This window comes from Artemia sp. Qi Xiang Cuo, chromosome 2, assembly GCF_049724085.1.
Source record: "Artemia sp. Qi Xiang Cuo chromosome 2, ASM4972408v1, whole genome shotgun sequence".
NCBI classification, from domain to species: Eukaryota; Metazoa; Arthropoda; class Branchiopoda; order Anostraca; family Artemiidae; genus Artemia; species Artemia sp. Qi Xiang Cuo.
The window spans coordinates 1-144179 of record NC_142795.1 but is presented as its reverse complement, the minus strand read 5'-3'; the positions used below and the strand labels follow the sequence as shown (position 1 = coordinate 144179).

Here is a 144179-nt window from a genome sequence, read left to right as displayed (position 1 = left end):
CTATACCAACACTAATGATCAATAATAGCCCTATTCATTAAAAGAGGCTGTTGTACAAAAATTCATTTATAGGACGATATTTCAAATATAACAAATTACAGTGAATATATTCAAAAGACAGATAACTGCTGACCGCTTTCAATTGGTTTATTATAAAACCTTGCAAACGTTTTGGCATTTGTCCAGCCTACATATTTTATGATTTGATCTACATCAATTCCTCTTGCTTTAAGGTGGGACGTTGAGGCAGACCCTGTGCTATGAGCACCATACACACTGATATCTATACCTGCAAGAAATATAACTTCTTTTATACATCTAGAGATAGATGACTAGGACACAGCAGTATAAGGCTTACGATATGTAAGAAAAAGTGCGTCGTTTCTATTTTGATATAATGTCATTCTAATATAACTAGAGAGGTGCGTCACTGGACCCAGTGACGACTCTTTAAAAGGTAGAAATTTAAATACTGATTTGTGGTTGCCCGGTTTCGATGTTTTTAACAATACATTGATTTGAAAATCAAAACTTCCATCGTCATTATGTACCATATTACTAAGTGATAAACTGGCCAAAAACTGAACTCTTTCACAAGCTGATAAAATCAATAAAACTGCTAATTTCTGTGTTAGTGTCTTTAATTGAAGATTTTCGATATCCCAAGCTGGCAGTTTAAAGAGATCGAATACACATTTTACATCCCAAATACTTGAAATCTTGGGTAGACTAGGCCTTCTATTAAAGACACCTCTCATAAACTTCTTGGTGATGTGATTACTGCCTAACTGAAGGCTTGGTAGAATTGCCGATAAAGCACTCCTCGCAGTATTAATAGCACTGTATCCAAAACCTGAGTGAAAAAGTTCCGTAAGAAATGTCAAAATCTCCGGTAGAGTTGCCTCCAAGGCCTGGATTGTGTTTCTTCCACAAAAGTCGATCCATTTTTCAATGTAAACTTTGTACTGGCGCTTAGTTGAATCCTGCCACCCATCCATGATAATATCGACTGTGGAGGGAGAATATCCTTGGTGGTGAAGCCCTTGCCGGAGACGACGCAAGCCGCTAGGTGTAACGTCTTGGACAATGGATGGTGCAAGGTCGGTTTCTGTGGGAGAGACAAAGTAAAATTATCATTTGGTAGAAATATTGGACTTCCTATTAAAAGCTTTAATAGTAAGGGATACCATACTTGTGTGGTCCAATTTGGAAATATCAAAATACCAGTGGCCTGATCTGTTTCCACGTTCTGAAGGGTCCTCAGAAGCAAACTAAATGGGGGGAATGCATAAAAAAAATGAGGTTTACAATTCATTTCAAACGTATCTACGAAAAAACATCCTGAATCTGGTTTCCAATAACTAAATGTTTAAATCTGAAAATTTAATCTATTCGCAAACAAATAAATATCTTCTTACTTACATACCAAAAAGTTCAAAATAATAAATATTTCAGAATCCAATTTCCATTCCTTTTCATTATCAAATTTTTGTGATGCCTTATCCTCAATGTTAGCAACCCCAGGCACATGTTCTGCAGATATCCATCCTTTGCCCTGCAGTACTACCTGCCAGACCTTATTTGTGAAATAATTACAAAATTTAGATTTTGATCCTCCCATTTTATTTATATAAGCTACTGTGGTTATATTGTCAGAACGCAGCCGAACATGCATGCCTTTAATATCATGGGCAAAACATTTTAATCCCAGATAAACGGCCTTCGTTTCTAAGACATTGATATCAAATCTCTTCTCTTCTGAGGACCATTCACCTGTGGCCGTTTTCATGGAATATTCATCCACGAGTGCCCAACCTAGTTTCGACGCATCACTACACAGATATTTGTCAATTGATCTAGACTCGATTGCTTTAGAAGCATGATTGGCAATATCCAACCACCATTGTAGTTCCGAATGTACATCGGATGTTAAAGTTACCCGTTCCGCAAAATCACCCTTCGCGGACCCTAATGCTCGAGTTTTCAACGATTCTGTTTTCTGGTACTATAAGGGCCCTAATTCTACTGCTGGAAATGCTGAAACCAGAACGCCAGGAGCTTCAGCAAATTCTTGAATCGTAGTAAATTTTTGACTAAGAATTTTTGAAACCAAATGTATAACTTTTTTAATTTTTCTTTCCGGCAGGAAAATACGCATTGATCGCGAATCTAACAAAAAGCCCAGAAATTCTATTTGTTGGCTTGGAATGAGAACTGACTTTCCCGGGGGGATCAAAAACCCCAGTTCTGACAGTAATTTCACTGTTTCATAGACATTATTTTGACACTCTAAATATGACCTTCCCAGAAGGAGAGAATCGTCTAAATACGTAACTGACAAATACCCTTTTCTTCGAAGGAGAGAGATAACAGGTTTCATAAGTTTCGTAAGAACCCTTGGGATCTGGGCTCAATTCGAATTTCATCGCATGACGTCTTTTTAAACTTAGATCGTAATTGGTGAGGCCAAGCATGTGCACTGCATCTGTAAGGTTTTTGACAACCTTTTCTTTAATATGCTCATTTTCTAGCTCAAGTATCGCATTTGCTGCCTCTAAAACACAAAATGTTGAGTGAGCAATTGTCCGCTGCACTTGAAGTGCCTTAGCATCCCTCTGTTTAGCCTGTGATGAGAGAATAGCCCAAATTTCACTATTCACCTTTGGAGGAACAATTTTTTGGGTATTCGCAGGCCTAGGGTGGTGCTCAAATAACTCTTTTAGCTTCACTATTTCCAAAGGCTGAGAAAAAGCTCTATTTGCAACTTTGGCAAGTTTCTTATGGATCTTGGGACCCTTTTTGGTACCAGAACGTTCTTCAGAAATCTTTTTGAATAGAGCGTCATTTGACGTGTTTTCTTTTAATCTTTTACCTTTGTGCTTTTCCGTAGAAGCTTTCCACTTTGTGTCAAGGATATTTTTGGGGCTCCGAGAGCAAGATTTTTTGTTCCAAGAACTAATTTCACGGCTCCAAGAGCCATACCGAGCACGAGTTTGAAACTCTGGGCTCCGAGAGCCATTTGTTTGATCGCTATCACTCTCACTTGAGAGTATTCTGCGACGCGAATGAGCTTTATATTGCCTGCCACGCCTCTCATGATCATAATCTTCATCGACTAAATTGTCCAACAATCCAATCACTAACTCACTATCACTCATTATTTAATTTGGTCTGAATCAAAGCGAATGCTAACGTCAACTGGTTTTGTTTTGGTCAATCGAGGCGATTGCAAAGGTCTATCTCAGTTGAACTCGAAGGCGGAGCTAAGGCGCTCCTTTTGGAGTACAATTGTTATTTTTACGGAAAGCAAATAGCTCATATGAAATTATAGGCATTTTCTAATTTATTTGCTATTATTACCCTGTCGACTGCTAAGGCTTAATCAGTATGGTAGCTGGCATATGGTCAACCCAAGGGTGATTTTCTAGTTTAACATGTCACGTAAAAACAGAAGAAAATGAGCAGCAATTTTTACCAAAAATTTTTGTTTCGATTACGTTAATGATCTTCGATTGCGTTTAAATAATGCTGGGAAATCCGGCGCCCCCTTCATAGAAATGTTCAAACTGATCTTCAGTTTGCTTTTAAGGATTAAAAGTTTACGTGCTTAATGTTTGGATTCTTTTATGTACTTCAAGTAATAAGTGCTCTGTAAATATTTTCTTGACCAACCAGTCATAAATTATAAGTTTAAATCAGTTTTTATAATCTTACAGACAGGTACTTCAAAATTTTAATCAAGCAGTCCTTGAAGCAATCTTTCAAGTAGGGTACATGACTAGCTATGTGTATCGCTAGGCTACGTGACATTAGCCAAAACAACATCTAACAGGTTAACTTAGTAAGCACCGTAGCAAAAAAAATAAATAAATATAAAATGGGGGACAAGTCGCTGAGAATCTCGACGGATAAAACTGAAAATTATTAATCGGTTTTCAAGCATAAAAAAAGAACTGATGTTAGGTTAGAACTGAGGATAAATAGGAAGATAAACTGAAAATCATCAATCGGTTCTCAAGCATAAAAAAGGAACCGAGGCGTGCCGATGAAATGAGAAGCCGTGCAATCTAAAAATTACGCTTTACTATAAATCAGTGCTAAACTTGTGTCTCTTCTCTACATTGTATTTTAACACGAGTGATTTATTTTAGACACATAATAAGATGTTTTGAGTAAACGGTTATCGGCACCTCCTGTCCAAGAGATATGTTTTTACATCTTTCTGATTATTATAGTCTAGGTAAGACTGGTGCTTTTAAATCGTGAGCAAGAACAGTTTGGAAGAAAGAGTAAGCAATTACTTGAGGAAAGTCGACAATAAGACAATGGACAATTTTGTCCATTGTCTTAAATATTTCTTATGATACCTTTCCGACATTTGATAGTGTGTTACACATGATAGTTGGCACATTGATGGTGTGTCGACACTTGATGGTGGGACAGTTTCACACTATTTTAGATAGTTTAGGTTAGTTAGTGAAAAAAAAGTTAGTTGCTAATAAAAATGAATTAATCAAACATGCAGATTTTTCTTACGTATCGTATTTTCATGTAATAAATTATATTTTCATGTAATAAATTACATTTTTGTGTAATGAATTATATTAGTAATGTGGAAGATAGAATATCCCCTTACAAAAAGCTTGTTGTACATCAGGATTTCGTTATGAATAATGTCGTTTTTAGAATATATTTGTTTTAAGGAGGGATTGTCATCTGACGAGGATGAAATAGATGATGAAGGACAAGATTATTTAGAACAGTTAGAACGCAAAGTCAAAAATAATCCTGACGCTCCATTTAAAATGGGTACAAAAATTGAAGATGTACTAGACATAGACTCTGATGACGACTCGGATTTAGACGAAGGGGCATTTGACATTTATTCCACCATTATTGATGATGAAGAAAAAGGAGTTGACGAATATTCCTATTTTAAAGAGGTAACTGGAAACTCCCTCTTCCCCCCTCCCCACTCTCTCTCTCTCTCTCTCTCTCTCTCTCTCTCTCTCTCTCTCTCTCTCTCTCTCTCTCTCTCTCTCTCTCTCTCTCTCTCTCTCTCTCTCTCTCTCTCTCTCTTTCAATTTCATTGTCTCTCTTTTATGCTGCTTTAGGTTTAGTACCACTGGATTAAAGTTTTTCTAATGAACATGTAACTGGCTAAATAGGCTAGTCGTGCTTATAGTCAAAGCTTTGGGGAGTAGGAAAAAGGCTGATACTCCCAAGAAGGGAGAAAGAAATTTGGTCTTACAGTATCTGGATTTTAATGTATTGTTCCCCAATCTCACACAGGAGTTCCTTGGGTGGTTCTTGTGGGGAATTCGCACCATCTTTGTATAGATATGGCTACATATTTGAATTATTTAAAATTTCTTGAAATTTGTTTTTCTTTCAAAGTTTGTTTATGTTAGGAAGCCATGTCTCTCAGCTGGAATCAGGAGATATAGAAAACAATGATCTGTGGGGTTAAATTTGGAAGTTGGTAATGGATTCTTAGCTGTAAAATTTTCCAATTTTTGTCAAGCTCATTCTCATTCTTGTTAAAATATGTTAACTATCCTAAGCTCAAGAGCAGTCTTGTATGGTGGTAATGTCTTTGTCGTGTAATTCACGTGATTCTGCAGGAAAATGTATATACTTGGCAATGTTGATTCTTCTTTTTCTTTTTGTACTTTTCTCTTTCTTTAGACCTTTTCAAAAAGGGGTCTCATGGCCCTAACAAAGGGTGTGTTATCAGAGAAATTATCTAGTTCCCCTTCTTCGTCAAAATTTTTGTTCTTATAAAAAGGTTACATTTGAACTCAAAAACAGTATTTCAGAGCTTTCGTAGCCGCAGTCCAGAGCGATTAATATTTTGCAACTAATAAAAAAAATAAACAAGTTTTTTCAACTGAAAGTAAGGACAACATTATAAGTTAAAACTAACAGAAATATATTCGGTATGTAAGGGGGGTGTGCCCCCTCCTCAACCTCCCTTGTTTCAAAATCAACGACCCTTGTTTTTTCAGCAGTCGTTCTAATTGGATGGGACAAAAAAGTCAAACTTTAGCGTAAAGAGCGAGGGGTTGAGAAGGGACGGTCCCCTCATACACGGAATAATTTCTCTTGGTTTTAAGTTTTAATGTTGCTCCTCACTTTCAGTTGAAAAATTGTTGTTTTTTCAATCTAATTTCTGATTGTTTTCTAAATCATGCCCAGGCCTAACCAAGATATGATGTGGCTACCGGCCACAGAAACACCCGATTTCTTGCTGATGAATTGTACATATTAATAATTTTAAATTGGTTGGTAGAGTCCTGATTTTTCAGTTTTTCTGCTAAAAAAATTTAAATTTTGGATTTTAATCAAAATTTTGGACTCAGTTTGAATATTCAGTTGACATTTTCGATGAACAGTAGTTTTGTTGAATAATTCCTGGTTGCACTTGACCCAAGAAATTTCCTGGAGAGGCTCATGATGCCCTGCCTCGCCTTTTCCACCTCTGTACCAGTAGGCAGGTAAATCTGATAATTTATGCTACATAGATAAAGTTTGTCACAAATGAACGGGGCACTATTACCCCCCCCCTCCCACCCAGCCCTCCTAGCACCAACAATAAAGGCGTAGACTAAAAATATTCCCAGGAAACAATAGGGACTAGACATCAATTTCTACAACCTCTCCTTCCCCTAAACACATTCTATTTTTATCTGAATCTTTTCCCCCTCTCCATGCCTACAGAATGACCCACCGTATCTCCTTCACAATAGTCGTTGTGGACTTACACATCACTGTGTATATCATTGTAATATGGAGCAAATCAGTTTAGCTAAATGAAGCATTAAAATAAATGTTAGAAACTTTTTTCTGCAATGAGAATTGAGGTATCACCAAGCAGCACCCTTATTCAGACTTAGTCTAAATTAAAAGGTTAACTCCTACCAGCCGCCCATACCTTTTTCTATAGTATCTGAAGGACGAGTTACATAGTTTAGGCATTGAAATATGGTCTTCTAGGTATATTCTCCCCCTCCCTCGTCCCACCCACACAATGACACCACCCTTCCTTCATAATAGGTGATATGTAACTATACATCACTAAACGTAACTGTATGAAAAGTCGTGTCCATATCAACCATTTATCTTCTACAGACTACATGACTTGTCAGGAATGAATGCGCCACCGTGCAGCAATGTGCGCCACCCTGCAACTGGAAAGGTCAATATACAGTTTGCTTTTTAGACTTCTATCGACTGGCTATCTCAAAATTTTTAATAGGTAATATTTTGGTCCTCTTTGATCTAAAATCGTAGTTTGGTGCCACAAAATGGCAGAAAACGCCACTTCCCTATGGCACAAGCTTTTTAGTCACTTAAAATAGCACTAGAATGTTCTATTTCTGTTCGATTGAGCCCTCACCTGATCTTCTAGAACCACCTATATACGATCATCTATAGGGAAAAAACAAAAACAAGTATCTGTCATCTCTCTTCGGGAAAAAAGGAACATCTTATGTTTTGTAGATGGGAGTTTGAAACGTAGGGTTCCCTTGTATGGTGAATCTAATGCTGTGATTTTCATCACGATTGTTTGACTTTTTTTTTTGGGGGGGGGGGGGCTTTTTTAGAAAACCATAAAAATTTTTAGGCTCATAGCTCGTAACATTAAAAATTAAACTGAATTAATATTATATATTTGGAATCAGCATATAAAGCCAGTCTTTTTAAAGCATTGTTATCAAAATTCCTTTTTTTAGAGTTTCGGATACTGTTGGCCTGGGTCTCTCCTTACTTACATTTCGTTACCACGAGCTGTTAGATAAATCCCTTCGTTGAGCCACGATTTTCCTTTTTTTTCAGGTTGAACTTTTTTTTTGTCGCAAAAAGCCTTTCGAGAGAAAATTTTCAACTTTACACAGTCAGTTAGCTCTGTCATGATTTTTTAGCTTTTTGTCAATTCGCTCTTACCAGAATTGGAATTTTCCTGTCTCGGAATGAAAATCAAGATTTTTTTTTTAAGACTCGGTTTTCCTAAAGATGTGCTCCTTCTTTTTTTAAGGTAATGATACATCTCCAATCATCGGAGCCAGGTTTTTACTCTCTGTTGACGGCTCATTTGAAGCCGGAGCAGCAGAAGGAATTAAACGATATTGTTACCCTAGCTGACCAAAGAAGAGCAGCAAGGGAAAGTAAAAAACTGGAAAAACAAGGAGGTACGTTGATATATATGGTCACCCAGTTCTGTTTTACACGGTACATATGTTGAGAAGAATTAAGGAAAAAACAGCATTTGGGGAATCTTTGATTTGGGTGCAAATTTAATCCGTGTATAGAAGGATCAGCTTTCAAACAGATTTAGTTTTTTTTCACCCTAGCCGAAAATCAATGCGTTCAACACATTAGGAAAAAAGTAAGTATTCGAGCCAAGTCCGTTTGAACAAATTGAAAAGGACATGTTGATCTTGGAAACAAGTTGACTTCTTCCACTCGGCTCTTTTATTATGTTCCCTAGTACTTTTTGAATAGCAATTTATTATAGTTAGATGAAAAAGTACAAAAACTATTAAGGAAACATATTCACTATAAAATGCATAGGAAATACGAGGGGCGGGCAGAAAATACGGAGAACTTCTTAGAATAAATTAATGACAACCGTTTTCTGAGACTGTAGAAGTTGTACTTTTTGACTTTCCGAAAGATTGAAAAAAGCACCGCCATGAAAAATGTACCGACCTTGACGGAGCTTATGTTGGAATCGATCAATTTTAATTGCAAGATTAGCAAAGAATTAACAAATATCGGCTGATTTTTAATAACCCCCGTAGATATTTTCCTCGTCAGAGAGTAGAGTATGATGGGCAGGGTAAAAGCCAAAACTAAATATTGGCAGGATTACTCTCGGTCCTCAAATACCATAATATATATATATATATATATATATATATATATATATATATATATATATATATATATATATATATATATATAAGCATATATAAGTATATATATATATAATATATATAATATATATAATTATATATATAATTATATATAATATATATATATATATATAATATATATAATATATATAATTATATATAATATATATATATATATATATATATATATATATATATATATAATTATATATATAATTATATATATAATTATATAATATATATATAATTATATATATATATATATATATATATATATATATATATATATATATATATATATATATAAGTATCTATATATAAGTATATATATATATAAATACATATATATATATATATATATATATATATATATATATATATATATATATATATATATATATATATATATATATATATATAAATTTCTTTAAAAATCAAACTTCGAAACATGCTCAAGAGCTGGTTCCAGGTTAATTTTTGCTTTTTTTTGGTGATACTATAATCTAGTAGCCGAAATTTTATAATTTTTTTCTATCCAAAAAATCATTACGGTGTCTGTTTTTTTTACTGTTCTCCATATTAATCTCAAAATAATCGGTTACCTATCCTAAATCTTACTGTTGAACTTTTGAGAAGATCCAGTTCAGAATTTAATTCGCAGGAAACGTACCTATGAACGTATTCACCAACACAGATAATTTTACAAGCACAAAAAAGCTCACAATTTTTTTTCTCTTTTTAAGGTTGTTCGTACACTGGCTTTTGTTTTCTGGTTTTATTCGCGGTTCTTCCTTTTTTTTTATTCTTAATAGTTTCTTGTACTTGAGACAGCAGAGCGAAGTTGCTTTTTTTTTTTTTTTTTTTTGAATATATGCTCTCTTGCTAAAAACCCTTGATTTCTTGTTTTTTTTTTCTAAGTAAAAAAAAAAGCTGGAGATACTACAAAACAGTGGTGTCAAATGGGGAAGGGGGACTTGCCTAATAGATTTTGAAAAAAATACCTTTATGAGGTGGCAATTTTCATTTAAATAGCCTTTTTTTATATTTTCCTTCTAAAAATTAACAAATTTGCCCTCTCCCCTAGATTTTCGTGAATTGACACCATTGCTACTTAAGTAAGAATGAATAATTTTTGACCAAACAAAGTTGTGTCATTGCCCTAGTCAAATAGAACTTTTTTTCATAACAAGAAACAATCCTGTTTAATTTTAATGGGTCATTCATTGTTCATTTTTGTATTTACTGTTCACTTCTTGTGGAGGTGGAAAGAATAAAGGATAAAATACATTATTCCAAAATTCAATTCACTGCACTTTTAATCAAACATTTCAATACAAGAGCAAAGAAGTTATTCTGAAAGTTGGCCGGACTTATATCTTGTTCCCAGTAGGGAGGATCTGTAACCTCCCGGTGTTTTGAAAAATAAATCTCATAAAAATTTTGGGTGTATTTCTTTTGGTATATTTATAGTTTCGGTGGTGGAAGCAGAATACGTCAAAATTCATTTCATCAGTAGCTACACAACATAAGTTAAAAGCGGTTAATTTTCACTCATAATAGATAATATATAGTCTTTCTTTTTAAAAGCGATCGGTGGTACCCAGCGGTAATTATGGAAGAAATTTCTGTTTTAGTGACTAAATAACTGAAAATTGCGTATAGTTTGAGCCTTCCCATCAGAACTTTGCTTGGATATAATCTTCATTCGTGTATCTTTTCATGCTCCATTGTGTTTTAATTTATACTTTTATCCTCTAACGTGTATTATTTTTTAGGATATCAATTTGGACAGCAGACTGTTCCAACAGCATTCAACTTTGGTGGCTTCAGCAGTTAGTTTAAATAGATTTCAAAAAGATATGATTTTAGGTTCGCTTATTTTAAATTGCTGACCTATATATGCTATTCATAAACTTCATACAACTAGTCTGTTTTTCAATATCTGCTATATCGTGCCTTGGTAATCAAGAAATTGACGATCCATGAAAGAGTAATTGTCAGTCGAATTACTTCTACAGTTTTAGGCAAAATTTTTTGTTATTTTGGAACCATAATTATGGAATAAAATTTCCATGGTTTAAAAAGGTGAACCAGTATTATGATATTGCTTTATAATTTGTAGCTTATTGCGTGATAGGTACGCGATAGGAATTGTTTATGTAAAACAAGTTTTGCTAAAATGGCACTGCTCATAAACAATCAATATTGACACTTAAAATTGTAGATGTTATGACAGCTATGCAACGAAATAACGGCGTGACCACCTAATGCATCGGCAGCTAAAGTAAACATTCCATCTTTGGCATGTCAGGTTGCCTTATAATTCCTTAACTTACTATCGTTAGGAACTGAAGAAACCGACATTTTAATTGACCCAAGATGAGTTCAGCAAATCTAGCAGATTAGTTCCTTATTTTGTCTCCAATATCAACAGTTGTAATATAATTATATATATGTATACATATATAAATAGTACCGGAAGTCTGGCGGCATGGCCGCTGGGCCCTGGCACGGCTACGCGGGAGGCTTTTACATATATGGATTGCCATTGTCATTTGTCTTCTAACCGCAGACGGTGCGAGCCTCTTCTTCACGTGATAGCGTCACCACTCTGGGAAAAATACGAGTTATTCCTTAAAATTTTGACTTACTTAGATCGTTTTTGTGGCCTGAAATGTCAATATGCCAGTTAAAAAAAAAAAAAAAAAAAAAATGTAGCCGACTTCAAGGCAAGGCCCCGGCACTCAACAGGCTTATTGATTCTCGTTGTCGCTTGTCTCCCAATTGCCGATAATGTGACCTTCTTCTTGGTGTCACGGCTTCAGGTTAGGTTTGGTGGAACCACCCTGAGAAAAATACTAAACAGCCGTATAAATCTAACAAAATTATGTTTAAAATGAATACACAACTGTTTGTTTAAAGTGAGTATATATATTCATTATCCGTTTGTCTTAAGTCATGAGGTGTCAAGTCAGCAATAACAGTTAAGTTAGGAAAGTCTGACGTGAATCAATTCCTCATTTCTGTTAACGCATGAAAGAATCATCCATTTTTTAAGATTTATTTTCTTCTGGAACTCATAAATATGACGTCACTCGTATGAATTTTGTTTCCCAAAATTAAGTCTAAGGAAATTTGGCATAATCATTGCGTTATTCTTTAGTTTTATGTCATGAGATGTCAAATCAAGAATTTCAATATAATTAAAAAATTTTGGTGTCTATTCAATTCGTTTTTCCTCTTAATCCTTCAGAGAGTCATTATTTTTATATGATTTGTATTCTGCTGGGATTGTTTGTGATTTTCACTATTGCTTCTCTTCTAAGCGGAGACTTCGTTTACGACTCGATGTGATCATCGCTGTCACTTGTCTTCCAACCGTAGATTTCGTTGTTCATTTTCATTCATCATTATCTCAGATATATTTCCCATGCCTTTTGCTTTGGCCATTTAGATTCATGCATCATCTTATATAATTTCTTCAGATGTTATGGATACCAAAAAAGGTCTTTTTCAGTTTATAATCACAGATCGCTGTTCAAAACTTTTCGTTTACAATTCAGTGTGATTGTCGCTGTCGTTTGTTTCATGCCTTTTGCTTTAGCTGATGCAATTCTTACTTTCGCTTGTTTTTATAATCTTACTACATTTGATGATCCGAGCTGTTGGGCGAAATTTCTTCTTGTTGTTCACATACCTTCGGCAACCATTGAAAGTTAATTTATGTCATGTTGTTTGTACTCGGTTTAAGAAAATGGACCTTAAATTAGAAGTAGTACCTTTGTAAAATTATAATTTTGTAATTCGGTTACCGTTGGCCGAAACTCTACGTCTTTTGGTGTTGGGTGTGATCTTACCACTATCTGCTTCCGACTTCTTCTAATCGCAGCACCGCTGGGCCCCGGCACGGCTACGCGGCTAATTGACTCGTTGTAATCGTCTCTGACGCAAGTATTCTAAATGTATCTTGCTGCCGCTTATCTTCTAACCGTATGCTTCTTTGTTCTTCACTTTCAATTTTGCCTTGTTGCAATTGACGTCATCGCAAGTAATCTAGTCGTATATTTCTTTGTTCTTCATTGTCTGGGTTATTCATTTACACTTGGTATTTTATACTGAGCTATGTTTCTTATGTAATTATGCCTGTATCATAGAGACACTAAAACGATACAGCCCCTTCTGAGGCAAATTATGATGTATGCATGCTTTGAAATGTATTCATAAATATGACGTCACTCATGGGATTTTTTTTGCAAAATTAAAGCTCTTAACAAATTTTCTCAAACTCGTGGTGTGTATAGATCATATGTGCCAGTTTTCTCCCAAAAATATGGAGCCGTTTTCGAGAGATATATATATATATATATATATATATATATATATATATATATATATATATATATATATATATATATATATATATATATATATATATATATATATATATATATATATATATATATATATATACCCAACCAAATAATGAAAAGACAAAGTTTTCTTTTAAGAATTATCTCCATGTCTAACACGCAAAATTGCCATAATCATAAAAGTTGTAAAGCCAGTATCAATGGTGGGAAAAAGAGGGTCTAATTGAATAGCAGTTACTCCGCATGGGATCGTTGAAAAGGAATGTGGTCAATATTGGGTCTCTTCGAAAAAGTGTTTACAGTGTTCGTAACAATAAGATTTATGTAGCAAAATCAATTTATGAAAAGATCAGATTGCCCTGATTTCCATCTTCAAATCTCAAGCAAACTGAAAGGAAAATTGAAAAAAAAACACATACAGGAACATTAAGTAAGAAAAACAAATATACAACGAAAAGTTACAGACACTATCCTCCCCCCTCCCCCCAAAAAACAGCAAAATAAAACACAGAGTTAACAAGAAAACAATTAAATGTGGTAGCCTGAAGTATGATAAAACTGAAGTGTGGCATAACAAATAAAAAAAAAAGGTAATATTAGAAACGACCAAAACGAAAGTAAAAAAGAAAAACTTGTTTAGGTCCTCCGTGATAAAGGGGATGAAACTCCCCAGTAGCTGTATGGATCTACGAGTTCGTAGGCTAAAAGAGGGATATAAAAGGAACCTGTGAAACTGGGAAATGTCTTCGGTGCATGCTATCCCTTCTTTCTTTATGGTGGTGAAGAATGATACTTTGAGCAAGAAAAAGTAAATGATTTTACCCTCTTCTTAGATGATCCTGACCACGTGCTTGCGAATTGATTCAATCTTGGCATATTTCGACAACAATCTGAGAAAGGGTAAGCATGCCGAGAGTGAATGTATCGTTGGGCACTTCAGTTTATTCAATAGAAAGGAAATCGATGCATTTCCTTGTTTAAGGATCTTTAAAACATGTTTATACCACTTACTTGGATTGTTGGAAACTGATTCACCAAGGGGTTTAAATGTTTCACGAGCACTTTGGGTGGGGTAGGACCTAACAAAAACTGGGGTAGATTTTAAGAAGACAGGATACACCAGGATGTTGGAATCAAGAGTTTTCATTTTCACTTCTAGATTTTTAGCTTTTGCTGAAGCATGGACTTGGATTTCAAGTCCTGATATTGAAATGGCATACTTGAGGATCGAAAAATCGTCCATATATGTCCTCCTTTGAGAGAACTCGTTATCAATTCCATTACCCATTTCTAGAAATAAAAGGGGCCCCAATAAATTTCCTTGAGGAATTCCACAGTAAATTGGGAGGAAGCTAGAGAATACTTCTTTCTTATTTTAGCAATAATGATCTTTTCGAGAGGAACGACATCACTATATGCTCTAAGAGAGGGTCAGGTGTTCAGTAATAAGTAAAACAGGATGTTGTTCTCCGTTTCAAGTTTAGTTTGAAGTTTTCAGTAGGTCAACTTTTGTTGACCGGCATCTACTATATGCGTGAGGTAATGGGTGGTATACGTCTACCGGAAGTCTACTATGGTTTTGAAAAAAAAAACTTGAGTAGGTATAATGGTGAAAATCAGATTAGTAGATTTCTGGGACAGGTATTATACAAAACCATATATCCACAACAGCTTGCGAATTTAGTTGATGTATATTTATTGAAAATGTTTGCCAAAGGTTTAAGAGGAATCTCCTCCATTTTGATCTAATGTTATTTGCCTATCTTAACTATTGCTCAATATCTTTCTCAGGAATTGGTATTTGTTTGTGATAATTTCCATGTTTATACTTCTAAGCATGGCCAAAAATATGTATGAATTATTTGTTCCAAAAATACTATTGATAATTAAATAAAAAATAACTGTCACATCCACTCTATTTTCTAAAAAGCCCTATTTAAAGATCATAGAAATAAATGAAAATATGAATGGCATATAGTTTGTAACAGCTTAGTTATCAAACTTAAACGTTCGGATCAGATTTTATTTATGTCATCTGATTTCTTCAAAAACTTAGTTTTTAGTATTTTTCGAAAACGACCTTTGTTGGCACGACGAACTTTATTTTTTGCCAGATTACAGCCCATAAAGCCAATAATGATCAGGAAGGGTTAAATCATTGTAATATGTATTTGTAAAAAAGATGTTGCCTTTTTTATTACATAAGAAACTGTTCTGTGGTGCCCCTGTTTTTCTTTTGAGTACGTCCATATCTTGATTAAGTACTCTTATCTTGGGACCCACAATTAATTCATGTCAATTAGACATGTGGATTCTGCATAACGGTGGCCGGTGTTTATCCATCCCCCCCCCCCCGCGGAAGATAATCACCAGAAAATGCCCCCCCCCTCTGGAAAACTAACCCCCCCCCCGCGGAGTATGTAGGAAAATAGAAAATGATAGAATCTAATAGAAAAAAAAAACAAAACAAAAAGATGTAACTTTTTTTCCATGAAAAAGTTTATTATAGGCAGCGCAATAGCGCAGCCTATGATATAAGAACGCTGTTGGCACAATGTATTATTTATTTATTATTATTTTTTTAGACCAGGGCACTCCCCCCCCCCAAACACACTGCATTTTTTTCGAAATGCATGTAATAGACATTTTGAGATAGCCATTTTGTTCGTCCAAATATCATATAACAAGGCTTCTGGGGTTGGAACAAACCCCCAGAGCTTGAGGGCAAAAGTTGTAAGTTATGCCCCGGGGGCATTTAAGGTTTTTTGGAAGGGATGGATATTTAACCTTAGAGGAGGCTCATTTGGTTGAAAATTAGAAGTTCTAGTTCCCAAGGAATAAATGGGTTCCCTAGTTGTTTTGTACTTAGGGTGAGACAGAGATGCATCAAAGGGTTCATTTTTATGCCAAATACGAGGTTAGGGTGTCTTTCCCCGTCGGAAAGACGAAAGGAGGGTGGAGGTAGAAATTGATGTATAATCCTCAGGAACGTAACCAGGACATTTGTTTGTTGTTTGTTTTCGGGGGGGGGGGAGGTATTTATGTTGGGAAGGAGTACAATAAAATCTCAAGAACACATCAAAACGTGAAATTGATATTTAATCCCTCTTGATTTATGAAAATATTTCTGGTATAGGTTGTTATTACGAAAGTAAAGAGTAATTTAAACCCCAAAATGAGTAGAATTTATTCCATATAAGAGGGGGCTGTCCCTTCCTCATCCACACTTTTCCCTCATAGTCCCAGAAATTTTGGAGAGGGCTAATTGCATCAGAAATGGTACTTCAGACGAAAAAAACTATGTAAGACTAGTGGACGCGTTTTTGGTCGAAATGGTTGAACTATTATAATGTTCATTAGATATTGATGCCAGACACTGATTCAAGCTTAGGGGTCCCCTCACCCTGAAATGGGGAATCATGAGATCTTCTAGAGATGAGCCCAATAATTTTGCCAACGGGGTTTGATGGTTGCTTGAAAACTTTCTTTACTTGAAATATTTCTTGCTTATTAGCCAGGTTTGGGGGGGGGGGTGCACATTCCTTGGGAGATGAACATTCTAGTCGTAAATGGTTATGAAACCATAGAAAACGTAGTTTTGTGAGAAAAATGAGATTTTTTACTTGCCGATTCCCTTTTTACACGAGCCTGACAGGACAAGATAAGAATTACTTAGGTAATTTTTGGTTGTCCAGTTATTGGGGGCTTATCACTCAGCTAAGTCTGACCATGGTGCAGAGCAGCAGAGGTGAGTCAAATGAAATCAAAGAATATTGATTTTTTTTTTTCAATACTTGTCAAAAACACCTGATGCACCAATGTTCGAAATGTATGATGAGTTCAAGACTGAACAATTTTTTATCAAAACAACTAAAAAGAAAACAATAAACCCTATATTTCTTTTATGTTCACTTGCATGGGTGAAAAATTCGATTGATTAAAACCATGATATCCAGTCAGTGGTGCAGCTAAAGGTGGAGGGGGTTGTCGAAAGGTGCGGAAGGGGGAAGTTCCAATGTGTCGCAGCCGCGTGCTGACACCTTGGAAAATTTTCTTTTTGCGTTGCCAACACCATGGGAAATTTACCTACTTACCTTAGAAATTTAGCTTATGTGTCCGCATTTGTCGCTACACTGTATTTTGTTGACACATTCTTTAAATCCCTCCTCCAAACTTAAAACCCTAGCTGCATCCCCTTTATCCTGTGGGCCCAGCATGGATTTGTTAGTAAGACACGATATCATATGAATGATCAGTAATTCTGGATCAGAAGACCTCAAATTGAAGCAGTGGTGGGTTTTGATTTTAGACGTTTATTCATGAAGGATTAAATTCATTAAGGAGCAACATCAAAGCTTAAAACGAGCAGAAACCATTACTCATATTAGGGGGGGCTGCCCTCTCCGCAGTACCTCACTCCTTAGGCTATAGTTTTTTTTAGAACATCTAAAAAATCTTATTACTCTTGTTGTGTGTTTCAGGAGTCGTTTTTAAACAATTGGTACAAAAGTCAAATTTAGCGTAAAGAGTGAGGTATTAAGGAGAGGGCAGCCCCCCTCATATTAGTAATAATTTGTGTTAATTTTGAGCTTTGATATTGTTCCTTACTTTCAATTGAAAAATTGCCTTTTTTATTTAAGTTCTGATTGTTTTTAAATAATGCCGGGAAATCTAGCTCCCCCTCCGTGGAAAATTTCTCCTCCCCATGGACAATCCCTTGATGGAAAGTTATTCCCACGTAAAATAACCGCCCAATCCCGCCAGGAAAATTCATGTCAGACAACTCCATTCTAGCTGAAAATTTCCCCTGAAAAATATCTTACGGACGGTTCCAGGTGAAATTTTTTTCTTAGCATTTCATTTGAAGGCTGCTTTTAAAATCATACCCGAAATCCCCTCCTCCACGAAAGTTTCATATCTTATCACGTTTGATAGTTCAGGTGTTGGTTCCAAAGAATCATCATTTATACTATCTGCAACTGCAAATTTTCGTTTTTTGGATCTTTCAACAGAAATTATATTGTTTAAATAATTGTTGCGTTGAAAACTCAACAATCTTATATATGCTATACATAACATCATATAAGCAAATGCTTATATGATACCACATATGATGTCATAAGAAATGCTTATATGATATAATAACAAACTGGAATGTTATTTGCAAAAACCAAAGTTAAGGCTCTTAACGTTTTTTTCTGAGACTTCTGACCTATCTAGATCGCTTTTTTATATGCGAGAATATCCCAAGATAATATCCCGAAAATGAAAATAGAGCCATTTTCGAGAAACAGAATAAATACATACATAAATACATACACAATTATTACTCACATACAAAGATCATATATATATATATATATATATATATATATATATATATATATATATATATATATATATATATATATATATATATATATAGTTAATTTCTTAAATCACATTGGCCTGACATAACATAAAGAAAGAAAAACAAGCAAAAATGGGGTTTTTAAAGGCCAGATGAAATTACTGACAAAGCACAACAAAGCGAATATTTTGAGGGGACAAACGCCTCTCTTCTTCAGCGCGAAACGAACAGATATAATCATTGAGAGTGCCGAAGAAAAAACCAACAAATAAAAACTTGGAAAGTTAATGTTAATGTGAAAAAAACAATGAAAAAAAAACAAAAAATTAAAAGATGGATAAAATTCAATAAAAGCCACAAATTGTAAGAATTAAAACTAAATACCTAACAGCCATAAAAGTGAGTCATTCACGAATATCCGTGATTTGCAAAGAAATTCAAAGTTGAACTGCCATCGACGGATACTAGATATCCGTCGATGGCGGTCAATAAGAAAGTATGGTCAATCGTAGACTCAGAAAAGAAGAAAAGGTATTCAAAAGGTCTATTGAATTTCGGAACCTGCAACATTCGTGCAGTGCATAATGCATTCCTGAGAGGGTTAAAAAAACTCGGAAAAGAATGCTCTGATATGATCATCGCTGTTTACCACTTTTTCAGCTGATGGCCAGCTCGTTCTGACGATTTCAGCCAGTGTCAACGGAAAGTTAAAGTTCATCAGCATAAGTTTGTGAAGCATGTCCGTACGAGATGTCTCACCATAGGGGAAGCAGCAAGCCGCTTGATTGAACAGTGGCCTGCATTGATAGAATTTTTCCTAGAATTTGTGCCAAAGAAAAATAGTCTGAAGTACCTGATGTCAAATGCAAAATATTTGAAAATTGTAAGTTGGCTAAAAAAGCAAACAATTAAAGCCGAAATTGAGTTCATTCTAAGCTCTGCAACAACTTTCACCACTTTTACTGGTGGATCAAACAGTTCGTGGTAACGAACTGTAAGTAAGGAGCGACCCGGCTCAATGGTAACCGAAACTCTAAAAAAGGAATTTCGATACCAATAGATACATCAAAAGAATCAGAGTTTTATTCTGATTTCAAATATACAAGTTTCATAAAGTTTAATCCTACCCATCGAAAGTTACGTGCCTGAGAAAATTTGGCTGATTTTCGAAAAAAGGGGGTAAGGCCCCCTAAAAACTATAGAACCTTAATGAAAATCACACCATCATATTCAGCGCATTAGAGAACTCTGCTGTAGAGGTTTCAAGCTCTTATCTACAAATTATTTGAAGAAAACTACGTTTTCTAAAGAGTTAAAGAGGCTGAGTTTCAAGGTCGAACCTTATAACGTACAGGGATTAGGAGGCACAGATGGGGGGCTGCCGCCCCCCAAACTCCCCGCTTTCGCAGCCTTGAAATAAAAAAAAAAAGTTCTTTAAACTGAAATTAAGGAGCGACATTAAATCTTAAAACGAACAGAAATTATTCCGTATATGAAAGGGGCTGTGCCCTCCTCAACGCCTCGCTCTTTACGCTAAAGTTTGACTTTCTCACAACTCTTTTTTTTAAACAATAAAAACTGTAAATGGAATCTATTTTCGCAAAGCAAATTCCCACAAAATTTGATATTTGGTTTTTGGAAAACAGGGAAGGAGTGATCGGATTGAGCTGAAATTTCGAGGATAAGCTCCCAGGCCCCAGGAAAGCTTATCCTCAAAATTTCAGCCCGATCAGACAACGTTAAAGGGGGGTTGTGGTGGGAAAAATTAACATGGGCTATTATAGGAAAACGAGGTTTTTCGTTAATGTAAATTCGAGGGATCATTTTTTCGGTCTGAAAATATCAAAAGGCCCTAACAGGTCAAATTCTGCTTCGAATGAGTCCTTATTCACCTGGATCAGTTGCCAACTGTGGCCTGTAGGCGTGGATAAGAAAAAAAAAGAACTGATGATGATGAATTTTAAGTGGCTGTATTTGGTTTTTTGAATACAGGAAAGGAGTGATCGGATTGAGCTGAAATTTCGAGGATAAGCTCCGGGCCCTAGGAAAGCTTAACCTCTAAATTTCAGCCCAATCGGACAACGTCAAAGGGGGGCTGTGGTGGGAGGGTCGAAACTTCTGGCCCAGTTTACCCCATGAAGATAACGTCGGAAGAGTATGAAAGTTTGCAAATTTCTTAGTTTGAGCTTGGGCTACAAAATGCGATCGATGCCGTCTCTCTGCGACCTCTAGGACCTGAAATCGCTTAACCTTGTGATGGGTTGCCTCTCTATAGAGGCACAAGTGTGCCTCCTTGAAATGTGGAATTTTCCATTTTTTGCCAGAAGAAAGATCACGGATGCGTGTTTATTTGTTTTTTTTTTTTTTTTCCAGGGGTAATCGTATTGACCCAGTGGTCCTAGAATATCGTAGGAGGACTCATTGGAACGGAAATTAAAAGTTCTAGTGCCCTTTTTAAGTGACTCAAAAAAAATGGAGGGCAACTAAGCCCCCTCCCACGCTCATTTTTTTCTCAAAGTCACCCAATTAAAATTTTGAGATAGCCATTTTGTTCATCATAGTCGAAAATCTAATAAATATGTCTTTTAGGATGACTTAATCCCCCACAGGTCCCAGGGGAAGGGCTGCAAGTTATGAACTTTGCCCATTGCTTACATATTGTATTGGTTATTGAGAAGTATACAGACATTTTCAGGAAGGATTTTTCTCTGGTGGGGGGGGGGGGGCTGGAGGAGGGGGTTACATGGGAGAATCTTTTTGTGGAGGATGTTTCTTTGGGGTAAGGGACATTTCTATGAAGGGGGCGCCGGATTTCCAAGGATTATTTAAAAAACGATCAGAAATTAAATTTAAAAAAACAAGTTTTTTCAACTGAAAGTAAGAAGCAACATTAGAACTTAAAACGAACAGAAATTATTACGTATATGAGGGGGTTCTCCCCCAAGTCAATGCCTCACTCTTTACGCTACAGTTTTTTTAGTACTTTAAAAAGAGCTATCTATTTTAATTAAACGGCCTTTGTGATTCAGGGGTTTGGGAATTAAATTTTTTTTTAACTTTTAACGTAAAGAGCGTGGTATTGACTAAGGGGAGAACACCCTCATATACGTAATAACATATACGTAATAAAAAAAAACAGGCGATACGGCTCAATAGTAATCGAAACTTTTAAAAACGGAATTTTGATTTCAATAAATGTATCAAAAGAATGTGCTTATAATGCTGATTCTAAATATATAAATTTTATTAAGTTTAGTATTACTCGTCAAAGGCTACGAGCCTGAGAAAATTTACCTGATTTTTTAAAGAGGGGGGAAACATCCCCTACAAGTGAAAGAATTTTAATGAAAATCGCACCGTCAGATTCAGCGTTTCAGAAAACCCTATTACATAGGTTTCAAGCTCATACCTGCAAAAATCTGAAACTTTGTATTTTTTGCCAGAAGAAAAATATACGAATATAGAAGTTCGTTACGTAAGTTAATTTGTAAATTACGTCAGAACCAAATTTAGAGACAGCCATTTAGCAAAAAAAAGTAAAATTTTAATGGAAATTTTGTTTACTTATTCAATGACGGTGAGCCAAAATAAAAGCTGCATTAACTAAAAAACGATCATAAATTAAATAAAAAAAAAAAAACAAGTTTTTTAAACTGAAAGTAAGGAACGACACTAAAACTTAAAACGAACAGAAATTATTCCGTATATGAAGGGGCTGTCCCCTCCTCAACGCCTCGCTCGTTACGCTAAAGTTTGACTTTCTCACAACTTTATTTTTTAAAACAATAAAAAACTCTAGCGTAAAGAGTAAGGCGTTGAGGAGGGGGCATCCCCTTTCATTTACGGAATAATTTCTGTTCGTTTTAAGTTTTGATGTCGTTCCTTACTTTCAGTTTAAAAACTTGTTTTTTTTATTTAATTTCAACGACAGGAGCCGTTAATTCATGTGGTACACTTTGAGCTGAGACAGTTATGCACAGTTCTTTTGGGGCAGATTGTGCCGGCTGATGATGTCAATCTCTGGATCCTAGGTGTTTTTTAAGGCTTAGATAGTACTGCAGATGTTACTTACAGCAACCTTTGTCTAATGAAAGGGTCCTGGCTGCCCTGGATTCTTCGAAAGTCATTCTGAAAGACAGGAAATTTTTTTCCTGAGAATCAGGAAGCATATCAAAGCTGCTGTACAGTACCTGTTGATTATAAGAGATTCCTCTTAACATCGTCCGATCAACATTTAGAAGTATAAAATTACTTCCATTTTGGTCCAATGCCTTCAACCATTAAGTCCGTTCTTTTGCTTATAATTGTGCTAAGATCATACATCTTTTGACAATGAACGCTTAAAAGCAAAATCTTAGGACTAAGATCTTACTTCCTTTGCTATTCTTTTGCAAACGCTTTTCATCATTCTGCTCTGTTCAGCGGTCTAAGAACAAAATTATTGGTATATTATCACAGTTCTCTCATCATTGTCCTATGTGGCAGAAAAATGACGATCTTCGCACTTTTTGCAAACATCAGTGAACCGTGAGATCTTAGAACAATGATGAACTAAAGAACGGTAATCTGTGCACTAAGATCTTAGTGCTAAAGAAGCGGCTTAATATCAGACGACCTTCTTGCTTAGAAAGAAGTGATTAGTAAGCAGGAGGAGGAGATGTGGAACAATCTTGGACAATCGAAGGTAAATAATAAGTTGAAAGTGCAATACCCCTCACTTTGAGCAATTACTTATCTTCTTTTCTATTTAATTATACATGGTGGTGATAACAATTCATTTTTTTGGTTCAAGTCTACTTTAAGCCGACAAATAATAGCCTCTTATCTTATTTACACACTTATAGAGGAGGTTGTAGCTCTTATGTGAAGACTGGGGCATCGTGAGCATAGTTACCATTTGGATTCTTGCTGCTGTTACAGGACATCAGATTAGTTAGTAATTTCCGCGTAGACCTGGACTGGAACAGAAACAGTGAGCCTATTTTGGGGTAACTTCATGCAGAATTGGGCACAAAATTTTTCGACGTCAGAAATATTACAGTCTCATATACTTCAAAACAGCTTTTTTAGTCTTTGGGAATCCTATTGAAGACACAAGTAAAAAAACCGGCAAGAATGATTTGTTAAATCAGTTAGTTCTGGAAGATAATAGCACTAATTTGTTATTCCTAGTGTTAACTACTGAGTAAATTTTTTCGGAAACGTTACAACATTGTCATCTGGTAGCGTTTTTAGCAATTAAATCGTTATTGTGAGCGATGCTACGAGCATAGATGGCGCCACTAATCAACCATGATTGGCATTACTACTGCACCCGTCAAATGCACTGCCCTAGCAACATACTGGGAACACCAGCACTAAATAGCTAAATTTGGAAATAGGCACCATTCAGCGCTCAACCGTCATCTCCGCAAAAAAATGATAAAAGCTCCTCATACTCAAAGTTACTGTGTAAGATTTTTTTTTGTTTTTTTTTCTAGTTCTATCCCTTATTTATACTGAAGACCTTTTGGAATTTTAGGGTTCGATGATTAACTGTTTTGTCAAAAGTTGGCAATAGGAAATATATTTTGATAAGCCTTAAAGTGGACTCTGTGACAGGTATGAGGGTTTCATGAAATGCCTAATAGCCTCGAGAGTAAACTTTGGCTCCTAGTAATTTCTCACGTTTCATGGACCTAAAGTACATGTAAATTAAACTGAAATTTTTGATATACCTATCATATCTTGGTCTATTTCCCACTAACATACTAAGACACCCCCCCCTCCCTTTTTATACGCGATTTTACCTACGGACAACCGCATAAATTTGCTTACATCCTTGATACCACCTTTTCCTATCAACTTCTATATTTCATAAGTGTCATATAAAAGATTTTTATTTTGCATCCGAAAAAATAAAATAATAATAGTCAGCGGTATATCAGTAATCCACCAGTGAAGACTTATTTACATGACGTCGATATTTTTCGTAAGTACCGTAGTATTTCGTCTTGAATATTTACTTGAGACAACGCTCGAAATAATGATTTCCTACAGTTCCGCCACGCATGGATCGCTGAACATTCTGCTCAAATAGGCGTCTATTTGTTTGTAGTACATCTGCTGCTTCTTTATTCAACGGATCTTCAGGATTAGGTTCCTACAAAAGTCAAATTTCATTTTTTCAATAAAGCAAAAAAAAAACGAAGGATAGAATTATATAAGATGGAAATGCCAAAATAATAGAGAGAAACTGGGTTCACTTGGAATAAGCAAGATCGAGTTTTAATATAAAAAATGGCACATTTACAGACATTATAATAATAGTAGTAATTTATTTATAACCCACTGCACAAAGAATGTGAAAAATAATCGAGTAAAGAGAAAAAGGAAAGAAAAAATAAACACACACATCACTTAAAGTAGGATAAATAAATAAAAAGAAAATTCAGTGAAACAAACAAATGAGACCATGGCGAGGAGACAAATTTATATGTAAATGAGTACTTTTAAACTCACTTTATTATGTGCATTGAAATTACATTTCTAAAAAGGAGTATGTGAAATAAAATATGTATCTAAATATAAAATGTAATTTCTGATACATAGCAACTAACACTTAAAACATTTCACTGAATAATGTTTCATGGTGTAATGTAATGTATAGTATGCGCCAGAGGGGATACAACAAAGTAACCCCAGAACAAAATTAAAAAAGGTTAGGAATAATTTGAAATATTAATAACTGTATAATACAGTTAATTATATTTCAAAATCATAATGCAAAAAGTGTACGTAAAAAGGCTTATGAGATACCTCTGTGCATTTTACAGTTCTTCAATGCTTCAGTGAAGGGACGAAAAAATTTCCTATCCTTTATTCTTCTTCTATAAATATTTTACCATGCTTTCGCCATTTTTGACTGATTTAGGAAGGCTAACTATTATTTTCATTTGGGTACTTGTACGATATAACCCCAACCTAAATTTGGATCGATGCTTAAAGCGAACCAGAATTTGTCAATTGTCACATTGCCCCTCAGGAAGATTTAAAGAAAAAGAAGACAAGTCTTGAAATCTCTTTTGTAAGCAAGTTCGATGCCAGAAGTACGACAACGCTTTTGAAGTGATTAAGAATGGAACGGGCCCTTACAAAAAAAAAAAAAAAAAAAAAAAAAAAAAAAAAAAAAAAAAAAAATACAATCTTGTTTTCAGAACAGGACTTGAAATAATTAAAGCCCTAAAACAGCTTATCAACCTGCCTGACATAAAGAGAATTCTTACTACACTCCTACTTCTAACAGCCCATTGCAGCACTAAGCCACCTGATGCCAACAGAGCTGCGTATGCTTCTCAACCCAAGTCTATTCAAAGCGTCCACATTTAACCCTCCCCACGAAGTTCGAATTTCCTTTAAATCCTTTATTATGGCCTAGTTCAACCCATTCGGAAACGACCCATTTTTCGTCTGACCCTAAACGAATGGCCAAAAACCTCAATCCTTGATAATCTGTCATCCCTTATCTTTAAAACAGACCCAGTAATCTTACCCTTTCTTTCCTTACACCCCTAGAACGTATGATCGAACCACAATTTTTGCACAGCTTATTGTTTGATAGACGGTAAGACAAACGAGTACCTAAGACTATGCTTATACAATTTATCTGGAAAAAAATTAACAAACCTTCCTCAGTCTTTCGAACTACCCACGTTTTGGAACCACACTTTACTATATTATTGTTGTCGCTTCAATATTATACTCTTCAGTTTCAATTATCTATATTTAAAAACAAAATACATAACTTATATAACATTCCTGCCAGGAAAGCACAAAAAAAATATGTTTGGCTAGGGCAGGACATTAACTAATATTAATTAAAGGCTTATTCTAATTCGCAGGCTTATTTTGCTATCCTTCCAAACTGAAAAAACATATCAGGTTTGGGATATTCTACTTTTTATATCTTGGGTGCATCCATCATCTCCACTAATAAATCTCCTCTGGTACGTGAAGCTGTAACTAAGTCAATTTCCTCGTTTTCTGTCTTCGCCTCTTCACTCTAATTTCTTCTTAGTCTGATTAACACCAGTGAAACTAAAACCCCTCCCTTCCAACCTTTAATGCAGAAAGCATTTTTTATCGTATATAGCACTAACCCATTTCATGTATTTATCTGGCGTACCATACGAAGATAGGGCCTTCATTATAGATTTTCTAGAACCTTATTTCTGTGTTTTAATGGTAGACAATTCGCCCGAACTTGAAACCAGGTCCCCAATATATTGAACGGTAAACCTAATTTACAATAATGCTGGAAACCAAAAATGTCTTTAACCTGTGCATATAATTTATACGTCTTGGACCTTCTTACTGACTGGTTCCAACTTTGAATTTTCTGGTCTTCCATTCTACTCCTAAGCCGAGACACAAGCGATTCATCCTTATCTGATGATCCCGCTACATCCAATACAGCTTTTGTCTGGCTACAATCACTGGCCACAGTTTCTATCACATCATAATGAAGAGGCAACCCATGATAAATGACCTAACAAGACATACATAAACAAATAACATAAACAGAAGAATAATTCATCCATTAAAATCCGGCACAGTGCTGTGTCGTTTCCTCGAGTAGTATCATTTCTCAAGTTCGCACTGAAGCATTTTTTGCAGTCATGCTCCTGGTTAGGTTTACTCGTGAAAAGTCCAGCCCAACGCCACTATGAGGCTAAGAAAACAGGGTTTTCCTTCAAAGGATAGGGACGGAGGAAGGAGCACGGAAACTCCAAGCTATTCCACATCACCAGAACAGCTCCAATCTGGTATACCCAGTCAATGGGAATACAACTCGCAGATTTATTGATTTAAGAAATAAAAATGGACTGGTTCAGTGTTTTAAAACTTTATAATTTATATTTCAAATATTTCCTATTCCTAATTCTCGTACCAAGTGCTATTTCCTACACCCCCCCCCCCCAAAAAAAAAATGTTCAAACATTTTGGCCGGCGGAAACCAGTGAATTAATTTTCAGAAAGAAGAAATAAAGTAAATGAAAGCCCCTAGTGTTAGTAGGTACATACACAAACGAGCTGTGGAGAACGTGATGAAAAATAGAGTTTTTTCTGGTAAATACTTAGGTAAAGAATATAAAAAACAATGTGTTACTTAATGTAAAAAAAATGCCACACAATAATATTTTCACTTAACCACAATCTTCTCGGATGACCTACCCCCCCTTTACCTTCCACGACCCCAGAACGTCCCTGGACCGATTTTAGACCATCGAATGAACCTTATTGACCAAGGTGAAATACGCCTCGTAACCGTGAACTCACTCATACTCAACTTCTCTGGAGTTAAATCAATAATTTCCTATGATCTAAAACGCTTCAGTATAGTTGTGGTTGGTCTTACGGAAACTCACCTTGTCGAAAGTAAGTCTGCGGATATTGCTAAAGGATATCACCTGATTTGGTCTGGTGACCCAAAAAGCAAGACAAATGGTGTAGACCTCGCGCTGAACGCTAGAGCCAAGAGATGCCGTCTCTCCTATAAACAAATTTCAGATAGAATACTGATGGCTCAGCTCCAGCAAAAGCATGGAAAGTGGACAATTATTGTATGCTATGCTCCCACCAATCCTAGTTTTGCGGAAGTGAAGGATCAGTTCTATGCGGAGCTCCCAGCAACCCTGTCAAGAGTACCACCCCACGACATCGTCACTCTTCTGGGAGACCTTAACGCGACGGTAAATGACAAGGAGGGCATGTGGAGAAGTGTTCTTGGCCCTGTGGCTTCTGATTCACTGAATGACAACGGAAAAAGACTCATCCAGCTCTGCAATATGCATATTCTGGTTATTTCAAACACGTTCTTTCAGAGACGAGATATACACAAATACACTTGGTATAGTAACGACGGCCAGACAAAGAAGATGATCGATTATGTTATGATCTCGGGTCGCTGGTGCTCGTTGATAACAAATTGCCGGACTTATAGGTCGGCCGAGCTTGGAAACACAGACCATAGGATGGTAGTCGCCACACTCAGGCTACGCCTGAGAGCACAAGGACAAGAAAGACGGCCTCCCAAGCTTGATCTGAGTAGTCTGGCTACATCTCAGATGCAACAGAAGTATGCTCTCGATATCTCTAACCGGTTTAGCTGCCTCCAAGTTCTAGACGACCCTGAAGTAGCCTGGAAGTCTTTCAAAGATAACATAATCGATTCTGCTGGCAGTACCATTGGCTACAGCAGACACAAGAATAAACCCCGGATATCCCAGGAGACTCTGTCTGTAATCAAGCTACACTGGATGGCCCGTTTAGCAAAGAACATGCCAGAGCACAGACGACTCAATGGTCTGTGAAATAGCCTACTGCACAGTGATAGGAAGACCTTCGTCGACAAGAAACCCAGTAATCTTGAAGATGCCTCTAGAAAAGGAGACATCTGCTCCCTGTACAAACATCTCCGCGAGCTGACGAAATGGAAGACTTCCAGCGTGAGCCGTGTTTTTTCTGCTGACGGAAGCAGGTTGGATAACGATGCAGGCCAACACTCCGCATGGAGCAGTCACTTTTCAACGCTTCTGAATGCCAAGGTAGTTGCTCATCCCGATCCTGATCTGTTCAAGCAGCAAATGACCACACCCAAGGCTACTTCCAACCTCGTACCACAACCATTTACCACCTATGAGATCCAAAATGCTGTAAAACGGTTACATAATAATCGAGCCCCCGGCGTCTGTGGTATTTCTGCAGAACTCCTCAAGTACGGGGGTGTAGCGATGATTCCGTGGCTCCAGATAATCTTCTCAGCTGTATGGACGACGGAAAGCGTACCGAATGACTGGCGTTCTGGCATCATATTGCCGCTCTGGAAACGTAAGGGCAGCCGTCAAATCTGCTCCAACTATCGTGGGATCACGCTTCTCTCCGTTCCTGGTAAACTCTTCGCCATGTCACTCCTGGACAGGTGTTCCACCTTTTTGCGTATAAAGAGAAGAGTCCAGCAAGCCGGATTCATGCCCGGCAGGTCGCCGACGGAGCAAATGTTTACTATGCGCCAGTTGATCGAGAAGACGCGGGAGTTCCACCAAAAAGCGTACATCGCGTTCGTGGACTTTAAGGCTGCCTTCGACCCTGTTGATCACCGTTCACTTTGGCTGATACTAAGAACTACGGGTCTACTCAATAAATATTGCTCACTCTTTGAAAATCTGTATGAGGATATGGAAAGCTGCGTGCAAGTAAATGGAAGACGTAGTCCCACATTCCCGGTGAAGACTGGCGTCCGTCAAGGTTGCACCGCCGCTCCCGAGCTTTTCAACTGCGTCATAGACCATATTATGGCCAGCACGATGAATCGCCTTCAATTCGGTCTTCAGTTCGGAGACCGGGTACTCTCTGATGCTGAATTCGCCGACGACATAGCGCTAGTTGCGAGCACCGTCGATAAGATGACCAAAGCTCTCCAGGTGCTTTCAGAAGAAGCCTCGAAAGTTGGACTGAAGATCAACTGGCAGAAAACCAAAGCTATGCTACTTGAACCCCCCACATCCCGTTCTACTGTTAATGAAGTCAACAGCAGAAGCAGCCGAGTAGATGTCCTTGAAGAATTCACTTACCTGAGATCTATTCTGTCAAATGATGGCTTGATCACCAAAGAGCTTACATCTCAAATTGCCAAAGCTTCAGCACTTGTTGGGAGGCTTAGCAGCATCTGGCGAAAGCCAAACATAAGCCGCTTTACCAAAATGCGCATCTACAATGCGTCAGTCAGCACTGTCCTGCTGTATGGAGCGGAGACATGGCCAGCTGCCAAATCTATCCTCAGCGCCGTCGATGTCGCTCAGACAAAACATCTCCGAAGAATCGAAAGACTTCACTGGACTGACTTTGTTAGCAACCAGACTCTCCTATCACGTACGGCTCAAACTCCTTTCTTGACGCAGCTCGCCCAGCGCACTGTTTGGTGGTACGGCCACCTCCTTCGAATGCCATGCGACGCCCCAGAACGGGTCGCATTTGACTTCGACCCCACCTTACACGGATGGAAACAACCCAGAGGGCGCCCACCCACTAGGTGGAAAGACAAAGCCAATGAATTCCTCACCCAAGCCCACATCCCGGTGGAAGAAGCTGCGATCCTGGCAAGCGATAGGTCAATCTGGAGGCGCCTAGTCTCGTCGTTCTTTACGCCGAACCCTCGGCAGGAGCCTTAAGTCAAGTAAGTAAAGTCACAATCTGCTCTAGCAAATCGTAGAATTAGAGTCATGAAATCGGCAATTAGTTTAGCCCTCCCATATAGTTGCTTATTCTTTGCTTTGTAAATCTGAAATGAAAATTAATTTTCTTATGAGATCAATAAAAAAAAACTTACTAAAAAGAGGTATTGGAGGCCATAAACAACAGAGTTGATAGTCAATACTGGTTTCCAATCTTCTCTAAGGATATTTAAACAGACATTGCCTTCTAGATCAATATTGGGGTGGTATACTGCCGTCTCGCACTTCACTTTCGGTGCATCATGGGGGTATCCTTGACCAATTTTAAAGTTGAAAATAAATTTTCCACCTTTATAAAAGCCCTAAAAACATTACAAAGTAACATTACAAAAATACAGCAATAATTGGTACCTCGTACAGCTTCTGTCATATTGGAAACAAAAGAAGTAAAAGAGAGGTACATGATGTCTCAACAGGCTCCCTATCAGATGCCAATAAACACTCACACAAATAGGCTTAAGACCATAATCATAAAACTATGTAACATTGAAATCACCATTGTCAAAAAACCTGAAGAGGATACCAACCAACTCCTTTTTCATACTCCCCCTTCCTATATTCTTCATACCTTCTCTACGGACCACCCATCCCCAGTCTAGCAATATTTTACGATGCGCTCAGAAACAAAAACCTGATAGTAATTCAGACAGGGGAAAGCAGGATCAGATGAAAGAAACCTTCCCTCCATTCTGTGGCATTGAAGCACAGACAGTATCGATGCAGAACTGCTATAAGTCAAGTGTAACTCACTTACAAGACGTTTTTCCACTGTATCGCGAAAAAAGATACTTACTGAGTTCAGAGCAAAAAGCAACAGTTGTTCAAGTAAACAAAAAAGGGTAAAAGGCAATTCGCGCAACTATCGCTGTCCTATCAGCATAACATGCAAGAGATGCCGATATCCTCACCCATATTATACTGCAATAGATTCTAGCTGTGTCGTCCTCAATCATCCAAGAATGCCAGGATGGGTTCCGGCCCTGGGGACCGACCGTTGACCATATTTTCACAGTGCGTGGGACTCTAGAAAAACTTGACCTGTACCAGCTATACATTGACTTTAAACAAGCATTTGACCTTATCTCGAGAAATGGCCTATGGCCTCTTGGCACAAACATTGGGATAAAGGGGTCTGACAGACAACCTTGCATAGGTCGGCTACGTAAGGGAAATTGCTGATACGCCTGATGATCCACAAACCTTAGCGAATAACGTCTTCATAATGAATAACTCTTTGGAATGATCATATATACATCCGAAACAAAGGTTGTATGCTGGTCGCAAAAGCCATGGGATGCAACTAAGCAAGATCTTCAACTTAGCGGAGAGAGTATTCCGTGGGTAGACGAGTTTCCCCATCAAGTCAGTTCAATCATCAGTAGCAACAACCACTCAGAGATATAAAAAGGCGCCTCGTCCTAGAGAGTTCCAGTTTCATTATCCATATGCCGCAGCAAGCGCCTGCCCCAAAGAAACGACAATCCAATACCTTGATAATCCCATTGCAGTCTGCTCATGTAAAACTTAACCACTGAAGGTGGATGCTAGGTGTCTACTCGAAGCATTTGAATGCCTCCATCGAATCACCGGAATTATCTACTTTGATAGAGTCCCGAAAGTCAAACACTGAACGCTTTAAAATCCCCAAAACAATCCATACCAAAATCCAGCTCCAGCAATTTCGGTGGTTCGGTCACGCCCAACAGATCCCATCTTCCGAAGATCAACTTCGAAGGCCATATTCACAGTTCTCACCCTCGTGATCGTCCCCCAAAGATGTGCAAGGATAATATCGTGCCTCATCAGCTGTCGGACCTCCTTCCTTTAGAAAAAACCGCAAGGCATACAGAAGCCACATCCACACTAATATGCAGAAAGAGGCCTCGAGATGACCACCATGGACCGACAAGACTTAAATAAAAGTTAATCCCCTTAGCAAGTGACAAGAAAATGCGTTTTGAAGAAGAACTTGTCTGTGATTTTGTTTATTATTATTTTCTTTTTTTAATTTGATTCAGGAATAACAACTGTTTTGTAAATTTATCTTAACAGTAGAAGTTAATAACGAAAAATTTTTTCGAGAATTTTAAAAATGAGCTTAAAATTTCTTAAAAATGGCAGCGACTCGTAATGCCAAATGCACCATTACAATCGCCATGCGTGAAAATCCTTGACTAGAGGTTTACAATCCCCCATCTTAAAAACTTCCACCCATTCCCATATTCAAAATACTACATTCTTGTGCACCTTTGTTTCATTCAACCAGTAGCTACAGCCTGGTAAAGAGCAAACCACAGTTCTTCATAATCGAATTTTAAGACTAATTTTCAAAAAAATAGAAAAATAAAAAATAAATACTATATTGTTTTTTCATGTTTCTAGACTAGAGACTGTATTGTAGAAAATGTCAGCTCTTTTAGAAATAAGGCAATTTCGTCTCCAAAGGAGGCCTTAACAATTTTCGAATAGCATTTTCTTCCACCTTAGGGGGTTTAAAATAGCCTCCAGTAAGGAGGTGTTAACCCCACTCCTCAAAAAAAGTTTCAGAGATATAAGACTGAAATTAGCAATAGATCAGCAACTTCCGACTATATGTGCTAGAGTTTGGCTCAATCACCCCCCCCCCCTTAAATTTTTAAGGTATTTGTAGATTACAGGCTATTTCGTGTTGAAATCAAACAGTTCGTGGTAACGAACTGTAAGTAAGGAGCGACCCGGCTCAATGGTAACCGAAACTCTAGAAAACGGGTTTTTGATACCAATAGATACATCAAAAGAATCAGATTTAAATGCTAATTTCAAATACATAACTTTCATTAAGTTTAAAGCTACCAATCAAAAGTTACACGCCTTAGAAAATTTGGCCGATTTTCAAAAAAAGAAGGAAAGACCATCTATAAGCTAAAGAACCTTGATTATAATCACACCATCATATTCCGAGTATCAGAAGACCCTATTGCAGAGGTTTCAAGTTTCTATCTACAAAAATGTGGATTTTTCTATTTTTTGCCAGAAGAAAGATCACGGATGCGTGTTTATTTGTTTGTTTGTTTTTTTTTTTTTTTTTCCCAGGGGTGATCGTATCGAACCAGTAGTCCAATAATATCGTTGGAGGGCTCATTTGAAAGGTAAATAAAAGTTAAATTTCCAATTTTAATTGACCAAAAAAAATGGAGGGCAACTAGGCCCCTCCCACGCTCATTTTTTTCCCAAAGTCACCCGATCAAAATTTTGAGATAGCCATTTTGTTCAGCATGGTCGAAAATATGATAAAAATGTCTTTTAGGATGACTTGATCCCCCAAAGTCCCCAGGGGGAGGGCTGAAAGTTATGAACTTTACTCAATGTTAACATATTGTTTTGGTTATTGGGAATTATACAGACTTTTTCAGAGGAGATTTTTTCTAGTCGGTGGGGGCCGGAGCGGGTCGGGGGCTATATGGAAGGATCTGTCCAGGAAGGAAGTGGTCAGGGGGGCAGGGACCTGGCGAAGAAGGGGGCGCCGGATTTCCCAGCATTATTAAAGAAAAAGATCAGGAATTAAATAAAAAAAAACAAGTTTTTCAACTGATCAACTGATTGTGATTAAGAGGTCATTTTTAAAGAACTGGAAAAAAAATTCGAACTATAGTTTAAAGAGCAGGGTATTGACTAGGGGCGAACCCCCTAATATACGTGTTAAAAATTTATGAATATAGAAGTTCGTTACGTAAGTTAATTCTAAGTTACGTATATTTATTACTAATAAAAACGTTCGTAAATAAAATTAAACAAGTTTCGAGAAAGCCATTTAACCAAATATAATATGCAAATTTTGTTTTAATTATTCATGTACGGTGAGCCAAAATCAAAACCTGCATTAATTCAAAAACGTTCAAAAATTAAATAAAAAAACAAGTTTTTTTAACTGAAAGTAAGGAACGACGTTAAAACTTAAAACGAACAGAAATTATTCCGTATATGAAGGGGCTGTCCCCTCATCAACGCCTCGCTCTTTACGCTAAAGTTTGACTTTCTCACAACTCTATTTTTTTAAACAATAAAAAAACTTTAGCGTAAAGAGCGAGGCGTTGAGGAGGGGACAGCCCCCTTCATATACGGAATAATTTCTGTTCTTTTTAAGTTTTAACGTCGTTCCTTACTTTCAGTTAAAAAAACTTGTTTTTTTTATTTAATCTCGATCACATAACCATTCCTGTCCATCTATAATATCACTTCCCCTTTTTTTGTCCTCTATACTTTTATAGGTCACATTGCATGAAATTGACCTATGTAAAATAGGTCAATCAGTCTGAGTTTAGTCTCTGAACGATGAAGAACAAGTTTTTCGGATTATCTATTGTACTGTGTTATATTGCGCAATTAACTTTTCGTGAAAAAATCCAGCTGATTTAATTACGAGGGATTGCTCACTTCATACCATCACTTGTGTATACACGCTCCGTCCTGAGCATTGATTTTTCTAAATCAGGACCCACTTGATAACTCTAAGGTAGGCCTTTGCAATTTTAGTAGGCAAGTTGAATTAGAATTATGAACGATCAATTAGCGGCAACTCAATTAATATTGGCGAAATTGGAAAGTGTGGAAGAAAAGTTAAAATCTCTTAGTCCAATGGCTCTCAAAGTTGATAATTTATTGAAAGATTTCCAAAGCCTGGCTACAAGTCTTTCTGGTCAAATTAGTAAAGTACGTTCTGTAGTAGAAATTAATTCAAAACGAATCGAGAACACTAGCAGAGAACTAGAGTCTAGCATAGCAAGAATGGAAAGAATAGAAAAAGAGCAGAAAAGGTGCAATGTAATCCTTTATAATTTTTCTCCGATTGTAAGAGGAAGATATCTAAAAGTGGATCTTATTACATGTTTTGCCCGTGTGGTGCCCCATTTAAGTATAACTGACCACGATATTATTGATGCATTTCGTTTACCATCACAAAAAAACGTCCGACCTATTGTGATCAAATTCTCATCTATAGATCTTAAACTCGCGATCCTGAAATCATTTCAGAATTTTCTAAGATATGACCTTACTGTAGCTCCCGATTATTCAGCTAGCGAACGGCTCGCCCGAGGGAAGCTTATACCGGTTATGATACAAGCTAAAGAAGAAGGTCAGTCAAATGTTAAGTTGAGGGGTGTAAAACTTTTTCTTGGAAATCGTTTATTTGTGTGCTATAGTCCGTGAGTCAGTGAATTCGGAGGAGAGTAGAAGTGCTGTTAGCACAGCGGACAGAGAAATTTACACGGGGTGTATAATCTGCACTTTTCATCATACTCATCAATCATTGTACGATTCCCACTTGATAATCAGGATCCACTTGATAACTCTTGATAACTCTAATGATTGATGATACTCATCAATCATTGTGCGATTCTCACATGATGACCAGCTGCCCAGTGTATACATGCATAGTGGACATGTATAGAACATTTTTCATGTGTTGACGCTCTCACCGGCAAAACGAAACTGAGCTACGATCAACAAATTCAGATGGAGAAAGAGAGAGAAGTAAATCCTGTTTGAACAATATCTTTCTCGTGAAAAAAAACATAGTTTTAAATTTCTAGGGTAGTGTGTTCAAAAGCAAATCAATACTATCATTCTGTTTTGTTTCGATTAATATGTCAATAAATTGTGTAAAAGCGTTTGGACTACGGCGTAAAGATTTCATACAACAGTCTAATTATGGAGAATCGGTTTTTATTATATCGACAAGCATTCTATGTGAAAATATCTTCCTTTGAAGAGATAACTCCAGAAAATCATCATCTAGAATCAAACGTTTTTCCATAAACACAAGATTCCGTATAATTGTCTCTTTCTCAAATCTATCCGTTTCGTACAGTCCTAATACTGTCACAACCAACTTCAGACAAACCAGGATTCTTTTTCTACTTTAAGAATATAAGCTAACCTACTATAAGAAATATCTTTCATTTAGAAACATTTCAATTAAATATAATTATAACAGTAATAATAATCACTGATACAATTTATTTTCCTCAATATATTTTACTAGTGTATTTTAAGCAGCTGGAAGTCTATTAATATGCACTATAACTAGTGTCGCAGCAAAGCAAAACTGCTCCTCCAATTTAAATTTGCTCAATGATATCACATATCTTGCATACATATTGTCCCATTCAAGGGTTAGTTGAGATCCTCGGGTAATTTCCACTGCTATGTTTGGTGCTCTCGTCTTTTTATCGTTGCTGGTACCTGCTCCAAAATCAAGCTCCAATAGTGTAAACGTGGCACTCATTTTCTATGCTAATACTTTGTCAAAAAATAGAGTATAAAAAAACTTTTCTCTTTCTCTGAATTCAATTCTCTTACTAATAGGAGTTACATTAAAAATCACTCCTTATATTGGATTGGTTGCTATGGTATCATAGCTACGATTTCAAATCACAATATGTGGAGTATCCCTCTATATCTATTGTTTCTGATTGGTCCAGAAATGGGTGTAGCTGCAGAAACCTGTCTGGTTGCTTTATACGATCTCGTCCCTCAATATCTAGTTCCAAAATATAACGTGTCTGGTCGTATTATACGATCTAGTTCTGAACTGTGTATATCGACACTACTCAAGTCGCACTTGAGAAGTAGCACTCTGTAAAAAGTTAAACTTTGCCTTACAGAGGAGCCAGTGACAAGCCGTATTGCTTTGTAGAAACCGCCTGAGTTTATGGTCATGAGCTAGCTCATTTTCAAACCTTAGGACTTTTCAGCCAACTTACATTCATAGACCAATTGATTTCTCAGCTTGGAAGCTTTGCCCATCTTTCCCTTTTTATGGAGCCCGTTAATGTTAAGAAGAATAAGTCGCCGAGACTGGGAATAAGTGGAGATAAGGAGGTGATGTTGGGTAACGAGAAGATCGATCATTTGGACAGCTTCATTTACCCAGGAAGTGCCATATGCAGCGCAATAGCGCTGCTTAAGTAAAGAGCGACGTGGGCACAATGTATTATTTATTTATTTTTTTATTGTTTAGACCAGGACATTGTTTAGAAACTTCGAAAAGGGCTCATTCGATAGGAAATTGAATGGGCTAGTGCCCTGTTTAATAGTCTAAAGTGATTTGGGGGCAACTAACCACCCTTCCACAACCACGATATCCCCAAACACATTCAATCAAAATTTGGAGATAGCCATTTTGTTCAACGTAGTTGAAAGGTCCGGAAATTATGTCTTTGAGGATGACACCCCCCCCCCCATCCCTCAGGGCAAGGGTTGTAAGTTATGCCCTGGGGGCATATAAGGTTTGTATAGAAAGGGTGATCGTATAAACTTCGGAGGGGGCTCATTGGATTGTTAATCAGAAGTTTTAGTGCCCTTTTTGAGATTCCGAGTGATCAGAGGGTGGATACATCCCACCTCCAAACACCTCGTACTTTCCCGAAATGCACCTGATGGAAATTTTAAAATTTCTGTCGTAGAACTGATAGAAATTTGTTGTCTTAGAAACTTCGAAAGAGCTCATTCGATTGGAAATTGAAAGGGCCAGTGCCCTTTTTTATAGTCAAAAATGATTGGAGGGCAACTAACACCCCTCCCACGCCCACAATTTCCCCAAATCCTTCCAATAAAAATTTTTAGATAGCCATTTGGTTCAACGTAATGAAAGGTCTGGAAATAATGCCTTTGAGAATGACAATCCCCCATAACCCACAGGGCAAGAGTTGTAAGTTATGCCCTGGAGGCATATAAGGTATATGTAGAAAGGGTGATCGTATAACCTTTGGAGGGGGCACATTGGATTGGTATTCAAAAGTTCTACTGCTCTCTTTATTCTCTTTTTAAGCCTCTTTTTATCTTTTTCTTTTTTTAATCTCTTTTTAAGTCAATTTATTATCTCTCTCTCTCTTAAATTTATCTGTCTTGTAAATCCAGAAGAACTTTTTTTTTTAATTTTAGTCTTAAATGCAATCATACCAAAGTTTTTTTTTTAATGCTTCCACAGCCTGAAGAAAGTCATTTCAATTCAAGAAACAAAATTGTAAAGATTTGAACTAGGAAAAAAAAAGAGTTCAAACCAGGAAGAAAATATTTGCGAAATATCTCACTGAACAAAGGAGACCCTTATGTAATCATAGGCAGCGCAATAGCGCTGCCTTGGTAAAAGGACCGTGTTGGCACAATGAATAATTTTTTTTCTTGGCTGGTTTTAGACCAGGGCCCGTCGTATCGAAGGAGTTGTCGTAGAAACTTCGGAAAGGGCTCATTCTATTGGAAATTGGAATCGAAAGTGGCTTGTGCTCTTTTTAATAGCCGAAAGTGATTGGAAGGCAACTAACACCCCTTCCAAGCCCACCATTTCTCTTAACATATCCAATCAAAATTTTGAGATAGCCATTTTGTTCAGCGTAGTTGATTTACAGATAGATCAAATGTTTTTGAGGAGGACACTCCCCCACAACCCTCAAAGCAAGGGTTTTAAGTTATGCCTGGGGGGCATATAAGAACGATGTTGGCACAATGTATTATTTATTATTATTTTCCTTTAGACCAGAGCACTGCGTATCGAAGAAGTTGTCGTATAAACTTCGAAAAAGGGCTCATTCAATTGGAAATTGAAGTGGCTTGTGCCCTTTCTAATAGTCAAAATTGATTGGAAGGCAACTAACACCCCTTCCACGCCCAGCATTTCAAGAAACACATCCAATCAAAATTTTGAGATAGCCATTTTGTTCAGCGTAACTGATTCCAAGACAGAAATTATGTTTTTGATGAGGACACTCCCCCACAGCCCTCAGGGGAAGGGTTGTAAGTTATGCCCTGGGGGCATATAAGGTTTTTATAGAAAGCGTTGTCGTAGAAACTTCTAAAAAGGCTCATTCGATTGAAATTGAAATGGTTAGTGCTCTTTTTAATAGTCGAAAGTGATTGGAAGGCAACTAACAGCCCTTCCATGCCCACCATTTCCCCACACACATTTTGTTCCACGCAGTTTAAAGTTCAGGAAATCATACCCTTGAGCAGGACACTCCCCCCACAGTCTTCAGGGCAAGAGGTTATAAGTTATGCACTGGGGGCATATAGGGTTTTTATTGATATCTTTGTGATAGAAACTTGAAAAAGGGCTCATTGGATTGGAAATTCAAAGGGATGGTACCCATTTTAATCGTCAAAAGTAAATGGAAAGTAACTAACCACCCTCTCACGCCCACCATTTCCTCAAAAACTTCCAATAAAAATTTTGAGATAACCACTTTGTTCAACTCAGTTGGAAAGCTCTAGAAATTAGGTCTATTTGGATGACAACCCCCTCACAGCCCTCAGTGCAAGGGTTGTAAGTTATGCCGTGGGGGCATATAAGGTTTATATAGAAAGTTGTAGAAATTTCAATAAGGGCTCATTTGATTGGAAATTGAAATTACCCTTTTTAATAGTCGAAAGTGAGTATAGAGTAATTAACCCCCCTCTCACCCCCACCATTTCCCCAAGAACATTCAATAAAAGTTTATAGATAGCCATTTTGTTCAACGCAGTTGAAAGTTTTGTAAATTATGTATTTAAGGATGACAAACCCCCGAGAGCCCCAGGGCAAAGGTTGTAAGTTATGCCCTGGGGGCATATAAGGTTTTTATAGATAGATTTGTCGTAAAAACTTTAAAAGAGGCTCATTCAATTGGGTAATGAAAGGGTTAGTGCCCTTTTTAGTAGTCAAAAGAGACTGCAGGGTAACTAACCCCCCTCTCACGCCCACCAGTCCCCCAAACACATTGAATCAAAATTTTCAGATAGCCATTTTGTTCAACGTAATAGGAAATTCTGGAAAACAGGTCTTTGAGGATGACCCCCCCAGCCTTCAGGGCAAGGGTTGTAAGTTATGACCTGGGGACATATAGGGTTTTTATTGAAAGTGTTGTCGTAGAAACTTCAAAAGGGCTCATTTGATTGGAAATTGAAAGGGCCGGTGCCTTTTTTAATAGTTAAAAGTGATTGGAGAGCGACTAACGCCCCTCTCACGCCCACCATGTCCCCAAACACATCCAATCAAATTTTTTAGATAGCCATTTTTTACGTAGTTTAAACTGCTGGAAATTAGGGCTTTGAGGATGACAACCCCCTCAGAACTCTAAGGGCAAGGGTTGTAAGTTATGCCCTGGGGGCATATAAGGTTTTTATAGAAACTGTTGTCGTAGAAATTTGTTCTGGCCTTGGGAAGGCATAGGGGTTTTGACCCCAACTTAGGTTAATTTATGCTCGTTTTGAGTTTGACACGGTTATTTATTGTAATTTCTGTTCGTTTTGGGTTTCATTTATTTATCGATACTGATTTGTGGTAGTTTCACGCATGGTAGATTATTTGATTTTGTTTTTGCTCGTTTTTTGTTTAATGGAGTTCTTTACTTTTCTTTGAAAAACTTACTTTGTGGAAAAAGTTTTTTTTAATTATTTTATAGAAATAAGGATTATAAATACCACTTCAAGTCAATACGTGCAAGCTCAACAAGGACCCCATTTGAGGATTGAGTTTTAAATAAAAGATTATGGAAGTCCTCACCTCATCCGGGCATATCACAAGCTTAAAACTTAACAAGTCATCTGGGTCAGGAAATTCTATTGCGCAGGTCTTGGGAAGATTTAACTCGTCTAAATCTGAAATTGAGAAATTATGAAGCAATCAGCAAACGAAAATCGCTTAGAAGAGATGGCAAGTAAATGAAAGTATATACAATACTTTCCATACACAAGGAATCTCAGAGCTAATATTCCAAGATCGCTTTATTCTCCCCTCCCCAGAAGTTCAAATACTGTGATTTAAAAATAAGCCCCTTCCTGCAGTCTTCTACATATGGAAGCAGATGATGTTCAAAAATACAATTAAAACTAAAATAGAATAATACCCAGGTTTTAAACAAGATCCTAGAAAAAAATATTATCAAAATTTCCCTGATTAACATTAAACTCGCTTACTTGGGCTGATAGTTACTAATAAAAGAAAATAGAGAATAATACTAACAGCTACGTATAGTGAATGGATACATCAAAATGCAATAATCAGACTAAGAGAGTTTAACACTAAGTTCATAACAAGAAACAGATTAAGGTTTAATGGATAAGCAAATTTGAGGGGAAAGAATAAGGAGTAAAATTCAACTGCAATAAAAACAAAACAAAAAACCAAGACAACTGTCCAAACAACTAACATACTGAACCATGTTTGGAAAGTTGATTCTCTACCGTAGTGAAAATAACTTCTCATTGTTAAGTTGTTGTTCATCCTTGCATGTAAGAGTTCCAGTATTATACAGATTTAAAAAAAATAATACAATCACTACAAATAGACTTGCTGACTCCCTATATACCACCTAGCCCAAGATGTATCATGGGTAGTATATACTCAGCCTGGGAATGGTTTTCAGACAGCTATGAGATAATTAAATGAATCTTTTATTCAGAAAAAAAAACTAAGGAAATCTCTACTAGCTTGATGGGGGAAGGTGAGCAGAATCACAACACGCCGTCTGTATGCAGGTTGTTAAAAGGATGCAACAGCAATATCTTAGGAACAGTTTGGTGTGTGAGGTTGAAACTAATACGGCTTGTTGTGAGGGATGTTGAACTAACCAAAAGAAAATACTTGCACATTAATACTACTGCTTCTACTCATACTGCTGCTGCTCTTACTATTATTACTGCCACTAAAGCTTAGGTTACTACAATTATTTCTACTCCTACTTATAATACTACTGCCATTAAAACTAAGGGTATTTAGGCTGAAAGGCAACAAGGTTGAAAGGCAGATGATGATACAGTCTTGGCACATAAGCTAAAACTTGGATTTATTGCAAACAATGGCTCCAAGATCTCTTTCTTCTAAAACTGCAGAAAGGGGGTCATCTTGGAGGCAATACTGTAGGCGTTGATTGTGTTTATCAAAATGGATAACATGGTATTTACCAGAATTAAAGGCAAGGATCTTTATCAGTCCAACTACCCAGGGCCGGCTCTTGGGGTAAGCGAAGTAAGCGGTCGCGAGGGGCGCCAAGTGATAGGGGCCGCCTTGAGCAAAGGACGCCCTGTGTGACAAAGGGTGTCAGAGGTCACTCTGTGTCGGAGGGAGAGACTGCCACCTGGCGTCATGTGACAAATTCAAGACATCAAGACAAAAATTATAAGATAATTGCAGAGCCTCCAAAACAGATTTATATCACCTAAAGAATTGTATAATTTTTTAGGCATGAAATTGCCTCAACTTGAACAATCCCTCTTGGTGCAATACACGTCAGTTGCTAGTGATTTTACGGCACTAATTTCAAATTTCTGAAGGAGAGTCGTGTTTGCCTAGGGCAAGTGTAATGATCGAATGAAATCGAATGAAGCACATAGATAATGCCGACGACTAAATTTATATTAAGTCCCTCTTATCATGTATTGGTTCTGGTTTGAACCCCGTTCTGATTCGCACAAGCTCACACAAAATTAATAGATATTATATACCAGATACAAAATTCACCGGTGACCACATTGCACTCAAGCGGACCGGAGGAAGACTAATGTAGATACATTTTCTTGTAAAGCAGGTTTTTATTGTAATTTAACTGTAAGAAAAATATTTATTCATACAAGACTTGTATTAAAAGTGTTTAATCATAGAGTAAAGAGTGCTTTACTCTATGGTTTGATTAAGACTAATTAAATATGAAATAATTACGTGAGCGCAAAGAGGTCACAGCCCAATTGTTTAGTTATGATTTTTCTGGAAGTGGGAGGGAATACGCTGCGGTAGTAGGACGTCAGAAAATCCGCCTGGACCCAAACAAATCTCAAACCTATAGGCTATAATGCCATTTAGTACTTGTCAACTTAAATTAATTTGGACGGTTATTTTACCATTTAAATATGGCTCATATCTTTATAGGCTATACGTGTTTAGAAATTGACATAAACATACATTGTGCAGACTATTTCGTTTCTGAACGAAATATAGCACACGCAGTTTACAATGTGGCAAAACTGCGCCGGTGTTAAAAATAATGAGTTTAGAAACTGCTTATACAGTTTTTTCGTTTGAAAAGAATCATTTTAATTTGAGGGAAAGTGATAGAGTGCGCAAGTTAAATAGAAGGCAAATTCATTTTTGTTTATTTATGGTGATATTTCCCAGTGCTTATAGTTTTTTGAACAGTGCAAATATTCTATCAGTTATTCTTATTACTGTAAAATGACCATAATTTAGTGAATTCTATCAAATCGCTATATGTTTACAGTTCCAATAATCAAACCACATTAGTTTAATCATTTCTGTTGCCCGGAAATACATCGCTATGTACTGTGTTGTCCGCATGACGACACAGGATCCTGAATCGAAGTTTCACCTCCGGTTCCCACGGCATTCGTTAAATTAACTTGAGTGACCCACATGAACTGTATTGCTGTATAGTGATTTGTCAGTGCTAGGCCCCATTATAAACAAGTTATACATTATGTAGAGTAGTAAAAACCCTTCGGGAGCATATAATCCAAGATTCAAGACCACATTTTAGAGCAGCTGCGGTATGCAAAATATTATTCTATGATATTAGATCGCACTCCGGTGTCAGCCATATAGAGCAAATGACATTGCTGGCAAGATTCGTCAAAATTGCAGCAGATGAGGATGTGCTCATTAGGAAGCATTTTTTAGGCTTTGCTCCTATTGCCAATTCTTCTGTTCAAGGCCTCACAGAAATATTACTAAAAGAGTTGCAAACACAAGGCATTCCTTTCAATAACATGAGAGGCCAGGGATAAGATAATGGTTCTACAATGAAAGGAAAGCATGTTGAAGTTCAGAAGAGGGACTGTGATTTAAATCCTCGTGCTTTTTACGTACCATATGGAAACCACTCACTGAACCTTGTAGTTAACGATGCTGCTCTCTCTTTCAGTACTGCAGTAGACTGTTTCTTGAAGAAATCTTCAATTTTTTTTTCGAGTTCTACTCACAGAAAGTGTATTTTGCTTAATAACGTTTCAAATCTTACAATAAAACCACTCTGTAACACACGGCGGGAGAGTCGAATTTAGGCCTTGAGGCCTTTGAGGTACCATAATGAAGAAGTACATGATGGCTTATATGAAGCCTCTCAAGACCAGAAACTCGATGCATTTGGTAGGAACTCCGTCTTGGGACTTACTAAGAAACTACAAAGCTTCTAGTTGTTGTTTTGGACGCGCTCCTGCACACATGGCACGCGATCCTGCACAAACAAATATGGTAAGTCGTTGCAAAAAGTGACAAATGATTTGCAAAGTTTGATGGATCTAATAAAAAGTGTGCAATTATTTCTAACCAAGATGAGATCTGATGAAGGAGTAAACAATTTGATCACCGGTGCTAAGGAACTTGCAGAAAAAATCGGTATTGTTCCTGAGTTTGAAAAAGAAACCACAGTCCGCCGACAAAAATAAAAGATTTTCTTATGAGGGGGAAGATGAAACTGTAAATTCTAGAGAACATTCATTTAAGGTCAATTTCTTCTTTGTCGTGCTAGACACTGCAATATTCTCACTAAAGGAGAGATTTGAGCTAATGGAAAACCATAGTGAAAGTTTTAAATTTCTCTACGACATTCAAAGCTGGCAGAATTTCGCGGATAAAGAAGAATTAAAGAAAGCCTGTAAACATCTTCAAATTGTTTTGAGAGAAGGAGAAGACTGTGATGTGAACGACAACGATTCGCTTGAGGAGTTAAAAATTTTTGCAGAAATGCTGCCCTCTAAGATTCCCCCAGCTCAAGCTTTGTCGCATATAACAAAACATGGTTTTATATGGACGCATTCCCAAAAGTTTTTATTGCACTGAAAATTAAGTTAACGCTTCCAGTATCAGTTGCTAGTGATCAAAGGAGATTCTCCAACTTAAAAATAATCATCAAAACTCACTTAAGATCTACGTTGAGTCAAGATCGACTGAGCGGAGTTGCATCCATGGCCATTGAAAATGACGTAGGCTACTAAGTGAATTCAGTACGAACAGACTGCTCATTGTGATCAATGAGTTTTCAAACATGAAATCTAGAAAAATTTGTTTTTCATTATAAAAAGTTGTATGTTGAATTGTTTTATAACTAGTATGTTGAACCGATAAATTGTGAATCATATTTTAGCTCTCCATTTTTAATAAATCATTTGTTGTAATATTTAAGTTAGAATTATATTACACCATAAAATAATATTTATTTTTATGTTTACACTTCTTACTAGAAAACCCTGCACACCTTAGTTTAAGGGTGTATAATTAAATTTCTAGCGGGGCCGGGGGGGGGGGGGAGAATAGTCCGCTTACCCCAAAAGAACGTCTGGGGCAGCCCTGCAACTACCAAGACATTTAAGGTCATTCTGAATCATTCAGACAGTTGAGGTCATCATTTATGTGAATTTTGAAGAGGCTTGGTCCAACAATAGTACCTTAAGAAATACTACTTATGACTGCTGAATAGGAGAAAGGTGGGGAATACAATTAACATTATAAGAGTCTGATATCTTAGGTTCTATCTAATAATTATGTTCTATCTGTGTCCATCAGGAACTATAACCAACAACAGCTTTAAGTTCTGTGACTGGGAACTTGTGTGTTATGAAAAGCTTATATTAACCAGGTGTGCAAAAAGTTCCAAAGCTGTCACTAGCAGAATTCCAAAAGATGCCGATACTTTAGCAGCACAACTTGTGTTCTGACAGCTTTGCTTGGAGCAAAAAGTATTTTTATATGTAAAATTAACAGAAAAATAAAAAAAATTAACTTAGTATAGCTTGCAGTTACAAAAATATCAATAGTTTTCTGAATCACAACTAACAATGTAATCTACTTCAGTGGCAAGCCATTTGCAAGCCATAAATATCATACTCCATAATTTTATGTGTACTATTTTACCGAAAGTACTGTATCACATTTAGGCTAATACTGCTAGTGGAGTATAGTATTCAAAGTCTGAAGTATACTGTTAGTATATAGCTTACTGCTGTTACTTTATGGATGGAGTTGTACACTCCAGTGCTATTGGTATTATCAAAATAATGCATATCCAACTGCATGCTTGATACTCATTGATCACTATACTACAACTATAAAAACCATCATTTGATTTTCTGGGAGAACAATATTGATTGGCAGCCTGGCAGTCATATGCATTATGAAGCTGTGATATTAGTGTTGCCCTAATCTAATCCCCAAACAAACAGAGAATTGCTGCTACATTGCAGTGTGGCTGTTATAGGCTACCAATCTTCCACATTCCAACTTTCCAATTACCTGCTTTAGCTATGTGTACACCTTGATACCAGCCCTTTTAAGATTCTTTCAACGGACAAATAAACAGTTTTGAGAGAATTTGGCTATTTGTGCGAGATTTGGACAAATATTCACTTTCAGTTGAAGAGAAGTGGAGTGAAAAACCTGTCCACAAGGAGGAAAGATAACAACAACTTACAAGTAAATTATCAAATAGGGATATTGAAACTCAATGAGCTTTTAGTTTGAACCAGTTTAAAAAAGCAGTAGAATGAGAAGAGATATTATAGATATAAGAAGAGCAACAACAACATCTAAAGAAATTTAAAACACATGTGTCTTATGTATATTTGTGTCGAGTTATCAGAAGTAAAACCAACCAATCGTGCACCAAACCACTCTTTGGATCACGCTATGGTGGTTTTTTGTGGATGGTGAAGACCTCACTTCACAAGAGTGCAGACGGTCTGGTATTGTAATTTCCTTTTGTTAGCATTAAAGCTTGTTCAAATAGGCAATGCATAGAACACCCCTCCCCCCCCCCCCAAAAAAAAAATCCCACCAGACCCTTCCCCAAATACTCCCAATAAAGTCCCATAATCGCCCCATCTTGGCTGGTCAACTCTCTCTCAAAGCTCACATGATGAGTCAAATTCAATAGATAAGACAATAATGGAGGTGGGGGCGTATGCCACTATCCATGATGAAAAGGATTATGACTTTCAAGAGGTCCTATCAAGGAGCTCCATAAAAAGGAAAAAAGTCAAATAAAAAACAACACCCCTCTCCTTGCACCAGCCCCGCCCTCTCCAAACATTGGAAAATAAATAAAAATATCTCCTGAGACCCCCTTTGAGATAAATAAGATAACTCTAATAAGGGTTTCAATTTTCAAAATGTTAAAATCAATATTTTTATTAAATATCAACCGTGATGGATCTTACCTGTCCATGATTCTAATTCAGCAGAGATACTACTTAACTTAAAAACACTTCTTAACATCCCAATAAAGCCTGCCCTCTGGACCCCAAATCCCTTCCCAAATAAAACAGTTACGCATAACATTCCTCCAGGAATACCCGATCAGGAGCTAAAGGACGGTTTTCTGACAGAACTGGCAACCCAATCCCGAATGCAGATGTCATCCAACTAGGCAAACCAGATGTTAAGGGCTAAATATCAAGCAAGTCGTTCCTATTCACGCTTAGAGAAAAAGCAATATCCCAGGCAAGATTTTCCTCTTTGGACAAATGAAACCACACAAGCGTTACAAGCCAAAACCAATCCAATGCCAAAAATGTCTAAGACTGGGACACTCAACAAACACATACGATGAAATCTTACAAACCTGCAGGAAATGTAAGAGTTCCTACCCCAAAGGAATGCTAATTGTAAAAATGATCAGCCAGCATGCATAAACTGCAAAGGCCACCATGATTTTTCCAATAAAACATTATGCCCTGCATATAAAAAACGAGCACTAACGCTCCAAATAGCTGCAGAGAAAGCTATACCTTATCAATTTGCAGCTCTGGCAGCAAATCCAGCCCAATCACCCCAAACTAAACTCTTTATGAATCTACCCAATACTAAGACTCACAGAACACCCAACCCCATTCTACCCAAAGCAACAGTAGAGGAGGGGGTCCGACTCCCACGGGGGCTCCTTATATGGGCATAGAATACTGACGGGGGCTCCTTATAAGGGCATAGCCTCCCTAGGGAGAATGATTACGTAATGGGGTCAATGACCTCTTTTTCCAAGGTCGATTTATTTGATGTTTTTCTCGGATGTCAACATCAAATTATGGATGTTTTATGGTTTTTGTCAGTGTGAATTTGAAAAACAGGAACTTTGTCACATTTATGGATGTCAACAGCAATTCATGTCTGTTATATGGTTTTCTCACTGAGAATGAAAAAACAGGAATTTTCTCACTTGGAAAACCATAAACCACGTGGTCATGTCACGAGTAGCACCTGTGAACTTGATTTACATAATCGCTAGAGGAAATTATTGATTCACGAAGGGGAGAATTAAGAAACATTAAGGCTTCTTTAATCTTAGGTCTGAGGGATAAACATTCTTTAGGTCAGAGAGAAAAATTAATATTCTATTTTTAAATAGGGCTTCATTGATCTTTAGTGTCAGGAATTATAAATGAAATCACTTGTTATCTTGGAATTATGCGGGAGTCTAAAGAGATAGAAATTCTATTTTTAAATACGGCTTCACGGAGCTTGAAGTCGGAGAGATAAATTGATATTCTAACGAAACCCTAATAGTTTAGCTAGGAAAATTTATGACATGAAGAGATTAACGTAGGAAAGGGTTTCCTAGAAATTTGAAATGCGTTAGCGCAGAGATGCCAAACAAAAGGAACACGCTGAAATTACGTTTAGGGATTATTTGGGCGAAACCGTTTTATCCATTTTATGGGATTATTTTGGCGAAACAGTTTGAGACATTTTGAAAGAAGATTTTAAGAAAGGTTTTAGAAGAGAATTTTAGGGTGAAACTCTGTGGTCGTTATAATACACAAGTTCCATTTGAACAGTGTTGTGAGGTCCTGTACCCCAACCCCAAAGGGTTCCGATCCCCCACCCCAACCCCGAAGGAAGCCCCCGGTACTCAAAGGCCCCCCAAGCTCCCAAAGAGCCCCAGCCCCCAAACGCCCTCCTCAGACCCTCAAAGGCCCTCCTCTGGTCCTCAAAGGGCCCCCAGACCCCCAAAGGGCCCCCCGGACCCCAGAGGCCCTCCCCTCGGTCCTCAATGGTCCCCCGGGCTCCCAAAGAGCCACCGGCGCCCCCAAAGGCCCACCCAGACCCCCAAAGGCCATCCCCAGGCCCCCCAAAGGCCCATAGAGCTCCCAAAGGACCAACGGGGTCCCAAAGGCCATACACCGGTCCCCAAATGTCCCCCAGGCCACCAACTGTCCCCCCGGACCCCCAAAGGCCCTCCCCCGGCCCCCCAAAGGGCCAACCGGCTCCCAAAGGACCAATCGGTCCTCAAGTGTCCCCCGGACTCCCAAAGGCCCCCCTGTGCCCCAAAGGCCCTCCCCGGTCCCCAAAGGTCCCCCGGGCCACAGAAGCGCCGCCTGGATGCGCCGTGGGCCAGGAAAGCGCCGCAGGATGTGCCACAGGGATGCGCCGTGGGTCAGGAAAGTGCCGCGGGGGATACACCGCAGGTAAGCACCGCAGGAAAGTGCTGCATGATGCGCCGCAGGGATGCAGCGCAAAAAAAAGTAAACTCGAAAGTAAAAATGTCGAACTATTACCCCTCCCCCGCCCTCCTCCGCCACCCCCAGATCATCCACTGGTCCTCAAAGGTCCCCCGGGCCCCCAAAGGGCCAACTGGCCCCCTAAGGGTCACCCAAACACCCTCCCCGGGCCCCCCAAAGAGCCCCCTCTCCATTTTTTTTTAATACTTTTTTATGGCTTTATTATATCTTTTCTGAACAAGTTCCATTCATAATGTCATTCCTAAACCCATTTTCCAAACTCAAAGAGTCCCCCCCCCAATTCGTACATACTGTCTTGAATTTTTTAACATGGTATTTTTTTAACTTTTTACGTATCTTAAAATGACAGGAAATATGCTTACGGCTCTACCAATCGTACTCTCTGCTTGTTCATGGACACGACGCGGCTTTTCCACTGGTACTCTATGGCAGGTTATCGACACTATCGATTTTATTGCATGCATTAAATCAGTATTTTTTACGCAGTGGAAGGATCAACACACAATTCATACCTGTAAAAAGTGAAGATGAATTATTCGACGAAAGTATGTGCACATGAAAAAATCATTGTCGTGTTGAACGCTGACAAGGAGAAATACCTGAACTATGAAACGAGTGCAAGTGGAGATCTTATTGGGAATGTATGCATACGTTGTCATGACAGTGAGGAGTTAAATTCCTTTGGTGTACCCACGAATTTCCATCATGCAAGTGGTGGATATGCGAGAGTAACATTACCAGAGAAATTAGTAGTCAAAGAAAATGCCAACTTAAAAATAATAGTTGATGAAAAGGGACAACTTCTAGCTAATGGTTCTGGTAGCATGTTAGCCGTTGATAGATCTTATCGCAATTCTTCCGGTGTTAGCATTCGAATGAAAACAAAAGGAAAAAGAAGATATGCATACAGCTGCATCAACATCATAAATCATATCATGTCAATGTGCCAAAACTGCTATCTATGTAAAAATAATGTGACAATAGACAGTGAAATCGCAGGCAGAATAAAAAGGACATTAGCAGACAAAATCATCAATGAATATAAAGATGAATTGACGGAAAGTGAAGCGCAAGTGTACTAATAATGTATAATAATGTATTTAACATATTTTTATATCAATATTCTACATGTCCTTTTTACATTAAAAATATCTTATGCATTATTTTGTTAAGTGTTCATTATTTTAAGGGTATGCTAGAACGTCAAACGTTCAGAATATCTATTAAAAAGGTCAGAGATGTAAGAAAAATAATTTTAGAGATGATGATACTACTAGCAGGCTCAATTTTTCATAGAAGATAGAAAAGTTCAAGTTCTCTTCTGAATTTTACCAAAGAACACAATTCAATTCGAATTTCACCAGAGAAAATAAAAAGCTTACTCTTCACTTTTAAGTTCACCAAGACATAGAAAATTTAAAGTTCACTTCTAAATTTTTCCGTAGAAGATAGGAAAAGTTATATTATGATAGTGATTATTTTCCATGAAGATAAAAAGTTTCACTTTAATTCTAAATTTTCTTAAATTCAATTCCGACCTTTCCCAAAGAGTCAAATTTAAAGTTCTATTCCAAATATTTTCCCGGAACAAGAAAAGTCCCAAGACATAAAAAATTTAAAGTTCACTTCTAAATTTTTCCGTAGAAGATAGGAAAAGTTATACTATGATTGTGATTATTTTCTCTGAAGATAAAAAATTACACTTTAATTCTAAATTTTCTTAAATTCAGTTCTGACCATTCTCAAAGAGATGAAAAAATTTAAAGTTCTGTTCCAAATATTTCCCCGGAAGAAGAAAAGTTCAACTTTGATTCTGAATTTTCTCAATGAAAATGAAATAAGTTATTGATCAATTCTATTTTCCCAAAATAATATAAAATTTTCCACTTCAATTCAGATTTTTCTAAAATATATTAAAAAATTTAAAATATTGTTCCAGATTTTTATTAGAAGATAGAAAATATAAATTTATAATATTAATTTTACCAAAGAACACAATTCAATTCTAATTTCACCAGAGAAAATAAAAAGCTTCCACTTCTGTTTTAAGTTTACCAAGACATAAAAAATTTAAAGTTCAGTTCTAAATTTTTCCTTAGAAGATAGGAAAAGTTATACTTTGATTGTGATTATTTTCTATGAAGATAAAAAGTTTCACTTTAATTCTAAATTTTCTTAAATTCAGTTCCGACCTTTCTCAAAGAGATGAAAAAATTTAATGTTCTGTTCAATATATTTTCTCGGAAGAAGAAAAGTTCAACTTCGATTCTGAATTTTCTCATTAAAAATGAAATAAGCTATCGATCAATTCTATTTTCCCAAAATAATGTAAAAATTTTCCAATTCAGTTCAGATTTTTCTCAAAGAGATTAAAAAAATTAAAATAATATTCCAAATTTTTCATAGAAGATAGAAAAGTTCAACTTCTCTTCTGAATTTTACAAAAGAACATAATTCAATTCTAATTTCTCCATAGAAAATAAAAAGCTTCCACTTCAATTTTAAGTTCACCAAGACATAAAAATTTATAGTTCCGTTCTAAATTTTTCTGTAGAAGATAGGAAAAGTTATACTATGATAGTGATTATTTTCTATGAACATAAAAAGTTTTACTTTAATTCTAAATTCTCTTAAATTCAGTTCCGACTTTTCACCTATAGATGAAAAAAATTTTAAGTTCAGTTCCAAATTTTTTCCCGGAAGAAGAAAAGTTCAAATTCGATTCTGAATTTTCTTAATGAAAATGAAATAAGTTATTGATCAATTCTATTTTCCAAAAATAATATAAAAATTTTAAACTTCAATTCAGATTTTTCTCAGAGATGAAAAATTTAAAATACTTCCAAATTTTTTATAGAAGATAGAAAAGTTCAAGTTCTCTTCTGAATTTTACCAACGAGCACAATTCAATTCTAATTTCTCCAGAGAAAATAAAAAAGCTTCCACTTCAGTTTTAAGTTCACCAAGACATAAAAAATTTAAAGTTCTGTTCTAAATTTTTCCGTAGAAGATAGGAAAAGTTATACTATGATTGTGATTATTTTCCATGAAGATAAAAAGTTTCACTTTAATTCTAAATTTTCTTAAATTCAGTTCCGACCTTTTTCAAAGCGATGAAAAATTTAAAGTTCTGTTCCAAATATTTTCCAGGAAGAAGAAAAGTTCAAATTCGATTCTGAATTTTCTTAATGAAAATGAAATAAATTATTGATCAATTCTATTTCCCCAAAATAATATAAAAATTTTCCACTTCAGTTCAGATTTTTCTCAAAGAGATGAAAAAATTTAAAATACTGTTCCAAATATTTCTTAGAAGATAGAAAAGTTCAAGTTCTCTTCTGAATTTTACCATAGAATACATTTCAATTCTAATTTCACCAGAAAAAATAAAAGGCTTCCACTTCAGTTTTAAGTTCACCAAGACATAAAAAAATTTTAAGTTCAATTCAAAATTTTTCTGTAGAAGATAGGAAAAGCTATACTATGATTGTGATTATTTTTCATGAAGATAAAAAGTTTCACTTTAATTCTAAATTTTCTTAAATTCAGTTCCGACTTTTCACATAGAGATAAAACAAAATTAAAGTTCTGTTACAAATTTTTCATAGAAGATTGGAAAAGTTATACTTTGATCGTGAATATTCAAGTTCTCTTCTGAATTTTACCAAAGAACAAAATTAAATTCTAATTTCTCCAGAGAAAATAAAATGCTTCCACTTCAGTTTTAAGTTCACCAAGACATGAAAAATTTAAAGTTCAGTTGTAAATTTTTCCATAGAAGATAGGAAAAGTTATACTATGATTGTGATTATTTTCCATGAAGATAAAAAGTTTCACTTTAAATCTAAATTTTCTTAAATTCAGTTCCGACTTTTCACATAGAGTTGAAAAAAATTTAAAGTTATGTTCCAAATTTTTCTTAGAAGATTGGAAAAGTTATACTTTGATCGTGAATATTCAAGTTCTCTTCTGAATTTTACCAAAGAACACAATTCAATTCTAATTTTTCCAGAGAAAATAAAAAGCTTCCACATCAGTTTAAGTTCACCATGACATAAAAAATTTAAAGTTCAGTTCTAAATTTTTCCATAGAAGATAGGAAAAGTTATACTATGATTGTGATTATTTTCCATGAAGATAAAAAGTTTCATTATAATTCAAAATTTTCTTAAATTCAATTCCAACCTTTCTCAAAGAGATGAAAAATTTAATCTTCTGAATTTTACCAACGAACACAATTCAATTCTAATTTCTCCAGAGAAAATAAAAAGCTTCCACTTCAGTTTTACTTTCACCAAGACATAAAAAATTTAAAGTTCTGTTCTAAATTTTTCCGTAAAAGATAGGAAAAGTTATACTATGATTGTGATTATTTTCTATGAAGATAAAAAGTTTCACTTTAATTCTAAATTTTCTTAAATTCAGTTCCGACTTTTCACATAGAGATGAAAAAATTTAAAGTTCTGTTCCAAATTTTTCATAGAAGATTGGAAAAGTTATACTTTGATTGTGAATATTCAAGTTCTTTTCTGAATTTTACCAAAGAACACAATTCAATTCTAATTTCTCCAGATAAAATAAAAAGCTTCCACTACAGTTTTAAGTTCACCATGACATAAAAAATTTAAAGTTCAGTTCTAAATTTTTCCACAGAAGAAAGGAAAAGTTATACTATGATTGTGATTATTTCCTATGAAGATTAAAAGTTTCACTTCAATTTTAAATTTTCTCAAAGAAGTGAAGAAAAGTTCAACTTCGATTCTGAATTTTCTCAATGAAAATGAAATAAGTTATTGATCATTTCTATTTTCTAAAAATATTATAAAATTTCACACTTCAATTCAGATTTTTCTCAGAGATGAAAAAATTTAAAATAATGTTCCAAATTTTCCATAGAAGATAGAAAAGTTCAAGTTCTCTTCTGAATTTTACCAAAGAACATAATTCAATTTTAATTTCTCCAGAGAAAATAAAAAGCTTCCACATAAGTTTAAGTTCACCATGACATAAAAAATTTAAAGTTCAGTTCTAAATTTTTCCATAGAAGATAGGAAAAGTTATACTATGAGTTTGATTATTTTCCATGAAGATAAAAAGTTTCATTTTAATTCTAAATTTTCTTAAATTCAATTCTGACCTTTCTCAAAGAGATGAAAAAATTTAAAGTTCTGCTCCAAATATTGTCCTGGAAAAGATAAGTTCAACTTCGATTCTGAATTTTCTCAATGAAAATGAAATAAGTTATTGATCAATTCTATTTTCCTAAAATAATATAAAATTTTCCACTTCAATTCAGATTTTTCTCAAAGAGATGACAAAATTTAAAATATTGTTCCAAATTTTTCATAGAAGACAGAAAAAGTTATACTTTGATTGTGAATATTCTTCATGAAGATATGGAGCTCCACTTTATTTCTAAGTTTTCTTGAAGAAGTGCAAAATGTACAAGTTCTCTTCTGAATTTTCTTAGAGAGGAGAAAAAAAGTTAGCTCAATTCTGAAATTTACCAATGAAAATGAAAAAGCTTCCATTTCAGTTAATAATTTCTCAAAGACATAAAAATTTAAAGTTCAATTCTAAATTTTTTCCATAGAAGATAGGAATGGCTATACTATGATTGCGATTATTTACCATGAAGATAAAAAGTTTCACTCTATTTCTAATTTTTCTTAAATTCAGTTAATTCATCTAACCACCAAAAACACTATGTTAGGTTCGGTAATAAATAAATGTTAACAAATAATTAGAAAAATTTCTACATTTTTAAGCTCGGCTATGTTAGTCTAAGTTATAAGGTGTGCTCAGGATACTCTAAACTAAAATAACTTAAACATTGTAAAAATAATAAATAAGGATAGGTTAGACTAGATTAAGTTAGGTCACGTTAAGTTAGGTTAGGATAGGTTAGCCTACGTACGTGTGCTTTGGTTAGGTGAGAGACAGGCAAAAAGTTAGGTGTATGATTAGGTTAGGTTTGGTTAGATTAAGTTCGGTTAGGTTAAGTTAGGTTAGGCTAGGTTAGCCTACGTACGCGCGCGTACGTAGGCTAACCTAGCCTCACCGAACTTAACCTAACTTAATCTAACCTAACCTAACCTAATCATACACCTAACTTTTTGCCTGTCTCTCACCTAACCTAAGCACACGTACGTAGGCTAACCTATCCTAACGTAACTTAACGTGACCTAACTTAATCTAGTCTAACCTAACCTGATTTATTCTTTTTACAATGTTTAAGTTAGGTTAGGTTAGCTTATCATGAGCGCTCATGATAAGTTAACCTAACCTAGCCTAACTTAAACATGTAGAAATTTTTCTAATTATTTATTAATATTTATTTATTACCTAACCTAACCTATTGTTTATGGTGGTTAGATGAATGAACTGAATTTAAGAAAAATTAGAAATAGAGTGAAACTTTTTATCTTCATGTTAAGTAATCACAATCATAGTAGAGCCATTCCTATCTTCTATGGATAAAATTTAGAATTGAACTTTAAATTTTTATGTCTTTGAGAAATTATTAACTAAAATGGAAGCTTTTTTATTTTCATTGGTAAATTTCAGAATTGAGCTAACTTTTTTTCTCCTCTCTAAGAAAATTCAGAAGAGAACTTGTACATTTTGCACTTCTTCAAGAAAACTTAGAAATAAAGTGGAGCTCCATATCTTCATGAAGAATATTCACAATCAAAGTATAACTTTTTCTGTCTTCTATGAAAAATTTGGAACAATATTTTAAATTTTGTCATCTCTTTGAGAAAAATCTGAATTGAATTATAAATTTTTATATTCTGTTAGGAAACTATAATTTAACAACCATTTGTGTTTATTTTTACAATTTTTAAGTTAGGTTTTGTTATCTTATATGGAGAGATAAAGATAATTTAAACTAAAATAGCCTAACTTAAACATGTAGAAATGTTTCTAATTATTTATTAATATTTATTTATTACCTAACTTAACCTATTGTTTTTGGTGGTTAGATGAATGAACTGAATTTAAGAAAAATTAGAAATAGAGTGAAACTTTTTATCTTCATGGTAAATAATCACAATCATAGTATAGCCATTCCTATCTTCTATGGAAAAAATTTAGAATTGAACTTTAAATTTTTATGTCTTTGAGAAATTATTAATTGAAATGGAAGCTTTTTCATTTTCATTGGTAAATTTCAGAATTGAGCTAACTTTTTTTCTCCTCTCTAAGAAAATTCAGAAGAGAACTTGTACATTTTGCACTTCTTCGAGAAAACTTAGAAATAAAGTGGAGCTCCATATCTTCATGAAGAATATTCACAATCAAAGTATAACTTTTTCTATCTTCTATGAAAAATTTGGAACAATATTTTAAATTTTGTCATCTCTTTGAGAAAAATCTGAATTGAAGTGGAAAATTTTATATTATGTTAGGCAAATAGAATTGATCAATAACTTATTTCATTTTCATTGAGAAAATTCAGAATCGAAGTTGAACTATTCTTTTCCGGGAAAATATTTGGAACAGAACTTTAAATTTTTTCATCTCTTTGAGAAAGGTCGGAATTGAATTTAAGAAAATTTAGAATTAAAATTAAACTTTTTATCTTCATGGAAAATAATCACAATCATAGTATAACTTTTCTTATCTTCTATTGAAAAATTTAGAACTGAATTTAAAATTTTTTATTTCATGGTGAACTTAAACTTATGTGGAAGATTTTCATTTTATCTGTAGAAATTAAAATTGAATTATATTCTTTGGTAAAATTCAGAAGAGAACTTGAACTTTTATATCTTCTATTGAAAATTTTGTACATTATTTTAAATATTTTCATCTCTGAGAAAAATCTGAATTGAAGTGTGAAATTTTATAGTATTTTTAGAAAATAGAAATGATCAATAACTTACTTCATTTTCATTGATAAAATTCAGAATCGAAGTTGAACTTTTCTTCACTTCTTTGAGAAAATTTAAAATTGAAGTGAAACTTTTAATCTTTATAGGAAATAATCACAATCATAGTATAACTTTTCCTATCTTCTATGGAAAAATTTAGAACTGAACTTTAAATTTTTTATGTCATGGCGAACTTAAAACTGAAGTGGAAGCTTTTTATATTTTCTCTGGAGAAATTAGAATTGAATTGTCTTCTTTGGTAAAATTCAGAAAAGAACTTGAATATTCACAATCAAAGTATAACTTTTCCTATCTTCTATGAAAAATTTGGAACAGAAATTTAAATTTTTTCATCTCTATGTGAAAAGTCAGAAGTGAATTTAAGAAAATTTAGAATTAAAGTGAAACTTTTTATGTTCATAGAAAATAATCACTATCATAGTATAACTTTTCCCATCTTCTACGGAAAAATTTAGAACAGAACTTTAAATTTTTTATGTCTTGGTGAAAGTAAAACTGAAGTGGAAGCTTTTTATTTTCTCTGGAGAAATTAGAATTGAATTGTGTTCGTTGGTAAAATTCAGAAGATTAAATTTTTCATCTCTTTGAGAAAGGTTGGAATTGAATTTAAGAAAATTTAGAATTATAATGAAACTTTTTATCTTCCTGGAAAATAATCACAATCATAGTATAACTTTTCCTATCTTCTATAGAAAAATTTAGAACTGAACTTTAAATTTTTTATGTCTTGGTGAACTTAAACTGATGTGGAAGCTTTTTATTTTCTCTGGAAAAATTAGAATTGAATTGTGTTCTTTGGTAAAATTCAGAAGAGAACTTGAATATTCACGATCAAAGTATAACTTTTCCAATCTTCTAAGAAAAATTTGGAACATAACTTAAAATTTTTTTCAACTCTATGTGAGAAGTCGGAACTGAATTTAAGAAAATTTAGATTTAAAGTGAAACTTTTTATCTTCATGGTAAATAATCACAATCATCGTATAACTTTTCCTATGTTCTATGGAAAAATTTAGAACTGAACTTGAAATTTTGTATGTCATGGTGAACTTAAAACTGAAGTGAAAGCTTTTTATTTTCTCTGGAGAAATTAGAATTGAATTGTGTTCTTTGGTAAAATTCAGAAGAGAACTTGAATATTCACGATCAAAGTATAACTTTTCCAATCTTCTATGAAAAATTTGGAACAGAACTTTAAATTTTTTTTATCTCTATGTGAAAAGTCGGAACTGAATTTAAGAAAATTTAGAATTAAAGTGAAACTTTTTATCTTCATGAAAAATAATCACAATCATAGCATAGCTTTTCCTATCTTCTACAGAAAAATTTAGAATTGAACTTAAAATTTTTTTATGTCTTGGTGAACTTAAAACTGAAGTGGAAGCCTTTTATTTTTTCTGGTGAAATTAGAATTGAAATGTATTCTATGGTAAAATTCAGAAGAGAACTTGAACTTTTCTTTCTTCTAAGAAATATTTGGAACAGTATTTTAAATTTTTTCATCTCTTTGAGAAAAATCTGAACTGAAGTGGAAAATTTTTATATTATTTTGGGGAAATAGAATTGATCAATAATTTATTTCATTTTCATTAAGAAAATTCAGAATCGAATTTGAACTTTTCTTCTTCCTGGAAAATATTTGGAACAGAACTTTAAATTTTTCATCGCTTTGAAAAAGGTCGGAACTGAATTTAAGAAAATTTAGAATTAAAGTGAAACTTTTTATCTTCATGGAAAATAATCACAATCATAGTATAACTTTTCCTATCTTCTACTGAAAAATTTAGAAAAGAACTTTAAATTTCTTATGTCTTGGTGAACTTAAAACTGAAGTGAAAGCTTTTTTATTTTCTCTGGAGAAATTAGAATTGAATTTTGCTCGTTGGTAAAATTCAGAAGAGAACTTGAACTTTTCTATTTTCAATAAAAAATTTGGAAGTATTTTAAATTTTTCATCTCTTTGAGAAAAATCTGAATTGAAGTGGAAAATTTTTATATTATTTTCGGAAAATAGAATTGATCAATAACTTATTTCATTTTCATTAAGAAAACTCAGAATCGAAATTGAACTTTTCTTCCTCCGGGAAAATATTTGGAACAGAACTTTAAATTTTTTTCATCTCTATGTGAAAAGTCGGAACTGAATTTAAGAAAATTTAGAATTAAAGTGAAACTTTTTATGTTCATAGAAAATAATCACTATCATAGTATAACTTTTCCTATCTTCTACAGAAAAATTTAGAACAGAACTTTAAATTTTTTATGTCTTGGTGAACTTAAAATTGAAGTGGAAGCTTTTTATTTTCTATGTAGAAATTATAGTTGAATTATATTCTTTTATAAAATTCAGAAGAGAACTTGAACTTTTCTATCTTCTATGAAAAATTTGGAATGTTATTTTAATTTTTGTAATCTCTTTGAGAAAAATCTGAACTGAAGTGGAAAATTTTTATATTATTTTGGGAAAATAGAATTGATCGATAGCTTATTTCATTTTCAATGAGAAAATTCAGAATCGAAGTTGAACTTTTCTTCTTCCGAGAAAATATATTGAACAGAACTTTAAATTTTTTCCTCTCTTTGAGAAAGGTCGGAACTGAATTTAAGAAAATTTAGAATTAAAGTGAAACTTTTTATCTTGATAGAAAATAATAACAATCAAAGTAAAACTTTTCCTATCTTCTAAGAAAAAATTTAGAGCTGAAATTTAAATTTTATATGTCTTGGTAAACTTAAAACTGAAGTGGAAGCTTTTTATTTTCTCTGGGGAAATTAGAATTGAATTGTGTTCTTTGGTAAAATTCAGATTAGAACTTTATCTTTTCTATCTTCTAGGAAAAATTTGGAAAAATATTTTAAATTTTTTCATCTATTTGAGAAAAATCTGAATTGAAGTGGAAAATTTTATATTATTTTGGGAAAATAGAATTGATCAATAACTTATTTCATTTTCATTGAGAAAATACAGAATCAAAGTTGAACTTTTCTTCTTCCGGGGGAAATATTTGGAACAGAACTTTAAATTTTTTCATCTCTTTGAGAATGGTCAGAACTGAATTTAAGAAAATTTAGAATTAAAGTGTAATTTTTTATCTTCATAGAAAATAATCACAATCATAGTATAACTTTTCCTATCTTCTACGGAAAAATTTAGAAGTGAACTTTAAATTGTTTATGTCTTGTGACTTTTCTTGTTCCGGGAAAATATTTGGAATAGAACTTTAAATTTGACTCTTTGGGAAAGGTCGGAATTGAATTTAAGAAAATTTAGAATTAAAGTGAAACTTTTTATCTTCATGGAAAATAATCACTATCATAGTATAACTTTTCCTATCTTCTACGGAAAAATTTAGAAGTGAACTTTAAATTTTTTATGTCTTGGTGAATTTAAAAGTGAAGAGTAAGCTTTTTATTTTCTCTGGTGAAATTAGAATTGAATTGTGTTCTTTGGTAAAATTCAGAAGAGAACTTGAACTTTTCTATCTTCTATGAAAAATTGAGCCTGCTAGTAGTATCATCATCTCTAAAATTATTTTTCTTACATCTCTGACCTTTTTAATAGATATTCTGAACGTTTGACGTTCTAGCAGACCCTTAAAATAATGAACACTTAACAAAATAATGCATAAGATATTTTTAATGTAAAAAGGACATGTAGAATATTGATATAAAAATATGTTAAATACATTATTATACATTATTAGTACACTTGCGCTTCACTTTCCGTCAATTCATCTTTATATTCATTGATGATATTGTCTGCTAATGTCCTTTTTATTCTGCCTGCGATTTCACTGTCTATTGTCACATTATTTTTACATAGATAGCAGTTTTGGCACATTGACATGATATGATTTATGATGTTGATGCAGCTGTATGCATATCTTCTTTTTCCTTTTGCTTTCATTCGAATGCTAACACCGGAAGAATTGCGATAAGATCTATCAACGGCTAACATGCTACCAGAACCATTAGCTAGAAGTTGTCCCTTTTCATCAACTATTATTTTTAAGTTGGCATTCTCTTTGACTACTAATTTCTCTGGTAATGTTACTCTCGCATATCCACCACTTGCATGATGGAAATTCTTGGGTACACCAAAGGAATTTAACTCCTCACTGTCATGACAACGTATGCATACATTGCCAATAAGATCTCCACTTGCACTCGTTTCATAGTTCAGATATTTCTCCTTGTCAGCGTTCAACACGACAATGATTTTTTCATGTGCACATACTTTCGTCGAATAATTCATCTTCACTTTTTACAGGTATGAATTTTGTGTTGATCCTTCCACTGCGTAAGAAATACTGATTTAATGCATGCAATAAACTCGATAGTGTCGATAACCTGTCATAGAGTACCAGTGGAAAAGCCGCGTCGTGTCCATGAACAAGCAGAGAGTACGATTGGTAGAGCCGTAAGCATATTTCATTTCATTTTAGGATACGTAAAAAGTTAAAAAAATACCATGTTAAAAAATTCAAGAAAGTATTTACGAATTGGGGAGGGGGCTCTTTGAGGTTGGAAAATGGGTTTAGGAATGACATTATGAATGGAACTTGTTCAGAAAAGATATAATAAAGCCATAAAAAAGTATTAAAAAAAAGGGAGCGGGGACTCTGTGGGGGGCCCAGGGAGGGTGTGGGGGGGACCCTGAGGGGGCCGGTTGGCCCTTTGGGGGCCCGGGGGACCTTTGAGGACCAGGGGTGGGCCTTTGGGGGTCTGAGGAGGGTGTTGGGGGGATAACATTTCGAAATTTTTACTTTCTAGTTTACTTTTTTTTTGCGGCGCATCCCTGCGGCACATCCTGCAGCGCTTTCCTGCTGGGCCTCCCAGCGGCGCATCCCCGCGGTGCTTTCCTGACCCACGGCGCATCCCTGAGGCACATCCGGCGGCACTTTCCTGGCCCCCGGCCCCTCCCAGAGGCGCTTCTGGGCCCCGGGGGACCTGTGGGGACCAGGGGACGGCCTTTGGGGCACAGGGGGGGCCTTTGGGAGTCTGAGGGACACTTGAGGACCGATTGGTCCTTTGGGAGCCGGTTGGCCCTTTGGGGGGCCGGGGGAGGGCCTTTGGGGGTCCGGGGGGACAGTTGGGGGCCTGGGGGACATTTGGGGACCGGTGTAGGGCCTTTGGGACCCCGTTGGTCCTTTGGGCGCTCGATGGGCCTTTGGGGGGCCCGGGGATGGCCTTTGGGGGTCTGGGTGGGCCTTTGGAGGCGCCGGTGGCGCTTTGGGAGCCCGAGGGACCTTTGAGGACCGGGGGGAGTGCCTCTGGGGTCCGGGGGCCCTTTGGGGGTCCGGGGGCCCTTTGAGGACCAGGGGAGGGCCTTTGAGGGTCTGAGGAGGGCGTTTGGGGGGCTGGGGCTCTTTGGGAGCTTGGGGGGCCTTTGAGTACCGGGGGCCTCCTTCGGGGTTGGGATGGTGGGGATCGGAACCCTTTGGGGTTGGGGTAGAGGACCTCACAACACTGTTCAAATGGAACTTGTGTATTATAACGACCACAGAGTGTCACCCTCAAATTCTCTTCTAAAACCTTTCTTAAAATCTTCTTTCAAAATGGCTCAAACTGTTTCGCCAAAATAATCCCATAAAATGGATAAAACGGTTTCACCCAAATAATCCCTAAACGTAATTTCAGCGTGTTCCTTTTGTTTGACATCTCTGCGCTAACGCATTTCAAATTTCTAGGAAACCCTTTCCTACGTTAATCTCTTCATCTCATAAATTTTCCTAGCTAAACTATTAGGGTTTCGTTAGAATATCAATTTATCTCTCCGACTTCAAGCTCCGTGAAGCCGTATTTAAAAATAGAATTTCTATCTCTTTAGACTCCCACATAATTCCAAGATATCAAGTGATTTCATTTATAATTCCTGACACTAAAGATCAATGAAGCCCTATTCAAAAATAGAATATTAATTTTTCTCTCTGACCTAAAAAATGTTTATCCCTCAGACCTAAGATTAAAGAAGCCTTAATGTTTCTTAATTCTCCCCTTCGTGAATCAATAATTTCCCCTAGCGATTATGTGAATCAAGTTCACAGGTGCTACTCGTGACATGACCACGTGGTTTATGGTTTTCCAAGTGAGAAAATTCCTGTTTTTTCATTCTCAGTGAGAAAACCATAAAACAGACATGAATTGCTGTTGACATCCATAAATGTGACAAAGTTCCTGTTTTTCAAATTCACACTGACAAAAACCATAAAACATCCATAATTTGATGTTGACATCCGAGAAAAACATCAAATAAATCGAGCTTGGAAAAAGAGGTCATTGACCCCATTACATAATCATTCTCCCTAGGGAGGCTATGCCCTTATAAGGAGCCCCCGTCAGTATTCTATACCCATATAAGGAGCCCCCGTGGGAGTCGGACCCCCTCCTCTACTAGCAACTAGCACCGCCACAAGACTCTTTCCTCAAAACACCCCAGCTCACAATCCTACCAGAGAGAAACACCAAGCTTGAGCCAACTACCATCCTCATCCAATGAGAAGACGTCTGCATAGCCAGCCCTCCCAATCAGTACAGAAGTAGAAGCAGTACCAGGAATTAATCCCCTAATTAATGTCAACTCTGATGAACAGCCAAACGAGCTAACACCTAATATATGACTCTTCATATTAAACTATAATGTAGTTCAGTCTATGAACCTACTACAGCCACAGAAAGGAACAATCATAAATGAATTGTCAAACATGTACCTACCCAATCACATGCTTATTCAATCAAAAAAAAAATCTTGCTTTACTCCTGACAACGCTAAACATTGACACACAGTCAAATGAAAACTAAAGCAACAAAGCAGAACATCTCAATAATTCAGTGGAATGTAAGATCACTGTCAGAAAATAAGTTAAATGAACTAATATCTTTTATCAACAAATATTCCATTGATATTGCTTGCCTTCAGGAAACCCACTTGACCTGAAACCAACAAATAAAGTCACCAGGATATACTATGCTGAGAAAGGATAGGTCATCAGAGAGAAAAGGTGGTGATTAGTAGTAACCGTACAAGGACTTTAAAACATACCGTAACACGTACGACTTAAGTCCTATAGCGGGGTGTAGTTTTTCAATTACTGTTGTTCCCAGTGTAATTTGAACAGTGGTCTCATTTATATAGTACTTTGAAAAATCATATAGACGTTGCTTGAAGGTATATACTTTGCGTACGTACCCGTACCAAACAGGTTTTTCTGGTAGTCCTATTCTACAGATCATTACACCTTTGCCAAGAGGAGCGAGTATAACTTGATTGGTGATTAGGATTTGAATAAAAAGAATAGTTTTCTTTACAATTCATATTAGTAAGAGAATTGAATTCAAAGAGGATAGTTTATTTGCAAGGATATTAGTGAAAAAAAAAAAATTAGGGGTGTATTTACACTATTGGAGATTAATGATGGAACCGACAGCAGCAGCAGCAACGATATATGAGGACATAATGTACCTGTGGAAATGACCTCTGGATGTAGAATATGACTTGAATGTGACATTATGTATGCAAGATATGTGATATCATTAAGTAAGTTTAAGCAGGAAGAACAGCTGTGTTTTGCTGGAAACGTGAATATTCTCCATATAAATAAACTTCGATCAGCATTAGATGTCATATCGTAATATATTAATGAGAACAAAATGCATCAGTGAATATTATATTTGTAATTATGTTCAATAAAAATGATTCTAAATCAGTGGTATTTTTTTTTCTATAGTAGACATGCGTATATTTCATAGAGTAGAAAAAAAGAAATTCTGTTTAGTCTGAAGTTGATTGTGAGAGAGTTAGGACTAAAAAAATGAATAGATTCGAGAAAGATTGAATCATGAGGAATCTAGTTCTTATGGAAAAACGTTTGATTCTAGATGATGATTTTCTAGAGTTTTCTATTCAAAGGAAGATATTTTCTCGAGGAATGCTTGTCGATATAATGAAAACTGATTCTCCATCATTAGACTATTGTATGAAGCTTCTACATCGTGGTCCAAATGCATTTACACAATTTATTGATATATTGATCACGACACGACAAAATGATATTGTGGATATGCTTTTAAACATTAGTTTAGAAATTTAGGACTTTTTTTCATAAGAAAGATGGTGCTCAAGGAGGATTTACTCCTCTCTCTCTCTCTCAGACAATTTTTTTTTGTTGCTAGCTCAGTTTCATTGTGGCAGTGAGAGCGTCAACACATGACAAAATGTTCCATACATGTCCGTTATGTATGTACACACAGGGCAGTTGGTCATCATGTGAGAATTTCACAATGATTGAGGAGTATGATGAAAAGTGTAGATTATGCAACCCGTTTAAATTGCATAGAGGATATGCTGTACAAATTAAAGGTTGTAATTCCTGTCTTGAAGAGGTGTGTGACTCTCACCCTAGAGGACACCTATGCTCCAATTGTCATTATGATAAATGCAAGCAGTGGGAGAGTACATATCCCGGTATGATTGGAAAGAATCCTAAAAGTGATTTTAGTTTATTGCTACGAGATTGGAATCGTCGTGGTTTTAGATTGTTCTGGGGGGAGGAACCGGGTCAACGATTCAACTGTTGGAACAAAAAAAGAATATGATTTCTACGTCATCGTTGTGAAGACACTGGGTGTTATGATTATAAGCCCACTGATTTTTATTTGGCTGTGACGGAATGTGATTCGACACTTGAGGACACTGTTTGTGAAATTGCTTCAAATAAGCAAATTTAAACATTTGAATTCTATAGAATGAATGAGAATAGTATCATTGACTGTACAAAGAGATATAGCAAGAGTGAAGTCACACTCTATTGTAGAAATTGTGACCCTGGCATTGCACTATATCAGGATCAGCAGACTGCGAATTCAGATAATCTACCCGCACTAGTTGTTGTCGACAAATACCTAGTAGTGGATGAAATCTAAAGAGTAGAAAAGTCGTTTTTATCATTTATATAATTTTTTTTTATTAATAAAAAATTTAACAAACATCTTTAGAAAATTTTATTCTTAGGGCACTAAAATCAATATTAAATAAACATGTAAGTATATTATCCACTAGTAAGTCGTTCAATTGAGGTAGGTCAACGTAGATGTCGAGAAACTGCTTGTAGGTGTAGCCAAGACATCTGAACATGAAAAAGAGTAGTGCATGAAAACAACATGTCTTAGTCGCTAAATTCTGTACTCTTCGTAGATTTTGAATAATGGTTTTCCCACTGCTTTCAATAAATTTGCTGATGTATGGAGCGTAGAATTCATACGATAGTCCAAGAGGGTCAAAAATTCAATACTCTTCCAAGTCTGGATGATGCTAAGACAAAGACCTGTCTTCAAAGTCGACAGACTGCTATTAACAATGATCAAGGTATTGTTAACACTTGGAATTTTTTCAATGAAGTCCGAAGGTATGCAATAGGACTTGTACCGGGACATGTATGGATCCATACTAAATACGTTGATTATTTGGTTTGTGTTCATGGTGCTAGGTCTAGTAGAACACTGCCGTCGGGCGTGATTTCCGAATAGGTTTCAAATTGACTCAGTGATATTAGCGTGATATTCTCAGTCAGAGCATTGGCAAATGTACACTCTAAACGTACATTCCCAGTTCGTACTATGATCATATCCTGAGTCCCTGACAAGTCCAAAACAATAACACCGTGATTTTTTGAAAAAATTTAATCGGTTAATCAATTTTAAAATAGTTGAGAGTCATGATCTAGGGATTGCATTGTCAACCCTTACACAGTTCTATATGATTTTTTGTCCAACGAGAGAGTTTACATTGGAATGCAAGTCACTGTGGACATAATGCTAGATACACTAGAGAATTTAATATTGTGGGGGGATTCAGTCCTGAATACAACGGCACCCAACCTCTTCAAGCGGGTAACCGCATCGTGTGATTTTAACTCGCCACGGATACAAGAGTAATTGGCTGTGAGGCAAGAAGTAGCGGGCATGTGATGTTAATTGGGGTGTGTACTGAGAACAATAAGTTTCATGTTGGGACCGTTGGATCGTAGCCGTTACACAGCCACGGCGACATAACGCATAAACTGTTGTTTTCGGACATGGAGACTTGCCGAAGTGACGATAACATATGAAGCGGGAGCAGAAGGAAGTGTTTTTCTCAACTTATTATTCGATGGGGTTATCTGCAGCTTTATTCCCATCCGAATATGGGGGGGAAGCCATTGGGATATATTGAATATCTCATGATTTAATTTTCCAACTAGATGATACTCCTGGGTCACTGCAGTAGTCAACTCACCGTCAGTATCAACACCTGTTCGATATTCATAGCCCAATGATTGTCCTCTCATCTCCTTGTACGCCTTTGGCGTCATCATCATAAATTGTATGTAGCTTGCATAGTTGGATAAATTATTGCTAGTGCTCACCAATAATAATCCATTAATAATATCCATTAATAATCCATAAGATCCATTAATAAATACATTAATTTGTTTGAATAGGTTGTGTAGAATACAGTTTTCCTAGGAGAGACCATCACCAGCATTTGGAGTTGTATTATCTTTCTTTTTCTTCGCCATGACATTTAGATCAATATATGTTGATGAAAAAAAAATTAAATAGCCTTCATTGGAAAATATTTGAAAGTGTTCATTTTCTGAAAGGGGCTGTTGAGGGTGAAACTGTTCATAGTAGCCATACTTGACTCTGACATCAACATTTTCAGCATTTAATAGATTCAATGAGGAACTGATTGATGGATATGATTCCTTGTGGGGGAGATAAGTCATCTTAAGAGAAGAAATCCTTCTTTGATCTAATAATCTTTTTCTTTTTCTTCTTCTTCTGTTGCTTATTGGACTTCGTTGTTTTATTCCTGAAAGTCCTTGTTGATGTCCTTTGCTTCCTGCCTGGCTGGAGACTGATGAGAGAATGACGCGAACGCATCCTTTTCAATCCCTCCCCATTTTGTCTAGATTTTAATTGCTCACCAACGGCTCTTGCTGAAGATCTAATATTTTGCTTAACACTCTCCTTGAAATTCTTGCCAGACCCCCAGACCTGTAGTGTTGAGGCAGCAAAATTTGATACAGCAGGCACAAGATATTTTCTGGCAAGGGGTAGTCCAGAACGAAATCGCCTAGCAAACCAGCTACCAAGACCATAGCCAGACATTGTAGTACGCCCCGTGTAGTAGTCCAATACATTGCCTATTTGACGTGGACTCAGAGCACCAACATAACAGTCAATATCGGGACAGACAAATGGAGTTCTTCTATTGTTCATTGCGTAGGTTATTGTACCGTCGTTGTCGTTGACAATGGGTAGAAAATGACATTTAATAACTGCTAAGCCTGTTGAAATTTCTATTGGATAACCTAATTAAGTTCTTAGTGTTAACTGACAGTTCCAAATAGGAAGTGTTTACGGGCCTATACTGACGATGCGTTATATTGTAGTGGTGAACATGTTCTGGCGTGGTTTTTCGTTCAAGAACTCGTAGGAGGGGAATATTTGAATTACCAACCCGAGATGTTTCCACAAATGAAGCGTAGAGAAATATACAAGTGTCCGTGGAGAAGCTGGGTGCACAGTCTGCATAGATAACATGGTCACTACCACTGCAATTTTCTGTCTTAATAATACGGTTTTTAAAACCAAGAAACTCACGTAAATTCTCATTGACGGAAATTCTTTCATTCTCAAATGGATTTGTAACATAAATTCTCCTTTGTTCCGTCGAGTAATTGAAAGTGAAACCGCCCTTTTTTCGACTTGCAATTTTTTTGTTGATAACTCGACACAGTTCATGCATGTTATTGTATTCCCTGTAGGGGATGTTAGCAATAGGGTACTGAGTAGAGTCAAAAGTTGCCATTGCACCTTCATCACCGAATTCAAACGGTCGTATTTTTATTTCATATTTACGATCCTTTCTCAGGATGTCATAGGTATTTTTGAGAATACAGTAGACAAGAGCCACTTCATACGCACCGTCAAATTTGATGGCGGGGGAGAGTTTTGTCCAAAAATCACTTGTCGTATTCAAGTCATTGTAGAGAGGATCGGAAACATTGGATAAGAAAGTTACATAGAAATCATTGGGCATTGTCAATATCTTCAACACCGATCCAAGAATCAAAATCAGAGTTGTATCCTAGCCATCGAACAAGTAACAGTTTCTTACCCTCGCGAGTACGTGTCTTTAATATCTTTTCAATTTGATAGATTTCACTGGCATTTTTAACTTTTTGTAGTTCATAGTCATAAAAGCCGCCGAGAATCTCCTCATCTTTGGTATCACGCAAACGATAAGTTATAGGTGTAGTTTAAAGGATTTTTGCCACCTTAAAAATTTATATGGGCCACAAGTAAGCACACAATACAAACACATGATTATTTCTGTGAAGTAAGCCCAAATAACCGAAATTTACTTTATTCATAATCTAATTTAAAGCCGATTCATAGGACCAATGTGTTAGACAGGATTCCCTTTTGTCTTGATCAAGATGATGAAATTACATTGGCGTAGAGTTGGACAACGATCGATGAGGTCGTTGATTATAAATCAACATGATTTTATCAAGATCACGAATAAAAGCCGATGTATTTTGCAATGTACAATATCTTGAAATCAAAAGTCGAATAGTTCTTATCAATCGTTCGGCCAATGCAGCCTTTATAGGACTGTGACTATGACAGAGCAGTGAACTATATTTCTCTAGTACTTTTGCAACATGAGGATTAAAAAATTCACTGCCGCGATCCGATTGAATTTTTTTATATTAATCCAGTTGGAAAATACTTTCAATGGCCTGAGCAACTTCAACGCCTCTCTTCGATCGCAATGGAATTGCATAGGCATAACGACTATAAACACTGATTGCAAGTAGAATGTACTTGTATGGTGTATTGTGACGTCGTTGAATCTCATCTAGAGTCAGGAGATCTGCTTGCATTATATGCAATGGGTAAAAGGCTTTAGTTTTTCGATATTGATTGGCACGAAGTCTATGATTTCTATGCAGAGTGTAACTTGATTCATTTTGTAGATAGTCTTGTACATTTTTAGTGGGAACACCAGTGACTTTGGAAAGAGTTGTGGGGGAACTTAAACTCCCCACCTCACCAATATTTTCATAAACACCTTTCAGAACTTCAACCATTTTGAGCGTAAACACGTTGTGTAACGCCCGCTACCCTTTTGTATACTGCCTATTGATGGTGGTGATGATGATGGCTTGATGCGTCTTCGCTTTTGTCTAGCTATCAGCGGTGTGCTAGTATTTTCCAAAATTGATTTAAAATCTTCTTCTTCAAGTTCATTTTTTAATGGTGTCAATGTTGTTGATGATGATGACGATGATGCATGTTCATTTATTTTTTTTAGAATTTGTATATTGCCAATAAGACTTTTGGGGAAGTTTAATGTATTTATAAAGTTGTATAGATGAGTATCAAATGATAATAGTCCTTTAAGATTTGTAAACATATCATAGATTAAATCAAGTAGATTATAGCTCTTGCCCTGAATTATAATCTCTGCCCCATTGCTCTCAACTTGAATGTGATCACTGTCCAAGAGATGGGCTAGGAGTCGTGTTATTTTTTCAACCTATTATTGGGGCCATATATTTACAAATTTAAATAAAAAAGAATACAAATCCACCTTCTTCAATTGTGTTACAACAACGCCAGCAGAATGTTGAGGAGATGATTCTTTCTTGGGGTCTGCAGCAGCAGCAGCAGTGGGATTCGACTGATAGGACTTGTGTTTGTCCACTCGGCGAAGTGCATCTTGAAGTAAAAGCAGTTTTTTATCATCCTCAATATTTTCATTGTCAAGGAATTTACTCATATTGTTCTCAAAGTGTTCGACGGGCGAGAGAGCGAGTTCTATTGGAGTCAATTTATAGGGTTTTGCCATTCTCTCTCTTTTAGAGAAAACTGTTTACAAGTCCTGCAATTATTGGCAGTAAAAGTGTGAAAAAGCTACCGCCCGCCTGAAGAAGTCGTTTCCTTTTGAAATTCTTTCCTTTTTTTTTAGAGACCCCTGTAAGTACAATGGAACGATGTTGCTTTGCATGTTGCTTAACTACTTCTCGCACTTGAACATTAACCTCGATCAAAATTAAACAAAGTTAGGATATTAGATTAATGAAATCGTTGTCAATACCGTGTTTGAGTATTGCTTTCCTAATCGGAGGTTTTGAAGTGCTTAGAACTGAAAACAAATGTCTATTTTCATGTAGTTTCTTCAGTGTCATGATAGCAACTAATAGGTCTTTTTAGTGTTCACGGGGAGATATACTGTAATTTCATTGTCAAAAATATCTGTGACTACACGCAGATCCTCGGGTGTATTTTGATTAAGATCCAATAGGATGTAGCCATAGGGTTTATTAGTTGCCTGATTGTATGCTGAGAGCAGAACTTTGGGGGCTCCTGGGTAGATTTGTTTATTGAGAGTTATGATCGAGCTAGAATCACGAACAAATCTGTAGATGAGATAGTAGGTACAGTTCAATGCAAGTATTCGTATACATTTCCTCTGATTAGAGATAGTGTGCATAAACAGAGTAGCGAAACTCTTTTCAAAAGGAGAGTAAATCGCTACTGGTTGTAGCATTTCCTGGGACTTTTGTTGAATAGATTTTGCTAGATCATCAATAATCAAACAATATTTTGTTTCAATAAGGCTGGAAATATTAAGTTCCTGTATGAATTGAACCTTAACACACACCGTCGTGGCAGCAATCGAATTTATTTTATCATATTACTCATTACCTATGCTCTAGCACTCGTAGATTTTTCTCGGCCTTTCCACTAACATTTTATCACAATTTTTAATTATTTTAGTTAAGAGTGTTGTTTTGCCAGACATTGACGGTCCACACAGAAACGATCTGAATAGTCTTTTAAATTGATACATGGTCCCTTTAACAGTTCACCTGGACAACTAACTGTACACTATGGCTGTCTAATGACTAAATAATTTCCCTATTACTACTACTCCGTTCAAGAATAATAATAACGAGAAGAAGAAGAATAAAGAATAATATTTTCTTTTATTATATACATAAAAAAAAGGTGACAATACTTTAAAAAAAAAACTACATTGAAAAAGGCACATTAAACATGAATAAAAAAAATACACTTTTTTTTAATTTATTTATAATAAAACAAAAAATACAACATTTACATAACCACTAGAAAAAAAAACAAACACTTAAATAAATACACTTTTTTTTTCTGTTTATTTATTTATAAAAAATACAACATTTATTGGAATAATGCACACTTGAAATATCACTTTTATTTACAGCATTTTAAATTTGGGGGTCCCCCCTCCCCCCCGGGGGCGGCCGCGGCGGCGGCTGGGGCCGGAAAGCGCCGGGCGCCGGGGGCCCCCTGCGGCGGGCCCGGGCCGGGGGCTGGCCTTAAATACTGTAAATTTATCTGCCTTGCAAACACACACACACACATTGAAAATTGATGTTGATAGAAAAAAAAAAGAATTAAAAAAAAAACCTAATTACCCAAAAAAAAAAAAAAAAACCTCCCACCCAATTTATACTTTTTTTTTTTTATTGAATTAAAGTAAAATTTTTTTGAACTATTTTTTTTATTTACACTGTAAAATCAACTCGGTCTGAAATTAAATAATTACCGTGTGGCAAAACCTTCACACCAACCACAAGTACAAAGACATTGTCCGATATGGTAAACATGGCGTTTTTCTCAACTCTAACTGTGTAGTTTTTAAATTGTAAAGAGCGAATCGCCATGACTTTCGCCCTTGGCACTAAACTACGTTCCACACAGTTTCTATACACACTCATGTCGAAATTATTTTTTACAAAGTGTGTAGGTTCCCTCTTGCAAACTTGTTTGATATCCTTGCCGTGCGTTTCCACACAGTATACCTTCGGTCCAGGAAACACACCACTGGATATCAGATCACTACCCGTTTCAGATTTTAACATTAACAATTGATTTGGGGCCTGGCGTTTCACTAGCTCTGGATAGAGGGATTCGTCCCAGTTAGTGTAGTCCATTCGTGAGCTAATGTACTCGCCATTTTCCAAATCATTCAATAGATTTTCAGTTTTAACTTTTAACAGGACTGAATCAGTGTCCCCGTAGTACACTTGAACTTGTCCCTCAATCGGCCACTGTACCTTGCATACATTATAATAAAATGACAACATAAGTTTCATGGATATTTCGGTTATTGCACTTCCGCCTTCAATATTTTTATTTGCAACACTGTTCGGATTCGTGCAATGCAATAGAAACATACAAGGATCAATGATTGGGAATAATGTGAAGTTTGTATTCGAAAGGATTTAAGCACAAAATTAATTGTCGGTTACAATAACACTTTGATTTCTGATTAATACTCTTTAGCAAATTTTAAAGAGAGCTGAGTTCAATATTAGTTTATAGACTAATTTTTCTACTTTTTTGTTCGCTTGTGAACGCTTACTGACAAAGGTTTCAATAAACATTTTAATTTATGACGTTTGATCAAATTGGAGGGCTCTATGAATTTTTTTAACCTTGAAACCATTGGACACCATCCATTTCAATAGCACGTGATGAACAACGATATTCTGTTTCAGGGTGAGATCGGCAATTAGTTTTTGTTTTGAAGGTACCCAGTGCATACTCCCATCCTCTACCAAAGATAAATTGTAGGGGCTCAGAGAGTCCCTACCCACCGGTCTATTTATGCACGGAAAAACAAAGTCTTTTACCGAGTCATGGATTTCAATGGGTATTTCACCGTCAATTTCAAAAACCATCCCTGTGCGCCATTCTCCTCACCACTGTCACTGTTGTGAAAATTTAAGGCCATGGGATTGATAAATCCTTTATAATTGACCAATTACACACAGTAGTAATAAATTACCGATGGGCAAAGGTAGTTCATATCCAAAAAAACAGTGTTCAACTTGTCATCGGTGTGCTGCCAGCTCGGATCAGTTTTCATGATACAATCCCCATGAAAAACATGCGCACCCCGCCATGATCGCACTAAAAACAGATGCTGATCCACAACGGCGATCAGACGGATTTCTTCTTTTCTGTTTTTAATTATAAAGTCCATAACCCACTGAGGGGTGGAAAAATAATAACCTAAATCCAACCCAAATTCCCCATAGATTTTATCTGTAGTTTTGAACACAATACCCAGAGGAGGAAGTACATCACTAGCAAAGTATATCTTAAAGTAGTACCACCCATATTCATACCCGTCCTTTGCCAAAACCCTCATAGAAATTTTGTTTTCATTAGTGACTCACTCACTCTCATTAAAAGAATTGTGAAAGACTACAATGGGTGGTAATGACACCTCATCTAGCCTCGAGCCAGAGTTGTAATAATCATATGGATATATACCATTACATGTTAATAAATCATACATTTCACCATCGGGGAAGCGCTGTTTGAGGAGGGGGAAGCTATCAAAATTGTCACTTTTCTGCATCTTAATCAATTGACTTAAAGATTTGGGGAAGAAGCTGAACGAGTCTAAAAAACAAATTTTATTCAGGCACGTGTTGCCCTTGTCAATTTATTTCCACATAAATTCTAGCAGCAGTAGCTTCTCCGATGAGTTGGGTATGATATTATATGATCTTGGCCTATCGTATAAATTCTACGCACCATACATCAGCAACTTTATTGAAAGCAGTGGGAAAACCATTATTCAAAATCAACGAAGAGTACAGGATTTAACGACTAAGACATGTGGCTTTCATGCACTACTCTTTTTCATGTTCAGATGTCGTGGCTACACCTACAAGCAGTTTCTCGACATCTACGTTGACCTACCTCAATTGAACGAGTTTATAGTGGATAATATACTTAAAATTTTATTTAATATCTATTTTAGTGTCCTAATAATAAAATTTAATAAAGATTTATTTTAAATTTTTTATTAATAAAAAAAAAATTATATACATGATAAAAACGACTTTTCTACTCTTTAGATTTCATCCACTACTGGGTATTTGTCGACAAAAACTATTGCAGGTAGATTATCTGAATTCACCGTGTACTGATCCTGATGTATTGCAAAGTCAGGGTCACATTTTCTACAGTAGCGTGTGACTTCACTCTTGTCATATCTCTTTGTATAGTCAATGATACTATTCTCATTCATTCTATAGAATTCACATGTTTCAATTTGCGTATTTGAAGCAATTTCACAAACAGTGTCCTCAAGTGGCAAATCACATTCTTTCACAGCCAAAATAAAAATCAGTGGGATTATGAACATAACATTAAGTGTCTTCACAACGGTGACATATAAACTATATTCATTATTTGTTCCAGCAGTCGACTCGTTGACATGGTTCCTCCTCCAAGAAAAATCTAAAACCACGAATATACCAATCTTGCAGCAATAAACCAAAATCGCGGTTAGGATTCTTTCCAATCATACCGGGATATGTACTCTCCCACTGCTTGCATTTATCATAATGACAATTGGAGCATAGGTGACCTCTAGGATGAGAGTCACACACCACTTCAAGACAGGAATTACAACCTTTAATTTGTAGAGCATATCCTCTGTGCAATTTACACGGGTTGCATAATCTACACTTTTCATCATACTCCTCAATCATTGTGCAATTCTCACATGATGACCAGCTGCCCTGTGTGTACATACATAACGGACATGTATGTAACATTTTGTCAAGTGTTGTCGCTCTCACTGCCAAAATGAAACTGATCTAGCAACATAAAAAATAATTGTCTGAGAGATAGAGAGAGGAGTAAATCCTCCTTGAAAACCATATTTCTTATGAAAAAAAGTCCTAAATTTCTAAACTAATGTTTAAAAATATATCCAAAATGTCATTTTGTCGTGTCATGATCAATATATAAATAAACTATGTAAATAAATTTTGACCGCGTTTTAGAAGCTTCATACAATAGTCTAATGATGGAGAATCAGTTTTCATTATATCGACAAGCAGTCCTCGAGAAAATATCTTCCTTTGAATAGACAACTCTAGAAAATCCTCATCTAGAATCAAACGTTTGTCCATAAGAACTAGATTCCTCATGATTCGATCTTTCTCGAATCTATCCATTTTTTTAGTCCTAACTCTCTCACGATCAACTTCAGACTAAACAGAATTTCTTTTTTTTCTACTCTATGAAATATACGCATGTCTACTATAGAAAAAAAAAACCATTGATTTAGAAACATTTTTATTGAACATAATTACAATAATAATATTCACTGATGCATTTTCTTCTCGTCAATATATTTCGATAGGACATCTAATGCTGACCGAAGTTTATTTATATGGAGAATATTCACTTTTCCAGCAAAACGCAGCTGCTCCTCCTGCTTAAATTTGCTTAATGATATCACGTATTTCGCATACATAATGTCCCATTCAAGACATAGTCTACAGCCAGCGGTTATTTCCACAGCTACATTAGGTACTCGTTTATCGCTGCTTCTGCTGCTGTCGGTTCCATCATTAATCTCCAAAAGTGTAAATGAACCACTCATTTTTTTTTCACTAATATCCTTGCAAATAAACTATTATCTTTGAATTCAATTCTCTTACTAATATGAATTGTAAAGAAAACTATTCCTTTTATTCAAATCCTAATCACCAATCAAGTTATACTCGCTCCTCTTGGCAAAGGTGTAATGATCTGTAGAATAGGACTACCAGAAAAACCTGTTTGGTACGGGCCCGTACGCAAAGTATATACCTTCAAGCAAATTCCATATGATTTTTCAAATTACTATAGAAATGATACCTCTTTGCAAATGACCCTGGTAACCCAATTACTTGAAAACCTAAACACATATCTATGCCTTCAGGCGTAAGTTTGCATTTAGGTTTTCAAGTAATTGTACGGTTACTACTGTGGTGAAGCTTTAATAATAAATAATAATATCAAATGTTGTGGAATTAAATTTCCTGATTTTTTAAATGATGTTGGTACAACTGGAATTAATGTATGGCTGAATAACACCAGAACTTACATAATAAGCTTCTATAACCCCAATGGCCAAACTACAGATGCTATGGATTTCATCAGTTATCTAAGCAATTCAAATATGCTAAAAAATATAATTATTTATGGAGATTCCAATGCCCATAGCCTTTTGTGGGGGAGGGGGGATAAGCCAGCAAATATAGTTGGTAAGTTTATTGAAATACTGAATTAGATATGATCTCAATTAGCAATTACTAGCCCTCCAAATTTAAATACATATTTTGACCCCCAAAAGTGGTAAAGCTTCCACAATTGACCTTCAAATTGTGTCACTAAATACTTTGAATAAAATTTTTATAAAGAAAATTGATAACCTTTGCACAGACCGATTTGACATGGTTTCTTCAACAAATGAACCTGCTAAAACTCACTCACATACCCCTAAATATATTAACACTAAAGCGAATTGGACTATCTTCAAGAATAAGCTTAATGATGAAATTATAAGTCTCACCCAGGGATCATATATTTCAGATATTAAAAAAAAAAAAAAATATTTTCTTTAACTGAAAGTAAGGAGCGACGTTAAAATTTAAAACGAACAGAAATTATTCCGTATATGAAAGGGGCAGTCCCCTCCTCAACGCCTCGCTCTTTGCGCTAAAGTTTTTTATTGTTTAAAAAATATAGTTGTGAGAAAGTCAAATTTTAGCGTAAAGAGCGAGACGTTGAGGAGGGAACAGCCCCTTTCATATACGGAATAATTTCTGTTCGTTTTAACTTTTAACGTTGCTCCTTACTTTCAGTTAAAAAAAATTGTTTTTTTTAATTTAACTTTTGAACGTTTTTGAATCAATGCAGGTTTACATTTTGGCTCACCGTGTATGAATAATTAAAACAAAATTTGCATATTAATTTTACTTTTATTTGGCTAAATGGCTTTCTCGAAAGTTGTTTAATTTTATTTACGAACGTATTTATTAGTAATAAATATACGTAACTTACGAATTATATATAACGAATTTCTATATTTCTATATTTTTAATACGTATATTAAGGGGGTTCACCCCCTAGTCAATACGTCGCTCTTTACGCTAAAGTTCAAATTTTGTTCCAAACCTATAAAAATGACCCCTTAATCACAAAGGCCGTTAATTACAATAAATAGCTCTTATGAAAGTACTAAAACAAGCTTTGGCTTAAAGAGCGAGGTATTGACTAGGGGAAGAACCCAATCCTATACGTAATATTTTCTGTTCGTTTTAAGTTTTGATATTGCCCCTTACTTTCAGTTAAAAAACTTGTTTTTTTATTATTTAATTTCTTATCTTTTTTCAAAATACTGCTGGGAAATCCGACGCCCCTTCATAGCATTCTCCCTTCCCCCATGGAAAGATCCTCCCATATAAACCCCGACCCCCCCCCCACTACCAGAAAAAGTCCCCCTCAAAACGTCTGTATAATTCCCAATAACCAATACTGTATGTTAACATTGGGTAAAGTCCATAACTTTCAGCCCTCGCCCGGGGACTTTGGGGGATTGAGTCATCCTAAAAGACATAGTTATCATATTTTCGACCATGCTGAACAAAATGGCTATCTCAAAATTTTGATCGGGTGACTTTGGAAAAAATGAGCGTGGGAGGGGGCTTAGTTGCCCTCCATTTTTTTATCACTTAAGAAGGGCACTAGAACTTTCAATTTCCGTTCCAATGAGCCCTCCCACGGTATTCTAGGACCACTGGATCGATACGATCATCCCTGGGGAAAAACAACAGCAAAAAAAGGACAAAAAACAAATAAACACGTATCCGTGATCTTTCTTCTGGCAAAAAATACAAAATTCCACATTTTCGCAGATGGGAGCTTGAAACTTCTACAGTAGGAATCTCTGATACGCTCAATCTGACTACGAAAACTCATTTAGTAGAGTAATACCCTATGTTTTATTCAATGACAAACAGCAGTAGTGGAGACCCTTTGACGCTTACATCCAAATTTGGAAGACAACTGGACTATAGTCAGAACAGCACCCTATAGATACTGAACTAGATCTAAAAATAGCCTATGACGATAAAGGAAGACTAAGGATTTTCAGTTTGGTTTTAGGGCGAAGAACTCAACTGAGCATGCATGCGCAACTCTTTTGAACTATTTACATTCAGTTCTTGACTCTGGTCTGATACCTGCTGCTCTTTTTCTTTATGTACGAAAAGCATTCGACTCATTAACACACAAGATTCTTCTTTGGAAACTGTTCCATATTGGTAAAATAGGGAATGTTTATTCTCAAATTGTATCATATTCATCTGGTTAAGTCATATAAGTTGATCCACAATTTTCTAACTCGTGTGGAATAGATTTTGCGGTCCACAATGATCTGTTATTGGGCCCAATGCTCTTTTTATTCTACGTCAATGACCTTATTAATGCAGTTCAAAATTCAAAACCTGCCATTTGCTGTCGTCTTTGTCAACCAGCATCAGTCACTAATTGTAACAGGAGTTCGTCCTTACCGGATGCACTTTTTGCTTTTGCTGATGACAGTACTCTTGGCACAGCTGGTAGAACTGAGTCTGATCTTCGCTCAAAGATAAATGCCGTTTTTGAAAGAGTTATCCAATGGTTTGTTGTAAATTATCTTGCCTTAAGTGTCGGGAAGTCATTTTTCTCATTTTCTCCAGAGTTTCAAAAGCTTGACCTGACTTAAATGAAATAGATGTAACACTAGCTTCTCTAAGTAGACCTAAGGATGGTTACATTCGATCCCTGGGCATCTTGATTGACGGAAATATCTCCTTCAAGCATCATATTGAGCTGATTAAAATGAAAATCTCCAGGAGTCTTGGAATCCTTAGAAAGCTTAAACATATATTTCCAGGGTCGATTCTTAGAATCTTGTTCTACAGCCTAGTTCAGTCTTATTTTCATATTGTTGTTATTTGGATGTCGACTTTTCCCTCATCTCTGATACCACTTTCAAAACTTTATGATAAAGCAAGGACTCTTATTAAGGAAACTAACCGATCTTCACTTAAACCCTTGCTTGACTTGAAGTCTCTCTATTTTCTTTCTTGTTATTCTTTCAACTTTTTACTGTTGCACGGCCGTCTTCCTGCTGCTCTATGTAGTAATATATATTTTGTTTCTGATCAATCGACTTATCATCTCCGCACTTCCAGCAATTTACAGATTCTTCATACTCCATCAGTGAGGTCTGATTTCAACCCTCTGACTACTTGCAACAGTATTTGGAACACGCTTCCTGTGTCTGCACGAAGCTGCCACTCGTTTGGTATGTTCAAAAATTATGTTAGGGATTTTCTAGCTAGTAATTAAGTTTTTTTTTGTGTTGATCGTTGTATCTTATGATTTCTATTGTGTTGAGTCTCTTAAAGGTGTGAATGTATGATGCTGAAAATGTTTTTGTTTTTTAAGCATTTGTTTCATTTTTGTTTCTCCCGTTTTTTTCCTGGCCATAGAGCCTTACGGGGGAGTTTATATTGAAGTGTATTTTGTTGAGTTTATTGATTGTATAAAATTGAATGATTGATTGATTGATAATATGACAGAAATTTTATTTTTAATATATTTTTTTCAATTCGAGCGTATTAATATAGGTTACATTGCTTCTATCTGTATCAGTTAGGAAAATTCTTTGTTGACTTGACTTGACTTTATTTAACAAAAACATATACATAAATTTTATACAAAGGAGAAGAGAGGAATCTCGTAATGTCTCCTTTATCAAACAATAGGGGGAAAAAAAATACACTTCCCGCTAACATAACATCAGAAAGAAAACTTCAGACTGAACAACGTAATTATTATTATTATGGAGAGACAAACTGGAGATGAACAATTTTTCGATTTAAGTTATTTTAATATTTAAATAAATAGTATACATTTAATTTACAGATTTATCTGTTCAAATAGATTGATAGATCGTGTATTTCAAAACCCAAAAGCCTGAGGCTAGAACAATCTCCAGCATTATTTGGAGGATGAGGGCTGATCCCTCCCCAACTTAAATAACTCGCAACGATTTAAAGCATCCACGAGAGCACTGTGATCGGGTCAAACCCCAATATGACAGTCTACTGAGTCGGAAAATGAAAACTGCGCTCAGGAGTTAAAATTAGCGAGAATTATTAGTATCGATTCAGCTAATTAAGGGGTTGCTTTTATACTGAATCCTATGTTTTAATCAATGAGAGTCCTGGCCTCTCTTGCGCCCGGGGCAAAGTCTTGATAAGCGCCCCCCATGTCTCCCAAAAATTCTCAATCCCAATTTAGAAAAAAAAATTCATCTATTAAGAAAGTTTTCATCTATTTACAAAACTTGAATACAAAATGTAACAAATAACGTTAAAATAAACTAGATTCGATCTATTTACTTTCATTGTTTTCATTCATTTACAAAATTTGAATACAAAATGTCAAAAAAACATATAAATTAATTAATTTTGGTCTACTTATTTATATTTTCAAGGAATGGTGATGAAGGTATGGGGGAAATGAAAATTTCAGATTCAATTTACTAACTATTACTGCCGAATATACCCGGTACTATATTTTACTAAAAATAAAATATCAGAAATTACGAAGTGATTGAACCGTTAGATTGTTTATTTGAAATTTCGCACCCTTAGAATATCTTCACACACGACAAGTGCCCCCTCTGTCCCCCCTAAAACCACCTCTGATTTCAGTGGATTAATAATCCTATTTTCCTTAGAAACATATCGTCATGCCCAAAACCAAAGGGCGTATCTAACATTTTACAAATTTTACAGGAGAGCAAAAACAAGGTTTGTGAAGCTGTTTTTCAGAAGAGATTTTTTTCTAATGACGTAGTCGCAATGTATTTATAGGTTCTTCACTACGAGAAATCGATTGGTGAACAGTAAAACTCTCAAAGGTTCTTAGAACACTAGAAAAACCAGATACGCCCTTTGGTTCTGGTCATTCTAAAACATTTCCTTTAGTTACGACCAAGTGATTTTTGAATAAGTTTGTGTAATTTTGCTTCAAATATTAAAAAAACAGTACAATAAAGCTTCAATAAAATTATCAAAGGAAGGCATAAATTCGCATTACTCTCCGTTGTAACTTTCGTCGTCAGTATCACTGTCTTGTAGGACATCCTTCATGGCTTTGCCATGGGGAAGGTTTCGGTAGAATGCATGGAAGTCTGCATGGATCAGCCGTTGTTCGCACAGTGAAAGCAAGTCTTTAAATTTTGCATCACTTATTGGCAACTTTTTCTCGTAAGCTGGCATCAAGCTTAACATTGTCCCACTCTGTCCAACTGATCTTTTTACCTTGTCAACATCAATTGCCTTGTATTCCCCGCTGTAATCGTAGCTATAGAATATTTTAGCCGCATCGTCCACTGTGTAACGGAGAACTTCGATATCAAGCCACTTAACCTTTTCTCCACAAGTGTTCACCTTAACGTTCTTTAAGACCTGGCCAGTCAGCTTCTTGAAGTCCTTGAAGAAGGACTAATCGAGTGTTCTCCAAGTATACGGATTATTCCGCCTCGCTAAAATGCAAATGTTTTTCCATTCAACTGGAGCATTTATAGAGGTATGCCTGGAAGCTCGTTCAATGGTACTGTGTATAATATCCCCCTCTTGTTCTGTGTGCCCCTTTTCCAGATAGACGTGAGTAATCGATCGGACATGATGTAAGGTGCGGACTGCCCATAAGCACATTCCAGAAAAAAATTGATTTCGATCCTGTCCTCCGCAAGAGTCAGACACAAAGTAGAAGTCAGAATGATCTTTGTCATTCGAAACAGCACCAAACACTATCGATGCAACCTCGTTTACTCCTCTTTTTCCATCTGTTTCACACCAGATATTACAAAATCTGGCGTGGCTATTCATATAGCATAGGATAAGTTATAGCAAGCAAGCTTTCGCTTTTAGAATATAGGACCAACTGGCCTTTTCGGGGTTTCGAGAACGCGTTGAAGATCAAAATTAATGAACTTAGCCTTTTCAAAGCCCTCCTCTTCTTCTTTGATCTTCCAAACGATTTCGTTTTTCAAAGCTCGTGCTTTGGCCTTTCTTTCCTGGTGTTCTTCATACTGCTTCACATCTTTTTCTGATTTGTCTGCGAGCTGGTTATACCTAAGACAAAGTCCACACTGGTCTTTTTTAGGCCTGTGAAACCCAAGGTTGAATTTCTTGAATTAAAGACAGTAAGTTTCTAATGCAAAGGCTACTTTCTTCTCTTCCTTACATTTTTCCTTATACAGATCATACATTTTCCGCAATGAAAGATTCGCATCCAAATAGTTTTTTTGTGCTCTTGCGACAATAGTGACTCTCGACCGCGGGAAAAGACTTGATGTGATCATGGATAAATCCAAGTTGTTCTGCTGTGACCCGTTTGGAATTTTTATTTTTTCTTCATTGATCAGGTTTCACAATTGATGTACTCGGTTCTTGAAACTCTGATTTCACGCAACGTCGTAGAAATTTTTCTGATATTCCGAAAGTCCCAAGAAAAAATTTCTTGGGACTTAAGTGGGAGTAACTTTCGTGGGGTGGCCCATCAATCGTGCAATTTAAACGTAAGTCAAGTGTACTTTATACCGGTTTTTATTCACATTTCCAATTATGACTTGAAATTTATTTTAGCTGCATTGGCACGTATGCACGAAGGCGGAGTTGTAGATGGCGCATGGATAGATAACTTTTTCCTATTATATTATACCCAAATCATCTGAGAAGTTGCTGCTCTTAGAATTCAAATGGAAAACACTAATAATGGACATACTTGCTGGAATAAAATCGATTTTTTAGACTCTTATAGTTTCTTTCCCAAATCCCTTAGCCAATTGATTCAAGTACAAAAAAGTGACAATTTTGGTAGTTTCACCCTCCTTAAACAGCACTTTCTAGATGATGAGATGTATGATTTATTAACTTGTAAAGGCATATATGCATACGATTACTACAACTCCAGCTGGAGGATAAGTGAGGAGAAAATTCTGCCCATTGAAGCATTTTATAATTCACTTACTGACAGTCAATGCACCACTGCCGACTATGAATTTGCCAAGAGGGTTTGGGCCAAGGAGGGGTTGTAAAAAAGGATGGGATTATTGCAAAATGTATTTGGCAAGTGATGTGTTGACTCTTTTGGACATTGTCTGTAAGAACACTGATAAAATCTATTTGGAATCTGGGTTGGATATAGGTTATTATTTTTCAACTCCACACCTGGTGTTGGATTTAATTCTAAAAACCAGTCGAGAAGAAATAGGTCTGATCACCGATGTGGATCAACACTTGTTTGTAGAAAGATCTATGAGGGGAGGGTATGTTTTTTTACGGGGACCGCGTCATGAAAACTGATCCAACTGGGAAGAAGTAGCCAATGGTTTCAGGGTCACAAAGATACACAGAGCCCTGCAATTCGGTCAGAAACCCTATTTGAAAACGTTTATTGACACGTTTGTCAGTAAACTTTCACAGGCAAAAAGCAATGTTGAAAAAGAAATTAGTTAAATTCAGCCTTCAGGGAAATGTGTGAAAGCATACGTAACAGGACTCGTTATGACGTTGTAACCAGCCCGAAAGAATGTGCTCGAATCGTTGCCGACCCCAACTTCACAACATTCACTGTCATGGACTCTAATATGGTTCATCTACACAAAAAGAAAAGAAAGGTTGTTCTAAATAAAAATGTAGCAGGTGTCAGTTCAATACTAGAGATTTCCAAGAAACTGTTGCTGTCATTCTTTTACAATGTGTGTAAGCTGTAATGGCCAAGGGTGGGAGAAGTTCAACTGTATAATGGAGACACTGATTCACTCATATTAAAAGTTAAAACTAAAAATTTATGAAGATTTGGAAAATGGTACATAGATTAGCTCTCGGATGGATTTTACAAATTGAGATGAGTCCCTCTATCCTGAGTTGGTGAAACGCCAGACCCCAAATCAGTTGATGATGTTAATGTCGGAGACGGGGAGCGATTTAATACTCAATGGAGTGTTCCCCGGTCCAAATGTATGCTGTGTGGCAACACACAATAAGGATATAAAACAAGTATGCAAGGGTGCGTCTGCACACTAGGTAAAAATAATTTCGACATGAGTGTCTATATAAACTGTCTGGAAAATAGTTTAGTACCAATAGCGAAAGTCATGGCAATGAGTTCTCTACAATTTAATAACTACAGAGTTAGAGTAGAGAAAAATGTCATGTCGGCCATATCGGACAAGGTCTATGTACGTGAGGATGGTGTGAAGGTACTCGCACATGGACACTACCATATTTCAGATCGAGTTGAATGTATATACTATAGAAAAAAACTCGATCTGGATAAATTAACATAAATTCAAAAATGCTACTACTACTACTACTAGGTGGGTGGTGGGTGGGAGGAAACTTCCCTAATACATTCCATGAATACTACTACTACTACTTACAACTCACCGCAGCACCAAGCTGCCTGAGGCCAACACAGCTACGCACGCTCCTCCTCCACCCCAATCTATTCAAAGCCTCAATTTTTACACCCGCCCACGAAGTTCCTATTTCCTTTAAATCTTTCTTTGTGACGTCCTACCACCCCAGATGTGAACATCTTTTTTTCCATTCAGCCTTAGATGATTGGCCAAGGGTAACAATCTTCGGTTATATTTTATTTTTCGGCTGCATAATGTGCCCTGACAATCTCAGCCTTACAATGGCTAAAGCTCTAGAGAGCGGACCTCACTTACATTTTTCGAAAAACCTATTGTCTGAAATACGGTCAGCCAGCCGGGTACCCAGGGCAATCCTTAAGCAATTTCTCAGGAAAACATCTAGCAAATTTTAATCCGCTTTTCGGAGCGTCCATGCTTCAGAGCCATATTTGACCACTGTCATCACTGTAGCTTCTAATTTTCTAATCTTGGTTTGCAGACTTATCTTCCTATTCTTCCAGATTTTTTTTAACTGTGAAAAAACACCCTGAGTCTTGGCTATTCTATATTTAACATCTACACTGCTCCCACCATCTTTACTAATAATACTACCAAGGTAAGTGAAGCTGCCCACCTGATCAATATTTCCATTACCCAACGTCACCTTTTTATCTTCACTTATTCCTAGCCTTAGTGATTTAGTCCTCTTAACATTAATTTTCAAACCGATTCTAACACCCTGAACTCGCAAAACCACAAAAACTTCATTTATTTTGCCCACACTTTCATCTAGGATGCTTAAATCATCAGCATAATCTAAGTCCAGGAGAGTTTTTCCTCCCCATTTGATTCCGTGGTTTCCCATTGCCTTTCCTTTGCTCCTTAAAACAAAGTCTATCAAAATAATCCATATAAAGGGGGATGAAACAACCCTGCTTAACTCCTGATTTAATACAAAACCAGCTACAAACCTCATTTCCAACTTTAACCGCAGCAGTGTTATTCTCGTGCAAAGCACTAATCACTTTAATGTATTCGTCTGGTATACCATACAAGGATAAAACCTTTACTAAAGCTCTTCTATCAATAGAATCGAACGCTTGCTCATAATCTATAAAACTGAGGACCAAAGGTGTTTCAAAACTCAGGCACTTCTCAATTATTAGCCTAAGAGTGAAAATTTGGTCGACGCATCCTCTACCTTTTCTAATACCGCACTGCTCTTCTCTTAAAACTTTGTCTACGGCATCTCTCAGTCTAAAAAGTATCATATTACTAAGTAATTTACTACCTACAGAAACCAGACTAATGTCTCAATAATTACCACACTCACTTTAATCACCTTTCTCATAAAACGGCTTAATTAGGATTTTCCTAAAATCGTTTGGTACTTCCCCTTTTTTAAAAACCATATTCATTATCTTTAGTAACTGATTTCTAACCTCAGAGCCACCATATTTAAGAAACTCATTTACCACCCTATCAGCACCTGGGGCCTTATTATTCTTTAATCCTTTTAGTACTGTTGCTAATTCCTCCTCACAAAACAAATCTTCCTTCACATCCAAGGTATAACAAACTTTTTCATTTTCCTCTATATTTTTTCCTGCAACTCTATCTCGGTTAAGCGAATTCTCAAAATGTTCAGCCCATCTCTCTCTAGTTTTTTCCTTATCGATAATTACGACCCCATTCCTATCTTTAACTGGGCCAAGTCCGGATTGACTACTCCCTCTCAATCTGTTAACGTGCCAGTACAATATTTTACCATTATGCCGTCTAGCTGCATTTTCCAGATCCTCGGCAATTTTATCCATGGCCTCCACTTCACACCTCCTTAGTTCATATTTTAATGCTTTCTCCACTTTCTTTACACTTCTTTTGTTTTCATACGATCTATCACTCAGATAATTCTTGTACAAGTCCTTTCTCCTTTCTATTAAACATAAAGCCTTTTCACTAATATTCTTAGCTGCATTTCTAGCTTTCTTCCCCAATACACCTTCAGCAACTTCAAAAATTATTTTTCTAAAATTATTCCAACCATCTTCCACATTATCAAATTTTAAACTCTCAAGTTTAGTATTCAACTGTTCCTGGAACGTTTCTCTAACATTTACATCCTTGATCCTACCAACATTATAGGTTCTCGTGAGGTTGTTACTCTTCCGATATTTCAGCTTCAAATTAACCCTTGACACTAATAGATGGTGATATTCACTTTTAACCTCAATAATAACACTTCTATACATCCTAGTATCTAGTATTGATGCTGCCGTTCTTCGGTTTACTATACCATAATCAATAAGATTTGTAGGCTTGCTGCCATGTGAATGATATCTTAACTTATGACAAAACACCGTATCGGGTATAACTTGATTGTTATGCCTGAGAAACTGCAGAGGTGTGTATCTATTGACATCTTCCTTTCATACACCAAATTTTTCTAGGCTAGGTTACCATCTATCCCTATTTCTACCAACCTGGACATTAAAATCTCCCAGTAAAAACATCATCTTTCTACCTGGGACCCTGTCTATTTGCTCCTGTAACTGTAAGCAAACTTCATCTGAGTCACTAGTATCTCCGCCAGTCGGCTCTACAGGAGCGTATACTACTATAACTGATACCCTGAACTTTCTAGTCATAAAATGAGCAATTAGTATTTTATTATTAATACCTTCCCAGCCTAGACAAGACTTAGCAGCTTCCTTTTTCATCATGAGCCCTACTCCCTGTCTATGTACCCCATCCTTCCTGCCTGAGTAAACAAATTCTATATCGCCTAATTTCATGATTCCTACCCCTGGGATATGAGTTTCTGAAATTCCAAATAAATCCAGTTCGAATCGTCTGAATTCGTCAGTCCTGGGCCCATCTTGGTCACAACATAGTTTTCAGCACTTGGCGATGCTCTTCTATCAACAAGTCGAAATCCTGCAGAGCCAGTCTCAAGCCTATTACCTCCGACTCATTATATATTCATGCCTACAAATATTATGCTACTACGGAGAGGCAACCCATAATAGATAAATTAGCTAGGAAGAGATTTTTCAGCCCAAAGACGCCCATCAAAACATACGAAGCCCAGAAAAATTATCCATTAGCCAGAATCCCGAGCGAATGCTGTGTCGTTTACTAGGCTATAATTTCCTCGAGGGGCGCCACTCCTCAAGTGGGAATAGAGCTGACCGCAAGGTCCTCAGTCTTGAAGGTACCCCGAGAGGGTCGAAGCAGCCCTTTGCAGAGGCCGTTGTCCATAGATCTGAATCTTACGCCCTGCCGCAGTTGTCCTCCTATAGAGGATCCTCCCGCAATGGTGTTCAGCATCACCATGCAATTTAACCAATTACTGGGAGAAGATTTGCAACTAATGGGACTTGTGGACAAACCATTGGGCCCTTTTGAGTGTACATTTGAGGGGCCTTCTTCCTCCTCCGCCTGTATTTATGACCCCGGCGAGGGTGCCCCAGTTTCTATTATGGACCCCCAGGGACAAGGTCCCCCCATTGGTCCGTGCCTCGTATGGAGGTACCCTACATATCTGTAGAGCGTTCCCCTATTGCCACCTGGGGACACGCTGAATGGCCCGGGGGAGGCCAGGAACATAAAAATGAAATTAATTAAAAATATTGTTTCCTTTAAACATGGAATTGTATGTTTCCTTACAATTTTAATAAATAAAAAGAGTATAAGTGTATCCAGGTTGTCAAAGAGCATAGGTAGAACCTTTTGGGAATTATATAAGTTTTATATTTCAGGTCAACTTCAGAAGCTATAAAACCAAACTATAAAATACCGCTCGTGTCAAGAATTAAAATTATTAAAAAAAAGTTTTCTCCAACACACAAACAGCAACCCACACTACGGATTCCTATAGAAAAAAACAGAAAAGATATAATATATTATATCTATAAGATATTGTATTATATATATATATATATATATATATACATATATATATATATATATATATATATATATATATATATATATATATATATATATATATATATATATATATATATATATACATATACATATACATACACACATACATATATACATACACATACATATACATGCACATACATACTATTAGCTATACAGCATTGAAATTTTGACCACATACCGTTTGAGGTTCAGTTTTTTCCAGCATTACATCTTTAAAAAAATGGTATGGTCTACAGCTAGTTGTAGTCCAGCTGTTGAACATCAAATATGTATCAATTTAAAACACCATTCAGATCGTTTCTCTGTGGTCAGTCAATGTCGGGCAAAACGATATTTTTAGTTATAATAATTAAAAATTGTAATAGAATGTTTATGGAAAAACCGAAAAAAATCTACTATTGTTATAGTGTTTGGCAAGAGTTATATGAACAAATAAAAGCTATTGCTGCTACTGCATCTATACCTGTGCCGATACAATTCACACGGGAACTTGATGTTTTCAATAGTATTGAGTTGAACTCTTGGCTGATTACTGATGATTTAGCTGAATCCATTGAACAATGCTCTCAGGAAATGCTGCAATTGTTTACTGTTCACTCACACCATGAACACATTTCCATAACCATAGTTCTACAAGATCTGTTTTATCAGAGCAAGTGCATGAGAACACTTGCTTTAAAATTTACCTACTATATTATCTACAGAGTTGTTCGTAGTTCAAGTTCTCTAATCCCTCTCAATGAACAAATATATCCCGGTGCTCCAAATACATTATTTTTTTTATTAATAAACAAAATTATACAGGTCTGAAAGTATATTTTTCACCATATAGTTATTTAGACGAGGATTGCCTAGGTAAATGTTGAGAAACTGCTTGTAAGTATAACCACTACATGTGAAAACGTAATATAGTAGCGCGTGAAAACCACAGCTTTTAGTCGTTAGATCCTACACTCTCTTCTGGTTTTGAATAATAGTTTTCTCACTGCTTTCAATATAGTTGTTAACGTGCGGAATGTAGAATCTATATGATAGGCCAAGAGGATCGAAAAATTCAATAGTCTTCGATGTTTGAAAGATGCAAAACCAATGACCTGTCTTTACACTCGATGGACTGCTATTGACAATGATAATGGTATGTTTTGCACTTTGAATTTTTTCAAAAAAGTCCGATGGTATACAATATGATTTGTATTTGGACATGCATCGATCCATATTAAATACGCTGATTATTTGACTTGTGTTCATGGTGCGAGGTCTAGTAGAATACTACCTTCTGGAATGATTTCCCAGTAGATTTCAAATTGGTTTAAGGAGATTAGTGCCATACTCTCAGCTAATACTTCGGCAAATGTGCACTCTAAACGCACACTCCCCGTTCGTACTAAACTCATATCTTGAGTGCCAGACAAGACCAGTACAATGATACCATGTGTTTTAGCAAACATTTATTCGGTTATACAATTTTCAAATAGTTGTGAATCTCGATCTAGGGATTGCATTGTCAACTCATATAGTTTCCTATAAGATTTATCTAAAGGTAGATTGTAGAGTGGGATTCCATTTATTTTACACACAAGAGATGAAAGTCCAAACATCTCAAATTTATGTGGGCAACCTGTCCTCGATCCTATTGCACTAGTACTTTTTACAAATACTAATGCCAATTTTTATGCAATTTCACCATTGATAAATGATGAGTCGGTGAAGTTGCGTGAGCCCGTGGCAATATGACGTTGAGTGGTGATTGTATGAGGAACAAGTAGTTTACAATTATTTTCACTAGCTCTCAGTTTTTCCACTGCCAATGCAAAATAACTCATAGCCTGCTGCTTTCGTACACGAAGTATTGCCGAGGTGAGAGAGAGAGAGTTACATCAGTATTAGCAGGAAGTTCCTTACGTAAAATGAAATTGGATGGAGCAAGCGTCAATTTTATATCCACTTTAATATTTGGTGGTAACCACTGGGGTATATTAAATATTTCATGATTTATTTTCCCAACTAAATGTAATTCACTAGTTGTCGCAATTTTAAGTGTATCTGTACTATCAGTATCTATAATATATTTATATCCATTGGAGAAACCCAGCAATTCCTTGTATGAAATTGATATCAACAACATGAAGTGTATGGAGCTCGTATAATCTAAGAGATTTTTGCTAGTGCTCACCAATTTTCCAGTTATGCAGACACTCACTTGTCGAAAAAAATTATGCAATATACAATTTTCATGGGATATTCCATCAGCAAGAACTGGCATTGTATTGTCGGAGTTCTTGACTGTCACATGACTATCTATAAACGTCAAAGACATGTTCATAAAGAGGTCTCCAGTCTTCATTGGAATAAATTGGAAAGTGGATATTATCGGAGAGTGGTTGTTGTTGATAGAATTGTTCATAGTAACCATTTTATACACTCACATCAACATTTTCTGCATTGAATATATTTAAAGGTGAAGCATTTGAAGGATGAGAATCCTTGTGCAATGGATATGCCATTGTTCAGTCTAGGAAAAGAAATCCTGCTCTTATCTAGCAATTCTCTTCCTTGGGTTTCTTCTTATTGTAGTTGTTTTCTTCCTTTCTTTGACAAGAGTGATGTCTTTCGTTTCTGACCTGAGTAGAGACTAATGAGTGATGCGCTGTTTCTCAACCTTTATAAATCTTTTCCATTTTGTCAAGATTTCAATTGCTCGCCAGTGGATCGTGCACTGGACCTAACATTTTTCAAAAAACTTTTTCTAAAATCCTTGCCAGAGCCACAATCGTACAGTGTAGAGAATGCAAAATCTGTCGCAACCGGTACAATATATTTTTAGCCAAGAGTAGTGCAGAGCGAAACAGCTTAGCAATCCAACTACCAAGACCATAGCCCGACATTGACGAACGATATTTGTAATAGTCCATTCCATTGTCCAGTTTTCTTGGACCAAGAGTAGCAACATAGCAGTTAATATCAGGACAAACAAATAACATTTTTCTATTAGACATCTTGTTATTGAATACCGACAACGATGGGCCAAAAATTACAATGTAATCGCGACCAAACCTTTTGATATTGCTAGAGGATCACCTAATTCATTTCTTGGTTTTCACTGACAGAGTTAAAAATAGGAAGTGGTTACAGGGATAAAAGTAAAAGGCTTTGTACTGTAGTAGTGAGTAGATTTTGGAGTGGTTTTTCAGCCAAAAACTCTTAGTAGAGCAAACTTGATATTGACAACTCTGGAGGCTTTAACGAATAAAGCAAAAAGAAGTAATACAAGTGTCTAAGGAGAAAGCAAGCGGGTAGTCAGCATAAATGACACTAGTGTTTCCAGCACTTTTACCTTGATTATTTTGCGTTTAAAACCAAGAACATCTCTTAGATTATCATTGAGAATAACCTTTTCATTGGCAATGGGTGAACTAATGTAGATCTTGCCCTGTTCCTTTGAATAGTTGAGCTGAAAGGCTCCTATTTTACAAGCGGAAATTCTTTCATTGATAATACGACAAATATCATTCATACTACCAAGTTCCTCGTATGGTAATATGACAAATGGGTATTCAAATGAATTGATCTTTTCAATTACATTTTAATCGCTAATGAGTGGCCAATCATCATATTGATCTCTAAGGACTGAACAATCGTAGGGCCTAATTTTTATAGCATATATGTCATTCTTTCTCAGGATATTGTATGTATTTTTGAGAATACTGTCGACAAGAGCAACTTCATTCTCGCCATCAAATTTGATGGTGGGAGAGAGTTTTTCCCAAAAATCACTTTTTTTATTCAAATCATTGTAGAGTGGATCACTCTCGAAGGCAGTGTTCTACTAGACCTTACACCATGAACACAAGTCAAATAATTGGCGTATGTAATATAGATCTATACATGTTCAAATATATATCCTATTGTATACCATCAAACTTCCTTGAAAAAATTCAAAGTGCAAACTCAGGCCTTACCTGAGAGTATAGCACTAATCTTGGTAAATCGATTTGCAACCTATTGGGAAATCACTACCGAAGGCAGTGTTTTGCTAGACCTTATACTATGAACATAAGTCAAATAATTAGCGTATTTAATATGAATTCATACATGTCCAAATACAAATACTTTTGTATACCATCCGACTTCCTTGAAATAATTCAAAGTGCATACAATACCATTATCATTGTTAACAGCAGTCCATCGAGTTTGAAGATAGGCCATTGGCTATGCATCTTTCAAACAACGAAGACTATTGAATTTTTTGATCCTATTGTCCTAGCATATACATTCTACACTACGCACATCAAGAACTATATTGAAAGCAGTGGGAAAACTATTATTGAAAACCAGAAGAGAGTGCAGGATCTAACGACTCAAAGCTGTGGTTTTCATACGCTACTATAGTTTGTTTTCATATGTCGTGGTTATACTTACGAGCAGTTTCTCAACATTTACGTAGACAATCCTCTTCTGAGTAACTCTATGGTAGAGAATTTACTGTCAGAGCTGTATAATACTGATTTTAGTCCTTACGAATAAAATATTTTTAAAAAGGTATATAGATTCGTTTATTAATAAAAAATTGGTTATAAGCGCGACAATGCTTTTTATTTCCATTATGGATTTCTTTTCTAGCGTGTATAGGCAAGTGTCAAAAACAACTAATGCTGGTAGATCATTTGAATTCACTGTATATTGATCTTGATTGGCTGCAAAGTCAGGGTCACGTTTTCTACAGTACAAAATAGCTTCATTCTTATTGTATCTTTTTGTATAATCAATGATACTATTTACATTCATATGGTAAAATTCACGTGTTTCAATTTGCCTATTTGATGCAATATCACATACAGTGTTTTCAAATGGCGAATCACATTCTGTAACAGCTAAATAAAAATCAGAAGGTTTATAGTCATAATAGCCAGTGTCTTCACAAAAATAATATAAGAACCAAATTGTCTTGCTACCCCAACAATTTAATCGTAGATTTAGATATTCCTCCAAAAACAATTTTAAACCATAACAATGGCAGCATTGTAAAGAGATACTAAAATCTCGTTTAGGGTTCTTTCCAATCATACAAGAATGAGTAATCTCCAACTTGTCACATTTATCATAATGACAACTGGAGCATAGATATCCTCTAGGATGAGTCATAAATCTCTTCAAGACAAGAGTTACAGTTTTTAATTTATACTGCATATCCTTTGTGCAATTTACATAAATTGCATAATTTATACTTTTCATCATGCTCGTCAAGAATTGTACAATTCTCACATAATGACCAGCTGCCAAGGGTATACATGCATAGTAGATATGTATAGAACATTTTTTTCCCAGTATTAACTCTCTTACAGCTAAAATGAAACTGATCTACGACTGATAAATTCAGAGAGAGAGAAAGAGGAGTAACTATATGACGTTACAAAACCGGTTTTGAACAGGATCTTCTCTCTCTCATCTAGATAGAATCTAACGCAGTGTATTCAAAAGTAAATCCAAAATATTATTTTGCTTTGTTTCAATTAATATATCAATAAATTGAGTGAATGCATTTGAGTCACATCGTAAAAGTTGCATACAATAGCCCAATGATAGAGAATCATATCTCATTATATCGTCAAATGGTCTTTGAGAAAATATTTTCCTTTGAAGAGATAACTCCAGAAAATCATCATCTAGAATCAAACGTGTTTCATAATAAAAAGATTCAACAAAATTCTCTCTTTCTCAGTTCATTCATTTTTCAATCCTAACACTCTCACTGCGGACTTTAGACTAACCAGGATTCGTTCTACCTCAAGAATATTCGCTGACCTACTTAAAAAGTCTAACGAGAAGAAAAAGAACAATTTCGATTTTGAAATATTTTTAATGTGTGTGTATAATTATAACAATAATATATATTATGTATAAAATTACTGATAAAACTTATTCTCCTCAATATGTTTCACTATTCCGTTTAACGCAGTTTGAAGTCTATGTACATGCACTATATCAACTTTCGTCGCGAAGCATAATTGTTCCTCCAATTTAAATTAGCTCAATGCTATTGCATATCTTGCACATACTTTATCCCATTCAGGACATAGTGAAGACCTTCTCGTAACTTCTACTGCAATGTTCTATACTCTCTTTATTGTATCCTTACTGGTGTTAACAACTCTATTATTAAAGTCTATTAGTTTAAATATCCTACTAATTATTACAAATATATATCTTGTCAAATAGAATTGAGTATAAATAAACTGTTCTCTCTCTGAATTCTATTCTCTTACTAATATGAACTATACTGAAAATCCTTCCTTATATTAGTTCTGGTTGCTATGAGCGGTTGTTAAGGCCTCGTTGTTATTTTTAGTTCTCCATATTTGGACTCCCGTTATCGGCATAGGCTATTTTTAGATCTAGTTCAGTATGTATAGGGTGCTGTTCTGGCTATAGTCCAGTTGTCTTCCAAATATGGATGTAAGCGTCAAATGTAAGAGTCTCCACTATTGTCAGTGCCTAATCTTGTACACATATCTTTGTTACAACATATATTTCCTAAACATGGACAACTCTTTTCTCTCATAAATTTAACAGCAAACAGTTGAAAAGGAACAGGAAGAAAAGAGTTGAACTATTAATAAATTCATTGAGTAGAGTAATATCCCAAAAAATCAGACAGTACCTAATCTTAAACAAATATCTTGGTTAAAACATATCTTACTGGGAACTCCATCTACCGGATACTGGCAAGAAAATGAATGAAGAAACTGAAGTCTTTGTACACTTGTTTGCAAAAGCCATATATGCTACTGATAGCAAACTTGAATAAATCAGACAACAGCCAGCAGCAGATCATGAGCTGCAAGCACTGAAAGGTACCTAATCTTATTTTTTGGAATCAGGCCATGCTAGAGGCATGGCCTGATTCCAAAAGGTTAATGCCTAACAAAATAATTCAATACTCGAGTATTTGCCACAATCTTGTAGCACACAACACTATCACCTTTAAAAGTCCTGAAATAGATGGTCCTACTCCTTCATGAAGCAATATCATAAAGGGTTTAAACTCAGTGCATTTGGGTGCAGATAGGAAAAAGTAAGAAGCCAGAATGATTGTTTACTGGCCAGGTATTAAAAAAAAATTGAGTTTCATCTGCAATTACAATGCCTGTATTGAGACAATGACTGGCATGCCAAATCCCTCACTAACATGACAACATGGTGGATCCAACCTACTCAAGTGGAATGGAAAGTAGTACATAACAACTGTTGATTACTGCAGCCCCTACTTTGAGGTAGATAGCCTCACCAACTGCAAGCAGAAAGTTTGTTGATATAATAATAATATATTGAAAACCCATCATATACAGTAAATGTATAATGACAGAATAACCAGAATAATACGAAAAGAGGAAACAGAAACAAAACATACTCAAAAATAACAACAAAAAGTAACAACTTCTGAAAAAAAGGAAAAGACGAGGCAAACAAATGGGAAATAAGTGGAATAATTAAAAAAGAAAACTTGCCTACTGGTGTTTTAAAATTACTGGTTTTATTTTTTGCCGGCTAATAAGTTTCTCAACAGCTAGATTTGGGTCGGCTAGGTTATAGCGCCGAATCAGAAAACTATTTTTTGTCCATGGTGGCAATTTTAGTGGGTACTTCGAAAAACGGAAAAACCAAGAGCGGATTTTAGTCACGGTTTGCCGAGAGTTTCCAGAAAAGGGTCGAATATAATATATGTGGCAGAGCGGTAGTGTTGTAAATACTTGCCAGTAGTGGACGGTTAAATCTTAGGGTGGATTTAACGATCAAAGCTTAGGAGCTGGAGATTCACCGTTCAAGATATGAGAATAGGAGAGAGTGGGTATGCTGTAATGAGGTACCTATTGGCAGATATACTATTTTATCAACTGGTTTTACCGAGCAATCATCTAGTGTGATATTAGTAGGAGGATCAATCTTCCAATTGTAAAACAAGACTTCAGACCTTTGGGAGTTAAATCTCAGACTGACTTTCTCGTAATGGGACTGCAGACATAAGGATATTTCTGAAAGGCAGTTAATATGGGTGGCCAGCCCATCTACTTTGATGAGGCCATAGTAATGAGTGGGGTACCACACAGAACTGTAATAGGCCCAACCCTTTTTCTGATGTACATCAATGACATTTTTAATCATCTGGACAATAATATACATTTGTTTGCTGATGACACCAAACTTTTTCGCATTGAAAACCTACCAAACATTCCAACTTCGGCAGGATACAGGATTGGACTCAAGACTGATTCCTCTGATTCAATACAACCAAATGCTGTATTTTGCACCTTGGACCCAACAATTCAATAGCTACTACTCAATTTTCAATTCCATGACTAAAATAAGGGAGTCTCTCGAGAATAGAGAAGAAGAAAGGGACATTGGTGTAATTGTTGACAACAAGTTGAGGTTACACAGCCGTGTTGAGCATGTTGTTTCCCAAGCAAGTTCCATCCATGGCCTGTTGAAATGGACCATCCGTAGCCAACACAACAATATTCATAAAACTATATAAAGCTCTTGTTAGACCCCATAATGATGTAAGGCTCATTGACAATATTCAGAGGCAAACAACAAAATACATGAAAAACCTAAAATCAACTTCATACGAGGAACCCTTCAAGTGACTTCAGTTACCTACCTTCATATACAGATGCATACCTAGCAATATGATGCCAGCTCACAAACTTCAAAGGGAAAACTCAAGCATCTTCATTGGCAGCCATCATCACATAAGACGACATTCCAAGAAACTGCCAAAGTTAAGCTCCCAATTGAGAATCCATCAACTGTACTTCTCAAGAAAAGTCATAAACCACCGGAATCAAATGGAGGACTCAACTGTCGGCATCCCCTCTATCCAGTCTTTCAAATACCAACTTGACAAGGAAATGGAGACGAAGCAGTGGAGGTCCAACTAGGAGTTATCAACTCAGAAACACTACAGGTATGGAGAACCTTAAAGCCCTCAAATGGAATAAGGTGATAACCCAAGTGGCACCACTACTGTCCAGGAGGTCATCAAGCTCAAAGGCCAGTTTGCACAGCAAGGGATACCAACAGTCCTTACTTCCAATATTGGGCCACAGTTCTACTGCTGCCTGAAGCTAGCCCTGCTGAATAAGTTTAGCCCTGCTGAAGGCTAGCCACTGGTGTGTCCACAAGTCTCATGAGTTACAAACCTCCCAGTAATGGGTTAAATTACATGGTGATGCAGAACACCATCGCGGGAGGATCCTCTATAGGAGGACAACTGTGGTAGGGCGTAAGATCCACATATATGGACAAAGGCCTCTGCAAAGGGCTGTCTCAACCCTTTCGGGGTACCAGCAAGACTGGGGACCTTGCGGTCAACTCTAATCTCACTTGAGGAGTGGCGCCCCTCGAGGAAATTATAGCCCAGTAAACGTCACAGCATTCGCATGAGATTCTGATAAATGGACAATTTTCTGGTTTTGGTATGTTTTGAAGGGCGCCTTCGGGCTGAAAAACTTCTTCCTATCTAATTTATCTACTATGGGCTGCCTCCCCGCAGTAGCATAATATTTGTGGGCATGAATATATAATGAGTTGGAGGTAATAGGCTTGAGGTTGTCTGTGCAAGATTTCAACTCTTGTTGATCGAAGAGCATCGCAAAAAGCTGAAAAGCATGTTGTGACCAAGATGGGCCCAGGATTGCACAAAGCCTCCATTAATTGGGGGTCCCAGGGACTTGTTGCTGTCAGGGTCTGAGCTGGCTTAAGCACTTCGGTGTAGACCTGAGAAGATATGTGATCCCCGTCCTGCACTGGTATCCGGAATCATTGCTTTTCCTGAGGCCAAAACAATTTGAATTATTTAAAGAACATGAAAATTGGAACTTGGAATGTTACGACGTTAAAAAATGACCATCGTATCAACATTTTGACTGACGAATTCAGACGAATCGAACTGGACAAGAGTTTCAGAAAATCATATCCCAGGGGTAGGAAGCCTGAAATTAGGTGATATAGAATTCGTTTACAAGGGCAGGAAGGATGGGGTACATAGACAGGGAGAAGGGCTAATGATGAATAAGGAAGCTGCTAAGGTCTTGTTTAGGCTGGGAAAGTATTAATAATAGAATATTAATTGCTCATTTTATGACGGAACCCGCCAGGGCCCGGAGGCAGGCATTATGAGTAATTCTCTAGGGGCATAAATAGTTCTTATGGAAGGGGTGCTCGTATAAAAATGGAGAGGGCTCACTTGATTGGAAATTGAAAGTTCTGGTTCACTTTTTAAGAGTCAAAAGAGATCGGAGGGCAACTAGTCTCCCCCTCCTCCACGCCGTAAATGCATCAGATACAAATTTTGAGATAGATATTTTGTTAAAAATAGTTCAAAGTTCTGATAACAAAGACTCCGGTGCCAACACAGCCCCCCAGGACCCGGGGGTAGGCATTGTAAATAATGCCCTGGGGGCATGTATAGTTGTTATGAAAGGGATGCTCGTATAAACTTCCTAGAGGGCTCATTTGATTGGAAATTGAAAGTTGTAATTCACTTTTTAAGAATAAAAAGTGATCGGAGGGCAGCTAGCCTCCCCCCACGCTCCATTTATTTTTTTCCCCAGACACACTTCATATAGAAGGGGTCGTCGTATAAACTTCAAAGGGGGCTAATTCGATAGGAAATGGAGAGTTCTAGTGCCCCTTTTAAGAGTCAAAAGTGATCAGGGGGCAACTGGCCCCCCAAGCCTTTTTTCCCCAAATGCATCTGATAACAATTTGAGGTAACCATTTTGTTAAAAATAGCTCAAATATCATATAACAAAAACTCCTTTACGTATGGTCATGTCGTTAAAACTAGTTCAAAGGTCAGATAAGAAAAACTCCTGTGTCGACCCCCCCCCCCCCCGCCCCGGGGCCGGGGCAGGCGTTGTAAGTATTGCTCTGGGGGCATATATGGTTCTTATGGAAGGTATGCTCGTATAAACTTCAGAGAGGGTTCATTTGAATGGAAATTAAAAGTTTGTAGTTCATTTTCTCAGAGTGAAAAAAGATCGGAGGGCAACTAGCCCCTCCCGCCCTCTACGCCTTAGGGTGTATCGGATGGATAAACACATCCGATAAAAATTTCAGGTGACCATTTTATTTAAAATGGTTCAACCATCAGAATGGTTCAACCATCAACCATCACAACCCCAGGACCCAGGGACAGGCGTTGTAAGTTATACTCTGGGGATATATATAGTTCTTACAGAAGGGATACTCGTATAAACTTCAGAGAAGGCTCATTTGATTGAAAATAGAAAGTTCTAGTTCACTTTTAAAGAGTCAAAAGAGACCGAAGCTTAATCTAGTCCTCTCACGCCCTTTTTCCCCAAACCCATCCGATAACAATTTTGAGATAGCAATTTTGTTAAAAATAGTTCAAACATCAGATAATAAAAACTCCGAGGTTGACACAAACCCATTTTTTCACTTTGATATTGTTACTGTGATATCAGTTTTGATACTTGGATGAATATTTGATTTTTTTTTTAAGTTTTATTTTGAAATAAGGAATTTTTAAAAACTTGAAATTTTTTGCAATCAAAAACGTAAAAAAATTTCAAACTCGACACGACAAGAAACTCCTATTAAATAAGAAGTGAAAACCAAAACAAACAGAAATTGAATAAACAACCATAGCAAAAACATTGAACAAGTAATAACATAAACGAATAAATAAATCTTAAAGTAAGTAATGTTTAAACTGAATATGCATATCAAGCTAAAAACTAAAAAAAAAATCCTATTGAAGTATAAATGAAACTTAAAACGAACAGAAATTAAATAAACAATCAATGCAAAAAAACATACAATAGATATTAATGTAAATTAATAAATAAATCTTAAAACGAGTGAAACTTAAATTGAATATGCAAATCAAGCTTGAAACGAACAAAAAACAACAAGCAAGAGTTTGGGTATGACCTCCTTCTCTCACTGTAAAATTCTAAAACCTACTGCGTCATAGGCGCTTTACTGAAAACTCTATGCGTCTTTAGCAATCTTGGAAAGTTAAAACAACATCAAACTTTGTATTCGACGAATAATAATATTAACCTTTGGTAGATCCATCAGTTCAAGGAATTGTTACCTTTTAAATGTACTTTTATTTCCAATACTTCAACATCTGCGAATGAAATTTTTTGCAACATAATTTGTGTCCAGTTAAGCGTCAGTGCCGCAGTAGGCTTTTCGTTTTTATTTAAAGTTAGGAAAGGAGGCAGTATCCAAACACTTGTTTGTAGGGAAGCTATATTCGTCATTAACAACTTTAAAAAGAGCTAATAAATTAAACTGAATGTTTGATGTATAATGATATTAGTTGCGGAAAGCTCATCAGTTCAAAATGTTACTATAATTTTAATGTTTAGTTTCAATATTAAGTACAAAAGAAAATATTTGTCATAAAATTGGTTTTCAGTATAGCGCCAATGACGCAGTAGGTTTTAGACTTTTACAGTGAGAGAAGGAGGTCATACCCAAACTCTTGTTTCTGGTGGTTTTTGTTCGTTTCAAGCTTGATTTGTATATTCAATTTAAGTTTCACTCTTTTTAAGATTTATGTATTAATGTACATTAATATCTATTGTATGTTTGTTTGCATTGATTGTTTATTTAATTTCTGTTCGTTTTAAGTTTTATTTATGCTTCAATAGGAATTTTTACGTTTTGGATTGCAACAAATTTCAAGTTTTTAAAAATTCCTTATTTCAAAATCAAACAAAAAAAAAAATAATCAAATATTCATCAGAGTATCAAAACTGATATCAAAGTAACAATATCAAAGTGAAAAAATGGATTTGTGCCACCCTTGGAGTTTTTATTATCTGATGTGTGAACTATTTTCAACAAAGTTGCTACCTCACAATTTTTATCGGAAGGGTTTGGGGAAAAAGGGCATGGGGGACTAGATTAAGCTTCGGTCTCTTTTGACTCTTTAAAAGTGAACTAGAACTTTCTATTTTCAATCAAATGAGCCCTCTCTGAAGTTTATAGCCTACGAGTATCCCTTCAATAAGAACCATATATATCCCCAGAGTATAACTTACAACGCCTGTCCCTGGGCCCTGGGGGGTTGTGTCGACCCTGGAGTTTTAATATCTGATAGTTGAACTATTTTTACAGAATGGTCACCTGAAATTTTTATCGGATGGGTTTATCCATCCGACGCACCCAAAGGCATGGAGGGCGGGAAGGGCTAGTTGCCCTCTGGTCTTTTTTCGCTCTGAGAAAATGAACTACAAATTTTAATTCCCATTCAAATGAATCCTCTCTGAATTTTATGAAGCTTAAACAAACATCCTTGTCATAAGAACCATATATGCCCCCAGAGCAATACTTATAACGCCTGCCCCGGCCCTGAGGGGGGGGGGCTCGACACAGGAGTTTTTGTTATATGATCTTTGAACTATTTTTAACAAAATGGCTACCTCAAATTTTTTATCAGATGTATTTGGGGAAAAGGACTTGAGGGGGCCAGTTGCCCTCTGATCACTTTTGACTCTTAAAAAGGGTGCTAGAACTCTCGATTTCCAATCGAATGAGCCCCCTTTGAAGTTTATACAACGACCCCTTCTATATGAAGTGCCTCTGGGGAAAAAAAATGGAGTGTGGGAGGCTAGCTGCCCTCCAATCACTTTTGACTCTTAAAAAGTGAATTACAACTATCAATTTCCAATCAAATGAACCCTCTAGGAATTTTATACGAGCATCCCTTCCATAACAACTATACATACCCCCAGGGCATAACTTACAACGCCTACCCCCGGGTCCTGGGGGGCTGTGTTGACACCGGAGTTTTTTTGTTATCAGAACTTTGAACTATTTTTCACAAAATGTCTATCTCAAAATTTTTATCTAATGCATTTAGGGCGTGGAGAAGGGGGGAGGCTAGGTACGCTCCGATTTCTTTTGACTCTCAAAAAGTGAACAAGAACTTTCAATTTCAAATCAAATGAACCCTCTCCAAAGTTTATACGAGCATCCCTTCCATAAGAACTATATATACCCGTAAATCATTACTCATAACGCCAGCCTCCGGGCCCTGGCGGGTTCCGTCGGCAAAGGAATTTTGCTTATCTGACCTTTGAACTATTTTTAATGAAATGGCTATTATAAAAAATTTATCGGATGGGCTTAGAGGAAAAAGGGTGTGTGTGTGTGGGGGGGGGGGTCTAGTTGCCCTCAGATATCTTTTGACTCTTAAAAATTGAACTAAAACATTCAATTTCCAATCAAATGCGCCCCCTCTGAAGTTTATACGAGCATCCCTTTCATAAGAACCATATACGCCCCCAGGACAACACTTACAACGCCTATCCCCCGGGCTCTGGGGGGAGTTTTTGTTATATAAATTTTGAACAATTTCCAAAACACTGGCTATCTCAAAATTTGTAGCGGACAGGTTTGGGGAAAAAATAGCGTGGGTGGATTAGTTTAACTCTCTAGACTCTTAAAAACTGAACTAAAACTTACAATTTCCAATTAAATGAACTCTCTATGAAGTTTATACTAGCATCCCTTTCATAGGAACCATACATACCCTTAGGGCATAACTTAGGACGCCTTCCCCTGTGCCCTGGGGGGTTCTATTGACACCACATTTTTTCTTAACCGACCTTTGAACTATTTTTAACAAAACGTATATCTCGAAATTTTCATCCGATGGGTTTTGTAAAAGAAGGCGTGGGGGGGGGGGCTAGCTGCCCTCGGATCTCTTTTGACTATTAAAAAGTGAGCTCGAACGGTCAATATCCAATCAAATGAGCCCTCTCTGAAGTTTATACGAGCAACCCTTTCATTAAAACAATATATGCCCCAGGGCAAAACTTAAAACGCCTGCCCCCGGGCCTTGGGGGGGTTGTGATGACACCTAGGTTTTTGTTATCTGACTTTTGAGCTATTTTTAACTTAATGGCTATCTCAAAATTTTAATTGGATGCATTTGGGGGAAAAGGGGCGTGGGGGGGGAAGCTAGTTGCCCTCCAATCTCTTTTTACTCTAAAAAACTGAACTACAACTTTCAATTTCCAGTCATAAGAGCCACCTCTGAATTTTTTACAGGCATCTCTTCAATAAAAACCATATATTCCCCCAGAGCATAACTTACAACACCTGCCCTCGGGCCCTGGGGGGCTGTGTTGACCCCTGGGTTTTCGTTATATGGTCTTTGAACTATTTTAAAAAAGCTATCTCAAAGTTCTTATCGGATGTATTTGAGGAAAAAAGGGCGTGGAGGGCGGGCGGCTAGGTGCCCTCCAATCTCTTTTGACTCTTTAAAAAGTGAAATAGAACATTCAATTTCCAATCAAATGAGCCCTCTCTGAAGCTTATATGAGTATCCCTTCCATAAGAACCATATATGCCCCCAGGGCATAAGTTATAGCCCTAGCCCCTAAAGACTGTGGGGGGATTGTCCTGCTCAAACGTTTAATTTCCAGAACTTTCAACTACGTTGAACAAAATGGCTGTATCAAAATTTTGATTGGATGTGTTTGGGAAAATGGTGGGCGTGGAAGGGGTGTCAGTTGCCTTAGAATCACTTTTGACTATTAAAAAGGGAACAAGCCATTTAAATTTCCAATCGACTGAGCCCTTTCTAAAGTTTCTACGACAACGTTGGCTATACAGAACCTTATATGCCCCCAGGGCATAACTTACAACCCTTGCCGTGAGGGCTGTCGGGGAGGGGTCATCCTCTGAGACCTAATTTCCAGAGCTTAAAACTACGTTTAATAAAAAGGCTATCTCAAAATTTTCATTGGATGTGTTTGGGGGAAATGCTGGCGTGAGAGGGGGGTCAGTTACCCTCCAATCACTTTCGACTACTAAAAAGGGCACTAGCCCATTGAATGAGCCTTTTTTGAAGTTTCTACGGCAACGCCATCTATAAAAACCTTACATGCCCCCAGGGCATAACTTAAAACCCTTGCCCATAGGGTTGTGGGGGAGTGTCCTCCTGAAAAACATATTTTCTATCTGGAAATCAACTATGCTGAACAAAATGGCTATCTCAAAATTTTGATTGGATGTGTTTGGGGGAATAATGGGCGTGGGGGGGGGGCTAGTTGCCCTCCAATCACTTTCGACTACGAAAAAGGGCACTAGTCCTTTGAATTTTCAATCGGATGAACCTTTTTTGAAGTTTCTACAACAACGCCTTCTACAAAAACCTTATATGCCCCCAGGGCAAAACTTAAACTCCTTGCCCTGAGAGTTGTGGGGGAGTGTCCTCCTCAAAAACATATTTTCTATCTGGAAATCAACTACGCTGAACAAAATGCCTATATCAAAATTTTGATGGGATGTGTTTCGGGGAGTGATGGGCTTGGGGGGGAGGCTAGTTGCCCTCCAATCACTTTCTACTACTAAAAAGGGCACTAGCCCTTGGAATTTCCGATCGAATGAGCCTGTTTTGAAGTTTCTACGACAACGCCTTCTACAAAAACCTTATATGCCCCCAGGGCATAACTTAAACTCCTTGTCCTGAGGGTTGTGGGGGGAGTGTCCTCCTCAAAAATATATTTTCTACATGGAAATCGACCATGCTGAAAAAAATGGCTATCTCAAAATTTTGATTGGATGTGTTTGGGAGAATGATGGGTGTGGGGGGCTAGTTGCCCTCCAATCACTTTTGACTATGAAAAGGGGCACTAGAACTCTCAATTTTCAGTTAAATAAATTCCATGTAAAGCTTTTACAACGTCCCATTCCATGTGAAGTCCCTCTGGGAAAATAATAAATAAATAATAATAATAATAAAACATTGGAGCTATATGGCCTTTACTATAGGCAACGCTATAGCGTTGCCTCTGATCTTACAGCTCACTGATGTTAGCAAAAAGTGCGAAAGACGCCATCTTTCTGCCATTTAGAACAATGATGAGAGAACTTTGATGGTATACTCATCATTGTTCTAAGACCACTGATCAGAGCAGAATGATGAAAGACGTTTGCAAAAGAACACCCTTACATGTAAGATCTTAGTGTTAAGATTGCACTTTTAAGCGTTCTTTTTCAAAAGATGTAAGATCTTAGCACCTAGATGAGTAAAAGAACGGCCCTATTGATGACTGCAAATTTGGAAGGTGAAGAAGCACAAATTTGGCCAATAATACTTTATTCAATTTAACGCTACCAAGTTGCTATTGTCAAGTTTATAGGCTCTCCCTATAAACTTATTATGACACTCACTATTATCACCTTTCTTATACAGTGGTTTAATTAAGGGATTCCAAAATCATTAGGTACTTCCCCCTTTTTCAAAAATCATATTTATTATCTTCAGTAACTTATTTCTAACCTCAGAGCCAACTATATTTAAGAAACTCATTTACCACACTATCAGCACCTGGAGCCATATAATTTTTTAAAGTACCAAGGGCACCAAAATGAAAACATATTTAGCCTTTTAGATCTATCCTAGGCCTATTTATACCTATATATTAAGTTAAAACATCTGCAAATATTTTTGTGAACAATGTTGCCAACAAAAAAATAGAAAAACCATGAAACAGAAAAGAATTAGTGGAGATTAATTCCTATGAATCTGACAATGCTTTCCATTTGTGAAAATTCAAATCTACAAAATCTGTTGATTCCTATATTAGATAAAATCTAGCTAGTGAATAAATTTGAGCTCATCAAGTTCTGAAAGTCACTGTTCTGGTTTGTCAGAAAATGCAGCTGATGGCAACCAAGTGCTAGATGGTATTTAAGTTACCATTTCAGGATATATGTTCCAGCCCCTTGTCACACCCCATGTAGCTTCTCTTTCTATTCAAGATGACAAGAACATGATTACTGAGGAGCCTAAAAGTTAATTTGAAGGTTCATCATCATGGTAAGCACTTTAGGCATAACCTAATTGCTTCATTTTATTTAAATTGGGCATAGCCTATAGAAAGGCAGGTAGTCTATTTCACAATTTTGATAATTAGCTTACAACGGAAAGATTATGATTTTGGAGTACCTTGGTATTAGTTTAGTGCTATCACCCTCCATAGAGAAATCCTATAAAATTCCATAGACTACTTTAAAACAGTTAAATTTTCTGATTAGACTAACTGAATATTAAGGTGAGTCTAGCTAAAAAATAGGATACTTGTCTATTATATAAAACACACTCGATAAGTGAAGTTTGGTTAATACTAACGAAAAAAAATATGATGAAAACAGAATACTTAATTAGCAAAACTGTGAAAACTACAACTTGGAAATATGCTCCCAGAATGCAGAAATGTCCTCAAGAATCACGTTCAAATGAACCGGGCATTCTGCCTCTGCTGCCACCCACCCCATGTACTCTACTAAGTATAAATGTTAATAATGACAGGATGTACCTTGGTGCCATTCATTCCTCCACTTTGCAGAACCCCACATTCTCTCTACTTTTTGGGTAGAGGCGTCAGTTTCTGGGTCAACAAAATTATTTTTGTGGTTCACTTTCAAATCAGTGTACTCTCATAAGAGTACAAAGTCATGGTGTGTCCATTGATGCAGTGTTTTGTTTTTGGCAGCAGCCCCTTATCCTGAAAAACATATATACCTGTTCTTTGGTCCCTGGCAAATCCCAAATCTTGATTTGAACATCCATGGTGAGACACTATATTCTATCACTAGACAAAGTAAACAAACCAGTGTCCTCAAAAATTGCGTTAATAAAGAACTAAAATGAACTAGGTCAAGAACCATGTTAATAATGAACTTTTCTTTGTCTTTGTAATGGTCAGCTGACGCCAAAGGTCCCACTTTAATAATTCACAAATGACCTTCACAATTTTGCTAATAAAGTATTCTATTTTCATCATATTTTATTGTCACCAAACTCAGTTCTTGAGTGTTTATATAATAAACAAGTACCAAAATAGACACATCCATAGGCAGAATTTCATTGTGAATGTAAATATGACTAACTTCACCAAGACATCCCCCCCCCCCATAATAGTCAAACATAAAACCGAAATTATAAATCTACACTAGATTTTTGGTAAATAGCCTAGACTCCACAGTTTTCAACAAAATTTAGCTTTTCTGCAGAATTAAGAATTTTTCATGCTCTTTCATAATTCAATAATCATTTGTGGGGGACTGTTTATTTAGAGCCCTTAAAGGGGTTAAAAGAGCTAAAAACAGACCACAGTACCCTAGAAGCCCAAAGTTTAATAAAGTAAGATATAATATGTCAAAGCTTGGAGCATTACTTCTCCCACCTGTTTATGAAAACAGATGCATAATTGAAGCTTTGTTCATTTCCATCTTACATTTAGTGGGTTATTCTCTTTATATATCTGTCTTGCTTTTTTCTCTACAACAATATTTTTTGTCTAATTTTGAAATTGACAAAAAACATTGATATTTCTCTGAGGACCAGAAGCTCTGCTGTCCACCTCTTACATACCCCCAATCAGGAAAAGTGACCATGGGGCCATATATATTAGAACAACTTTCCTCAGATAAACAAATCACTACATCAAGAAGAAATTCATTATTTATGCAAAAATTCAAATGGATCTGAGCAGTGTTGCATGGGATGACATCTTATCTGGCTCTCTAGAAGAGCAATGGCAGCACTTCAAAGAATTAATAATAAATAAAGCAAACCAATACACTTCAAGTAAACTTATCCCTAAACAAAAAACACTCCCAATAATGAAAAAAGAGATTGAGGAAAATGAACTGTAAAAGCAGATATTGGATAAAATACAAAAAGCACCAATTACTTGAATACAAAAAGATGCATTGTAATAGCCAGAACAAACTTAAAACGTGATGCAGGCCTTGCATATGAATTTTGAATCTAAACTTGCTGATGAAGCCAAGACTAACACAAAAAAGTTTTGGCAATATATCTCTAGCCAAGACCACAATAGATGATGTATTAAAAAACTGATAACCAAGCAAGATGGAGAAGTTACAAAGACTAATAGACTTGCTAATTCACTGAACCAACAATTTGTATCAGTTTTCACCACTGAACCTGATGGCCATTTACCTTCCCCGCCAAACTATAATGTAAAAGCCCTAATGGAGAGCGCCACAGTATCATCTACAGAGGTCCTTATACCTTTAAAAAAGTTGAATCCTAGCAAGTCACTAGGACCTGATAATGTGCGTCCTAGGCTACTAAAAGAAATTACAGAAGTGATACCAGATCCCCTCACAAGAATCTTCCAGATATCACTTACCACTAGAGAGCTCCAAGCAGACTGGAAAGTAGCCAATGTAACTCCAGTATTCAAAAAAGGTGACTGCACCAAGCCTGAGAATTATTGACCTATCAGCCTAACATCAGTTGTGGTTAAGATGCTTGAATGCATAGTTAATAATTCATTGCTCAGACATTTCACCAGAAAAAAGATCTTGTCACCCAAGCAGCCAGTCAGCCAGTATCCAGTCAGGATAATCAATCAAAACAAACTTGTTGGAATCATATAAGATAATTTCAAACCTGATTGACCAAGGGCATCCAGCTGACCTACTGCTGCTAGACTTTGCTAAGGCCTTTGACAAAGCACCCCCTCTTGAAATCATTGGCTGCTAGTATCAATACATCTGTGGTAGCCTGGCTGATGAATTTTCTCCCTAACTACAAGGAGAAAGTCCGTTTATTTGAGAAAAGTGGCCAGCCAATCTACTCTGACAAGGCCATAGTAATGAGTGGGGTACTACAGGGAACTGTATTAGGCCCAACACTTTTCCTGATGTATATCAACAATATTTCCAATCATGTGGATAACAATATGCATTTGTTACCCAGAGGCAACAATATTCATAAAACTAATTAAGGCTCTTGTTAGACCCCATCTTGATTTTGGCATGTGCCTGGCTGGTCTTTCTTACCAGGAAGATGTTAGGCTCATTAAAAATGTCCAGAGGCAAGCAACAAAGTACATGGAAAGCCTAAAGTTGGCTTCAGATGAGGAACGTCTCAAGCAGCTCAAGCTACCTACCTTTGTCTACAGATGCATGTGTAGTGATGTGAAGCTGATTTATGAACTCTAAGAGGAAAACTCCTCCATCTTCAAGGGCAACCACAGAACCAGCCATCATCTCCCAAGAGGACATTAAAAGAAGCTACCAAAAATAGGCTCCAGATCAAGAATCTGTCAAATTTATTTTTCAAGAAGAGTAATAAACCATAGGAATGAATTGAGGGACTCTACTGTCAGCACTCCTTCCATCCAGTCTTTCAAACATTAACTTGACAAGGAGTGAGAGAAGAAGCAGTGGAGGTTTAACTGGGAATCATCAAGTCGAGAGCACTACAGGTCTGGAGGACCTTAAAGCTCTCAAATGGATTAAGATAAGGTAAGGTCATACATGTTTTTAAAATGGCCACTATAATGCATTCTTTGAGGCATGAGGCCCACCTACAAAATGATCAACCACCCTTTCTTCATAACTGCTAAAATGATATTATACATCATTATATAATAGACCATATCAGTTTAGGAAGAAAAAGCATTAAAATGTAAGATAGTAATAACATAAGAGGTATGACCCCAATGCAAGATTATTCAGGTTTAATTTAAATGAAGGGAGATGAAAGGTTAATTCCTACCCTCCCCCGACCCTAAACACCTATACCTATACCAGTGTGAACGTCCAGGGAGAGATTGACCATTTAGGCAATGAAATGCATTCTTTCAGGCATGTAATAATGCTCTCCCCTACACAATAACTACCAACAATCTTTTATAATAGCTTATGCACAATCATTTGTAACTGCATATTATTATCATGAAAAATCAAGAAATCAACTTAGATAAGACAAGCATTAAGATAATAAATGCCTATGATTAGTATTTATCTTATATGGACTATAGACTACATTAGTTTTCATGTACAAACGCCCCTCAGAGTAGGCTTATCATCTTTGCACATAGTAAGATTTATATATTTTTTCAATGCCCATAAATTGATCTGCTATCTCAGAATTGACAATCAATGGCACATTTGGCAAATTTAGAAATATTTATTGAATTATAAAAGAGAATAGAAAAAAAACATCAAGAGATATATTCACCTTCATCTAAGCTGAATTATGTTGTAAACTGCAAATTTACCAAATATTGTCTTGTGTTAGAGTACATTGATGCCCTGGAGCAAAATTTCCAATTTGACTGGAGTTTAGTTAATGCTTGTTTAACTAGAGCTAATAGAAAGATTTGAATAGGTCTGAATACTTAGTTTAAGCATATATGTTAGACAGCATATTTTGTTTATCAAACCAAAAAATCAGCATTCCCATTGAGCCAGAAATTGACTTCTTTTTACCAAAGCAACCTTTTTCAGGCTTAGTTTAAATGAAGTGAAATGAGACATTAATTCCTACATCCCACCAATGCACACATACTCTTACCTATACTTTTGTGAAGGCCCATGGAGAGCTAGACAATTTAGGCATTGAAATGTGTTCTTTAAGGCATGTCATACCCCTTCCATGTACACAATACCCACCAACCATCGTTTATAATAGCTGATGCATAATCATATACTGCTGCATATAATTTCAAGAAAAATCTTGTAAAGGTTGTAAATTGACATGCTATCTCAGAATTGACAATCAACATCAAAGTTGGCCCTATTTATGAAACAATCACAGTTTGGTGATTGCACAATCTTTTAAATCACTGAAAAAGAGCACTACAAATCCAGTTTCCATTCAAATGACCTCTAGCCGAACATTCAAGGACCACTAGTCTGATGCAATTACTTATGAGGAAAACAAAAGAAAAACCAAAACAAAACAACATACACCCATAATCTTTTTTCTTGGAAAAACCATAGATTTAAGATGGAAGCTTGAAATGTCTATAATAGAGTTCTCTGATATGCTCAATCTGAGGATGTGATTCTTATTAAGATTGCTGGAATTCATGTAGGTTTTCCTTCCTCTTTGGAAATTTTTCTCAAGCTTATAGCTTTTAATGGACACCATTAAACTTGATGAATCTTCTATGTCTTATATATATATATTTTGAATCAGCATCAAAAGACAATTCTTTTGATGTATTAATTTCTATTAAAAATACTTATTTATTGTTTGTGAAAGTTTCTAACTCCTTACAGTTTTCTACTAAGAACTTCTTGATGTAAAATAATATTTAGAAAGCATCAGCCTATAAATCTTATGCTAGTTTAATCTACCTTCAAGTACAAGAATCAGTTGGATGCTGAACTATTATACTTTTGAATTATTTCATGTCAAGAATTGTTGGAACTGAAATTTTTGTCATCATGCTTTATTGTGAGTAAAACTTATTTATTATTCTAAAAGAAGACATCTCTTCTGAAATGCCCAGAATGGGTTCCATTGTAACTGAACCACCATGCAACTGAGCCACCATACAACTGAACCACAGTGCAATTGAACCACCATGCAACTGAACCCCCATGCAACTGAGCCCTTGTGTTACTGAACTCTCATGCAACTGAACCCCCTTTAACTGAAACCTTGTGCAACTCAACCCCATTTAACTAAACCCCCATGTGCTAAGATCTTACATCTTTTCACAAAGAACACTTAAAAGTGAAATCTTAGCACTAAGATCTTATAGTGTTCTTTTGCAAATGTCTTTCACCATCCTGCTCTGATCAGCAGACTATGAATAATGACGAGTAATTCATCAGAGTTCTACCATCATTGTTCTATATGGCAGAAAGATGGTGTACTTCACACTTTTTTCTAATATCAGTGGGCTGTAAGATCCTAGAACAAAAATAAATGAAAAGAACACAAATCTTTGCAGAAAGATGTAAGATCTTAGTGCAAAAGAACAGGCCTATTATCTGAGTTAATAGAGAGGAGTTAATGCTGAGTTAACATAGAGTAAAAAACCAGTATCCAATTATGAACAAATAAACTTTCAAATGGGGATAAATCCATTTATTTAGACAGTGAGGGTATGTCATTCTGGGGGTGTGCATGTAACTGAACCACAAGCAACTGCACCACCGTGTAACTGAACCACTGTGCAACTGAACCCTTGTGTAACTCAACCCTCATGCAACTCAACCATGGTATTTACATTGGGTAAAACACAAGTTAGAATCTTTACATGTTCAACCTTGTTGGAATTGTTTGCTTTTTTAAGTATTTATATAAATTACCGTCAAGATGATTTATAAAAATGCTCTGTTTTGTTGTCACAAAAGCAAAGAAAATTGGACATCATAATCTCTTAAATCCAGATTTATTTTTCTTTTTGTCTGTTAATGGGGTTCCCTTCACCCTGTCACTTTCTATGGGTCTAAGCGCTTACCCCTCCCCTGCAGAAAATTTCCCCTCCTCCACCCATGGAAACTCCATCACCTGGAAAACACCCCCCTTGCATAAGTTATGGTTTTCAAAATTTAAAAGTCTTCTTTGATTCAACTTGAGAGTTTAAAATTTGACAATGTGGAAGATGGTTAGAATAATTTCAAAAAACTTTGTGAAGTTGTTGGTTTTGTCTCAGGGAAGAAAGTTAAGACTGTAGATAGGGATGTTATTGAAAAGCTTTATTTTTAATTGAGAGGAGAAGAAACATTGGGAAATTTTTATCAAATCATATTATTGACTTACAAATAAAGTGAATATACCAATCCATGCCTTTTTTATGGGTAAATTTCTACCAAATCATATTATTGATTTAGTAATAAAGTGAATAGACCATTCGATGCCTTTTTTATGCTGCTTACTAATATAATTATCATTTCTATCAGAAATGAATTTCAGCCCCCCCCCCCGATATATGCCAATTCAGGGTATATATTTCTACATTAGGGGGGGGTGTGGGGGTTAAGTTTAGATTTACCTCCCATTTACATCAGAAAAAAAATTTGTCCCCACCCCCCTAATGTAGAAATATATACCATGAATTGGCATATATAGGGGGGGGCTGAAATTAATTTCCGATAGAAATGATTATTATATTTGTAATCAGCCTAAAAAAGGTATCAAGTGGTATATTCACTTTATTCCTAACTCAATAATATGATTTGTTAGAAATTTACCTTTTTATGCTCGTTCCAAATTTAATAATCATTTTTGTCAGAAATGAATTTTACCCCAACCCCTATATACCCATTCAGGGTATATATTTGCACATTAGTGGGGTGGGGGTAAAGTTTAAACTTAGCCTACCTCCCATTTACATCAGAAATAAAAGTTGCCCCCCCCCCTAATATGCAAACAAATACCCTGAATTGATATAGGCTATAGGGGTGGGGGTAAAATCCATTTCCGACAAAAATGATTATTATAATTGGAAAGAGCATAGAAAAGGCACTGAGTGGTATATTCACTTTATTTGTAAGTCAATAATATGATTTGGTAAAAATTTACTGAAATGTCATTAGGGCCATTCTTTTATTCTTCTTTGTGCTAAGATCTTACATCTTTTCACAAAGAACACTTAAAAGTGAAATCTTAGCACTAAGATCTTATAGTGTTCTTTTGCAAATGTCTTTCACCATCCTGCTCTGATCAGCAGTCTATGAATAATGACGAGTAATTCATCAGAGTTCTACCATCATTGTTCTATATGGCAGAAAGATGGTGTACTTCACACTTTTTTCTAATATCAGTGGGCTGTAAGATCCTAGAACAAAAATAAAAGAAAAGAACAGAAATCTTTGCAGAAAGATGTAAGATCTTAGTGCAAAAGAACAGGCCTATTATCTGAGTTAATAGAGAGGAGTTAATGCTGAGTTAACATAGAGTAAAAAACCAGTATCCAATTATGAACAAATAAACTTTCAAATGGGGATAAATCCATTTATTTAGACAGTGCAAAAACAGGTACAAAAGTCCAGATATTTTGGTCACATATACAGCATCCGTCTTCAGTAGAAATACTAAAATAATAAAATTGAAACTAACATATTTATATGCAATAAAATAAATAACTTTTTGTGTCATTCACAAAATAATGAACTTTTGGGTTATTTTCAGAGAGAGTTCATTCAAAGTTCTTGATGTAAATTTTTCTTCTTTAATCTTGCCCAAATGTAGAACAAACTTCCAATGAAAGTGGTAAAGCCTTCTGTGTTGTAGCAGTAAAACCTTTGTAGCAATGAATAGCAAAAAATCTAAGCTATATATCAAAATGGTTGTTATTAAAATTATTTGAGATCAAACACTTGAAATTATTAGTTTATTGACTTACCTACAGGCAGGGGCATCCCAAGGGGGTGGGGGCAGGCAGGGGCATGCTGCCCCTCCAATAGTTTTAGTATTTGGTAAAATTTTTCCCAAAGGCAGAAATTTTGCAAAATTGCCCAAAATTCTTGATTTCTGCAGAAAATTTGGTAGAAATCAGGTATCAATTCAATAAAATTTAAAAAGATTCCCCCCCCCCCAATGAAATGAGTCTTAGGACACCCCTGCCTACAGGGACCTCTTTTTGTAAATACCTATTATCCTATTTTGATGTATATATCCTTTTAGTGTTTCAGTTTTATTCACATATTAACAGAGATCTGATTTTCTTCTGATTCTAGAAATGTAACTGTTTTTGCTTAGTATTTATTCTATAAATCATAAATATTAAATATAATTCTTCTTTTCAATTGCTTTTCAAAATGGAGACCACATTTTTAATATATGCTGACAAATTATTGGTAAAAATTTGACCAGGAAGGCAGGGTTCTTTTTACTGCCCTCACATTGCATCATACTGTAGTAAAAAAGGGGGTACTGGTGCATTATGCAGGCATTACTATGTACTATATGTGGAATGTCAAACAGGAGAGACAGGAGGTTAAAATGGTTTATGAACAAAATAATAAGAATTACAAGTTACAATTATGCCCCTTTATATTGACATGCAAACTGACTTTTTGCTTACATTACTGTATACAACACCTCCAATATTGTCCAATTTGCTTCTTATACAAGTATAAAGTCATGGTGTGTCCATTTTTGCACTCTTTTGTCTTAGGCAATAACCCCTTACCCTGTAAAAATTCAACTCCCTCTTTTTCTGTTTTTGGCAAATCTTAAATTGTAATTTTAACATTGATATTAGTTCAATACCACTCTAAAAACTGTTTTAGTACCAGGTATCTGTCTCTCTTGTTTGACTGTAGCATTTCCTGTTTGACATTCCATATACAATATATAGCAGTGCCTGCATAATGCACCAGTTGATTGAGAAGACGCAAGAGTTCCACCAAAAAGCATACATTGCATTCATGGACTTTAAGGCTGCCTTTGAATCTGTTGATTGCTGTTCACTTTGGCTGATACTAAGAACTATGGGTCTACCCAAGAAATATTGCTCACTTTTTAAAAAGCTGTATGAGGATATGGAAAGCTGCATGCAAGTTAATGGAAGACGCAGTCCCACATTCTCAGTGAAGACTGGCGTCTGGCAAGGTTGTGCTGCTGCTCCCAAGCTTTTCAACTGCATCATAGACCATGTTATGACCAGCACAACAAATTGCCTTCAGTTTGGAGACTGAAGATGCTGACTTTGCCAACAACATAGCGCTAGTTGTGAGCACCGTCAAAAAGGTCACCAAAGCTCTCCAGGTGTTCTCAGAAGAAGCCTCAAAAGTTGGACTGAAGATCAACTGGCAGAAAACCAAAGTTATGCTCCTTGAGCCCCCCACGTCCCATTCCACTGTAAAGGAAGTCAACATTGGAAGTAACTGAGTATATGTGGTTGAAGACTTCACTTACCTGGGATCTGTTCTGTCAAACAGTGGCTTGATCACAAAAGAGCTTACATCTCGAATTGCCAAAGCTTCAGCATTTGTTGGGAGGCTTAGCAGCATCTGGAAAAAGCCAAACATAAGCTGCTTTACCAAAATGCACACTTACAATGTGTCAGTCAGCACTGTCCTGCTGTATGGAGCAGAGACGTGGCCAGCTGCAAAATCTATCCTCAGCGCCGTTGATGTCACACAGACAAAACATCTCCAAAGAATCAAAAGACTTCACTGGACTGACTTTGTTAGCAACCAGACTCTCCTGTCATGTACCACTCAAACTCCTTTCTCAACACAGCTCGCCCAGTATACTGTTTGGTGGTACGGCTACCTCCTTTGCATGTCACGTGACGCCCCAGCATGGGTCTCATTCAACTTTGACCCCACCCTACACAGATGGAAGCATCCTAGAGGATGCCCCCCCACTAGGTGGAAAGACAAAGCCAATGAATTCCTCACCCAAGCCCACATCCCGATGGAAGAAGATGTGAGCCTGGCAAGCAATAGGTCAACTGGGAGGCGCCTAGTCTCATTGTTCTCTATGCCAAACCCTCAGCAGCAGCCTTAAGTCAAGCATAATGCACCAGTACCAAAAGGGGTGGTCCAAAAACCCATTGCTATTTTTTTTGGAATGCCAAAGAAAAGTTGTCTTTCCCAAAAAGAGATGTTTTACCCTAGAATCAATAGAGAGGAGATAGATCACACAAAAACAAAAGGAATGTAAAGAAAGTGGAGAAAGCAGCTAGACAGCATAATAGTAAGATATTGTACTGGCATGTTGATAAGTTGAGAGGGAGTAGTCAACTGAGCTTGTCCCAGTTAAAGACAGGAATGAGGCCACAATTAGTGACAAGGAAAGAGTTAAAGAGAGATTGGCAGAACATTTTGAAAATGTGCTAAACCAAGATACAGTTGCAGGAAAAGATGAAGAGGAAATGAAAAAGTTTGTGATACCTTCCATGTGAAGGAAGATCTGTTTTGTGAAGAAGAATTAGCAACATTACTAAAAAGGATAAATTATGAAAAACCAGGAATTCAATTTTTAAGGAAAACAAGCTTTAATTTATAACTGTATTCTGGAAGCAAGTTGATAACAAATTTTTAAAATAACAAACATGTGTTACTAATCATCAGAAACTGAGCTCAAAAAATTAAATCAGTTTATAATCTTAGAAAGTGTTGCTTTCTTGATTGTTCCGGTAAAAGAGAAGTTGGGACCTAGTTCAGCAAAGCTGTTATCTTTGAAAAATAATTTTAAGCTATGCTTCTTGGAAAGAGCTTGGCTAGGCTAGGTCTATAATTAATGTTACTAGAATTTTTGGCATTCCAGGATCTTTTTACTATGAAGAAGTTTACAGGTAAACATTTTTGACTCTTAAAGAAACTATCAAATTGTAGCATATTGCTAGTTTTGCAGAATCAATGACTTCCACTGATATGTCAGGTAGGCCAAGTTAAGATACCCAGTAGGCTGTGTGGTTTGCTTAAATATTTTAATGAATATATCCACCTCATATTTATTATATAATAGTTGTCTATACCCTTTATACTGTTTTGTTGTATTTCAAATACAAAACACTTTGATAAACAGCATCAATTAGTCTACTACCTTGCCATAACATAGCAAATTAGATTCAGAGCTTCTCAGAGAGGAAAGGGCAACCAGGGCTGCTGCCCTGGGTGGCAATGCAGAGAGTTTGCCTGTTTTGATCAGATTTTTCACTTTGATTTGACACTTCTAGCCCTAGGAACAACTGTGACTGCATTTGAACAGTAGAGGGTATGTCATTCTGGGGGTGTGCATGTAACTGAACCACAAGCAACTGAACCCCTGTAACTGAACCACAAGCAACTGAACCCCTGTAACTGAACCACCATGTAACTGAACCACTGTGCAACTAAACCCTTGTGTAACTCAACCCTCATGCAACTCAACCATGGTATTTACATTGGGTAAAACACAAGTTGTAATCTTTACATGTTCCACCTTGTTGGAATTATTCGCTTTTTTAAGTCTTTGTATAAATTACTGTCAAGATGATTTACAAAAATGCTCTGTTTTGTTGTCACAAAAACAAAGAAAATTGGACATCATAAACTCTTAAATCCAGATTTATTTTTCTTTTCATGTCTGTTAATGGGGTTCCCTTCACCCTGTCACTTTCTATGAGTCTAAGCGTTTACCCCTCCCCTGCAGAAAATTTTCCCTCCTCCACCCATGGAAACCCCATCACCTGGAAAACACCCCCCTTGCATAAGTTATGGTTTTCAAAATTTAAAAATCTTCTTTGAGTTGCGGTATTTTTTAGTTTAATTGAGAAGTTCTAAGGGAAGTGGAAAAGAGGATTTTATGTGTAAATCTTGCCCCCCCCCCTCCATGCAAATACTTTCTTCTCATGAAAGATCCTCCAGAAAACCCCAACACAAAAAATTTCTGCAGGTTTCCCAATGACAAATACTATCTGTAAGCAACAGACAAATAAAAAAAAACTTGAAAAGGAACTAAAACTTCTGCAATCAGGTTATCTGATTGTTTTGTGGCTAGGAACAGAGGGAGATACCTCAAAGGGTGCATTTTGATGCCAAAACATCTCAGCTCTCATTGAGCCTTCAAATAAATAAAGAATTAGCTTTCAGGGGGAGACAACAGGAGGATGGAGGTAGAAATTGTTTGATAGTCAGGCATTTCTAGTCATTTTTTATAAGCCAAAAGTGATTGGAGACTACCCAACCACAAAAGGTATTTTTTTTGGGGGGGGGAGATTTTCGACAGGTAGGTATTTTCTGGGAGGGGGGTATTTTCTATGAGGTGTAATTTCAGCAGGGTATTTTCCTTAAGGGATGTTTTTTGTTGGGGGGGGGGCAGCTCTCACTGTCTACATACTGTAGCCTATTTTTTTTTACCACTTTGCTTATTTTGTTCTTTTCATTTTGTGGTATTTTCTATCCTTGTAGTTGTTTATTGTTTGGTTTGAAAAAGGTTAATTACCTGCTTTGGTGCAGTGGTTCAGTTGCATGATGGTTCAGTTACATGAGGGTACAGTTGCACAGTGGTTCAGATGGACAATGGTTCAGTTGTATGGTGGTTCAGTTGCATGGGGGCTCAGTTACATGGGGTTTAATTACATGGGGGTTCAGTTAAATGGGGTTGAGTTACATGGGAGTTTAGTTACATGAGGCAACAAGATTGCCCCAAAAAACTTCCAGCAGCCTCCAGCTACGCTGGGGTTGCAGGTGATGGAGATCTAGGAGTTGATGCCTGTCAAAACAATGTAAATAGTACTGTACATAGAAACTTTAGTGTGAGTGATTCAAACGCAAGCCCCACATTTGAGATCAATAATGATGAATCGTTTGCAAGTGCATTATAAAGTACTCATAGCGGAGAACCTTTGGATAGTTCCACTTTCGAATCTTGTGAGTCGGAATTTAGTGATATTTGTGATGCCCATATTGAAAATGAAGATGGACTATTAATGCTTTACAGTAACATGGATTGCATCACCACAAAAATGGACGAAATAAAAGCTGTAGTTTTGGCAAGACCTGAAGTGAGTGTGTTTGCCTTCACTGAAGTTAAACCAAAGTATACTTCAGTGCCACTGACTGATGTGCAAATCGAGATTACCGAATTCAGAATAATTTCAAATCTGTCGAAACCAGAAGGAAGGGGAATTGTCCTGTATAGCAAATCATCACTGAAGGTAGGGACCTTAATCTTGGTTCTCAGTATGAGCCGTGGGTGGAGCAGGTCTGGATAAAAATTGAGCTAAAGGGTCACCCCTTAATAATAGGTTGTATTTATAGAAGCCCAAGCTCTCCCTGTCAGAAAAGTTCTCACCTCGCGATTGCAAATTCTATAAGTTTGGTGATGAGTCGTCCTTGCCATAGTATTGTAATTGTTGGAGACTTCAACCTGCCTCAGATCCAATGGATTAGTGGTTATGCTGCTACAGGAGATAACGATGACCAGATTGGCCCACTCCTTGAATGCCTACAAGAACATTCATTGTACCAGACAATCAATTTCCTGACTAAGTACAGAGAGGGCCAGAACCCATCTCTCTTAGATCTCCTATTTGTCAAAGATGAGGAGGCATCCAAAGTATAGACTCAGAGCCACCTTTTGGTGCAAGCGACCATATAGCCATAACTTGTCGACTAAAGGTGTACCTGCAGTCAAATAATTTTAGAAAGCATGTTTGTACAAATTACAACAAGGTCAGGCAAGATTTGGCTAACCAAGACTGGTCTTTTGTCGAAAAGAATAATGTACAGGGAGCTTGGCTTCAGATGAAAAGGGTCCTCAGTGAGACAATCACAAAACAAACGACAACCACTTAGAAACAAAGACCAAGAACACTCCCTTTCATCACACAAGAAATCAAACTAGCAGTCTGGAAGAAGAAGAAGTTCTGGAGAAGGTACAAGGACGTCCCAACGCAGGCTAATCATGACAAATTCAAACAAATACGAAACAAAGTCCGCTACCTTACAAGAGAAGTTACTAGCAAGTATGAGGAGTCTTTAGCTTCAGCATCGAAAACAAATCCGAAGAAATTTTGGAAGTATGCCTCCAATCAAAAGCCCGGAAGACACTCAGTAACCAAACTCTCAGTTAATGGGAATACCATAAGCAACCCTGGAAATATAGCTGAAGCTCTGAACCAGCAGTTCAAGTCAGTTTTTACACCTCCAGATAATGACCTCTTGCCTAAAATTCCGGAATATGATATTCAGAAACCGATGCAAATTATTACTATCAGCACTTTGGATGTTGAATCTCAGCTCAAAAGATTGAACCCAAATAAGTCAGTTGGCCCTGATGGGGTACACCCTCGAACTTTAAAAGAGGCTCATGCAGAGCTTGCCCTCCCCCTAGCAAAACTGTTCCAGAAGTCTCTTGATATGAAACAAGTCCCTCAAGATTGGAGAAATGCTAATTTCAAACATGTTCACAAGGGTGGAAATAAGAATTTTGCTGCAAATTCCCAACCAATTAGCATCACCTTGATAGTCAGTAAAATCCTCAAAGGAATTGCAAACACTGCTGTTATGAAACACCTGATTGACAATAAACTACTTACCAATAGCCAACATGGATTCAGATCTGGATGCTCAGTTGAGACAAATCTTATTGACGCATATGAATGGGTCACCGAACTGCTAGACCAGGGTATCCCTGTTGATATGATTCTATTAGACTTTGCAAAGGCTTTTGACAAAGTTTGCCTTCATTGTTTGAAGGCTAAACTTTTAGCTACCAGGATACATGTGGAGGTTGTTGAATGGGTTATGCAGTTCCTCTCAGGAAGAAAGCAGAGAGTTAAGAGTGTTTGGGGATAATAGGCAAGAGTTTTTCTCAGAAGTTGCTGCAGTTGATAGTGGCATGCCCCGGGGAACGATATTGGGCCCAAAATTTGTCAATATTTACATTAATGATGCTGCACAGACTGTAAAAAATAAGATGAGCTTCTATGCCGATGATTCAAAGCTTATTGGGCCCTTGGAGTCGTCACCGACTAGAGCCACCATACAGGAAGACCTGGATGCACTTTCCCTTTGGGCCTGCCAATGGAAGCTTGAGTTTAACATCCAGAAGTGCAAGGCGGTATATTTTAGGAAAAAGAATGAGAAGTGGCAGTACCATATGAGTGGGGGGGATGGCTCTAGACAATCGATTGGTTCCTTGGTAGCTGAAAGAGATTTGGGAATAGTCGTTGATGAAGAATTAAAATTCAATAAACACACTCAAACAGTAGTTGCCAAAGCATCTAAGACCCTTGGAATAATTAAGCATACAGTATGCAGCAGATCATCTAAAGTCATGATGAAGCTGTACAAGGGTCTCGTGTAACCCTTGCTGGAGTTTGGGATGTGCGTTGCCATGCCTCTGAATAAGAGTGATCAACAGAAAATAGAGTCTGTTCAAAGGCGCGCAACCAAAGCTATCGATGGATGCAAGAACCTCGACTATCCATCCCGCCTGAACAAACTACAGCTCCCAACACTCGTCTACAGACGGCAGAGGGGCGATGTCATTATGGCTTACAAGCTACTGCATGCTGATTCCTCTTCTCAGAGTCCTTTACAACTTGACAAATCATTCAGGACAAGAGGGCATAGTAAGAAGCTATTCAGGAAGAGAGCTCACAGAAGACTCCGCAACCACTACTTCTCCAATAGAGTGGTGGGCCCCTGGAAGAGTCTTCCCAATGCAGCTGTCACCACTCCCTCTGTCAATGCATTCAAGATTACCATTGACAAGAATTGGTTCGCCAAACCATGGAGAACAGAGTGGGACGCCACCAAACCAGTGACTCCCCATCATCACTGACCAGCGACTCTACAGGATCTTTCCTTATTTTGCTGGACAAAGCAATTTAACGTAATTTAAGGTATGAGGGTTTAGTTAATTGGGGTTCAGTTGCCTGGTGGTTCAGTTACACAAGGGTTCAGTTGCAAAGGGGTTGGGTTATATGGGGGTTGAGTTGCACAGTGGTTCAGTTACAGGGGTTCAGTTGCTTGTGGTTCAGTTACATGCACACCCCTGGAATGACATACCCTCTACTGTTCAAATGCAGTCACAGTTGTTCCTAGGGCTAGAAGTGTCAAATCAAAGTGAAAAATCTGATCAAAACAGGCAAACTCTCTGCATTGCCACCCAGGGCAGCAACCCTGGTTGCCCTGTCCTCTCTGAGCAGTTCTGAAACTAATTTGCTATCATATGGCAAGGTAGTAGACTAATTGATGCTGTTTATCAAAGTGTTTTGTATTTGAAATACAACAAAACAGTATAAAGGGTATAGACAACTATTATATAATAAATATGAGGACAATTAGTATATATTAAAATATTCAAGCAAATCACACAGCCTACTGGGTATCTTACCTTAGCCTACATGACATATCAGTGGAAGTCATTGATTCTGCAAAACTGGCAATATGCTACAATTTGATACTTTCTTTTAGAGCTCAAAAATGTTTACCTGTAAACTGCTTCATAGTTAAAAGGCCCTGGAGTGCCAAAAATTCTAGTAACCTCAATAATAGGCCTAACCTAGCCAAGCTTTTTTCAAGAAGCGTAGCTAAAAATTATTTTTCAAAGATAAGAGCTTTGCTGAACTAGGTCTCAACTTCTATTTTACCGGAAAAATCAATAAAGCAGCACTTTCTAAGGTTATAAACTGATTTAATTTTTTGAGCTCAGTTTCTGATGATTAGTAACACATGTTTGTTATTTTAAAAATTTGTTATCAACTTGCTTCCAGAATACATTCATAAATTAAAGCTTGTTTTCCTTAAAAATTGAATTCCTGGTTTTTCATAATTTTTTTAAGACGTGTATGGTTGTGTTAGTTTCCACTTGACCAATTTAAAGAATTAGTTTTCATTTTTGGTGTCTTTGGTACTTTTATCCTTTTTAGTAATGTTGCTAATTCTTCTTCACAAAACAGATCTTCCTTCACATGGAAGGTATCACAAACTTTTTCATTTCCTCTTCATCTTTTCCTGCAACTGTATCTTGGTTTAGCACATTCTCAAAATGTTCTGCCAATCTCTCTTTAACTCTTTCCTTGTCACTAATTGTGGCCTCATTCCTGTCTTTAACTGGGACAAGCTCAGTTGACTACTCCCTCTCAACTTATCAACATGCCAGTACAATATTTTACTATTATGCTGTCTAGCTGCTTTCTCCACTTTCTTTACATTCCTTTTGTTTTTGTGTGATCTATCTCCTCTCTATTGATTCTAGGGTAAAACATCTCTTTTTGGGAAAGACAACTTTTCTTTGGCATTCCAAAAAAAATAGCAATGGGTTTTTGGACCACCCCTTTTGGTACTGGTGCATTATGCTTGACTTAAGGCTCCTGCTGAGGGTTTGGCATAGAGAACAATGAGACTAGGCGCCTCCCAGTTGACCTATTGCTTGCCAGGCTCACATCTTCTTCCACCGGGATGTGGGCTTGGGTGAGGAATTCATTGGCTTTGTCTTTCCACCTAGTGGGTGGGCATCCTCTGGGATGCTTCCATCTGTGTAGGGTGGGGTCAAAGTTGAATGAGACCCATGCTGGGGCGTCACGTGACATGCAAAGGAGGTAGCCGTACCACCAAACAGTATACTGGGCGAGCTGTGTTGAGAAAGGAGTTTGAGTGGTACATGACAGGAGAGTCTGGTTGCTAACAAAGTCAGTCCAGTGAAGTCTTTTGATTCTTTGGAGATGTTTTGTCTGTGTGACATCAACGGTGCTGAGGATAGATTTTGCAGCTGGCCACGTCTCTGCTCCATACAGCAGGAAAGTGCTGACTGACACATTGTAAGTGTGCATTTTGGTAAAGCAGCTTATGTTTGGCTTTTTCCAGATGCTGCTAAGCCTCCCAACAAATGCTGAAGCTTTGGCAATTCGAGATGTAAGCTCTTTTGTGATCAAGCCACTGTTTGACAGAACAGATCCCAGGTAAGTGAAGTCTTCAACCACATCTACTCAGTTACTTCCAATGTTGACTTCCTTTACAGTGGAATGGGACGTGGGGGGCTCAAGGAGCATAACTTTGGTTTTCTGCCAGTTGATCTTCAGTCCAACTTTTGAAGCTTCTTCTGAGAACACCTGGAGAGCTTTGGTGACCTTTTTGACAGTGCTCACAACTAGCGCTATGTTGTTGGCAAAGTCAGCATCAGAGAGTAGCCAGTCTCCAAACTGAAGGCAATTTGTTGTGCTGGTCATAACATGGTCTATGATGCAGTTGAAAAGCTTGGGAGCAGCAGCACAACCTTGCCAGATGCCAGTCTTCACTGAGAATGTGGGACTGCGTCTTCCATTAACTTGCACGCAGCTTTCTAAACCCTCATACAGCTTTTTAAAAAGTGAGCAATATTTCTTGGGTAGACCCATAGTTCTTATTATCGGCCAAAGTGAACAGCAATCAACAGATTCAAAGGCAGCCTTAAAGTCCATGAATGCAATGTATGCTTTTTGGTGGAACTCTTGCATCTTCTCAATCAACTGGTGCATTATGCAGGCACTGCTATATACTGTATGTGGAATATCAAACAGGAAATGCTACAGTCAAACAAGAGAAACAGATACCTGGTACCAAAACAGTTGTTAGAGTGGAATTGATCTAATATGAATGTTAAAATTACAATTTGAGACTTGCCCAAGACAGAAAAAGAGGCAGTTGAATTTTTACAGGATAAGGGGTTATTGCCTGAGACAAAAAAAGAGTGCAAAAATGGACACACCATGACTCTATACTTGTATGAGAAGCATATTGGACAATATTGAAGGTGTTGTGTACTGCAATGTAAGCAAAAAGTCAGTTTGCATGTCAATATAAAGGGGCATAATTGTAACTTGTAATTCTTATTATTTTGTTCATAAACCATTTTAACCTCCTGTCTCTCCTGTTTGACATTCCACATATAGTACATAGTAATGCCTGCATAATGCACCAGTACCCCCCCCCTTTTTTACTACAGTATGATGCAATGTGAGGGCAGTAAAAAGAACCCTGCCTTCCTGGTCAAATTTTTACCAATAATTTGTCAGCATATATTAAAAATGTGGTCTCCATTTTGAAAAGCAATTGAAAAGAAGAATTATATTTAATATTTATGATTTATAGAATAAATACTAAGCAAAAACAGTTACATTTCTAGAATCAGAAGAAAATCAGCTCTCTGTTAATATGTGAATAAAACTGAAACACTAAAAGGATATATACATCAAAATAGGATAATAGGTATTTACAAAAAGAGGTCCCTGTAGGCAGGGGTGTCCTAAGACTCATTTCATTGGGGGGGGGGGAATCTTTGTAAATTTTATATGAATTGATACCTGATTTCTACCAAATTTTCTGCAGAAATCAAGAATTTTGCTACATTTTGGGCAATTTTGCAAAATTTCTGCCTTTGGGAAAAATTTTACCAAATACTAAAACTATTGGAGGGGCAGCATGCCCCTGCCTGCCCCCACCCCCTTGGGATGCCCCTGCCTGTAGGTAAGTCAATAAACTTATAATTTCAAGTGTTTGATCTTCAATTATTTTAATAGGCTAATAACCATATTGATACATAGCTTAGCTTGAATTTTTAGCTATTCATTGCTACAAAGGTTTTACTGCTACAACACAGAAGGCTTTACCACTTTCATTGGAAGTTTGTTCTACATTTGGGCAAGATTAAAGAAGAAAAATTTACATCAAGAACTTTGAATGAACTCTCTCTGAAAATAACCCAAAAGTTCATTATTTTGTGAATGACACAAAAAGTTATTTATTTTATTTCATATAAATATGCTAGTTTCAATTTTATTATTTTAGTATTTCTACTGAAGATGGATGCTGTATATGTGACCAAAATATCTGGACTTTTGTACCTGTTTTTTCACTGTCTAAATAAATGGATTTATCCCCATTTGAAAGTTTATTTGTTCATAATTGGATACTGGTTTTTTACTCTATGTTAACTCAGCATTAACTCCTCTCTATTAACTCAGATAATAGGCCTGTTCTTTTGCACTAAGATCTTACATCTTTCTGCAAAGATTTCTGTTCTTTTCTTTTATTTTTGTTCTAGGATCTTACAGCCCACTGATATTAGAAAAAAGTGTGAAGTACACCATCTTTCTGCCATATAGAACAATGATGGTAGAACTCTGATGAATTACTTGTCATTATTCATAGACTGCTGATCAGAGCAGGATGGTGAAAGACATTTGCAAAAGAACACTATAAGATCTTAGTGCTAAGATTTCACTTTTAAGTGTTCTTTGTGAAAAGATGTAAGATCTTAGCACAAAGAAGAATAAAAGAATGGCCCTAATGACATTTCAGTAAATTTTTACCAAATCATATTATTGACTTACAAATAAAGTGAATATACCACTCAATGCTTTTTTTTTATGCTCTTTCCAAATAGGCTATGTTAATCACTTTTGTCACAAATGAATTTTACCTCCACCCCTATATATACCAATTCCTGATATATGTTTGCACAATGGGGGGGGGGGGCAAATTTTATTTATGATTTAAATGGTAGGTAGGCTAAGTTTATGACTTACCCCACCCTCCGAATGTATAAATATATAGGCCTACACGGAATTGAGATGTAGGGGTGGGGGTAAAAAAAATTTCTGACAAAAATGATTATTAAATCTGGAAAGAGCATAAAAAGGTAAATTTCTAACAAATCATATTATTGAGTTAGGAATAAAGTGAATATACCACTTGATACCTTTTTTAGGCTGATTACAAATATAATAATCATTTCTATTGGAAATGAATTTCAGCCCCCCCTATATACCAATTCAGGGTATATATTTCTACATTAGCGGGGTGGGGACAAATTTTATTTCTGATGTAAATGGGAGGTAAATTTAAACTTTACCCCCACCCCACCCCCCCCCCTAAGGTAGAAATATATACCCTGAATTGGCATATATAGGGGGGGGGCTGAAATTCATTTCCAATAGAAATGATTATTGGTAAAATTCTACTTTAGTTACTTTTGGCTATCTTGGAAAGGAGTTGGGTTAGGAAAATGAAACTTTCAGGGATGGATGTACATGCTAAGGTTTGTCCCGGGACGGTACTTTGAAGTACCCACCTCCAATCATCCCCCCCTCTATATAATGGTAAATTACTGCACATTATTAGTTGTTTTTAACTCATATTTCATCCTATATTACTATCATAAATATAAATCACTGCTTACCTTACACAACTTCTGCTTTTAACCTTGTTCATTAAAATATATTCCAAAATCCTATTTAAATCCTAAGCCATTTAATTTTCAAACCATGCTGACTTTCTTTATGGTATATGAAACCCAGTTAGTTGTGATGTCACACTTGCCTTATCAGACACCCTTACCCTTAAGGGTAGCAGGCACATGCCAAACGACTCTGTTGATAAGACCATTTAAACTGTATTAATTAGGGAAAGGATTTCACAAGAGAGATCAGTAAAAATAACCTAATCCTTTTTAGAGGACAAATTATGTCAGAGGAAGATGTTTAGGAAGCATTAATAGATAGAGTGCTAAAAACATCAGAATCGACTTCAGAGGACACGTTATATCACGGGAAGAGGTTTTTAAAATCCCCCTTCCCCCCAAACTCAAAATTTCCAAAATTTTAATTTAGAATCTTTTAAATATTTCTAAAGCACTAAAAGATGGAGCGCTACAAGTTTCAGAATTGACTTCAGAGGACACGTTATATCACGGGAAGAGGGTTTTAAAATCCCCCTTCCACCCAAACTCAAAATTTACCAAAATTATATTTTACAATCTTTTTATATATTTCTAAAACTCTAATAGATAGAGTGCTAAAAACATCAGAAATCAGAATCGACTTCAGAGGACACGTTATATCACGGGAAGTGGTTTTGAAAATCCCTCTTCCTCCCAAACTAAAAATTTTCCAAAATTCTACTTTAGAAGCTTTTTAAATATTTCTAAAGCGCTAAGACATAGAGTGCTAAAAACATCAGAATCGACTTCAGAGGACACGTTATATCACGGGAAGAGGTTTTTAAAATCCCCCGTTCCCCCACACTCAAAACTTTCCAAAATTATACTTTCGAAGATTTTTTCAATAGTTCTAAAGATCTAAGAGATAGAGTCCTAAAATCATCAGAATCGACTTCAGAGGACACTTTATATCACGGGAAGTGGTTTTGAAAATCCCCCTTCCCCCCAAACTCAAAAATTACCAAAATTTTACTTTAGTATGTTTTTTAAATATTTCTAAAGCTCTAAGACATAGAGAGCTAAAAGATTCAGAATCGACTTCAGAGGACACGTTATATCACGGGAAGAGGTTTTTAAAATCCCCCTTCCCCCCAAACTCAAAATTTTCCAAAATTCTACTTTAGAAGCTTTTTTAAATATTTCTAAAGCGCTAAGACATAGAGTTCTAAAAAACTCAGAATCGACTTCAGAGGACACGTTATATCACGGGAAGAGGTTTTTAAAACCCCCTTCTTCCCAAACTCAAAATTTTCTAAAATTCTACTTTAGGAGCTTTTTAAATATTTCTAAAGCGCTAAAACATAGAGTGCTACGGGAAGAGGTTTTGAAAATCCTCCTTCAAGGAGGATTTTCAAAGCACTCTACGGGAAGAGGTTTTGAAAATCCTCCTTCCCCCCAAACTCAAAATTTTCAAAAATTCTACTTTAGAAGGTTTTTAAATATTTCTAAAGCACTAAGACATAGAGCGCTAGAAATATCGGAATCGACTTCAGAGGAAAAATTATGTTATGGGAAGATGTTTTGAAAATCCCCCTTCCCCCCAAACTCAAAATTTTCCAAAAATCTACTTTAGAAGCTTTTAAAATATTTCTAAAGCACTAATAGATAGAGTGCTAAAAACATCAGAATCGAATTCAGAGGACAAGTTATATCACGGGAAGAGGTTTTTAAAATCCCCCTTCCCCCCAAACTCAAAATTTTCCAAAATTCTACTTTAGAAGCTTTTTTTAAATATTTCTAAAGCACCAATAGATAGAGCGCTACAAGTTTCAGAATCGACTTCAGAGGACACGTTATATCACGGGGAGAGGTTTTTAAAATCCCCCTTCCCCCCAAACTCAAAATTTTCAAAAATTATACTTTATAAGCTTTTTTAAATATGTCTAAAGTTCTAATACCTATAGTACTACCCCCTTCAGAATCAACTTCAGAGGACACGGTATATCATGTGAAGAGGTTTATAAACTCCCCCGTCGCCCCAAACTCAAAATTTTCTAAAATTATACTTTAGGATCTATTTTAATATTTCTCACGCGCTAAAACATAGAGTGCTACGGGAAGAGGTTTTGAAAATCCTCCTTCAAGGAGGATTTTCAAAGCACTCTACGGGAAGAGGTTTTGAAAATCCTCCTTCCCCCCAAACTCAAAATTTTCCAAAATTCTACTTTAGAAGTTTTTTTTAATATTTCTAAAGCGCTAAGACATAGAGCGCTAGAAATATCGGAATCGACTTCAGAGGAAAAATTATGTTATGGGAAGAGGTTTTTAAAATCCCCCTTCCCCCCAAACTCAAAAATTTCCAAAATTTTACTTTCGAAGCTTTTTTCAATAGTTCTAAAGCGCTAAGACATAGAGTGCTAAAAACATCAGAATCGACTTCAGAGGACACGTTATATCACGGGAAGTTGTTTTTAAAATCCCCCTTCCACCCAAACTCAAAATTTTCAAAAATTATACTTTAGAAGCTTTTTAAATATTTCTAAAGCGCTAAGACATAGAGTGATAAAAACATCAGAATCGACATCAGAGGACACGTTATATCACGGGAAGAGGTTTTTTAAATCCCCCTTCCCCCCAATCTCAAAATTTTCTAAAATTCTGCTTTAGTAGCTTTTTAAATATTTCTAAAGCTCTAAGACATTGAGTGCTAAAAACATGAGAATCGACTTCAGTGGACACGTTATTTCACGGGATGTTGTTTTTAAAATCCCCCTTCCTCCCAAACTCAAAATTTTCAAAAATTATACTTTAGAAGCTTTCTAAATATTTCTAAAGCGCTAAGACATAGAGTGCTAAAAACATCAGAATCGACTTCAGAGGACACTTTATATCACAGGAAGAGGGTTTTACAATCCCCCTTCACCCCTAACTCAAAAATTTCAAAAATTCTACTTTAGTAGCTTTCTAAATATTTCTAAAGCTGTAATAGATATAGTGCTAAAAACATCAGAATCAACTTCAGAGGACACGTGATATCACGGGAAGAGGTTTTGAAAATCCCCCTTCCCCCCAAACTCAAAATTTTCCAAAAATCTACTTTAGAAGCTTTTTAAATATTTATAAAGCACTAATAGATAGAGTGCTAAAAACATCAGAATCGACGAGGATATTTACATCTGTTAAGAAGCGACTATTTCAAATGCAGGAAAAACCCATACTAAGTTGACCTATCTTTCCAATATATTCATAACCCAATTCACTGTTATGTTTGTTCAACTATTCCCGCCTTTTAACAATGAAACAATTAATTAAAGCCGCAATAGATATTACGAGTTACAGCTTCAGTCTGTAAATGACAATTATTGAGATATGTCTTGCAACTTTTGTGAAATAAATTTCTGTGGTGGTATCGTTCAATTTTTTACTGTTGAGGCAGTCTTAGAGTTGTATTAAAACCATTGCATGTTATTGAGAAGCAGGAATTGCGATATTTGTGGCCAGATTTGTGTAAAATATAGAAATTTGTTCCGTTGCCAGAAGTCTAGGCTTATACCTATCCGAGGTGGCCGTGAATATTCTCAGGTTAAGTGTAATTTTTCAAAATCGATCTATGACAAAATATGGATGGCTCGTTCACACCTTTCTGAGCTAGAAAATTTCTGTTTTTTGAGGATTTGACTTCAAATACCGCCTCCAAGGAAGGATTTCATGATCAACAATGTTACTTGTTGTAAACAAACCTTTGTGGATTGGAGCCCGTTCTGCAGAGAGGTTTGTATGTACATATGTCATTCAAACTTCGCTCCTTTGGGAGGAGAAGGAGTCATTGTTGAGATAGATGAAGCCCATTTTGGGAAGCGTAAATATAATAGTGGTCGGATTGTCAAGGGTAAATGGGTATTTGGTGGAATAGAGCAAGGAACTGGTAATTCATTCATGGTTTATGTGCTGGATAGAAGTAGTGCCACATTGTTGGGAATTATCCAAAACCAAATCTTGCCAGGGACAACAATTATCAGTGACTGTTGGAGGGCCTACAATTGCCTGGCTAGCCAGGGCTATCAGCATTTACACGTCAACCACAGCATAAATTTTGCTGACCCTGCAACAGGTGCTCACACACAAAACATCGTAAGACACTGGCATGACGTTCGAGACAATATACCCAAATATGGCAGAAGAGAAGAACATATGGAATGATATCTGGCAGAGCACTATTTCAAAAAAAAAAATTCAATCTCCTTGAGAATGCACCATTTCATGAAACATATATTGGAGCTTTATAACCCCAACCAATTTGTTTTTTATGGGTATTATTTACTAATTAATGTTTAAAACGTTGTAACAGAAAATTTGGCAATTTACAGTATCTAACCCCATTTGTTCTTAAAGCAATTCAAATGTTTTTGTCCAAATAGTTTAGTGTAGCAATCTTCATTCTTGAAGCTACGAGACGTTATTAAAGTGTAAATAGGGAGAGGGGGCAGAAGTAAATATTTGACTATAGATTATTCGGTACTTGTGCATTATAAATAATCCACCACTGTACACGAAAGAAGTTAAGTTTGATTACTGGTAATGAAATAAAATAAAATAGGATGAAAATATAATAGTTTAGAAACAAATTTGGGCTATATATTTGCCCTTTCGGGGGTGGGGGGGAAATCAGAGCATATATTAAATACGTAACCTAACCCAGGTACCTTTTTCCCTCCCTAAACCCAAAAAAACCACAGTTTAAATATTGTAAACGCAATAAGAAATCACGCTTTGCGATCCATTTGTCTAACAAATACCCGTTTGTCTGGTTTCATTGTACAGTCTATAGTGGTGGGCTATTTATAATGCACAAGTACCAAATAATCTATATTCGTTTTTATTATTTTTTTTGGAAACCCCTTAACATTTTGAGTTGGGTAACCACATAAAACATATTCAAATAGCTTAATCCTATAATGTTGAAAAATTTTGCTTTTCTTTTTTACATCCGCAATTTAAAATATGTAAAAAATGCTGGAACTTATATAAAAATTTTCTTTCGAGGGTGCGAAGGTTAGTTGAAAGGAGATTTGATAGCGGGGGAGGGGGTGGGTGGGGGCGGTGGTCAGCAACCTGCTCGCGGTGCCCCTGCTTATACTAATCTAAGCTGACCATTTCGTTGCAACGTGTTGCACCGGAATAATACTCTAAAATCTGGTTGATAAATTGCCTGTGTAACAAATTTGTCTGAGTTTCGTAAAAGGGAAACAACCCCTAAAAGTAAAAGATTTTAATAAAACTCATACCATCAAATTTGTGGTTCTTGGCGAATACCCGCCGGAAAATCCCCCGGAAAATACTTCCCGCAGAAAATACCCCCCTCCCCACGAGAAATACCCTCACGGAAAATCCCCCCACCCCCCAAAAAAATACCCCCGGGGAAAATAAGGCGTTTCAAATTTAAAATTATCAACCAGATTTTAGAGTATGTAGGGGGAAGGGGATGAAAGGGAATGGGGATTTCTAAAAATTTGAGTAACCTTTAAAAATTTGTGAGTTATAGCAACGGAACCTTGCAAAATAGATCTTCTGTTTAAATGAAGTACAACAAAATTGTTTTCAGCTTCAAAATTTTTCTCAATCCCAACTTATAAGGTTTTAAATATATGCAAATACATTTCCTAAAGTTTGGAAATAAAACATTGATATGGCTTAAAATTCTACTCAAATAACTGAAATTGCATTTTCAGAACTATAGCCAGAGAAAAAGAAACTGATAACTGAAAATTAAGGTAAAATGTTGTTTTGTCAAAATTTCAATGGGTACTGGGTATTTCAAAAACATCTTCCAATGACATAAAAAACATCTTCCCGTAACATACATTGTCCTCTAAAGTTGATTCTGATGTTTGTAGCGCTCTATGTCTTAGCGCTTTAGAAATATTTAAAAAGCTCCTAAAGTAGAATTTTAGAAAATTTTGAGTTTGGGGGGAAGGGGATTTTAAAAGCCTCTTCCCGTGATATAACGTGTCCTCTGAAGTCGATTCTGATGTTTTTAGCACTCTATCTATTAGTGATTTAGAAATATTTAAAAATCTTATAAAATAAAATTTTGAGTTTGGGAGTAAGGGGGATTTTCAAAACCTCTTCCCGTGATATCCCGTGTCCTCTGAAGTCGATTCTGATGTTTTTATTACTCTATCTATTAGTGCTTTAGAAATATTTTAAAAGCTTCTAAAGTAGCTTTTTGGAAAATTTTGAGTTTGGGAGGAAGGGGGATTTTCAAAACCTCTTCCCGTGATATAACGTGTCCTCTGAAGTCGATTCTGATGTTTTTAGCGCTCAATCTCTTAGCGCTTTAGAAATATTTAAAAACCTTCTAAAGTATAATTTTGGAAAATTTTGAGTTTGGGTGGAAGGGGGATTTTAAAAACCACTTCCCGTGATATAACGTGTCCTCTGAAGTCGATTCTGATGTTTTTAGCACTCTATCTATTAGAGCTTTAGAAATATTTAAAAAGCTTTTAAATTAAAATTTTGGAAAATTTTGAGTTAGGGGGGAAGGGGGATTTTAAAACCCTCTTCCCGTGATATAACGTGTCCTCTGAAGTCAATTCTGAAACTTGTAGCGCTCTATCTATTAGTGCTTTATAAATATTTAAAATCTTCTAAAGTAAAATTTTGTAAATTTTGAGTTTGGGTGGAAGGGGGATTTTAAAAACCTCTTTCCGTGATATAACGTGTCCTCTGAAGTCGATTCTGATGTTTTTAGCACTTTATCTATTAATGCTTCCTAAACATCTTCCTATGACATAATTTGTCCTCTAAAAAGGATTAGGTTATTTTTACTGATCTCTCTTGTGAAATCCTTTCCCTAAATAATACAGTTTAAATGGTCTTATCAACAGAGTCGTTTGGCATGTGCCTGCTACCCTTAAGGGTAAGGGTGTCTGATAAGGCAAGTGTGACATCACAACTAACCGGGTTTCATATACCATAAAGAAAGTCAGCATGGTTTGAAAATTAAATGGCTTAGGATTTAAATAGGATTTTGGAATATATTTTAATGAACAAGGTTAAAAGCAGAAGTTGTGTAAGGTAAGCAGTGATTTATATTTATGATAGTAATATAGGATGAAATATGAGTTAAAAACAACTAGTAATGTGCAGTAATTTACCATTATATAGAGGGGGGGATGAGTGGAGGGGGGTACTTCAAAGTACCTTCCCGGGACAAACCTTAGCATGTACATCCATCCCTGAAAGTTTCATTTTCCTAACCCAACTCCTTTCCAAGATAGCCAAAAGTAACTAAAGTAGAATTTTACCTGATTATTATATGGAAAATCCTTAAATTTGCTCCAAGCTGCAATTTAAGGTAATATTCATAATCAGCATAAAAAAGGCATCAAATGGTGTATTCACTTTATTCCTAACTCATACCCATAAAAAAAGGCATTGAGTGGTATATTCACTTTATTTTTAAGTCAATAATATGATTTGATAAAAATTTCCCAATGTTTCTTCTCCTCTGAATTAAAAATAAAGCTTTTCAATAACATCCCTATCTACAGTCTTAACTTTCTTCCCTGAGACAAAACCAACAACTTCACAGTTTTTTGAAATTATTCTAACCATCTTCCACATTGTCAAATTTTAAACTCTCAAGTTGAATATTGGTTTTTTACCATAGTCTAATCTAGGGTTTCTTTCTGGAAAGTGGCAATACTAAAGTGATATCTTTCTAGGGTATAATGCAGCTTCTGAAATTTCCATTCATCTAACCCTACTAGTTTCCAAGGTAGTTAAAAAACCCTTAAATAAGAATTTTGCCGAGGCTAGACCTAATTGAAATCTTATATCTCCAATTTTACCTAGGCTACATAGGACTTGCCTACCTTTTTGAATTCTTAAATGAGCAGCTGAAGCTTTCTTTTGAATCGGCCTTCCTGATAAATCTCCTTCTTTCCTTTGGTTTTTTAAGGTAAAGAGTTTAATCATGTTTATAGCCTAGGCTGAATTATATTTTTGTTGCTTATCTTGCTTTCTTCCCCTTGCAGCAATATTGCCAAATTCTGAAAAAAAACAGGTTCTTTGAAAAACACGCCAAAATAAGCCAGCTTTAAAAATAAAAATGAGCCAGTGAAAAATAATCCAGACTTATAAGTTTTGCCCCTAAGCTAACTCTACTATTACCTTACTTGCTTATCCTTTTACGCCCTGTCAGCGGTGGATCTAGAGCCAAATCTTGGGGGGCATCGACTAAGGGCGTAAATGTCGCCCAAGCTTCAGATTTATGTAATGTTGATGTGTCAATATCGCTTTAGTCAGACCAGTTGGACTGTTCTAGGGTTTAACCCCAGGAAAATACTTCCCCCCACGAAAAATAGCCCTCCTGTGGAAATTATGATTTTCCAAATTTGAGAATTTTATTTGAATTATATTTTATGGATGAGGATTATCATGGGATTAATTTTTTCCATATGGAAAAAGAATTTAAAATTAAAAATAAAAAAGATTCCAAGTCCACTGGTCTCCTTCCACCATATTAATCCTTTAAAGAGAAGGTGTCACGAGGGCGCTACCCTCACTGATTGTGGCCTGGCTGCTCATGAGTCATTTAAACGTATCCAAACTTGTTAATCGTATGAATAATCCCATATTCGTATTTTTTAAAAGATATTTAACACGGATGTTTCGACACTTAAAAGGAACTTAAAGTTTTTTATTTTTGAACGAATGAGCCCCCTGCCAATTTTCTAGGACCTTTATTTCGATACGATCACTTCTGGGAAAAACTTGGACCATTGAAACGTACCCCATTTGGTGTCATAACGTCCCCATCCCTATGCTAAGATTCACCACCCTTCCTAAGTAATAGGTTAATTACTCCCAACATTATGAAGGAAACTATTTCAGTTAAAAAGTTCAGGAAATAAGTCCATTTTCAAGTAGGTCTGGGTACCACTGAGGAGGTCTTTGTAATTCTTATAGCCTTTCTTGAGATCGTCCAAATTCTTGCCATGAACAGTTGCTGGCATTAACAATGACAGTTTTGCGGCATTAGCAAAATGGAAGCCAAATATTTTCGTGAAATCACGTAGCATGACATACGGGGCCTGGATGAATGACGCCATCCCATAGTAGTATCCTCGATCCATATTTGGTACTACTCTTCGGTAGACAGAGCGCGAGGCTATTTGTGGTTGGACAACTTTCATGGCAACATCAATTTCTTCCGCCATATTGTCGACTTCCGTATAAAGACCGGAGCACGGTTTCTGCATCGGCTCGCATTTCCTTTAATGTTACTTTTACATTGCTAATGAGTCATAAAGCTCTGACAAGATCACCGTCCTTTTGTTGAAGTGACTCTGACAATGGTTTCGTAACAGCCGAAAAAAAATTCAAACAAACCAGTCCGATCAATGTGTCTGATTTCTCAATGCTGGAACGTAGTACACTTGTTTTCCTGCTTGCCTTCGGGTCCTACCAACCTTGCATCTTCTGCTGATTAAAAATAAACGACGAGAAGGAATCCAAAAACCAGCAAATTGCCTCACGCATGTGTACAAATCTTGTGGTGCAAAGACTAAAAAGGGCCTCGGCTTTAGCATTATCTGACATCAGATGTTTCTTCAGAAGCTGCTTGGCACTCGAACCGCAATGAGAGATTGTTTCTTGTACGACATCTTGAAAATTCCGTAGAATTAGGACGAAAACTATCTTCGAGCATTAAAGACTGGTGGCATGGCTCACACAATAAAAATAATCAGCTAGGGGATTTTGACGCTTTATTACACCAGCAACGTCATTTACCAAGCTTGAAATGATAGTGGCTTTGTCATCACCTTGGCCGACGTACTTTGTCATGAGTAAGCTCGATTTGATGCCTTCATATAAAATTAGCTCGCTGAGTCTTTTGCTGTAAAGTCTGTCTTCATTGTTTTGGCTGGTGTTGGCCTCTTTATCTGCAAAGAGCCCCGATAAGGTTTGAAAGGCGTCGACTATGGCAACAGGATCTTCTCGGATTACGTGACCCTTTTCCGATTTGTATACATAACGACAAACAACTACTATGAGTTGCCTTGTCTCTCTATCGGTGGATTCGTCAGCAAGGAGACACCGAACTTTTACGGTGTTTACCTTTCTGACTACTTGAGACTTGATAAGTTCTCCAATCGTCCCGATTAGTTTATTTTGGATCTCCTTACTAGTATATTTTACGTTTTCAGGTGCAGTACTTAGAAGTCATTGAAGCCATAAATCACCCCCAAGAACAAGATACTGAAGTAGATGACGAAAATTTCTAACATTTTCTACTGCGACTTCATTAGGGCATTGGCTATCAAGTTTACAATTGTTCCGGTGGCCGCCAAGGGGAAAATTCTTCACCCCACAAAGTGTAAGTGTTTCTACAATGCTTGAGATGAGTTCACGGTTCTGGTGTATTTGTTTTAGTCCTTCGCAGTGCAAACCATTCCTGACATCTTGACTGCCTTGCTTGAACGAAGTTAATAGTGCAGTAGCTCTATCATGACAATGCATGTGAAACTGTGACTCGGCATGGCGTATAAGTGCATAATCTCTTCCAATCAGTTTTTAGTGGTCCTTCAGAGGTTTTAAGACGAGCCGACCCATTAAATGGCCCCCTCCACTACTCCCCGACAAATCCGACCACCCTCCACCGCTATCGAAGGCCCTCATCGTGACACAAATACTGCACCAAATTTCCCTCGTGCTCTTGGCGATGGCTTGCCATAGGAAAAGGATATCGAGCAATAAGCCAGATGTTAAGTCGACGAGTAACTTCACTCCCCTTTTGTCTCTGTATTGAAGTCGGAAGTTCAGCTTGGTTCACTGGCTTAAATCTTTCACTTAGAAAAATAAATCCATTTCTCCCGAAGATAGTTGTTTTTTTTCTTTAAGGATCACTGTGAAACCAAAGTCAGAAAAGAGCGCGAAGCTTGAGTCAAGCGAAGAGGTAGTATTGCTACTTGACTGTGTCGTTTGCCTCTGCTGCACCATGGTTTTTGTATCATCCCTTGATCCTCCTTCAAACAGATCAGAACGCTGCACTTTAACAACGTCTGTATCGGATGTGGCAAAAAAGTCGGCGGTAACAGCTTGTTATCCTCGGTGGAAGAGTCAGGAAGTGTGTGTGTGTATCGGCTCTGTGTGTGTGTCGTCTCTGTGTTTGATTTGTTTCTGTTTGTTTGTCGTCTCTCTGTGTGTGTAGTCTCTGCGTGTGTGTCGTCTCTGTGTGTGTTTTGTCTCTGTGTGTGTGTGTGTCGTCTCTGTGTGTGCGTCGTCTGTTTGTGCGTGTAGCCTCTGTGTGTGTATCGTTTCTGTGTGTGTGTCGTCTCTGTGTGTGTGTCGTCTCTCTGTGTGTGTCGTCTCTGTGAGTGTCGTCTATTTGTGTGTGTTGTGTCTCTGTGTGTGTGTCGCCCCTGTATGTGTGTCGTCTCTGTGTGTGTGTCGTCTCTGTGTTTGTGTCGTCTCTGTGTGTGTGTCGACTCTGTGTGTGTTTCGTCTCTATTTGTGTGTCGTCTCTATGTGTGTCGTCACTGTGCTTGTGTCCTCTCTTTGTGTGTGTCGTCTCTGTGTGTTTTTCATCTCTGTGTGTGTGTCGTCTCTATGTGTGTGTCATCTCGTGTGTGTGTTTCGTCCCTGTGTGTGTTTAGTCTCTGTGTGTGTTTCGTCTCTGTGTGTGTGTCGTCTTTGAGTGTGTCGTATCTGTGTGTGTTTCGTCTCTCTGTGGTGTCGTCTCTGTGTAGGTCTTGTCTCTGTGCGTGTGTCGTCTCTTTGTGTGTGTCGTCTTTGTGTATGTGTAGTCTCTGTGTTTTTCGTCTCTTTTTTTGTGTCGTATCTGTGTATTTTGTCTCTCTGAGGGTCTGTCGTCTCTGTGTGTGTGTTGTCTATGTGTTTGTGTCGTCTGTGTGTGTGTCGTCCCTATATGTATGTCGTCTCTGTGTGTGTATCGTCTCTGTGTGTCGTCTCTCTGTGTGTTCCGTCTCTGTGTGTGTGTCGTCTCTGTGTGTGCATCGTCTCTGTGTGTGTCATCTCTGTGTGTGTTTAGTCTCTGTGTGTGTTTCGTCTCTGTGTATGTGTCGTCTTTGTGTGTGTCGTCTCTGTGTGTGTGTCGTCTCTCTGTGTGTGTCGTCTCTGTGTATGTATCGTCTCTGTGTGTGTGACGTCTCTGTGTGTCTGTCGTCTCTGTGTATGTGTCGTCTCTGTGTTAGTCGTGTTTTTGTGTGTGTCGTATCTGTGTATTTCGTCTCTCTGAGTGTGTGTAGTCTCTTTGGGTGTGCTGTCTATGTGTATGTGTCGTCTTTGTGTGTTTCGTCCCTGTATGTATTTCGTCTCTGTGTGTGTATCGTCTCTGTGTGTCGTCTCTCTTTGTGTTCCGTCTCTCTGTGTGTGTCGTCTCTGTGTATTTGTATCGTATGTGTGTGTGTCGTCTCAATGTGTGTGTGTTGTCTCTGTTTGTGTGTCGTCTCTGTTTGTGTGTCGTGTCTATGTTTGTGTCGTCTCTCTTTGTGTGTGTGTCGTCTCTGTGTGTGTGTCGCCTGTGTGTGTGTGTTGTTTCTCTGTTTGTGTCGTTTCTCTGTTTGTGTCGTCTCTGTTTGTGTGTGTGTCGTCTCTGTGTGTTTTTCGTCTGTGTGTGTGTGTGTTGTCTCTCTGTTTGTGTGTCGTTTCTGTGTTTGTGTCGTCTCTGTTTGTGTGTGTGTCGTCTCTGTGTGTGTTTCGTCTCTGTGTGTGTGTCGTCTCTATTTGTGTGTCGTTTCTGTGTTTGTGTCGTCTCTGTTTGTGTGTGTGTAGTCTGTGTGTTAGTGTCGTCCCTGTGTGTATGTCGTCTCTGTGTGTGTATCGTCTTTGTGTGTTGTCTCTCTGTGTGTTCGGTCTGTGTGTGTGTCGTCTCTGTGTGTGTGTCGTCTCTGTGTATGTGTATCGAATGTGTTTGTGTGTCGTCTCAATGTGTGCGTGTCGTCTCTGTTTGTGTGTCATCTCTGTTTGTGTGTCGTTTCTGTGTTTGTGTCGTCTCTGTTTGTGTGTGTGTCGTCTCTGTGTGTGTTTCGTCTCTGTGTGTGTGTCGTGTCTGAGTGTTTGTCGTCTCTGTGTGTGTGTCGTCTTTGCGTATGTAACGTCTCTTTGTGTGTGTCGTCTCATTGTGTGTGTCGTCTCTGTGTGTGTGTCGTCTATGTGTGTGTGTTGTCTCTGTGTTTGTCTCGTCTCTGTATGTGTCGTCTGTGTATGTGTGTGTGTCGTCTCTGTGTTTGTGTGGTCGCTGTGTGTGTGTCGTCTCTTTGTGTGTGTTATCTCTGTGTGTGTGTCGTCTTTGTGTGTGTGTCTTCTCTGTTTGTACGTTGTTTATATGTGTGTGTCGTCTCTCTGTGTGTGTCGTCTTTGTGTGTGTGTCGTCTCTGTGTGTGTGTGTGTGTGTCGTTTTTGTGTGTCTGTCGTCTCTGTGTGCTTTTCGTCTCTGTGTGTGTGTCGTTTTTGTGTGTTTGCCGTCTCTGTGTATTTGTCGTCTCTGTGTTTGTGTCGTTTCTGTGTGTTTGTCGTCTCTGTGTGTGTTTCAGGTCTGTACGTGTGTCGTCTCTATGTGTGTGTCATCTCTGTGTGTGTCGTCTCTGTGTTTGTGCCTCTTTGTGTGTGTGTCGTGTCTGTGCGCGTGTCTTCTTGTGTTTGTGTCTTCTCTGTGTGTGTGTCGTCTCTGTGTGTGTGTCGTCTCTGTGTGTGTGTCGTTCTGTGTCTGTAGTCTCTGTTTGTCTGTTGACTCTGAGTGTGTGTCGTCTCTATGTGTGTTTCGTCTCTGTGTGTTTGTCGTCTCTGTGTGCGTGTCGTCTCTGTGCGTGTGTCGTCTTTATGTGTATGTCGGCTAGTGTGTGTATGCTGTCTCTGTGTGTGTGTCGTCTCTGTATGTGTGTTGTCTCTGTGTGCCTGTCGTTTCTGTGTTTGTGTCGTCTCTTTGTGTGTATCGTCTGTATGTGTGTGTCGTCTCTGTGTCTGTAGTCTCTGTGCGTGTGTCGACACTGAGTGTGTGTCGTCTCTATGTGTGTTTCGTCTCTGTGTCTTTGTCGTCTCCGTGTGCGTGTCGTCTCTGTGCCTGTGACGTCTTTATGTGTATGTCGGCTCTGTGCGTGTGTT

General features: G+C 36.6%; 2 protein-coding genes and 1 pseudogene across 3 annotated transcripts in view; 1 reads left to right on the top strand and 2 right to left on the bottom strand.

The window, feature by feature from the left end:
* The window catches only part of msk (importin-7 msk), a 165854-nt gene extending 155010 nt beyond the window's left edge, over positions 1 to 10844 (top strand). The window contains exons 16-18 of one of the 2 annotated variants that reach the window (XM_089098588.1): positions 4707 to 4943; positions 8039 to 8192; positions 10694 to 10844. In XM_089098588.1, coding sequence (XP_088954714.1) covers positions 4707 to 4943; positions 8039 to 8192; positions 10694 to 10755 — 453 coding nt within the window. In that variant the 3' untranslated portion in view covers positions 10756 to 10844. Of the gene's footprint in view, positions 1 to 4703; positions 4944 to 8038; positions 8193 to 10693 lie in introns of both variants that reach the window. The other variant, XM_089098583.1, reaches the window with a different exon arrangement.
* A 13655-nt stretch (positions 10845 to 24499) lies between these two features.
* On the bottom strand, positions 24500 to 138085 carry UbcE2M (NEDD8-conjugating enzyme UbcE2M). The gene is made up of 4 exons (XM_089107926.1): positions 137927 to 138085; positions 41427 to 41521; positions 31006 to 31212; positions 24500 to 24780 (listed from the first exon to the last, which is right to left on the bottom strand). The coding sequence occupies exons 1-4, from the start codon at positions 138027 to 138029 to the stop codon at positions 24640 to 24642; spliced, it is 546 nt and encodes a 181-aa protein (XP_088964052.1). The 5' UTR covers positions 138030 to 138085; the 3' UTR covers positions 24500 to 24639.
* Positions 138086 to 139763: 1678 nt separating this feature from the next.
* LOC148954781 (uncharacterized) lies at positions 139764 to 141056 on the bottom strand (annotated as a pseudogene).
* Positions 141057 to 144179: the final 3123 nt, after the last annotated feature.

What these genes read in the sequence shown, in the direction of transcription:
- UbcE2M (XM_089107926.1), bottom strand. Translation starts at nt 138,029, where the DNA reads ATGATTAAACTCTTTACCTTAAAAAACCAAAGGAAAGAAGGAGATTTA. An exon ending in TTGTGATATGCCCGGATGAG is followed by an intron (nt 31,213 to 41,426) that starts GTGAGGACTTCC and finishes TAATGTTTTTAG; the next exon opens with GGCTTTTATAAAGGTGGAAA. An exon ending in GCCTCCAATACCTCTTTTTA is followed by an intron (nt 24,781 to 31,005) that starts GTAAGTTTTTTT and finishes TGACTTTTGTAG; the next exon opens with GAACCTAATCCTGAAGATCC.